The following is a 144,179-nucleotide window of genomic DNA, read 5'->3' on the forward strand; positions in this document are numbered from 1 at the left end:
TTTGACACCAAGGATCCAGAGGTGAAGTTTAGAGAACTTGCACAGCTCAAGAAGCAAGGTTCATTGGACACTTATGTAACTGAATTCCAAAATCTGTCAGTTATGGTAAGTAGCATCTCTGAGAAGCAGTTAGTTGTCCTTTTCACTGAAGGACTTGAGGAACCTTTGAAAGGTTGGGTTAAAGCATTTGATCTGCCCACCTTGGCAGAAGCTATTAAAAAATCTCGAAGCATGGAGTTGGCTGCCCCAAGGAATAAAATTCAGTCCAAGCCTTTTCCTTTCAAAACGGATAAAAAGAAGTTCACAAATCAGACCAAGAGGTTCCCTCCGCATATGGATGATGAGCTTCGTCAAGAGCTCCAGAGGAAGAATATTTGTTATTCTTGCAAAGAACCTTGGGCCCCCGAGCATAAGTGTCATGGAAAGGGCAATTTGCATCAGATGGAGTGCTATTCTACGGTTGGATCAGATTCTGAAATTTCAGAACAGCAAACTGAAGTTGAGGACAGCGAGTATGAAGAGGCTCCTGAAGGGCCTGAATTAGGGTCAAAAGATAGAGGAGTGGTTGCTCAACTCTCGAGCATTCACAAAAATGAGTCCTTTAGAGTTTGGGATGTGATTGGAGAGCATCGTGTCATTGCTCTCATTGACACGAGTAACACACAACTTCATTGATGAGAGGATTATCGCTAAGAGGGGACTAGTGGCAGAGGAAGTTGAGGGCTTCAAATTCATGGTAGCAGATGGCTCCACTATATCCTGCAACCGAATGATTTCTAACATGTCTCTGAAGTTGGGAAATCATGAAATCAGAGATGATTTCTTTGTGGTGAGCATTGGCGGGACTAATGATGCAGTCCTTGGGATTCAATGGCTGAGATCTCTTGGTGAGATCACCCTAAACTTACAAACCATGGAGCTGAAATTCATATTTATGAGGGGAAGAAGGCAGTGTTGAGGGGAATGTCCCATGGTGGACTTAAAGTGGTATCTTTGAAAAGGATGGAAAGGTTGATTCGCCATAATCAGGTGGGGTGGGCAGCAGAGTGTTTGATAATGCCTTCAAATCCATTAGTAGACAAGGGAAGCTATTCCTCCGACATTCAAGCAATGATCACAGATAGAAGTAAGATCATGGTCATGCCCTCAGGTCCACAAAAAGAGAATCGGAATTATCCTGAAGACATTCAAGCCTTGATAACCAAGAGAAGTAAGGTGTTTGAAAACCCACCTCTTGGCAGACCCCCTGAGAGAGGTGTCGAACCCATCATTGAGCTTGAAGAAGGAGCTAAGCCAGTTATGACTACTCCTTACCGGTATCCTAAGAAGCAGAAGGATGAGATTGAGAAAGCAATTCAAGAATTGCTTGATATGGGTTACATACGGCCTGGCAAAAGCCCCTTTGCTTCGACTGTTGTTTTGGTGAGAAAGAAGGATGGGACCATGCGCATGTGCATGGATTACAAAGCCCTGAATCAGAAAACCATCAAGAATCGGTATCCTATTCCAAGAATTAATGAGCTCATTGACGAGCTGCATGGTGCAGTGTTCTTCTCCAAGATTGACCTCAAGTCGGGGTATCATCAGATTAGAATGAGAGCTTCAGATGTGGAGAAGACCGCTTTCAGATGCCACTTTGGGCATTTTGAGTTCCTAGTCATGCCCTTTGGCTTGACTAATGCACCCGCTACCTTTCAGCCATGTATGAACAAAATCTTCCAAGAACAGCTAAGGAAGTTTGTTTTGTGATGACATACTCATATTCAACAAATCTTGGAAAGAACACTTGCATCACTTGGATGAGGTGTTAAACATATTAGAATCTGAATCCCTGTTTGCCAAGGAGTCCAAATGTGAGTTTGGGATGGAAGAGTTGCTCTACCTTGATCACATTATGAGTGCAGGTGGTGTGAAGGTGGATCCTGAAAAGATTAGAGCCATCATTGATTGCCCTCCTCCCGAAAACATAACACATTTGAAGGGATTTTTGGGAAGCTGTGGGTTTTACCGGAGGTTTGTGAAGGGATATTCTCATTTGGCTGCTCCCCTCACAGATCTTACGAAGAAAGGAGCTTTTGAAAGGTCTGAAAAGGCACAGACAGTGTTTGAGCGGTTTAAGGGGATCATGAGTTCTTGCCCTGTTTTGGCTTTGTCTGATTTCACCAAGCCTTTTGAGCTATAGTGTGATGCATCTGGGGAAGGTGTTGGTGCAGTCCTCATGCAGGATAAGCATCTTATAGTCTTTGAGAGCAGGAAATTGAGAGGACCTGAGAGGCTGTACTCAATTTATGACAAGGAAATGCTTGCCATAATGCATGCCCTTGCGAAGTTCAAGCAGTATCTGGTGGGGAGTAAATTCATTGTTAAGACTGATCATAATAGTCTTAAACACTTCATGCATCAGAAAGATTTGAATGAAAGACAACAAAAGTGGGTGAGTAAGCTGCAGGCTTACGATTTCGATATTGAGTATGTCAAGGGTAAAAACAATGTTGTGGCGGATGCCTTATCCAGAAGACCCCATTTAAGCTCACTGTGCGAGATTACTGTTGATTGGAGAGAATTGTTGTTTGTTGATTATACCAAAAATCAGTTTGCAACCAGCCTTATAGAAGGTACTTTTCATGATGAAAGGTACAAATTGGTTGAGGGATTGATATTATACAAGGGAAGAATCTTCATAGTGGCTGAATCTAAGTTAAAAGAGAGGATTTTGAAGACTTTCCATGACATCCCCCTCACCGGTCACCAAGGTTATTTCAAAACATACAGGCAGATCCGAGAGATTTTCTTGGAAGGGACTTAAAAATGATGTTTAGAAGTACATTAATGAGTGTCATACATGTTAGAAAAACAAAGATGAGCATGCTCTGCCAGCTGCTTTGTTACAACCCTTGCCTATTCCTGGTAAAAAATAGGAAAGTATTTCCATGGATTTCATCACTGGGTTGCCTCTGGCTCAAGGGAAGGATAGTATATATGTGGTGGTGGACAGACTCACAAAGTTTGCTCATTTCTTTGTCATCACCAGTTCTTTTACAGCAGCTCAAGTTGCTAAAGTGTTCTTTCGGGAGGTGTTCAGATTACATGGGTTACCGAAGAACATTGTGAGTGATAGGGACAGAAAGTTCCTAAGTGCTTTCTAGCAGGAGATTTTCATATTATGTGGTACTGTGCTCACTCCAAGCACCAGTTATCACCCCCAAACTGATGGGCAGACCGAGATAATGAATAAGTGGTTGGAAGGTTATCTTAGAAACTATGTCTCGGAGCAATAGAATACATTGGGGAGATGGCTTCACCTAGGAGAGTATTGCTACAACTCCTCCTATCACATGTCCATCCGGATGTCACCATTCATGGCACTATATGGATATGAAGCTCCTAGCTTCGCGGACTTGGTATTAGGTGATAGAAGGACCCCTCAGGCAAAGGACGTGATGCAACAAATTCAAGATATTCTGAGGATTTTGAGGGACAATCTCCAACATGCACAGAATCAGCAAAAGTTGTATGCTGATCAACAGCGAATTGAGCGCACCTTTGAGGTGGGCGACATGGTTTATTTGAGGCTCTAGCCCTAGAGACGGTCTACTCTCAAGAAGAGTGGGGTTGAGAAATTAAGCCACGATTCTATGGGCCTTTCAGAGTCAACGAGAGGATTGGAGAAGTGGCGTATGAGTTGGAATTGCCAACAAGCAGCAGGATCCATAATGCATTTCATGTGTCTCGCCTTAAGAAGGCCCTGGGACATAATGTTGTTGCTTCAGCTGAGTTACCTTCGCTTGATGAGGAGGGAGAGTTGGTTTTGGTTCCTGAAGCTATCCTTCATTTCAGGGAACGATCTTTGAGGAGAAGAGTGATCAGGGAATACTTGATCAAATGGAAAAATCTACCAGCAGAGGATGCTACATGGGAAAATGTGAAGGTTTTACTGCATCCAGCTTTACAGTTGCTTGAGGACAAGCAATTTTGGGGAGGGCAGACTGTAATGTTCTCTTCTCATTGATGTCCTTCCAGTGGTCCATTAGCCTATTCCTGAGACCCGTAGGCTAGGTGGAATGAAAAATGAGGGTCAAGCATTGATGAGGTGAGAACTAACTATTTTTAGTAAGTCAGGGGTTGGCCATTTTGATGATATTGTCCTACTGAGTTCTTCATGCTCTGTCACTAGGCGCGAAGATCATACTTTTCAGAGAAGTAGTTCATGACTTACTATTTTTAGTAAGTGGCAGTATGGCATATTTCTATTTTTGGCAGTGGACAGGGTCCTGATCCTGTAGCAGTTCAGTGGTCTTCCTAGTTCAGCTTCATCCTGGTTTTGACAATAATTAGTATTGAGTCATAAGTGACATAATTAAATATTATTTCCTTATCCTAAGGTTTGATATTTAATTAATTTGATTAGTTTTACTACTGATTTATTGCCTTTGGAAATAATGCATAATATCTCCTAAGTGCTAGGCGAATTTTATGTCTAGAAGGGGACGTCAAATTGTTAATGGAGATATTATTTTATTTCATCTCAAGTGTTTGCTAAGTAAAAATTGTGGTCCTTGTTGTTTGGCGTGAGGTTTGACTTGAGGAATGGCGCCATCCTTGGGGTCCACCTGACAAGTAATGAAATGCAAATGGGAAAGTTGAATTTGAAGCATTTGCATTTGAATTTGGTGATGTTGAGGTTATAAATAAGAGCCTTGGGCTCCCATTCTTGGCATCTTGAAAATTTGCATTGTTATGCTATTGGATTGGCATCAGAACTTTGAGGCTTCGGAGTGTGGCTCCCTAGTGCTTCCCGATTTCGTTCTTGAAATATAGTACCTAGCTGTGTGCTATAATCTACCGTACTCTCAGTGCGTATCTTATTCCTTTTTGGTGTTTGGAGCGATTTTGGAATTTGCTGGTTTGCCTGTGGCTGAAGTACATTTTGATCATACCTCTCTGCTGGAGTGACTGACCATTATGGGTATTGGATCATTCATCCTTCCTATTACTGGTGATTTACATTGTAAGTTTGTGGCACCTTTGGTAGAGCATTGAATTTATTAGATAAAATTGAAATTCTTTAGCTAGGCGTTGGGTTTTGAAGTGCATTGGGATGTGTGCCAAATTAATAAGGGAGTTATGATTGCTTGTTTTTTTTGGTTTTCGTCGTAGCTAGCCTAGTGTGGCTTTGGGACTGATTTTGGGTGTTTTGGATAAGTATTGAGAGAGTTGTGAGCATTTTAGTGATTCCTTAGGCTGTTGGTTTTGCAATTTCAGCCTGCAGATTTGATGTTAGCAGAAATTTCATGTTCTTATTTGGATATTCAGCATTACTCTCTTCTCACATCATCTTTATTATTGTAAGGTTAAGTAGTAGTACTACTAACCAATTCTGATTTGTAATTCTCACCCCGCTGAAAAGTGGAAGAGGCCGGTTTGCCACCTATTCTCAAGTAAATTGTAATTTAGTCCTCCCACTGCATAAGTGGTCGAGTGATGTCTGAGTGTAATGGTCCTCCCGCTGCATAAGCGGTTGAGTTGAGATTGTTTTGTAATTTCAGTCCTCCCGCTGAAATATTGCGGTTGAGTGATTCATGCCTTTGTGTGTGTCTCTTGGCTGGTTCACCGACAAGTTTCTTGCATTCCCGTTGGATAAGCGGAAGGGGCTAGCTTGCCACCCAAGCATTGTATTGTTTCCAGTTATTTGAAGCTAACGATCCCCTCAACACCGTATGCGTTGCTTTTCTAGCATGTTTTCGGTTTATGCTTTCTAACCTTAACGAGTTATCTGTTTGTGGATGACTATTGTTGGCCTAAAAAAAATATTAATAATAATTGGGATATTACATTATACATGAATAATAATGTGATAATAATGTGATAACTTGTTGTACCGAGATTGAAATCACACAATGTTAGAAGAGGAGAAGAAAATATCTAAGCCACAAAAAAAATGGCAGAATAATAGACTCTTACCTTGGACTCTTGGAGGCAAGAGTACCTCTAAAAAATCAGTTGTAGATAAAAGATTAGCTTGATCACAACTCCTAAAGCTCTCTGTGATGTTTAGTTGCTATTATAGCCGCATTATATTTTCTCAAGGAATGAGACATTACTAGATCAATGCATTAATCCATTTAAAAAACAATGGAATATAATCAAAATATTAATACTTAAACAAACCACAGAAAATTAATCAAAACCTTATATCTAGATTTGCAGATGTATAGGGAAACGAAATATTACAAAACGGCCTTATTATTAATTCCAATGCACAATTTTCATCGAACTTTTAACTCTGAGTGGTTTTACAGTTTCATTAATTTCATATGAGGTGTGAATTTTATGTATTTACACTGGTATAAACTTCAATAAATATAGCCTTGTTGTCCTCAATTTTAACGCGGCTAAAATCGTAAGGCAACCCTATGAAACTGGTCCGTTTCGTGCCTCATGTCCTTTTGGAAAGGTTGATTGACTCCGTCAGTTAGCCTCTTTTACTTTTCGTCTTTTGTTTTTCTCATTTTTTTTAAGTTTTTTTAGATTTTGCAGTTTTGCCTGCAGGTCGGACTTTAAAGTCAAAGTCCAACCTGCAGGGTTTTTCTTTGTTAGAATTGCACATCGGACTTTAAAGTCCGATGTGCAATGTTTTGGTTCTTTCCCTACAGATCGAACTTTAAAGTCCGACCTGCAGACAGTTCTTTTCCTGCGGAGAGGACTTTAAAGTCCGACGTGCAGGGTTTTTCTTTGTTAGAATTGCACATTGGACTTTAAAGTCCGATGTGCAATGTTTTGGTTCTTTCCCTACAGATCGGACTTTAAAATCCGCCCTGCAGGTGGTTCTTTCTTGCAGAAAGGACTTTAAAGTCCAACCTGCAGGCGGTTCTTTCCCTGCAGAGCGGACTTTAAAGTTCGACCTGCAAGTGATTCTTTTCCTGCAAAGAGGACTTTAAAGTCTGACCTGCAGGTGATTCTTTCCCTGCAGAGTGGACTTTAAAGTCCGACCTGCAAGCAGTTCTTTCCCTCCAGGTCAGACTTTAAAGTCCGACCTGCAGGGACTTTTCCCTTGCACATCGGACTCTAAAGTCCGATGTGCAGTTTGGAAAAAAGGAAGTTGCACATCGGACTTTAAAGTCCGATGTGCGAATTTTGAGTTTCCTTCCCAGCTTGCAGATCGGACTTTAAAGTCCAACATCCAGTTGCTTGTCAAGTTTTTCCCTTGCAGGTCGGACTTTAAAGTCCGACCTGCGTATGATGTTGTTTGAAATTGCAGTTCGGACTTTAAAGTCCAACCTGCAAGTTTTTCCCTTTCTGTCTCCTAAGTCATTTCTGACTCCTGTTTCTTGTTCTGATTGATGAAATTTGCTGGTCTGATGGTGATCATTTTCAAAACACTAGTGATCCATGTTGAAATGTCCGAACCCTCTCCCAACAAATCGACAAATAAAAGAAGATGCGCTGATGAGATTGTTGATATGGCACTAGACAAAGCTAAGATGCAAGTTGCTTTAGCTCGGTTTGAAGAATTTCAGAAATCCAATGAGGAGGAGAAAGATGAATAAAGTGTCATCTTTTTGACACTTTCTTTTCATGTAGTTGCATTGTTAGATGCTACAAGTTTTCTCGCAGCTGCATATTTTCTTTCTACTGAAGTTGTAGTCAAGTGGGACTATGCAATTGAATTAGTCAACTGTGCCCACATTTTTCTCCAACATTTTCCTATATAAGGAGGACCCTCATTTGTAAATAGGATCTTTTTGGCAATGCAACAAAATTCTGCCAGTTTGTATGTGCACTCTAAGACTTTGAGTTTAGATGTAAATCAGATTGTTTTCAATAAAAGAGGCAAGTTGTGTTGAGACTTTGTGCCAATTCAAGTTGTTATGTGACGACATTTTATAGAGTTGATTGTGAGTTTTGTTCTATTGTGAAAGAGGGATTTAAATTCAATCTTGCAGACTTTGAGTTGCTAATTGTATTTAGAGTTATATGTTTGGTTTTTCAGATTTGGTCTTGTAGACTTTGAGTTGCTTATCATATCTGAAACTAGTGTGGAAAGCTAAAGTGGGAAGATAGCTTGTAGACTTTGTGTTGTTTCTATTTTTAAGACTTGTGCATGTGAGTTGAAGTGCATCATGTAGTTAGACTTTGAGCTGGTACATATTGTGCTTAGTTAGCAGAAAATCATCTAAAAAGGTTGATAGGAGAATAGATAGTTGAAGACTTTAAGCTTTCTTTCTGTTTTCTCGTCCCGGGGAAGTGACGGAGGTCTTTGTGCCTTCATGGAAACTTTGTTTCCCTTTATGTTCCAAAAATCCTACAAAGAAGTCTCGTTTCTACATTTGTTGTTATTTATTCCCAATTGCTATTACTTTTCTGAGAAGAGAAAAGAGTATAGTTTTTCTTAAAAGAAGAAGAAAGACTATTGTCCCACCCATATTAAATTAGTTTAGTTTGTAAATAGGGGGAGTCTTCCCTTAATTAGGAGAGTTTTACTCATACACTGTGGTTGAAGCCACAATTTTGTATATTTCCCCAAGTGTACAAAATTTTCAACCAACAGTTTTTGGCGACTGTGCTGGGGATCGAATACGCATCCAAAAGCCTCATGCTTTTGGTTGAAGTATACCGGTAACCTATTCATTGTAATTCCTTTCCTTATAATTTATCAAACTTTCACCAAGGATATGTAAAATGGCAGCTCAAGGTCCTTGAGGGAATGTTTTTGGTCCGTTGAACCTGACTCTACCCTTACATGTTCTTCCTAATGGTTCGCGGAAGAACTTTCCCAAGTTTTTGGGTGATGGTGCTCAGCATCCTGATGAACACACCACTGCATTTAATATTGCATGTGGTGTTTTGGGAGTTGAACATGAAGATATATCTATAAGGTTATTTATTGAAACCTTACGAGGTGTAGCTGTTGATTGGTTTTATCATTTGCCAAATAATTCTATCACAGATTGGGCTAGCCTCAAAACAAGGTTTGAGGCAAGGTTCAAACCTACAGAAGATGAGCATGCACTCTTGGCGCAATTGACTCAAATGAAGAAAGAACCGCAAGAGCCCATGCAGGAATTTGTTGCTAAATTCAACAAGCTGCATAACCGCATCCCGGTTGCTTCTCAGCCTATCGCTGCAAATTTGAAGTGCTTCTTCATGAATGCTCAATCACCTGAGGTGAGTTTCTTGTTGAGAAGAGCATTTCCAAGAGACCTTGTAGCTGCACAAACCTTATCAGTTGAGGTTGAAGATGATCTTATCCTTGCGGGTAAGATAAAGATAGAGTCAAATGGGTCCAAAGAAAACTCTTATTTGGGATCATGGTCTACCAAGAGTCTACCAAGAGAGCAAATACCATGGTGCAAAGGTTGGCTAATGAGTTGCTTGCCCTCAAAAAGCAAATAGCTCAAGGTTTATTTTCTTCCTCTTATGAAGACATTCCTAGGAGGCCATATCCAAATACTGCTCTTAGTTATGTAGCTAGAAATCAAGACGAACTTCCTTCGCCACTAGAAGGGCTTGCACTTGAGGCACCATCAACAAATGCAGCAATGGAGGACTCTGAATCTGAACAAAGTGATCTTGCTGGTCTATTCCAAGAGGAGGAAGCAGACATAGCTGGCGACTCTCAAATCTGGTTTATGCAGTTCCAGAAAGCTATTGAACAAAAAGAAACGACCATGCCAGGTACCATGGAGGAGGACAATCACATCATGAGATGTGAAAAGGTGAACATGCATGAAGATCCCAGTCAAGTTGAAATGAATGCTTTCATGCTCCAAGCTCATGAACTTGGACATATCATGCATAAGAGACCTACCCCACAACTTGATGAAGATCATTTCATGAGTACTATAGAAGAGTTTTGTTCAAGTCTTGTTGACGATCCTCTCAAATCTGAACTTTGTGAACAACATGTTGAGGTAAGCAATGCAATCATGTTTTTATCTGAATCACATGAAGAAGATCATTTTGTTCAGCATGAGGTTGTTACGGTTGAAAAACCAGTTGTTCAAGTTGTAGCTAGTAAGAAGGTTTCAGTCTTTGTACGATCAAGAGGATGTCCAATCAAACATCTTGCTTGGTTGGAGGCTAATGGAAAGCCAAAGATACCACTTGTACATAAGCTAGAGGATATATTTGAGAAAGAAGCCAAAAAAGTATATTCAGCTAAGCACGAGCAGTCTGGTTTCAAAACTCCACTTTGGGGCAGCAACGCATATGATTCACCCCAAGACGAAGGTGGATTTGTTCATCTCCTCCAAGGAGTGTTGCATCAAGTCTCGGTACACTTGTGTGTGCTCCATCTATACAAAGTTGCTTATGATCATGCAAGGCATTGCAAGCTGCTGAAGAAAGGCAGCTATTTTGGAAAGCCTGTGAATGGTTTCATTTAGGAAGGTTTCAATTGTTAGTTAATTTAGGTTAAGTTAGTTTTATTTTCAATAAGTGTAGTTGCACAAGTTTGTGTCTTTCTTTTTAGTAAGTTGTTTTGTGTCTTAGTCCTTTTGTCGCCTGACTCTATAGCCCAATGGATACAGGCACTCGGAGTTCTGGATTCTACAAGCTTCAAGTGGTGTAGCTTGTTCCCCAGTCAGAGCCAGCTATTGTCCTCGATTTTAGTGCGGCTAAAATCATGAGGCAACCCTACGAAACTGGTCCGTTTCGTGCCTCACGTCCTTCGGGAAAGGTTGATTGACTCCGTCGGTTAGCCTCTTTTGCTTTTTGTCTTTTTTTTTCTCATTTTTTTTAAGTTTTTTAGATTTTGCAGTTTTGACTACAAGTCGAACTTTAAAGTCCAACCTGCAAGGTTTTTCTTTGTTAGAATTGCACATCGGACTTTAAAGTCCAATGTGCAATGTTTTGGTTCTTTCCCTGCAGATCGGACTTTAAAGTCCGACCTGCAGGCAGTTCTTTTCCTGCAGAGAGGACTTTAAAGTCCGACCTGCAGGGTTTTTCTTTGTTAGAATTGCACATTGGACTTTAAAGTCCGATGTGCAATGTTTTGGTTCTTTCCCTATAGATCGGACTTTAAAGTCCGACCTGCAGGTGGTTCTTTCTTACAGAGAGGACTTTAAAGTCCAACCTGCAAGCGGTTCTTTCCCTGCAGAGCGGACTTTAAAATCCGACCTGCAGGTTATTCTTTCCCTGCAGTTCGGACTTTAAAGTTCGACCTGTAGGGACTTTTCCCTCGCACATCAGACTCTAAAGTCCGATGTGCAGTTTGGAAAAAAGGAAGTTGCACATCGGACTTTAAAGTCCGATGTGCGAATTTTGAGTTTCCTTCCCAGCTTGCAGATTGGACTTTAAAGTCCGACATGCAGTTGTTTATCAAGTTTTTCCCTTGCAGATCGAACTTTAAAGTCCGACCTACGTATGATGTTGTTTGAAATTGCAATTCAGACTTTAAAGTCCGACCTGCAAGTTTTTCCCTTTTTGTCTCCTAAGTCATTTCTGACTCCTGTTTCTTGTTCTGATTGATGAAATTTGCTAGTCTGATGGTGATCATTTTCAAAACACTAGTGATCCATGTTGAAATGTCTGAGCCCTCTCCCAGCAAATCGACAAAGAAAAGAAGATGCGCTGATGAGATTGTTGATATGGCGCTAGACAAAGCTAAGATGCAAGTTGCTTTAGCTCGGTTTGAAGAATTTTAGAAATCCAATGAGAAGGAAAAAGATGAATAAAGTGTCATCTTTTTGACACTTTCTTTTCATGTAGTTGCATTGTTAGATGTTGCAAATTTTCTCGCAGCTGCATATTTTCTTTCTACTGAAGTTGTAGTCAAATCGGACTGTGCAGTTGAATTAGTCAACTGTGCCCACATTTTTCTCCAACATTTTCTTATATAAGGAGGACTCTCATTTGTAAATAAGATCTTTTTGGCAATGCAACAAAATTCTGCCAGTTTGTATGTGCACTCTAAGACTTTGAGTTTAGATGTAAATCAGATTGTTTTCAATAAAAGAGACAAGTTGTGTTGAGATTTTGTGCCAATTCAAGTTGTTATGTGACGACATTTTCTAGAGTTGATTGTGAGTTTTGTTTTATTGTGAAAGAGGGATTTAAATTCAATCTTGCAGACTTTGAGCTGCTAATTGTATTTAGAGTTATATGTTTGGTTTTCAGATTTGGTCTTGTAGACTTTGAGTTGCTTATCATATCTAAAACTAGTGTGGAAAGCTAAAGTGGGAAGATAGCTTGTAGACTTTGTGCTGCTTCTATTTTTAAGACTTGTGCATGTGAGTTGAAATGCATCATGTAGTTAGACTTTGAGCTGGTACATATTGTGCTTAGTTAGCAGAAAATCATCTAAAAAGGTTGATAGGAGAATAGATAGTTGAAGACTTTGAACTTTCTTTCTGTTTTCCCGTCCCGAGGAAGTGACGGAGGGCTTTGTGCCTTCATGGAAACTTTGCTTCCCTTTATGTTCCAAAAATCCTACAAAGAAGTCTCATTTCTATATTTGCTATTATTTATTCCCAATTGCTATTACATTTCTAAGAAGAGAAAAGAGTATAGTTTTTTCTTGAAAGAAGAAGAAAGACTATTGTCCCACCCATATTAGATTAGTTTAGTTTGTAGATAGGGGGAGCCTTCCCTTAATTAGGAGAGTTTTACCCACACACTGTGGTTGAAGCCACAATTTTGTATATTTCCCCAAGTGTACAAAATTTTCAACCAAGAAGCCTAATTTTTCTTTTTGTTTTAGGGGTCAACATCTACTAAATAGGAGGTCTTCTACGATTCTATCATTGTAACAAGTTTCTACAGAAGATAGTTGTTCAGATTCTCAGAAGGTCTGTCATATATAATTAAAATATTGTTAACAAATAATTTTGTGGAACAATATATTTTGATTTTAAGCTAATGCCACGATTCAGAATAATTTTTGAATGGTAAGAATGTGGTGATGATGTGCAAGAAAAAATAGTCAATGATGTCCGAATTAGACTTCAAAACTAATGGATACAAGTCAATGAAGAATATAAGGCCATAATAGCGTCAATTTTTGTTATGGATAACTGATAAAAAGCTATAAGCATGACATGAGTTGTCAGTATTCAATACAATCATCTTCAGGTCAGGCAGCTGTATTATAAATTGCTACCAATATTATCAAAATGTTTGTCTGTGTTCTTTTTTTTTTTTAACAATGCTTTGAGATTTGAACTCAAGACGAATATTATCAAAATGTTAATGAAGATCTTTTCCATCATTTTCACACTTTTTAATAAGACAAATATATAACACTTCATTTCTGTTAAAATACTGGAATCTGCCATGCCTCAATCTTTTATCATGTATTGCAGTTAGTGCAGAATTTGCAACCTCTTGTAATTTCATCTTATCAGGTTTCTTGACTATATACTTGGGTTTATTATCTCCATGAGGTACCAATTTATGCAGTGGTACTTGGGTAACGCATTATTAGATTCGCTTTGGGCACACCCTTTACATGCCTCAGATTTCACAATAACAGTTGTACCTCACAGCTTGGCATATTGAATATGATCTAACTTGGCACAATAGGCACTTAGTGTAATGTAAAATCACCTTAACTGTAGACATTTATATTGTACATATGAATATAATGTCTTCTAGCTTTATCATTTCATTGTTCATATGTTAAACTGATAACTTATATGCAGTCTGCACCGTCAATCCTGTATCTATCTCTTCTATCGATGCATGTTGACAATGCTTATCTACTGAATGTCATATAGAGCTAATGAAGTAAAATAGCTATGTATCTTGTCTCAATAGTCTTGGAAAGTAAAGTGTTCAGTATATATTTTAAGGATATGTTTTGGTAGTATAACCCCCAAATTAAGAAGTGTAGATGCGAAATGCAGAGCCAGAAAGTGTGACAAGATTTTTCTGTAGCACACTGAAAGAAAACAAAAAATCATGACCTAGAAGAAGAATTTTGTAGATCTGTTCCATCCAGCAGTAGATTGGGTCATAACAAGGTCTTATATTGAACAACAACTAATTCTTTATAGTTTGTAAGCAATTCTAGAACTCATAAGTCAAATATAACAAACCGTTTCAATCTTTATAAAATTTGTAAATACACATTAAGGATTTACTTTTGCATTTCTTTCACTTTCACCATTTGGCCCCTCAAAAGTATTCTCCAAGGTTGCCAGGAGATGGGGATGCTTGGTGACTTTGGAGACTGGTACTGGTACCAGTATGGCTAATTTTCAAATATAGGAAATGGGGGTACTTGGAGACACCAATTTTTTTTTAATTTAATTTAATAATTTCCAAAAAATATCATGACATAGAACTTTGACATGACATGTATCCAAAATGTGGAAGCATTCACAATACATGTGAACTGGTCTCATCGAATGCCATGCTTGTAGGGTTTAAAATTTTGATAACAAATGTAAACAAATGATTGCCTTGATTTGCAAACCCGGCATTGGGCAACTTTTGTAGTCTTCTGGGAGCATTTCACTCTTCTAGGGCGGCTACAATGCGTCCAATAGTGGATAAATGATGGAAAACAATGTTTTTGTTTTGTTTTTTACCTTTTACCTTGCATTTTCCTAGAGGAGGCATGCAGGGGATGGCCAGAAACCTGGGGGGAGACAGGTAGACGGCAGGAAACATGGCAGTGAGGTCTCTGGCCCAAAACAAAGTCTCTAGGTGCGATAAAAATAACCCAAGATGCATCTCAAGGGGGTGGAGACGTGTCTCCTGGTTATTGAGGTATTCTCAAAAATCTGCCTCACTTCCACTAAAATTTATCTTTTGAATTTAAAATTCAGTGATGCCTAATTAAACAATAAAGTATGCAAACCAAGCCATCTTTGTACAATATCAGAATAGATTATTAAAATAAAAGCTCTTCTTGTAAGGGATGGTGCCTCAAAAGTATGAATTACAAGGGTACTGCAGAATGGTTACTAACTAAAATGATGGGTGATAAAAGACTTAACTTGTTAACGCATAGATGAAAAATTATCTAGAGATTGATGCCAAACGTATGATAAATGCCTTCACAAATAAGAAAATGTTACAAGGGTGCCCCCAGAGATATCCAGTGGGGGGGGAGAATAAATATGCTATATAAAGTATCCATAGCACCTAACCACCAAGCAGTGGCAAGTTGTAAGTGGAGGCACTTACCTCCAAGGTGGCCCAGACTCAAATCTCAGCAACTCGTGCCACCATTATAATGTGGTGAAACTCCTACCACGATAATGGGATTGCTGACTGCATCAAAATGGTCGTTGGATAGTGTGCATGTACGTTTTATAAGGGTTTTTAAAAAAAAGAAAATCAATACTTATGGTATCTAAAGTCTGCAGAACAAATTTGTCCATGCCATTTTGACAGTAAGTGCATTTTCACTGACCAGACATGAAGTATATATTTTTTAAATACTTTCTGGAGGGAAAGGTGAAGCCAATATTGCACAAACTGATTAGTGTGAAATCAAAAACATATCATGATGTAAATCATAACAGAAAACATATATTATTTCCAATTTTACAGAATTTTCTTGCTTCTTAAGTAGACAACTTCTATCCCAATTTCGTTACCATGTTTCCTGTTTCTTCAAAGTAAAAAGAGAAGTATATGATGTTAAAGGAGAACCATAGGACAAAATCTTGTTCAAGCAAGAAGGCAGCCTGAAATAGGTGTGGGCTCATAAAGAGCCAAGAAATTTCAGCAAAAAAAGTAACAGCAATCCAAGATACAAATGAACTAATTAAGAATCACATTTAATGTTTGAAGTACTAATAGTACTACTATTAAATGCATTTCATTCATATGAACAATTAAACACATTATTGACAATATCTCAATTAATAAAATAATTGAAAAAATATTTTCAATGTTCGCCAAAGCTTGTTCAATACTTGAAATGGAGGAGAAGAGGAAACCTTTCTTACATGCTGGGGTCCCATGGCAATGGAAAACTCTGTTTCTGGGTGGTATACCCACAGTTATATGTGAAAACTAAGGGACTCCACAAAACATGAATGCATGGCCTATGGTACACAAAACATGAATGCATGACCTATGGTACACCTACAAACTATTGGCATTCCACTTTAAATGGTCCCAGGGCAAATATTGTTAAGCCCTGAGCAGTTAGATTTTTTACATATATTCTTATAAAATATCATACATAACAGTGAGCATACTTCTTCAGACGTCTGATGTGCATCACTGGCGATGGCCTTCAGGAAGCTGTACAACATGAAAGAATGGAACAGGCCTTTTTGGAAGACCATCAACTCCATCTTCTTCGTCATCATCGAACTCAAGCAAATAGCTAGCAATGTAAACAAAATGATTTCAATAAAGCTTGACAATTTTAATTGAACACGCTATATGTGACATGTAAAATCTACCAGCTGAAAACATATACAATATAATCATGACCTTTCTTCCTATCTTATTGGCACTTCTTTGTGCATTCCAAATAATCTTCAGAATTACTAGAGGTTTTGATACCATAAGCACACTTTAAATAAAGACTATGGACTTTCCTCAATTGGCATACATAGAGCCTTGATTCCATTCATCTATGAATCTTGATTTTAGAGAAATAAAAGAAACTTAGGCAAGGGAAAAGCTACAAGGAAACAGTATAATCCAAATGATATATTTCACACCAATCATCTTTGAAAACATGCCACTACAAAAACTTCATATTTAATGACTGGTGGTTCCAAATTTTACAGCAAGAAAAAAGAACAAACAGAAGAGGCATAGAACCAGAGAGGAATGATAATGATTATCAATTCAGATGAGGATGGTGTTATGGCTCCCTAAAACTAAATCCCCAAATTTTAATGAGCATCCTAGAAAGGATATGTCAAAAACAATAATACCCAGGGGTATGGATTTCAGTTTGCAAAGTTTGTCAAGTGAACATATAGTAAACCAATAGAATATTACCATTTTAGTAAAAGGAAAATTCCAAGACGGGCAGAATTTCACTATCTTTGTATAATAGTCATGTCAGCTCACTAAGAACTTATCATTTTCAGAGTAAGAAATCTTTGGGTGGGCATATTTTGTCTATAATCTAGATATTAAGGAGATAATTTCATTGTCTTGGCATAGAGGAATCTTGTGTTATGGAATAATATGCATACGTAAATGAATGAAAGTTTGTTCCTTACACAAAAATAGAGGCTGCCAACACACAATTTATCTCGAAAAGAATTGTCATTAAATTTAAATATCTAGATCTCTCTTACATAAAGCAACTGATTTAGCCTAGTAAATAACAAGGCAGATGCCAACTTACTCATCACTTTTCCTCTGAAATTTTTCCCACGTGCAGAAAGCCACCAACAATACACCATCACAAATCACCAACCATTAGAAAATATCTTTAATTTAAAACCACCTTATAGATCAAATCTATAACTTTAACTCTACTGTTTAAAACTATCAAATTTGCAAAACTCAGAACTACCAACCATAACATGCATTAATCCCCTTCTAATAACTCTTTTCACAAGGATAATCCAATGAATATTTGCCATATAAGACAATTAAAAAAATTCCTTCTCCATGCCCTCTACATTGATTACATTTCACAAGTATTTTCTTGAGAAATAGGAAAAAGAAAGAATACATTACTTCGTCCTGATAAACTATTTGAAGGATTTTTCACACACAATCAAACTGTTTTCTATGAGATTGCTGTAGAGAAGAAAGAACTAGACCATCCAGTGCAATAGTGCAGAAGATTGCAGACACCCACAAGAAGTAGATAGAGCATAGCATGTCTATTGAAACCAAAGTTCCCAGACTCGGACTCGGCTCTGACTCAGCAAGACTGACTCGACTCGTGACTCGACTCGGACTCGGCAACGACTCGGCAACGACTCGGCAACGACTCGGCAAAATAAGAAAACCCTTGAAATTTAGAGATTTTTAACGATTTAAAACTTGTTTCATACACCCATTATTGAATTAAGCTTAAAGACACTATAACATCATCAAATAGAAGCTAATTTGATCACATACATAAACATACATCCATCACATGCGTAGAAATGTAAATTGTAGTTGAAGGAATTAGAAAACATAGATATATAGAGTTATAAATGTTGTCCGAGCCCGGGTCAGGGTCACCGTGACCCGGCAGGGGTCACCCGGCCCGTTGACTCGCGTGACTCGCCGCGAGTCACGGAACTCTGATTGAAACTATCATTGCATACTAAACCAGTAATACTAATAGAACAATTTGACAGCATCCTTGGAAAGCAGCACTTAAAGATTGAGTTGGGCAGAGATAAAGGAAGAAACCACCAAGCAATAAGAAATTCAACAAAGAAGAAGAAAATATGGTGGATCAAAATAATAGCATTCAAGGAAGGGGCAATGGTACCAAAGGAGGAAATAACTGGACACAAGAATAACAATAGGTAGTCAACCCCATCAAGCTCACTAGAAATGCACAACACCAAATTTAAGTTGACAATGTTTGGCAATGATATGACAGATGATGTAGAGACTTATTTGTGCTAGATTCACATTGAAGAAGTCATGGACCAATAGATCAAAAAGTCAAAAATATTTATTGTGGATACTCAAAGAAGATGCTTGTAGTCAGTTTATTTATCATTGATTGTTATGTTATGTGAACATGGTTTTTTCTGATTACATGTGTCAGCATGCATCGTGAACTTAATTACTGTTTTGGTCAGTATGGTTGGTCTCTTGAACATTCTGGTTTAACTGACACACATTTTGGTTGTCCAATGGTCACTCCAACCTATCTGTAGAATAATGAAGGTCAAGGAAAGGAGATCTAATTTATCATGTTCTAACCATACTATGGATAGAGCATGTGCACTAAGTTAAATCTAAGTAGCTGGTTTGGGTTTAGGTTCTAGTTCATGGGTTTGGTTTGCATATTTGACAAAACAAATTTCAGGTTGCGTTTGTTTCAGGTTTGTCCATAGTACATACAAAAAACATATAGAAATCATAAATATATAAATATTTGTAGCCTACTAAAGTAGGAATCAAGTTCAAAATACCACATAGCATCATATAATAAACAAAACCACCATAAAAATTAGAAATACTACTTCAATATTAGTCAAGTTTGAATATCATGATAGTTATTCATTGTTCAATATTAAAATAATAATATGGGACGAATTAAGGAATATTTTTGCTCCATTATAACCATAGTAGTGATTAAATTCCATTTTAATTTACATTAAAAAACTTAGTCAAATTGAAAAAAAAAAGAGAAGATAGTTAAGCCACTTCACCAAGAATATGCCTAGCTAGCAAAATGTTTAGTCCCCACCCTAATCACTCATTCGAAGATGAGAAGGATGCATGTAGGATAAACCCAAAGGGTAGAAGTCTTAATGAAGCAAACCCTACTCTTTATTATCTAATATTTTAATAACCTTCCTCAATGAAGGTAAGTGAATTTGAAAGCACTGCACTTGGTTGAAAAGCCAAAGTGTTAATTCAACCCACGATCAAGTAGGAATAGATTGTCATATAATCATCCATTCACCGTTAAGAACATAGTAGGAATGTGGGATGGGCAAAGGGCCAAATAAGCAATGGATAAACTCTTCATATTTTTTTTCTCTATTTTTTTTTAGCTTTAGCACTAATTTTAATCTAGTTTATCACTTGTAAAAAGAAAACAAAAGAAGTTTTAAAACTCGTTAAATTTTGGCATATTTATTTTGGATTCCATTAAATTCATTTGGGGTTCAACTAAGTTTGTTCAAGATGAACCCACAAAGGAAATTGCATGCGCTAGCAGAACCCCCACCCAAACTAACCCAAAATCCGAATTGAACTACCACACCCGAACCCAAGGCCTACAAGGCATGAACTAACAACATAGCCCTATATCAATAATGTTGCAATTATCTAATTCTGTGTGTAATCTTTAGCATGTTCATTCTCATAGAAGTACTTTGATGTTGTATTCTTTATTGATATAACACTAACTCAAATTACTATATGCAGATTAGCTCACAAAACAACATGAAATGGGAAGATATTGAAACAACATTCAAGAATGAATATCCTTACCTAGAAAATCCTACGTAAAGCATCAATATGATATGAGAAATATTGTAAGAAAAGGAAGAATATGATGTAGGAGCATTTGGGTTCACATGCAATCTTGTGTCACCCAAAAACAATGGTAGTTCATTTTTTATTTTTGCCCTAATTTTGGTGTCAGGTTTTCAGGTTATCACTTGTTGGGCTGTCTTTTTGGGTTATTGCTTACGGGAGTTTCTCACTCTTGTGACATTGAATGGATAGTATGATTAATATTGCTTACACAAATTTATCACTTATCAATATTTCGTTCATTTGATGTTTAGTCATTTTGGTTATCATCTTGCATGGCACCTAGTTGTTCATCTCTAGTTTCAAGCTTCTTTGGTTTTGATAGTTCATTGGTGGGGCCCACATGCTTAGTTGGTGTATGTTCCAGATTGGAATCCACATTCTTTTTCAAAATGGTTATCTTTTGCTTTCAGAAATTCTAAATTTTCTAGCTGGTCACATGTGGTTCACAGGGCAGAGTTGGACACAAATGTTTAAGGATCTAATTTATTGCTGAGGTTGATTGTTATAGATGCTGATTCCATGGGGCGTGCATTTATTTTGTGACTTGTCTTAGCATGAACATCTAAGTCTAAACCTGTGATACTATACTGGAACCTGCCTAAAGTTCTCTTTTTGGGCATTGACAAACAATCCCCTTTTGGATGTGAGGACAAACAATCTAAAGACTGTTACTTACGTCTGGGCACTGCTTTTCCTCTGCCAAACAGTTATATTTGCTAGGACCCACGACTGTCTTAGCATAAATCCTCCATGGCATATCAAAACTGGGTGGTTTCAGCATATAAACCTAAGAAGTAATTAACATGCCCATGTGAGGCAAAAAATGACAGGTGTTTTCTTTTCTGCTGAATTTGTTATTCATAATGAGATTGTGAAAGTCAAGTGCTGAATGCCAGTTACAAGCTTCTTTCTCTATTCAGGCCAATTCTTGTCATGGCTGGTGATGTCCTCCCTCTGACCATTATCTGGCGACAGTTACCAGAAAGTTAATGCAGCAGTTACATAAAGAGGTGCTACCACATTGCTGGCCGCCAGATTTCAGACTTTCCTCTAAATACAATGAGGTGTAACATAGTTGTTTGATACTGCAAGTCTGATATGGGAAGCTGTGATGGCCATCTATCATTGCTGAGTTTATGATTCCATTGCGCTGCTGGATATTCTGGGCATACTATCTTATAACAGACTTTTCAACTTCATATAAAGTCAGAGATAGGTATATACAAGAGGAGAGGGACGTAATGAGAAAGAGGAAAAGGAGTTTATAGAGAAAATTTACAGAAGACCTCCTCCTTGGACATGGAGGTGAGATAAGAGAATGTATGAGAAGGTTGCAGTGCTTCCTTTGTTGGCTGATGTATAATCTTGTTGTGTGGGTAAGAGTAAGAGATGTGAGATTGAGGAGATTGCAAAGTCCCTGTTGCTGGACTATGTGCCTGTGAAGCAAATAAGTTTTCTCAATTTTAATTAATAAAGATAATGTAGGCTGTTATTGCTTCCATAATACATGTTTGAGCTAGTCATAAGTTTTTGCCATATCTGATTTGACTAGTGGCTGAGTAATTGTGTGTGTGGCTGATAGGATTAGCTGCCCTTCACTGGGTGCCTGATCCTGGACTGTATCAGAATATGTAAACATCACAAGAAGCAGTTAAAAAAATATTATGAAAAAACCAAGAACCATAGAATGAGAAGCAGAGAATAGAATGATTAGGAATACATTGTACAATCATACATTACAGCCACAATGGATGAGAATTCATTCAAAACTTTATAAGAATCCTCAGAGTAGATAAAGGATAGCAGCAGTCATGGAGGCACAAAGATGATTCAGCCATAAAGGAAGAACTGAACAGGGTACCATAAGAGTCATAATACTTGAAACCTAAACTAAAGCAGGAAATTTTGAATTTTTGACCAAAGGCCAGAGTACTAGTGCACCCCTATTGTTGACTAAACCAGTAAAGACAATGAGGGCGAGAAATATGAGTGGATACTAGAATATGCATCTACAATAACTATTTGTATGTCCTAGAAAATAACTATTGGACAAGGATGAATTTATAGGTTTAGAAAAATATTTTTTTGAGGTCAAACATAACCTTTATCTATCGTGCATTAAACTTTAGTACCTTGATATAAATCCATTAATTTAGTCCTCTAGGATAATGATATAACTAAATTTATTTAGTGCACTTAAATAAACAACTCATTCCCAATTCTAATTATTATTCGAGGACTGTACTAAGATCTCAATGCGAATCTGTTATTTTGCAAATCAAAGTCTTTCAAAGGACAAGTTGCAGAAATTTCAACAAATCATTTCTCTACTTTAATGACCAAAGATGCGGTCTTATTTTGAAACAATTACAGGCCATATGCTAAAATTAGTCAACTATTGGAAAACAAGGATCTTCTGTGCCAGCAGTTATTAAAAGTGCCGATACTTGAAAAAATAAAATAAAATACAAACAGGACTGAAGTTGCATGTCATCTCTTAAAATGTTACCTTGCGATGTGAACCAACTACAGCTGCTTTATAAAGTGCAGTAGTTCCAGGATATACTGCAAGGACTTGGCTGCCAGTTGGAAATTCTGTTGCAGTAGAAGAATCTGTGCGTTTTGGGAATGGTATAACACATGAGAGTGGCAATTTGTACTTCCTGCAAGAAACCCATAAAGACGGTAAATTTGTTTGAATGTACAATTTGCTATGGCGGAAACAATTTAGCTAACAAGCACAACAAAGCACATGATCTCTCACCTTTTATACAATATGAACTCACTGTATTACTTAGTGCCAGCACAATATTCTTCGCTAAATATTTGGCCTTAAGTTTTATAACAATTACTTTCACGGAAGGCTTCAATAATGCTAGTTAAGATTGTGACCAAGCCATCAGAGATGAAGGAATGACTTGAAACATATTTGACCCTCAACTGATTTTTTATTTTTTTATGATCACACAAACTTAAAAATTAGAAAGACATTCCTATTTAATTTTCTCCTAATAATTCCCAACTTCAAACACCTAAAATTGGTCATCAAGTTCACAAGTGGACTTACATGTTGGATTAAAAAAGAAGGAAACTTGATTTCTTGAAAAAAACAGTATCATGGAATTTTTGTTGAGGCTTGCAAAAGAAGGAAACAGAAGATCTGACTACAAATTTAACTCCATTACATGAGAAATCTTGGACAAAAAATGCTTTCTGTGTGTTTAGAATCTTTAGATCAATATGCAAATCTTGAAATGAGTTAAGTTGGATCTTATGACTAAATATTAAATACGATTCCATTTGCACCTTATTTTGACTCTGTGGAAAACATGGAAGACTACAAAACATTTTCATGATTTGCATTTTTTCAAGCAAACATAAAATGAAGAATAGTGAGTAATTACATTACACTCTGGGAAAAGAACCTATATTAATCAGTTTTTCACTAATCTGACAATCAAAACATCGTTATGCAAAAGAACTCCAAGAATTCTCAAAGAAAGGGCTCATAAAAGATAAATATGAAACAAAGAGGAGAATGGTATATTGATGTATAAATCAGAATGAAACCCTCTAGTAAGAAAATTATTATCATCAAAAGGTACAACAGCTGGACCAAAGTTGGTATGCCGGAAACAGTAAATGCAAATATGTTTCAGATAACAGTAATACCTGGGACCATTCTCTTCATCATCACCAGGCTCTTCGTCAATTACTTCATACCTGCACAGAACTTGTAAGTAAGCCAAACACTTGCAACTAAAATAGATGGTGGGAAATGTGCTACAGGAATAAATGCTTTCATATTTTGTTTATTGTTATACATGATGAAGCATGATAGGTAAACAAGTTGACCTCTGATGAAATTATACTTACTTATTTGCTTCCCTGTCAAAACGTGTCACTTTCACCACTATCCATTCGTCTTTATCTGCATTATCAGAAGTAACTCTTGCAGCAACCTGAATAAAAATAAATTCAGATCACTGATTGCTACATGTAGTGTAAGAATCATAGGCCTACGCAATTATCATTATTCAAGTTTTAGAATTAAAGCTAGAAAATTCTTGATTACTTTGAAGAAATAGACTAGATTTGGATTTTAAGCTATACTTTGTGCCATACAGGGTTGCCTAGGTTCTTTTCCATTTATCATGTTAAATAGAAATTTCTACGAAAGATTGAAAACAAACATCTTGAAAGCATTAAAATTTAGAAGTTTAGCGTCAGTCTGTATATTAACACCAGCCCAGGCATGCATGAACAACCTGATCGCCAATAAGAACATTTAGATGCTCAGGTGGTGCTCGTAACGTAACAGATGATGATGTCAACCTGGCAGGATCAGCATCAGCTTTTATCCGTTTTCTCTTTTGCTCACTAACTTCTGTCCACCAGGAAGAGTTGGGTAATATCTTAGAAGAATGTATCATAAACATACAACTAGCTTGTATCAGGTATGCATCTACAGAAGCTCTTAAGATACATTGTTATTTTCTCCATCAAATATGAAAGCAATAGCATCTGCAATACACCTTTAGTTTTTTCAAATTTCTTAGAATTTGATGTGCACTTATTTTGGTATTCAAGGACAACCGAAGTGGTAAAGAATTAGATATGTCATGCAGAAACTGGAAATGAACATTGGATTGAAATACGGGAAAACACTTCAGTGCAAGTGACAACAGTCATTATGGCATTTGGAATAGTTCAGGACCCTTAGATATACAAGAAGTCTTTTATGTATGCATTGCAGTCAAGCATACACTTTGTATAATCTAATCAAATTAGAAGCATCTTTACTTTTCTGCAAATAACTAACTGAATCGAAATAAACAGAACAGAATTTCATATACATCAAAGAAAGGACACCACTTTCCTCAAATGGATGGCCAAAAAGACTTTGATTTGTTTACAAACAAAACTAATAAAGTCTATTGAAGAAAAAAGAATGGCACGTGGGACACACAAAAGAAAGAAATATTTCAAAGCCTATTGCTAACTAAACTACTCAAAAGGATAAGCAGTACTTAGTTTCAAGTTTCAACCACCATATCAAAAAAATGAAAATACATAATGCATGCTCATGCTATTCCTACTTCTAACTGGGTTTTACAGAAATTACCTGGCTTTAATTCAAATCCAAAGCACCATTGAGATTACCATGCCCAAGGAGCCTGACACATGTCTTAATATCTCAATTGATTACAACTTGCTAAAGCCTGGTATAATATTTAAAATTTTGATAGGTTACATTTCCATTATAATTTACTTCATACTGTTCAAATGGAAATTGAGGACTCAAAGCCTCTAGATCTTCTGTCTTGAACTCAATATTTATTAAGAAGTTGCATGGATTTCTTTCCAGTGCTCCATAAGGACACATCCCTCTCCCCAAATCCCCCTGTTTTTGGGATGGGGATGTTTCCAGGATGCAAGGGCTTAAAGGAAGACACCCCCCTGCCATCCCACCAACTCTGCTACAGACCTGGGACATTTCCGAGATCCCCCAAGATATCCAAGGGACTCCTAAGAGTCTCTCAATCATCCTGAAGACTTTGGAGTGTCTCCCGCAACAAGAAGAGAAGGTCCATAATTTTAAAAAAATACAAAAATTAGAGTCTTTTAATTTGTGACACAAAGCCTGACTCTAATGACCAATGGGCCAAACCCTAAACACTCACAAAAAACTTATAAATAGACATATAAGCCTCATTCCAAATCACTCCCAAGTTTCAACAAGGTTTAAAGTTGCAATAGCAAACTACAAGAGTGAGAAAGATTGCAAGTGAGGACATTAGGATTAAGGAATAGTGAGAGTGAGAGCAAGTGTGAAAAGTGACATCTATCCAACATTGAATCAATGCATTATCCAAGCCTCATGGTAAGCATTGGCCCTTCATGACTACTTTTGTATTTTTTTTAACATTGTTCAATTTAGTAACAAATTACTAATTTTAGTTGACAAAATTAGTAATTAATTTAGGCCCTCGGAGCTCACAATTACTTGTTACAAACTACAATTTACATTTCAGTTCTACAAATAAATAATAATCAAAAGAAAAAAATAAAATTATAGCAACAATATTTAGGTGTTCAAATTTATTAGTTAAATTATGTATAAATGTTTTTTTTTGCAAATTTACATAACTATTTGTTTAGAAAATTAAATAACTAAATTTTACAGTCAAATTAGGATTTCATCTTTTGTGTATCCTCCACTTTTGCACTTCGTGCAACCTGCTTCTGCACTTCCTGTGACCTGAAGTAAGAAAAAAAAGGAGAATCCTTGTTGACAAATGTTGATGAACAAGGATTTTTTATTTTTTGTATCCTCAACTTCTGAACTTAGTGCGACCTAGGTAAGAAAAACAAAATGAAATTCATTATTTTTTCTAAGCCTATGCATAATTTATTATTTAATGACATTGTGACATGTATGGTAAGTCGGTAACCATAAATTTCATTTTGCAGCGTTAGCATGACTTCTCACAAACTGAGTGACAAAGAGGATCACAAAGAGCATATGGGGGTTCAACCAAAGACTTCGAGTAGAAATGGATCCATCTAGGTTTCTATAAAAAAAATATCAAGCAAAGGAAGTTTTTTATCACATTCCAACTCCTTTGTGAACTTAATGCTATCTACAATGTTGTCTAAACAAGGATACTCCTCCAATGTGTCTTGGATTATATTGCCAAATTAGATTTGCATCATTAACATAATGCTTCCACCATCTTGGCTTCAAAGAAAGAGAATTGAGTGTTTTTTCTTCAAAGTGCACCATGAAAATATTCACTAATATTGGAGATAGCGAGGACCCCATAGCAACCACATCTAATGGCTCATAGAAAAGCACCTAGGTGCAGCACTCCCAAAGAAGAGTGATTGCAGGTCAATGCATAGTCTTCAGTGGTTCACTACTTTCCCATCAAAATGTACTTGTCCTAATTTATGCAAAGCAGAAGACAGGCCCTAAATTGATGATTGAAAGCAGAATGAAAGCAATTTCTAATTTTGTACATATGAAGAGCACTGTCATTGGCAAGGCATTAGCTAAAATACTAAAGTATCTAACAATGATAATTTTGGGTATTGAGAACAAAAAAAACTTGTCCTGGTTATATACAACTCATTTCAAATATTTATTAGTCTAAGGGTATATAACAAAACTTCAAAATATTTATTAGTCTATGCCATATTCAGGGATACTATTGAATTCACTTTTTCCATTAATCAGTCTCACAATTTATGCAAATAAAAAATTTATCAAGTTTTATAAAGTTGATCTAAAGTTAATATTAATTTAATTATTATTTGCTTAAAAAAAAGCCACAGCCAATCAAATGTCATCTAGTTAAAAATTAAATCATTTTCTAATGTTTGTATGATGCATATTGAATGCAACTTGTCTGAAGACCAACTCATGAAATTAATGTTTTTGTTTCAGTTTTCTTTTATATTGTATGTGTCATAATTTGCACTAAACTTGTAGAAATGAATGAAAAATGTGGAGGCATGCAGGAGGCTCAAATAGCACACAAAGGGCTAAGTTTGCAAGTAGAAGATGCATTTTGTTCAAGCTTTGTGATTGTTCCAACACGTATTTGTGTTTAATTTTTATTTGAGTTTGTGGTCTCCAGATCTATGTGAGTGAGGTTTTCCTATGTCTATTTATGGTTGTGTTTTTCTATTTGTGCAAGGGACGTGATGGTCTAGAGCACAAATTTTGTTTTTCTAATGATGAAGTGATTGTAGCTGATTTGGAGAGCAATATGGGGGCTTTGCAGAATAAGGATTTGAAGGTTTACTATCATTTTATAAAATTGTTATTTTCAAGTCATTGCACATAAATTTTTCTAGGTGTGTGTTTTTTAATGGCTCTCTGTTCTCTTCACTTTCAATGTTAAGTACTATAAAAAAATAAAAGAATTTTTCTAGGAATTGAGCTTAGGGTTCAATGAGTGTTAAGTAATAACGTGGTTGGGATTCTACCACTATCCCCATAGGGTACTAGTAACAAGTTCTGCCAGAAACATTACCCACTCCTTGACATAACTTGCAAAATTCATCCAAAAATAAATCACTATCACCAACTTGACATGAGCTGCTCTTTGTAAGCCTTAGTAATTTTACAACTTTCCATGCCATTGTTGCAACAAATATAATTCTGAGTGTGTTTGTTTTTGGATGTGGTGTCTCTTCTCTTAGCTCTTGGCACTAAAGATTGTAGGGAAATTAGAAGAAAGTTTTTCCAAGAGTTGAGCACTAGGGTTGGGTGTTAAGCAATAATGTGGGCAAGATTCCTTTGATTTTGTAAATTTCATAATTATTCTATTTATAATTGTGTTTTTTTTTTGTTTTGTACAGGGGTAGTGATTGGTCTAAAGTTTAAATTTTGTTTTCCTTATGGTATAGTGGTCGTGACTGGTCTGGTTGGCAAGTTTGGGGCTTTGCAAAATGATGGTTTGAAGGTATATTGCGCAACTGTTCTTTCCATGTTTCTTATTATAGGTTTGTGTTTACTACTATATCTGATAAATTAAATACACGAAGTAACAATAAAGATGACAATGCATACCAGATATAGGAGTAAAATATATTTTTATTCATACATGAAATTATTACAATGAAGAAGACCAAAGATGGTCAACCAAGGATTATAGTTGATCCCCCTACATCATACTACCTTCCTTGACGATACACAATATATTTAAATGTCCCAACGGTTGCCAAGCGGAACACAACCATCAACCAACCAATGCTTATAACTACTTGGGAATGACAAACAAAAAATTAATACATTGTTGGATAACCAATATTATTGAACATAACAATAGACATTGTATGCTAACTACATCATCCCCCCAAAATAAAAAGTCGTATTCCAAACGACAAAATCAAGTAATATTCAGGAAGACTAATGACAAAAGTGTAGACTATGATTTGTACTGTGCAAACTTAAACTTGCAGTGTACTTTAAAATTCAAATGAGGGTTTGGGGGCAACACTTGCAATGGGGTCAAGGGGCAACCCCACTTGCGAGTACTTTCAGGCTTTGAATTGTTCCTATACTGCCTCCATCCAGGGCTCTTCAATATGGATCGTCCAATTCTCAATTTCCCTAAGATGGATAGATTCTCAATGCGCTAGAATATGTCTGTGAATTCAGGATTTCCCTCTTCGTACTCCTAATCCAATGTTGACCATAAGGATGGGTTGTCTACCTGGTCAGTAAGGATGGGATATGTTTCGTCTAAGAGTGATAAGTGTTTGGCGATCTCCTCCCACTCACTCCTTGTATGATGTGTGCCTTCCTCGTCAAATGGCTTCCTTTCCTCCTAACTACAACTCCTACTAACACTTAACTTTTACTTCATTCTCAGGAAGGGCTCCGACTTTGGAGTTGTTTGACAAGATTTTCCTCGAATGTCTCTTGCATAGTTGAACTACTCGCCAAGGCCCAAAAAAAAACTCAGTGAAAACTCAGCAAAAAAACTCAGCAACTTAAAAAATTGCTTAAATTTAATAGAAATGCTTTTTTTTTTTGCAAAATTCAATGAGGAGATGCATCCAATGAGTCAATAAATGAGTACACAAAAGAAACAAGCTGAGTCTAGATATATTTGATTGATTTAAATGCAAATTGGGTACAAAATGGCATCCTCTTGTGGAATGTTGATGGCTGATAGACTGACACAAAATGAAATAACAAATTGTTCTTGTAAAACTAAAAGTAAATACTACATCAAAACATTTTACATCTTCCTCTTCCCAGCTCTAGTGAAAACAACAGGAGAGATAGAACTAGAGGGTCTAGTCCTCGAAGTCCAATGTGGCTTCTCCACCTCGCCAAAATTAGGTTGAGGGTAGCACCCCTCGTGGGCGTCTGAGGGTGAGAAAGGGGTAGAGAGATAGGTCTAGATCTTGGGAGAGAGAGGAGAGAGTGAGATAGGAGAGAGTGAGATAGAGAGTGGTAGAGAGAGGGGATAGAGGAAGAGTGATAGGGAGATAGATAGGTCTGAAATTCGGGGCAGATAAAGTGAGTGGGATAGAGAGAGCGAAAGAATGCTATAGGAGCCTATTGATTACTGAAATTTGACTGTCTCAAAATTTAAAAGATCTAAAACCTAGAATTTGCATTATAACTCATAGAGATTTGAAACCACTCTCAAACATCTTACGACTGCCAATATATACATGAAATATAACTTAAAAGTATAAGACTTATACTTAAATGTTATATTTCATGTATATATTCTAATGAAGAAAATGAGACGGATTTGAAAAAAGAAAAATTAGATAGTTTTTTGACATGTTTGGGCCTCTTTTTTTTATCTCACCGAGTTTTTCCCACTCGCCAAAAACTCTGTGAGTTAATGGTGTAAATACTCGCCGAGCAAAAAAACTCGCGAGTTTTTCAAAACTCGTTGAGTACTCAGCAAGTATTCCATCTATGGTTGTAATCTTCTTCTTCATTCTCTTTGTTCTACAATCCATCAAAATCTGATAGCTTGAACTTGACCACCCAGTAGCCTCTTCTCGCCTTCATTGGGATCTAAGGGCATGAATCACTCATTTCTATCCCAGTTTCTTTCAAGACAACAGCGCCAAATGTTTAACACTATATCTGATAAATTAAATATACAAAAGTACCAATAAAGATGACAATGCATGCCAGATACAGGAGTAAAATATATTTTTATTCAAACTTGAAATTATTACAGAGAAGAAGACCAGAGATGGTCGACCATGGATTACTATTGATCCCCCTACATCATACTACCCTCCTTGACAATTCACAATATATTTAAATGTCCCGACAGTTGCCAAGAGGAACACAACCATCAACCATCTGATGCTTATAACTACCCGAGAATGACAAACGAAAAACTAATACATTGTCGGATAACCAATATTATTGAACATAACAATAGACATTGTACGCTAACTACAATTTGTAACTGCACAAGTTATATGTAAAGGATATTGTTGTTATCAAAGAAAACAAGGGGAATTCCACTATGTTATGAGAAGCAAAAATGATATATCATCTAACAAATGGTAGGAGATACGCAATATTGCATTCCAACATTGTGTTTGTGATTATAAAGAAAGTGAAAAAATTCAATATCCAATCTTCCTTTGGAAATGGTATTTAAGAAACATCTCATTCAATAGAAAGAAATCACCCCAAGTATATGGGGTGCATCATAAATTCATAAAGACAATGTGCCATTAAAATCTCTTGTTATAACATCGATTCTCCCACTTACAAATTACTATAATCTTCTTTCCTCGCAAATAACAAAACACTAGGGATATAATGAGTTATTTATTTAAATATTCCTCCAATTTTGTGTATTTTGTTAAGTAAAATTGGTTGGGTGATATAAAATTCCAATAAATTTGAATACAGTGTCCTTGTTCACAAATGTCCCAATAATAAGTAATTGGAATTGTAAAAAGGTGCATCGATAATGAGACTACTTCACTTGTTCAGCTTTGTTTAAAATCAAACATTTTCACTTCCAAGGGTGTCTACAATGAGTGATCAAACAGGGTTGCTAAGGGATCCCACTATCTCCAATAGTGTTGATCTTTTCACGAAGCACTTTGATGAAAAAATACTGAATTTTTTCCCTATGAAGCTGAGAAAGTGAAAGAGTTATGTTGATGATACAAATCTAAGGTGGCAACATGTTCTAAACAAACTAGAGAAATTTCACTCATGTTCAAATAACATAATAGATAGCATTTAGCTCTCAAAGGAGTTGAAAGTTGAAACATGATTAAAAATTATGTCTCCTCAATATTCTTTTTTTTATAGAAAATCTTATGGATCCATGTCCCATCAAGTGTATAGATTAAACACTCACATTTACCTTACCTACATGCATCTTCACATCACCATCCTCACCAAAAACAAGTGTTTGAAAAAATCAAGCTACAAAAGCCTTTTGAGTCTATGATGAGGAACTTATCAACCAAGAAATCTCACTTGAATAAGGCTTTCAAAAATGAATAGGTACAAGACTGAGCACATTGCTAAAGCATTCAAACAAACCAAAAGATGTCATAAGATTCATGGCAATGCAAATGACTCGTTGGATACCCATGTGGCTTTTCTGGTTTTTCTTTCTTATGTTGAAGGCATCTCCAATTAGATTTCCAAAATTTTGAACAAAAAAGGCATCAACACATCTTTTGAACCATATAAGAAAATTAGAAATTTAATCCTTTCCTAAAGGATTAAAGAGAACTGCTTCCTAACTCTAGGATCCATAAAATTGAATACTCGTGTGGAACTGCCTGTACTAATGAAACATGTTTCTCTATTAGCAATAGGATTAAGAAAAGTAGTGTGGACATCAAACATGAATGAATTAACAAATTTCTACTTACAAAGTATTTGTTTCAAAGCCACCAAGTTCCAAGTGAAAGAAGAAAATTAAGAGAAGCTGTTGAAAACAACAAACACTCACATTATCTCAAAAGAAATGAGGGGTGATGTTTCAGCTACTCTTGACAACTTATCATAAACTCCCTTAGACATAATGATAGCAGTCTAATGTGATTTATAATTTAGTAAAAATCTCTTTTAACCTTTGAATTCATTTTGTCATGTGAATGAGACATCCTATTTCTAACCTTATGTGGGCCTCCTCCTTTCCCAATAACTTGTCTCCTCATACATTATTTTCCCACCTATTCTACCAGCAACTTTCCAGCCTAGACCTCTTTCCTGCAAATTTTTGTTATAAACAACTCAAATGTTTGTTAGATTTAATTGTGTTACGGTGTTACCATCTTTTTTGGCAAATTTTTAACCATTCTTATCTCCCTAATTGATTTATTGCAGTAATTGTTATTGCACAAAAAATTGTTATTTCCCACCTTAATTAATGTTTGGGTTCCTGTTTCCCTGGCTGAGCTCCCCATGGCATGACATGCACTATTTATTGAGCTATTCTTGCAATCCTTGTATCATTTTTTCTCATCTTAATGATGGATAACAAAGTGTAATATGAAGTGTTAAATAAAAACACACACAATTTTTTTCCAAAACTGTTTTACTCAATTAGAATAATCTCAACTGCTTTGAGAAAGCTATTCTTATTGAACAAGAAGGATCAAAAGGATTCCGAAAGGATTCCCATCAGTAACTACAAACAATCAGCTCCTATTCACTCAGAATGATTGGTTCCAACCACATTAATATATTAGCTATTTGTACAGATCATTTTTCTATTATAAATTTCCCAATATGCAGGAAAAGAACTACGAACAAAACTAGAAATGTAAAAGCAATGTGCATAATTCTTATCATATTGAAAGATAACTCAAACAATGAAATAAATTTCTGATGTCAGAAAGAAGGCATTCTATGAATTTTTTGATGCTAATTTGTTTGTCATTTGAGCAAAGAATTTCCTTTACAAGATGATGGTTCAAAAATCAATGCACTATAGAAACTACCTAAGTGTACTACCAAAGCTATAAAAATAAGGCAAAAAGAAAATATAACCTCCCTAGTGAAATCAATCTTAGATCTTGATAACAAAAAAGATCATGCAGTATTTTTTTGGATAAAACTAAAAAGTAATGCTGCATGCATACCTAATTTTTTTCGATGTGGCAAAGATGGTCCAGGTTGCAACAAAGCATCCAACTGGCTCATAAAAGCATTAGATACACTGCAACACAATTTAATAAATACCAACATTAGACATGCTAAATTTTGCCATTTAAATCATTGCATAAGGTATTTGCAAGAGAATAAAGTATTAAATGCATTTCACTTAAAATTTAGCTATAAGAACATTTTGAAGTAATAAATCAGTTAACAAGTGTGACATTTCATGTTTCCTTTGTGCGTAATCTTTGGTGTGTATAATAAATGTAAACCACTACCTCCAATTCCATGCGAAAGGTGACATATTTAAAATGTACAAATGTTAAATGTTGAATCAAGTAAACTACCACCTCCAATTCTAGGTGCAGCATACCCCAATAGATAAGTCCAAATGCAAGTTCTAAGTGAAATTGATGGAAGGAATACTGTTCAATCATGGCTTCTAAGCTAATGGTCACCTCACTATGGGATATTAAAATTTAACTTAAGATCAACACCCAACTTATTCTACTGCGAGTTTTAGGCACTTCTTTCCAATATGGATACACAAGTTTGAAGGCAAGTGTCCACACATTGTAAGCTCTCATTGAATGCAAAAGGTGCTTAAGAAAAGTTCAACAAGTTTTGAGGAAAAAAAATCTCTAGACTCCACCATCCACACAAAGAGTTTGTTCTCTGGAAGATTAAACTCAACATCAAAAGAAAATACTTTTGTTATCTCAAAGTGAATCTCACCATGGCACCAAACCAAATGAAGAAATGAGATGACAAGCACTAGAGTGAAAGGAACTTTAGAGTGGGAGATTGGATCTTTTTTGAGGTTTCAACCATATAACCAAATATTCCTAAAGGAGCAAAAGAAGGATAACATGCTCTCACACAAATTGTATGGTCCTTATCAGAGTTCGCATAAGATTGACAATATGACAACACACTATAATTCATTCCAGCGCCAAAAATACATCTAGTTTTTCTTATCTATTGTCTAAAGAAAGTTATTGGGCAACAAAATTCAGCACAAACACTGTTCTTAGTGCTCGATGAATAAGGAAAAATCATCTTGGTTCCTAACGCAATTCTTTAGAAAATAATTAAGAAGCTAAGGACTAGGATCATCATGGAAGCAATTCTTTAGAAACACATTAAGAAGCTAAGGACTAGGATCATCATGGAGTAGTTCATCAGATTTTCAAATGGAAGAAATTTCCTCTCAATTATGCTACATGGGAAGATGAATATTTCATGTACAAGCACCCCTGATTGATCAATGTTGAGAACAACCTTTCATCTAAAGGGAGGAGTATGTGTAAGACCAGAAATTTTGTACTTTGCAATTCCCTTTTTTGTGTTTTGTATTCATTTTAGCTTGCACTGTGTGTTGTGCTTTTGACCCTTGTCTTCATATGTCTAGTCCTAGTCCCCTACTCATCCTAACCCATTTCCAATGTGTTTCCTTTTAATTTAATGTTTTACCTCTTTTATTTTCCTTCCCCTAGGTGTTTTTCCTTTTATCATGTTCCCCTTACCCCTTTCTAACAACCACCTTTTGACATTTTGCCAAATGAATTAATAAGATCCTGACCCCCAAGTCTAATGCAAGATCATCTCTTTTTGGCCTTTAAATCATGTACCCAAAGCTTATCTCAAGCCGCATACACCACCTTTAGATGGCCCCCTTTACCCTTGATTTGTCATAGAAAAATTCAACCTCCTCGAGCTCAAGAACCAATCTCAATGGCAAGTGTTTACTAGTCATATTAGTCTTTTTTACTAATCAAATTCAATTTTTGATAGCACGAGCATTTATTGGGGTTGCCTACGGTGAGCTAGTCTCCATCCCTAGATTTCCTCCAATACTTTCATAAAATGGGCTTCATTTGCCTCATTTTTACATAACAATACTAATTTTTCACTTGAGAGAACTCGTTGAGCAAGGAACAAGCCCATGTTATTGTTTACTAATTTCTATAGTGAATTAGCTTTGGCATCAAAGTCAACAACAAGTTTCAAGAGCTATATAGCAAAACTTATAGCTGAACTCTTTATTTTGGTCATGATTTTTGTATATTTTTCAATCAGCTTTAGTAGGTTTTCATTTGGTTTTACTAACATATTTGGTATATGATTTGGTTTTTCAATAGCATTAACCTGAACTTTGTTTTTGATAAAATTTGGTTGGCAAGTGCCTGTCACCCTATACAATCTATTTGCCGTGTGCGTTTGTCATAATATCAGGTGTATCTCTATTTTGCATGTTTTTATCTGATTTGCAATGTATTTTGACATGATATCTACCTATTTGTTGTTTTACTCCACTTTCTAATCATCTCTCTAAGAGGTTGTTGTATAGACAGTTTCTCAATAGGTTGTTTCCATGCATTAAAAAATGTTTCATAAGTTCCCAACATATAGTACTATGCTGTCAACCCAAGGCCAAGCTATTACATTGGCTACTATCTATCACACAAGGGTCCCAAAATTAGAATCTGACAAAATTTGGTTGGTAACTCCCTGAAAAGTCCTAATTCCAAATCTGGCAATAACAATGAGCTTCAAGTGCATATGTTATGCATGATTTTTCTTTCCTCTTCCCTAGACTATGTGCTCAAATTTATAGGTTTCATATGTTTCCATTGAGTTTCTTGTCATATTGTCAGTTCTAGTTCTCATCATTGTCAATTAGTGTTAGGCTAGTTGGAGATTGCCTTAAGTAACATTCATTTGCATAGCTTGCACACACAATCACAGTATAAAAAGAACCCTCTTTAGCTCTTAAAGTTCATTTTTAAGTTCTTTCACTATGTTATGCCCTTAACCTATAGGATGTAAGGGGATATGTGATGTCCAACTATGGTTGATTTTTCTTTCCTCTTCCCTAGTGTAATTTATGTGCTCAGATTTCTAGTTTTTATATGTTTCAACTTAGTTTCTTGTCATGTTGGCAGTTCTAGCTCTCATCATTGTCAATTAGTGTTATGCTAGTTGGAGATTGCCTTAAGTAACATTAATTTGCATAGCTTGTGCACACAATCACACTAGGAACCCTATTTAGCTCTTAAAGTTCATTTTTAAGTTCTTTCACCATGCTATGCCCTTAACCTATTGGATGTATGGAGAAATATGAAGAGCAAGTATGGTTGATTTTAATCTTTATATTAGTTATATATTAGTTCTTAAATATACTTATTATAAGCTAGGTCAGCCTTTATGGAATTAGGGGATTAATAGTGCCCAATGATGTGTGTATAAAAGTGGTAATGAGTAGTTGTGAGCGTTGTATTGCAAGTTGTATTCTTATTGTAAAAATTTCAAAATTTTCCCCCTCAAAGTGACTCATTATTATATAGCATTTGTAACTTATTCTTATATTCTTCTCTTGTGCTAAGTTATTTCATTACAACCCTCCACCACTTTGGTTTGACAATGAAGGTTGTACTAGACAAAGACAAGGCCATTGAGGCAAACCTGAGCCAGCTCATTTCTCTTCTTGGTATGAATGCTCTCAAATAGGTTCCAATTGCACTCACATTTAGAAGCCCGATAGAGACGGGACAAAACATGGATGACTAGCCTCTAAAGGTTTGGTGTTGCCAACACTGTAAATCTCCCACTACAAATCTACAAGTAATACAAAAAATTATAAGTATATTAAATAAAAATTCAAAACATAAAATTTCAAGTTCCCGATATTAAGCTAAAAATTTAAATTGCATTTATCAAACAAGTATGATTAAAAGACTAAATTGTTTACCTATCTGTGAGTTTTCCCTTCTTTAAATGGATAAACATGAAGAAAAGAGCCTCCCCTCTACACCCTTGTAAATCTCCACCTCCTCTAGAACCATGTCTCTAAGGCCTTCATCTGGTATGATCCTCTCTATGCATGTAGAAAAGTCCACCATGACATCCTCACCAGCCTTAAATGTATTAGAGAATAAAAATTTGGGTTCAGATAGTGTGTTGTAGTGGACTTGGTTCATCCCCCTACAAATTACACCCAATGACATGCCAAATGATTTCATGTGTTCTTTTATTACCACCATAATAATGCAAAATGGCCTCTTTAGCCCTATGAATGACCTCCTATAAGCAAACCATTGGCATGTTAACCCCATTAACTAAACACACAACCTTGAACAAATGTTATGTCACCTAAAAAATTTAAAAAAATAATTTCATATTATCAGAAAACTAAAAATCCACAAATATAGCAATTACCAAATTCCCTATAAAACCTATTTAATTGCTACTTACCCTAAGTATCTCCTCTACATTTTTGAAAAACACATCATCAAAAATTATTTTTGTTGCCTTGTCCCCTTTGTGTTTTGGAATATGGAGTCTATCTAAGCATTGCTCCCAAAAACCTACTGGAATGAAGAAATTAAAGATACAATACTCTACAAAGTGAGGCAGATAATGGCAAATTGTGTCACCTTCGATTACACCAAGCTCCTTGGCTTTCATACACTCTCATCAAACTAAGGACCCAAGTACAGTTGGTGCCTAGCATCTTCAACCACACTTTTAATCCATCCAATCTTCCCTGTGCAAAGCACTAAATACAAGTAATGGACAACAAAGGGGCTCCAAAAATGGTGGCATGCCTCTCGGGAATAAGTTTCCATTGGCTACATATGTTGTTGCATTGAATATGATAATTTGGAGTAGGACAACATTCACCACTACAACCTACTAGATCACCCCCTCAAACAAATTGCACAAAATCTCAACATCCTTCATTTCGTGTGAGACATCTGTAGACTTCAAGAACACTAATGCGCCTCAAAAAATTCAATTAGCATCTTACTCCTACCATCTATCCATCCATCTAATAAAATGTTGCAACCCTTACTCTTACATAATTTCCTCTAATCATATACGATAAACCATGTATTTCTTACAACATCCTCTAGCAATAGATTGCTGAAATCCTTAGCAGTTAGAGTCTCAAAACTTGCACTGGCAACTATTAATACATTTACCAACCCTTCCCAATATGAGGAGTTAGCCACATTAAAGGTTATATTACTGTACTAACAAAAGTTTATCTCTCCTATCCTAGCATTTTGGTGTTTCTCTCAATTCATAGCAGAACCTTCAAGTGTTTGCCCTCTCGGGTAAACGGTTAAATGCAGAAAGTAAATGCACGGAACATAATGGAAATATATTAAATAACCAGCCTATATATTAATTCCACAGTCCATGTACAATAAGTGCTTATAACATTACATCTGACACTACTAACATGATCATACTTCGAAGAAAAGGTACACAATATATAATACCCGAAGGGGTACGACACAACCGTCGCGACTCCAACTACCTACCCGTCGGCTAACTAATTGACCGCCATAACTCATTATTACCGACGACAACATAAAAATAATATAACAACATAACATAATGATTATTCCCGTCAACATCATCCCCCCCAAGAAAAGAAGTCAACTCCGACGACTTAATACAAAACAGAGATGAACGGCAGGAACCGCTGACGCCAGTCGGGCCTGGATCTGATACACTTCCTGCGTCCTCGCCAGAAAACCCTTTTCTGCTACCATCCAATGCTCAAGTGCGGATTTCACCAATATTGCTTCCTTTGCCATCACAGTCCTCCTGTACCTAACCCAAACTTGTCTGCAAAACACATTTTTCAGTCTCAGCTTCCACCAACTGCTACTCAAATGATTCTGTCTCCCTAGCCAATTTGTCCTCGATAGCCACCCGTGCTGCTCTCTCGGCATCCAACTCCTGGGTACGCTGAACTAAGTCTCACGCGACTATTGCCTCCAACCTGGTGGTCAGCTCCTCCCGAGCCCTCTGTGCATCCACCAAGGCAACCTCACGTCCAGCCGAGACATACTCCGAGTTCCTCAAAGCGTACCAGTCATGCCTGGAGGTGGCCACAACCCGCTGGCACAAAGGCTAGGAGACACCTCAAATCCTTCATCACACTCCCCAAAGGCTAAAAACTGAACTGAATAACTCCCTCATACAACTGCGCGGACCTGCAATGCCTTCCCTCAAACTCTGTTTGTTCGCAACCTCCAAATCCGTCTCCCTCTACGGCTTATGGCTTCCCTGCCAATGCTTAGCTGTGGGCTTCTTTCGCACAATACGAACAACCACAACACTTCCCGTGGTCTTTTGTAGCTCAAAATAAACTGGGGGTCTGGGGGCAACGCCCCCAGCGGGGTCCAGCGCCCCCGCGGGGTCTGGGGCAGGGCCCCCTTTCTGTGATATTTTATGATGTCAAAACCCTTCTTCTACACTCCAATATTTTCAGTGTCCAGGCTCCAGATGTCATCGAATCATTTTTCAATCCGTCGTCGTTTTTTTTTTTTTTTTTTTATAGGCACTGTAATGTCCCTGATGGCACCCCGGCCATACAACCTCCCTGTACGGTCAACAACAGCACTGGCACCTCCAATCGTGCGGCTGCTTGGTCTACCTATGGCGGTCGTTTTGCCCTTACGTGGCTGTGTGGATTGTGCGTGCTTGGTCTCTTTTTTTTTTTTCTTTTCCCTTTTGCGGCTGTTGCGCGTTGGTGTGCGTAACCCTTGCTGTGCGTGTTGATCGGGCCGTGCGGTGCGTGGTTGGGCCGTGCGGTGCGTCTTCCTCCTCCTCTATCCCTTGCTGTGCGGCGGTGTTCGGTGTTGTGCGGCGTGCGGCGTTTTAACCTTGCGCGGCGGTGTCTTCATGCGGCGCTTTATATTTTTCGCGGCCTTCGATGGCTCCCACCGCACGGTGGTGCCACCATCAGTGGTTCCACCGTCGTAGTTCCACCGCACGGTGGCATCACCGCACGATGGTTCCACCGTCGGTGGTTCCACCGCACGGTGGCTCCACCGTCAGTGGTTCCATCGTACGGTGATGCCACCTTCGGTGGGCCCACCATACGGTGGCCTTTTTCTCTCTTTTTTTTTTTTTTGTGTCCCTTACGATCACTGTCGTATGACCGTGCGATTTTTTTCCTCTTTTTTTTTTAATTTTTTTTTGGGGGGGGGGGGGTAAGTTGTCTAAAGAGTCTTCGGCTCGGGTCCCCTGTCTCTGGGATCGCCCTTCATCCTTCTCGGTTTTCCTCGCCCAAAAGTCTCCTGCTTTTGTCCTGTGCCTCTCAAGTCGCTTGCCCGGCCTCTTAGGTCCCCTTCCATCCTCTTGGGTCCCCCTTCGGGCTCTCGGGTGTCCGTCCGGCCTCTCGAGTCCCCTGCGCGCTTCGCGTGATAGGGTTTCAATTTAAACCTATTGGTGGCAAGTTTATTTTCCATGGCCATCCGAAGACCTGGAACCACAAATTCTATAGGGACCACAGTCTCCTTCCCGTACATAAGAAGAAGAAGGATAATAAAGATTTTGAAGGCTACGGCCTTCCACACAGGGTTCCAATCGTTGTCGACACTCTTCGGATTATTTACGTCGCCAGGGTTTGGGGCGTCTCCCTTCCAATATTCTCTGTATTCTGGAGGATATTGATCTGGCTCCTCTCCTTCGACGCTTAATACGTTACAGGAGGGTGAGAACATCTCATAGTCCTCCTGCTGCCAATGGAACAATCCATTTAGTGAATCTGTGTCATCCTCCGAACAGCAACCTCCGATTTTTAATATGCCTTCGGCATCTGGGTCCATCCTCTCTCTCCCTTCGTCTCGTGGGTCATTTTCCCTCTTGGATTCAGATCCCGAGGAAGAGGCAAGTTCCTCGCTCACCAACTGCGTCCGGAGATCAATAGTGAATTTCTTGCCTCCGCTCTCCATCGAGAGTGTATTTCGTTTCCAGTTGTGGTTTGCTTTCGCTGCCACCAACCATCCTCTTCCAAGTATGGCATCATACCCTTTCTGTTTCAATGGAATGACCACGAAGTCGAGTACAAAAGGTTGTGCACCCACGGTGACTTGCTGTGCCATCAACATGCCGAGGGGTTTAATCCCGTGCTGGTTTGCACCTAGCAGACTAAACGTAGGTGGCCACAGAGTGGGCTTTCCTAGCTTTTTCCATGTGTTCTCCGGAAGGACATTTACTCCGGAACCGCCGTCTACTATGTTATCGGATCCGTCAGGATGGTGCCGAGGATACCCATCTCCACCACGGCTGGGTGTCAGCCATTGTTGACGGTAAGTACAACTGGATTTGTTGCCGAGCTTCCTAGTATGGGAGCGTCCATGTCTCTCGGTTTGGGTTTATCAGCCTTTGTGCCCAACAACACTGTCCCCAATTGCGGTATGGTGTGTAGGAGGTCTTCCAGTTTCACAGGTACCTCCATTTGGAGCATCTGTCGTACAATGTTCCTCTCCGCGTCTGTGCAGTAGGGTCCAGATGACTCATGTGTCTCTCCCCGTTGGGCTTTCATGGCCCTTTCTATTTCCTCCCTTGCCTCCGTCATTCTCTGCTTCTCGGTGCGGGGATGGGGGTATCGGGCTTCCTTTGCCTGCCCTCGGGTAAGAGCAAGGATGGCTTCTTTACCTTGTGTGTTGCCTTCGATATCAATCAGATTGGCCCCTACGCCAGACTTCGGACAATCGGCATCTTCATGGTCACCGGGGCCACACCACCGACATAGCTTTTGAGCGGTGTCATTGTTATTACACTCTCGTGCATAATGACCCCATTGATTGCAAGCCCTACATTGAATCATCGGGCGTCCCTTCGCGTCGTATTGGACCCTGTTTCTGGTGGAATTATTATTATTCCCCCATCCGCCTCGTTGGTTTCCTCGGTAGCCTCCGGAAGATGCATTATTGTTTGAATCCGATGTGGAGGGCTGCTCATGTGCAAAGAGCACTTGCTGTTTACGTGCCTTCAGATTGTATGGGCATTCCTTCGTAGAATGTCCCATGATCTGGCAGATGTCACAGAATGCCTTCTTGGGACAGACACCCTTTGTGTGGCCGCTCTCCTTACAATCCGTGCACCACAGTTCATCATCCTTGCTTGTGGTCCCCTTCATTGTCTTAAACTCTTTTAACATCCGTTCCATATCCTTCTGAAGGGCCGTGACTTTCTTCTTCGGCTTCTCATCACTGCTACTCTCTTCTTCCGACGTATCATCTTCAGAGGATGACGAAGATCTATTCTTCTTCTTTTTGGCCGTCTAATTTTCACTTTCCAAGTCCATGGCCCGGTTGTATGCATCATCGTAGGATGTCGGAGGCACAATTTTCATCTTTCGTCGTAGCTTAGGGTTCAGACCCTCGACAAACCACCGCTTCTTTAAGCCATCAGCCGGTTGGCTTTCCATCTTTCCGACTAATTCCTTTAGCCGGCGGCCATATGCCCGTACGGTCTCCTTCTTTCCTTGCTTTGTTCCATAGATTTCCGAGACTATCTCATTATCATCTCGGAGAAGCCGAAATTCCTTCTCGAATGCTTTCTTCAATTCATCCCACGTAGTTACCCCGGTTTTATCCAAGTCTGAATACCAGTCAATAGCCACTCCTCTCAGTGTGGCGGGGAACTGCTTCATCCATTCATCCTGGTCAGTCACCCCGTTGGCTGTCCAGATGGTTTTGCAAGTACGGCAATGCCGTGCGGGATCATCTTTGCTATCCCCGTTGAATTTGGGCAACTTCTGTTTGGTCGCCATTGATGGAAGTCGTCCACTTGGAGGTGGTTGTGGCCGTGTCTGCCCTCCGGCGCTGCTCCCTCCGATGCCGCTGATGTCTCTTGTGGTGGTGACCAAAGGTACGGTGTTCTGCCTTGTACCTACCGTGCGGTTAGCTTCCCCTTCACCGTCACCCGTGCCCGGCTCCCTTCGGTGATCCTCCCTTTGTGGCGTGAGAGCGACTACCGTGCGGTTAGCTTCCCCTTCGCCGTCACCCGTGCCCGACTCCCTTCGGTGATCCTCCCTTTGTGGCGTGAGAGATAAGTTTTTGAACCGATCTCGAGTCTCTTCAACTAGTTCTCTCCGTAACCTAGTTTCCTCCAGAAACTCTTCGAGGCTTCTTGCTCTACAGTAGTCCGGCGACGCGTAGAAATTCCCCTCGGCTTCTGCACCTTCCGTGACACCTCCTTGGTTCCCTTCGGGCAACCCTTCGGCAGGTCATCCTTCGGCAAGTTGCCTCAGCCTCCGTCTACGTTCTACACGTTGTTCCAGAATCAAAGCCTTCTGCACAGCCTCCCACTCGTCGGTTTCTAATTTCTTATTTCTGTCTTTATTCAATAAATTGGGCATTAATTGTGGTACAATTTCATGTTTCACAACACAAACCAAAACACAACAGTCTTTATTAATTCATTCTTTTGTATACAATCAACATAATTCTTCGCTTCCAACAGTGTTCTTTATTTCTCTCCCTTCACAATTTAAGGATTATTTGTCCTTCGTCGGTCTTCCCTACGTCCGTCATCCTGGCGCTCATGAAATTCTCGTAAGATTTGCTGTCGTCGGTTCTCACGGTAGGTGTCTTCTCTACGGTTTTGAAGAGCCAAAAATGCTTGAGCCAGAAGGTTAGGCAAACTGCTCATTAACCGATTCACCGCCGGGCTTACACCAAGCGCGCTCCACACAGCATCCTCTGGAACAGCCTCAATGGTGGCTTCCCTCCGTACGTGTGTTTCGATGGCCGCTTGAAGGATGCAAGAGAAATCTTTTGTGAGTGCTCGTTCTCCTTCGAACAGTTCTTGGTGATCCTTGTCAGGTTTACTGCTCGTCCCCTCGAGCAATGGTTGTCCCATTATCCCTGTGCCATGTAGTATATTCCCGTCCCTCCCGAAATAATTTCGGCAGCGGCGCCAAATGTTTGCCGTCTCGGGTAAACGGTTAAATGCAGAAAGTAAATGCACAGAACATAATGGAAATATATTAAATAACCAGCCTATATATTAATTCCACAGTCCATGTACAATAAGTGCTTATAACATTACATCTGACACTACTAACATGATAATACTTCGAAGAAAAGGTACACAATATATAATACCCGAAGGGGTACGACACAACCGTCGCGACTCCAACTACCTACCCGTCGGCTAACTAACTGACCGCCATAACTCATTATTACCGACGACAACATAAAAATAATATAACAACATAACATAATGATTATTCCCGTCAACATCAAGCAAAGGTTGTGCCCCCAAAACATCCCTCACAACGAAGAAATTGATGGAGAATGTAGATAGCTAAAACTCTCCTTAATGGTTGAATCTCAAATCCATGGATCATAAATAAATTTCTAGATGATTCAAGGTTAGTTGTGAAATTCATCACTAATGTTATTGATTCCCTTGTCCTCTTCCTTCCCATTTTCTTCTCCTCATAACTCAGAAGTAGAGCATTCATTTCTCACCTCTTCCGCCACTTGAGAACACAACTTCACATCCCTGCCAACAATCTGAACAAGGTACAATTTTAATCTATTGATTCCTCCTCTCATACTAAAACCACAAATATTGCAGGTCACCATTCCCTTGGACTCACCCAATGTGCCATGCTTCCATGCAGGGTCTTTCCTACCACTGCCTCCCATTGTCATTGCTGTTTTTCAACGTTGAAAAACACATAAAATTTCAGGAGGGTTTTTATGCATACAACAATGAAAATTTGGAAAAAATGTAAGGAAAAAACAATAGGAAAATAAAACGATACACAAAACTGGCAGGAAGAATTGGGAAATCAAAAAAACATAAAATTTGGGAATCATAACAGGAGGGTTTTCAATGTTTGAAAGTTTGAAAAAAAAAAAAGAAATAAAATAATAATTACCTTTGCCAAATGCACTCCAATGTCGATTCAATCTTCAAATCCGACCTCTAGTCACTCAACAATCACTCTGCTCAATTTACCTATTGAAGAACAAATGACAGAAGAAGAATAAAACAAGTTTTAAGAATTTGATTTTTGAGTGTAGCCAAGTTTGTGCCCAAGACTCGCTGAATTTGGCATTCAAAACACTTGCAGGAGCTCACTCCCGACTCAACCTGTGACTGAAAGATGAGTTTCTCACCTCTTTTCACAACCTTCAAGTCTAGGCAAGTCTATGGTTTGATCCATTTCGGATCATAAAGATAAAAAAATGTAAAATAGACAAAAAAATGCACAACAGAGAAATTCAGAGATGGAAGAAATGTTTTTCCTGCATTGATCACTAATTTGAAGATGATATCCTCCATTTAAACATGATTTGACCTTCCATAATTGATTTGAGTGAGCACTTAATATTAATCATTAAATAGTATCAGTATAATATTTGAGTGAAAATAGAATCTTCAAACAAAAAGGAAGCATTGGTTCTTTCAAATAAATTTTTACAATTAAGATCAACCTAGGACCAATATAATAAATTATAAAATCAATGGTAATAATCAACATGTTATGTATCCCTGCTTCAAATATCTGAAACACCCGATCGGTCTCACACCTTGAGAACATCTTTTGCTACGGTCAATTTTAGGTCACTGTTATCATTGTGAAAACCTATTAAAAACTATAGGAATGGACTTTGAGGTAAAAAAACCCCAAGTCAAACCAAGGTGTCAGCATAAACTTTCTGTCCAGTGAAAACATAGATAAAGTGTTATAATACTCTTGCCTTGTCATCAATACGAATATACATGAGGAAAAGGTCATCAAAGAAATGGTTAGTTGTGGATATTGGTAGTCAGAAAGAACTTAATTATACGGTCAGAATCCCTGAAAATAAAATATCTAATCATTAAAACTATGAAAGACTATGACTAACAATGTAACAAAGGGTTAGAAAATACAAGCTTAAAACTCCATATATCCTGAATTTGTGAGGCATGTAATTGGACAATCATGATAATTATCAATGGCAATAATAAGCTTTCCATTGTGCATATAAAATACTGAGCATGGTAATAAACTAAAACATGATTATTGCAAAAAAAAGAGTCACGTCATCAAATAAAGTGTATGATCTTACTTTTCTTCATTTTCCGCAAGCTCTTTTGCCTTGACATATAATGCTCGTAGTTTGGGCAATAAAGCATCAAGTTTCTCAGGAACCTCCGGAGCTGCATTGAGCAAAGAAAAAAAGATCAACTAAGAAAATCTCTGTAGTTTGTATCAAAAACACTTCATTAGTAATTAATCCATCCACCAAATGCTATATTCATTAAGACTGGTTTATACATACAAGAGAACTGTAAATTTACCAGCTTTTGCACTAATTGCAAAATTCATGAAAAAGAAACACTTTTCTTTTAGTTTCCTAGACATCATAAATGTTTGAAAACTGTACAATGGAAAGCATGAACATTCAAAGCGATTGGAATCAAGGTAAACAAACTCCAAAGGTAAAAATCATTCCAAAGGATTTGACCAAGAAATGACACCAACGCACTTTCATAAGCAAAGTTGTTTGAAGTTTCAATCAATGAAGACACGTTTCATGTGGAATCTTTGTGTGCTTCATAAGCTTCTCACATCTAATTATAAAATATAATATTGTTAATTTGTTCCAAACACAAGAAACAAAGAAAATAAATGATATAAATGTCCTCTAGTGACCAAATAGATCAATGGGACTCAAAAATACACCTAATTACAATTGTGTAGACCTATTAAGGGAAAGACTGACTAAGAGATAAAACAATGAAGTATCATATAAAGGATTGCATCATTCAAAATTATCAAGAGTTGATGGAAACCTAAGTTGAAGGCTTCATCTAGAGATTTGTAGCAATCAAACCTTGGAGAAGTGAACCTAATAGTGTCATGTGGGGTAGAATGGTTAATAGCATAATCATCTATCACTATGAGAGGGTTGATGCATGATCTAACAATTCCCAAAGGAGCATCCCTAAGACCACAAGGACTTAGTTGGAAAAACCTAGAAGAGAGCTCTAGCTTCACTTACCACCTTTGCCAACACCTAAGCACAACTGATCTCCAAATATAGATATGAAACTATTGATACATATTGTCCTTGTGGCCTAGGTTGCAGAAAAGGGGAACTACAGAATGCTTGTGATTGAGTGAAGGCAGATCCCCAACAATGGGTATAAGTAGCTCATAAAGGTGGATATCGTTGCATAGACCTAGTAGCTTATCCCTATGAATAAGCTAAATCAAATAAAGACATGATGTTCCCTTAGGCTAAAAACAGGAAGTGATCAACCTACTAGCTATATAGCCCCCTAAAGTGCTTGTCACTGCTTGATGTCCAAGTGACAACCTCCTAAAGCTAAAGAGCTAGGCACCAATACTCAAGAAAAGGGAATAAGGCAGAAAGAGAGTTTCTAAAATCTTTGTCTTGGAATGATATCATCCTCAAATTTCATAATAGATGGGACATCTAAAAATAAGATGCTTTCCATTTTCAACTTTTGTAGAGAATCTAGCCATAAATTCCAATCACTACAAGGGATATGGTGGTTCACCACAACTCATTACTGATGCAAACAAACTCTTAATTGACAAACAAACTCTTAATTGACTAAGTGGAATCCTTACACCATGTGACCAATGATACTTGAGATAGGTAGGCTGGATGATGATGCCATCAACAATCTAAAAGAGATGTTTGTGTAGAAGGATAGCTTGGGGTCGAGAGACTATAGTGGAGACAACCAAGTGAGCTTAATATATTATCCATATATGTCCTTGCCAACAGATCTACTAATCACATCCTTGGTGGTAATAAGCAGAGTTACCCGGGGACGCGTCCCTAACCTGAAAACCCCCGTCCCCGTCCCGGGGACGTTTCGGGGACTTGGGGACGGCCAGGGGACGTTTCCCCCCATCCCCAAATTGCCCTATTTTTTGAGGGGACGTCCCCGAAACGGGGGGACGCCTGCCCTAGCTCTGGGGGACGTCCATACATCCCGGGAACGGCTGGGACGTCCCCAATCCGTCCCGAGGACGGCCAGATGTCCCCCATTCTAAGGCCCTTAAAAAATATTAAAAAAATTTAAAAAGTTGTATTTTTAATTTTTTATTTAAATTTTCTAATAGAGCCCCCTTATTAATTCAAATTGTTATTAGAAATAAAAAAAATTAAAAGATAACATTAATTAAATTTTAAATTTATTAATTTAATTCATAATTTTGACAATGAAACTATATGGCAGCAGTGTAGCCTTTGGGCATTTTGACACAGAGATTAGAAAATCTCCAAACTCGGCGAGTCAATAGAAAAATAACACCCAACGCCTTTATTAAAGAATAAGTTTTTTCGGCGATGCCCCTTGATCCCACCTTGGGGGCACTGCCCCCAAACCCCCATTAAAAAATATGGGGGGAAACTACGTCGATAGAAGTAGGGAAAATTTAACCTCCGAGTCTATTGATATGCATATTGACAATGTGAATGAATTGAAATTCTGATTTATGAATGCATAATTGCATATTGTCTATTGAGTATTAACAATGTTGTATGTTCGGAATTTACATTCTAAAATGTTTTCAACTTTTCATAGTATCATACACATGCTATATCCATGTCTTATTGTTTTCATATGAATATAATGTATGTATGCATGCTTTATCCATGTTTTCATATGAACATTTAGAATTTTGAAATTTTCCTATATATTTTAAATTTTTCCTATATTTTATATAGCCGTCCCCTTTGCCATCCCCCGCCGTCCCCAAATTTGGCAAAAAAATTTGCCGTCCCAGAAACGCGTCCCGCCATCCCCTGCCGTACCCGTCCCGGAAACTCGGGGTAACTTTGGGAATAAGTCAAGTAGGGACATCAAGAGAATGTTATAAAGGTGCAAGACAATCAATAGAGACACCAATGGATTGGAGTAGCATACTAGTCTTAGAATACCAACTACATCAATGCCTAGTGAGGTCCATGGAAGAACTCCTCTAACAAGAACGAAGTGCTAAAAATGGGTGTATCTCAAGGATAGAGGTTAAACCCTTCGTAGATTTAAGTTTGTGAAGATAAAACAAAAACCCAATGACACTTTCACACAAGGGCTTAGCAGAAAACTCAACCTTGACAATACACTGAAGGACTATGCATTTGCAAGGAATACTTAAAATTATCCTTGAGACAAAACTAGCTAAAACTACATAGACAAAGAAACATCTTAAACCCCTCAAATTTTCACTTATGATTTCACAAGAAAATCCCAAAACTGTGAACAAGCAATTAGGACTTAGAACAATTATTATACTTTTCATATAATGAATCTTATACAAGAGTTTCAAAGCAATCTTAAAATGTCAATGATGCACCTAAAACAAAAAACTGCAATAGCACTTGACTTCTAGACATTTGTACTCATTGTAGATCCATATGAAACAATAACATGAATGGCACAATTACTAGAAGCATAAAGGCAATGGACTATTTTAAATAAGAAATAGATGAAGGCCAAAAAAACATCTTGCATTTTAATGTGAGCGAAACAAGTTTCCTTAGGAGGCTGTTTGCTTGTCAAGGACTTTGAATGATCATTTCTATTAGAGAAAGGTGTGGTAATATTCCTTCTTTATTTTGTCGCAATGATAATTAGACCTTTTATAGAATTGATTTTAATTTCTCTATATGATAAATTTACAAGTCTTGTTATGTTTCATTTTTATAATCTTGTTCCAAGCCACCCAAATGGCAAGATCTACTTGGTGTGTGCTTGATTATGGTTCTGATTTAGACCATGCTGCAGTAGCATTGAACATAACCTTTTATAAAATGCACCAGAACATGCTCGTTTCCATAGTTGGTTTATACTTGGGACATTTTTCTGGAAAGGAAGATGAATAGAATAATTTTTTTAGTACAGATAATAAACTCATTTTTACCTTCTTATGAAATAAAGTAACCTAGATCAGTTTATCAAAATCACTGCTTAAAAGGGAGTTTTAAAAATCAGTCTATAATTTGGGAGGCAACCTATTTTTTCTGGAAAACTAGTAAAAAATCCGGCCTTTTTTCCTTACAAAATACCAGAACAAAATTTTAAACTACCACAAAGGAAATTTTCATAAAAGCATCTCTAGAGAAGTCTTACACCTCATATATTTTTGAGCTTTTTTTAATTTATTCCAAATTATCTTCTGGAACCCTTCCTGATTTTCTCCCAATCATGGTTCTTGTAACATCAATTTAAATGGTGTGAAATAAAATCTTTACAAAACAAAATTTGTGAGGTTAAAAAGATGTAAGCTGTTCACCTTGACAAAGGAATCATTTTTAAAAACTTTGAGAAGTAGACATATCTCTTTTTTTTAAGTATTTATAAATACATTTTCAAAAAAACACATATAAGCATTTCTGATATCACATTCCAAGCAACCATGTTGATTTCAAGGATTGAAGTAGGTAGGATAGCCATGATGGCACTGTCGCATAAAGGCAATAATCAATCGGCACGCCAAAATTAGATATACAAAAATCTGAAAGATAATACTGCAATTAGATAACATGCCTTCATTTATAAACTTATATTCATCAAATAGTCAACCCTAAATGGGTCATGGAAAGAGAAGACATGATGATTTTAAAATATTCTAATGTCTTAGAAGATACTTCTTTTCTCTGCTGAAAACGTTTCAACTACATCAGCAGTGATTCCCATAGGCATTCATCTTGACAAAAGATTATTTTTATAAAAAAAAATTGAGAAATAGAAGTAGTTTAATTTTTGAAAGTGTTTATCAAATACTATTCCAAAAAACAATAATATGACCATTCTTGATATGGCACCAGGTACTGGGATCATATTCCCAAACAACCATCTTGATTTCGAAGTGAAGTAGAGTAGAGTAGTCGTAACAGCATTGTAGCATAAAGGCAATAAGCAATAAGGCAAAGTGAAATTAGATACACAAAAATATAAAAAGATAATATCATAGTAGAAAAAATCTTTCTTGGGATTGACTCAGCAATCCAAAAGAAAAGATTTTTTTACAATTAATCAGGAAAATTGGGTAAATCGGGGAAATTGAAAAATGACAAAATTTTCATTAATATAAAGAAAAAAAAACATTATTTTTAATTTCATGCCAAATAAAGGAAAAAAAAGTCACTTTTCTATTTGTTGCAGCCCAAAACAATTTTTATTTTTTATTTTTTAAAGCTAGAGCAGAGGTCTAGTGACTGCATGGACCTTTGTGGCACATGCCAATTTTCATAATTTTATCGCTTAACCAAGCTCCAAACTCTAAAAAAAATGCAGGTGTTGAGGCTGTAAACTTGTAAAGAAGTGCAGTAATTATTCCTAACTGACTGAGAATGAAAAGATATTTGCTGAAAAAGTGAGAGCCCTCAACTGTCCCCTAATTGATCCAATGCTAGGTTTGTTTGGCAAAACCAAAATCTGTAATTTAAAAATAGTTTGATGAAATATTCAAAAATATGTGTTTTGCAGGCAAACTAAAATAACAGATGAAAAGACTACAGTTTATTTGCAATTAAACTGACCTTGAAAATAGTGCCAACAAGCAAAGAAAAAAACTGGCAGCCCTAGGAATCATGCAAGGAAATTAACTTGGCAAGGTTATGGTATAATGATTATGAAATACATTCACGCATAATCCATGTTTATAAAACCTACTAATTTGGTCAACGAATACCCCAGCCCAACATAAATATGGCCCATTACCTCATCCAATATTAACCAAGAAAAAGATAAAAAATGCTATGAATAATGACCCATGTAACTGAATGTAATGTTCAGTTTTCACTAAAACTTAGGCCTGAGTATCCAATTATCTTCCTAATTGTAATCTTAAAGAATAGTTTTGTTTGTGGATTGGGCCATAACTAATTGAAGTTATAATTTATGGTAGACAAAGTGTTATGAGTCATGACCATGCAATCAAATGTTCAGTATTAATATGAATTCACAGGTGGGTGTCCACAAATCTTCCTCAATGAAACAGAATAGAAAGTGGATGGACAGCTGTGGCGTCAGCTTGCATTAATATCCAAACACCAACAAAGAAACCAAAGTTTATGTGAAAAAAATTCAGGTCATCCTTTGTGAACAAAAAAGACTGGAGAAACAGAAATACCATGAGTTCATCCCTACTTATAACTGTTATAAGCCATATCAAAAAGCTTACTTAGGTGCAAAAATCAAGTGGAAGATGTGGAGGTTTATAATCCAACTGTATATTAATTGCATGAGCTCAGGTGTGACCCAACAGCATGCTAGTTTGCAAAAGGGCAGCTGTGAAACTGGTAGATCAATGATAACTAAAGAAGAGAAGGAGGGAAGGATATGCTTGATCCGTGTACCTTGGAGGCAGTGCAGAAAGAAAAGAACTTTATCATGGAGTGCCCAGCTTACTGTGGCATCCAAGTTAGATATGCCTAAACCTTAAGGGGCAACTCTTTGCTGGCCATTTTTGAGCAAACAAGAATAATGAGAGAAGAGTTCCTCACTAAGATCTGTAACAAAAGATTCATCCATCAAATTGAAAAGGCAGCACACAGAGCTTAAATTTTATGTTCGTCTTCATAAGTTTGCTTCAGAAGATTCTCACAGTAGGCAAATTGCTTTAGTTTTTTTCATTGCAGAAGAATGTTATTCCTATCATACCTAGATTCAGTTATAATTCATAGTGAACACAATGTTATGGCCAAGTAATTACATTTAATTTAAACGTTCAACTTTTCATGTTACTCTATTTATCCTTAAGTTTTGCTGGATGTAATTTTTCAACAATTACCCAAATTCACTTATAATTTGTAGTGAAGTAACTATTATAACAATTTAATCAAACATACACTACACATATAAATTCACATCTGGCTACCCACAGATTTGCATGAATTAAATTTTGGCTCACACTCAATTTCAATTATTGCTTGCAGGAGATTAATTGTTATGACTTGTTTAATCAAATATTTGGTTTCAATGGTCCAAGGGTTTGTGGTTCAATGGTAATAGGGGACAATGTAAGAGTATGAACCAGGTATGTATACCCCTCCCTTCCACTGTAATATGGTGATCCATAACACCAGCATGCATGTGGCAAGGTGGTGGTGTAGCTATTATGGAGCACATTGAAAGTGAGATATGTTTAAAAAGCTTTAGACTGTGGTTCTGAATGTTATTGTTTTGGCCATGCTCAATTTTAGCCATAAACTATAGCAAATTAATTGTTATGACTCGTGTAATCAAACATTGAGTTTTCAGATAAATTTTCAATAGATATACGCAGATCTTCCTCAATTTAATCCTACAAAAAAAATTGTCTCTAAATATAACAAAAGTCAGTTTAGATTTTACAGTGAACTTGTAATGGCCCATGTAATAAAACATTGATTTTCCACATAAATTGACACCTAGATATCCAGTGATTTTTCTCAATGTAATTTTTAGGTTATAGCCAAATTCAGTTATGATTGACAGTGGGATAATTGTATGAGATCAAATACTCAGTTTTCGCATGTGTTTACATCCAGTTATCCATAGATTTTCCAGAATGCAACTTTTGGACCATACCCAGTTTCAGTCGTATTTTACAGTAGACTATTAGTTCTGAGCCACATAATCTAATATTTGATTTTCAAAGTCCAAGCAGTTGTATTTTGATGCTAGTGGGTGACACTTCTAAGAGTGTGACCCAGGTACATATCTCCCCAGTCCAACAAGATGACCTTTAGAACCAACAACTGTGGCATGTTTGTGGTATATGATTATGGAGTACAAATCAGCATGAAATGTATACAAATCTTATGAATGTGGCCCAATCTTACCCCACATTATGTTAATGGAAACCCACAACCTCATACAAGACTTTTGATTATTTTAATTTGTCTCTTTGGACACAACTAAAACTAGAACAGTATGAATGGCAGGACCATTCTTTAATTTTTAAGAGGAAGCTCCCTAAGACCCAACTAGAACTATAAATAAAATCTACAAGTATGCACACTATACAAGTTTACCAATGGGGGGTTTCGCATGCATGCAAATATCTAATTAACCATGTTTTTACCCCTGATGTAAGCACCAGACTATCAACAGCCAAGCACTGCAACAAGATTTTCAAATTTAAAGGAGGATAGCCTAATTCGAACACAAACAGAATAGAGACCATTATTTGGTTGCAAATGAAAGTTTAAAGGAATAAAACAAGCAGATGCTGACAGCTAGCTAAATTAGAGACCAGTAAATCTACATCAACGGAATAAAAAATAGATGAACATCACATGATTCCAAAAATAAATTGCCAACCGAGACACAAATTTATTACTTCAATGAATAATGAGCATCAATTCAAAGCTTGACAAAGTTACTCAATTCAATTTAATTAACAGAATTACACACAAAATCAATAAACTCAACACAAGCTTCTACAGTGTAAGCTTAACATCAACTCAAATTCATTCACTCACAAAAACACAATAAATTGACTTCAAGTGTTCGAATTATAATTTTTGTAGAATAAATCTAACATCAAATATCATCAACAAATTATATGTTTAAAACAATTATTTATAAACACTCAAGAGGTAGCTTTAAGGGATTTATTATAATAATAAAATATTCTCAAAAAAGTACCACTTTAAAGTAATCCTATCCCTATATACAGAAAAGATTAAATAAAAAAATTTAAAGCAAACTAATCCAAAAACAATTACTACAATAAAAAGGATCATATCTATCCACCAAAAAGAGCCACTGATGATGATGACAGCTGCTAGATGCAGTTGTACTAAAAAAATAAACTTCTGGCACTTAAGTGATTTTTTAAAACTTAAGCAACTTTTGACTAGAAAACCTGCTTAAATCTTCTGAAATATAGCAAACTTATTTTAGAAACAGTTAAAAGTAAGCAACTTTTGACTTGAAAACCTGGTTAAATCCTCTGAAATCCTCTGAAATATAGCAAACTTATTTTGGAGACAGTTAAAAGTTTTCCGAAACTCATGAACATGAGAATTGATAAACATGCCTTGCCAACTTGACAATCTAAACTATCATAGTATCAACCTTGGCCTAAGACTATCGACCTTGGCAATAATTTGATTGAGTCTTCTACTTGGATGCCATGATGAACACCCTAATGACTTCAAACAGCAATAGCAAGGCGTGTTCATTTATTGTTGTCTTAGCCAACTCAAAAGCAAACCTTAACTGTCATTTCAGCATTTTTCCTTTGCTTGGCCAACTGTCCACTTAACTTTGCCACTCTAAGGATCATGGGCATGACTTTGTCATGGCTTAGCCAATTTAGACTCGTGTGATTCTTTCACTGATTTGTTCATTATTTTCACAAGGCATGGTTTGGGAATGATATCGCCACCATTGGGTGGAACTTGTTGTTTGCCCTCTCGGGTGAATAACTTAAAGCATAAAGAACATAATGCAGAATAATGCCGTAAATATCAGACAAAGTATAAGAGATATTCCATTCATAATAAGTGTATGTTACAAGTTACATTCCAAAATATAAAAGGGTACCGAGGGGGTGCGAGCGCCAACTGTCGCACCGCAACTACCACCCCTCGGTTGCCAACTAACCAACACATTTACACATAATTAACTAATCTTATTCCCGTGTACAATAATGCCGCCAACATCATCCCCCCCAAAGAAAAGAAGTCGTCTCCGGACGACTTAATACAAAATAGAAATAACATGAAACAGAACTGCTGATGCCAGTTGAGCCCGAAACTTATACACCTGCTGCGTCCTCGCTTAAAAACCCTTTCCTGCTACCATCCTATGCTCAAGTCCTTCCTTTGGCATCACAATCCTCCTATGCCTAAACCAAACTTGTCTGCAAAACATGCTTTTCAGTCTCAGCCTCCACCAATTGCTACTCAAATGATACTGTCTCGATAGCCACCGACATTGCCCTCTTGGCATGCAACTCCTGGGTACGCTGAGCTAAGTCTCACACTAGAACTGCCTCCAACTTGGTGGTCAACTCCTCCCGAGCCCTCTCTGCATCCACCAAGGCAACCTCACGTCCAACCGAGACATACTCCAAGTTCCTCAAAGCGTACCTATCCTGCCTGGAGGTGGCCACAACCCGCTGGCACAAAGGCTAGGAGACACCTCAAATCCTCCATCACACTCCCCAAAGGCTGCTAACTGAACTGAATAACTCTCTGCTATCATACAATTGCGCGGACCTGCAATGCCTTTCCTCAAACTCTGTTTGTTCGCAACCTCCAAATCCGTCTCCCTCTACGGCTTATGGCTTCCCCGCCAATGCTTAGCTACAGGCTTCTTTCTCACAGTACGGACAACCACAACACTTCCCGTGGTATTCTGTAGCTCAAAAATAAACTGGGGATCTGGGGGCAACGCCCCCAGCGGGGTCGAGGGGCAGCGCCCCCGCGAGGTCTGGGCAGCGCCCCAACGGGGTCGAGGGGCAGCGCCCCTCGTGGGGTCTGGGGCAGCGCCCCAGCGGGGTCAAGGGGTAGCGCCCCTCACGGGGTTCGGGGGCAGCGCCCCCGCCGCAAAGACCAATTTACAACCTTCGAAACCACACAAAAGTCCATGGCGCACAGCATTTCTGTGATATTTTAAGATGCCAAAAACCTTTCTTCTCCACTCTGAATTTCCAGTGTCCTCGCTTCAAACTTCAGCGAATCATTTTAAATCTAATCGTCGTCGTTTTTTTTTGGCACTGTAATGTCCTCAATGGCACCCCAGCCATACAACCTCCTTACCATACGGACAACAACAGACACCTCCAATCATACGGCCACCTTCCCGTGCGGTCGACACCCTTCCACCGTACGGCTCTGTTTGTTTGTGCGGTGCTGCGTTGCTGTGCGCGTCTCTCTTTTTTTTTTTTTTTCTCTCTTCGTCCGTTTTTTTGTTTGGCGTGGTGCGAGGTTTCCTTCTCCTTCTTTTTCCTTGCGTGGGCTGCGTGGTGCGGCTGGCGTCATTCCTCCCCCCGCGGCTGTCGTTTTTCCTTCTCTCCCCCTTGGCTGTGCGGGCTTTCATTTGTTTCCGCGGGGCTGTGCGGGCTTTTATGCGTGGTGTGCGGTGACCACCGCACGGTGGCATCCACCGCCGGTGGCCCCACCGCATGGTGGTTCCACCATCGGTGGCCCCACCGCCGGTGGTTCCACCATCGGTGTACGGTGGGCCCACTTTTTTCTTTTTTTCTTTTTTTTTTCATTCTTTTTTTGCAGCCGTACGGTCAACTGCCATACGGCCGTACAATGGTTGTTTTTTTTTTTTTTAATTTTTAATATATAATCTAATTGTCAAGAGTCTTCGGCTCGAGTCCCCTATCTCTGGGATCGCCCTTCATCCTTCTCGGTTTTTCTCGCCCAAAAGTCTCCTGCTTTTGTCCCGTGCCTCTCGAGTCGCCTGCCCGGCCTCTCAGGTCCCCTTCCATCCTCTCAGGTCCCCCTCCGAGCTCTCGGGTGTCCGTTTGGCCTCTCGGGTCCCCTGCGCGCTTCGCGTGGTAGGGTTTCAATTTGGGCCCGTTGGTGGCCAATCTATTTTCAATGGCCATCCGAAGACTTGGAACCACAAATTCTACAGGGACCACGGTCTCCTTCCCGTACATAAGAAGAAGAAGAATAATAAAGATTTTGAAAGCTAAGGCCTTCCACACAAGGTTCCAATCGTTGCCGACACAATTGATCTTCGGATTATCTACATCACCGAGGTTTGGGGCGTCTCCCTTCCAATATTCTTTGTATTCCGGCAGGTACACCTCTGTTGGTTGCTCTAGTTCCTCTACTTCGAGCCTGTAGCTTTGGAACATTTCGTAATCCTCCATTTGCCAATGGAAGAGCCCGTTAAGTGAGCATACCTCATCTTCAGAACATCCCTCCAATTCGAGCACCCCTTCACTGTTCGGCTCCATCGCGTTCTTGCCCTTGCTTTCATCGGGACCCCCTTCCCCTTTATTAGAGTCCTCTGAGTCCGAGTCAGAAGAGGCGAGCTCTTCGCCGACATCTTGGGTGTGTAGGTCAATGGTATATTTCCACCCTCCCTTCTCCATGGAAAGTGTATTTTTCTTCCAGTTGTGGTTTACCCTCGCGTTGATCAACCACGCTCTCCCCAAGATGGCGTCATAGCCTTTCTTCTTCGAGGGAATAACCACAAAATCTAACAAGAATGGTTGCATACCAATTGTCACTTGCTGGGCCATCAACAGGCCGAGTGGCTTAATGTCGTGTTGGTCCGCTCCCACTAGGTTGAATGTGGGGGGCCACAGGGTGGGCTTCCCCAGCCACTTCCACATTTCTTCTGGTAGTACATTCACCCCAGATCCCCCGTCCACAATGGTGTCGTTCAGAATGGTCCCACGGATACCCATTTCTGCCACAGCTGGGTGTCTACCACTGCTCAAGGCTAGTAACATTGGGTCAGTCGAAGGGCTGACGGAAACCTCCACCTGTGGTGTACTCTTCGAAGCGGTGGCGGGAACCCCTACCTGTGGTGCACTTGACGATGCGGTGGTGGGAACCCCTACCTGTGGTGCACTCGATAATGCGGTGGCGGGAACCCCTACCTGTGGTGCACTCGACAATGCGATGGCGGGAACCCCTACCTGTGGTGTACTCGACGATGCGGTGCTTTGCACATTGGTGAGGATGGCAGTCCTCAATTGTGGCATAGAGTCTAGAAGGCCTTTTACCTTTATCGGCACCTCCATCTGCAAGATTTGCCCAATGATATTCTGGTCCGCACAAAGCCGCACAGCCGCACCGTCGTCATGGTCCGCTGCACGGTGGAGGGGTGTAGGCCGCACGGGAAGGTGGCCGCACGATTGGAGGTGCCAGTGCTGTTGTTGACCGTACGGGGAGGTTGTATGGCAGGGGTGCCATCGGGGACATTACAATGACCAAAAAAAAAAAAACGACGACGACCAAATTTCAAATGATTTGCTGGAGTTGAAGCCAGGACACTGGAAATTCAAAGTGGAGAAGAAGGGTTTTTGGCATCTTAAAATATCACAGAAATATTGTGCGCCATGGACTTTCGTATGGTTCTGAGGGTTGTAAATTGGTGTTGGCAGCTGGGGCGCTGCCCCCAAACCCCCAGTTTATTTTTTGAGCTACAATACACTTTTTCGAGTTGGGCGAAGGGCATCTGAGAAGTCATGGTAAGTGTGGGTTGTTCCGTACGGTGCGAAAGAAGCCTGACGCTAAGCATTGGTGGGAAGCCATAAGCCGTAGAGGGAAAAGGATTTGGAGGGTGCGAACAAACAGAGTTGCGGGAAGGCATTGTAGAATCCGTGCAGTTGTATGACACCAGGGAGTTATTCAGTTCAGTTATTAGCCTTTGGGGAGTGTGATGGAGGATTTGAGGTGTCTCCTAGCCTTTGTGCCAACGGGTTGTGGCCACCTCCAGGCAGGAATGGTATGCTTTGAGGAACTTGGAGTATGTCTCGGCTGGACATGCGGTTGCCTTGGTGGATGCACAGAGGGCTCGGGAGGAGCTGACCACCAGGTTGGAGGCAGTACTAGCGTGAGACTTAGTTCAGCGTACCCAGGAGTTGGATGCCGAGAGGGCAACGCGGGTGGCTATCGAGGACAAATTGGCTAGGGAGACGGTATCATTTGAGTAGCAGTTGGTGGAGGCTGAGACTGAAACGCGTGTTTTGCAGACAAGTTTGGTTTAGGCATAGGAGGACTTTGATGTCAAAGGAAGCAATAATGGTGAAATCCGCACTTGAGCATCGGATGGTAGCAGAATAGGGTTTTCAAGCGAGGACGCAACAAGTGTATAAGATCCGGGCCCGACTGGCGTCAGTAGTTCCTACCGTTCATCTCTATTTTGTATTAAGTCGTCGGAGTCGACTTCTTTTCTTGGGGGGGATGATGTTGCCGGGAATTATCATTATGTTATGTTGTCATATTATGTTTATGTTGTCGTCGGTAATAATGAGTTACGGCAGTCAGTTAGTTAGCCGACGGGTAGGTAGTTGGAGTCGCGACGGTTGTGTCGCACCCCTTCGGGTATTATATATTGTGTACCTTTTCTTTGAAGTATCATCATGTTAGTCGTGTCAAATGTAATGTTATAAGCACTTATTGTACATGGACTGTGGAATTAATATAGAGACTGGTTATTTAATATATTTCCATTATGTTCTGTGCATTTACTTTCTGCATTTAATCGTCACCCCAGAGGGCAAACACTTGTTAGTGGCCTTGTCATCTTTAAACACCATTTTGCACTGGTTTTGCCACCCTAATAGTGTGACAACTTGGCACTTCATCTTTCTCCTTAAACAGAGCCAAGCTGCCAAGAAACCTTGTGTATAGTAACTGGAACAGTAAAAGAAAGAAAATAGAAAAAATAATGAGCGAACTGGACCATACATCTTACAGTGAATAAACCGTTTAACACATGCAATCAAACATTCACATTTCCATACAGATTCATGTCTATGTATCCACAGAATTTTCTCAACATAATTTTGCACCAATTCCTGTTTTCAGTTATAATCTAAGTTGCCAGATTCTTCCAGAATTTCTCAGGAGCCTGGTTCAATTCTGCAGGAATTCTGGTCCTTTACAAATTCGCTGCAAATTCTTTTAGGGTCCTGAGTTTGCTCTGTGGGTTCGCTGAGAAGGACCTGGGGAGAATTTTGGGGAATTTGCAGCAAATTTCAAATTCAGCAGCAGAACCTAGGCCGAATTTGGGTACTAAACACGTTTTTTTAATTTTTTAAAAGTTTTTTTATTGCCTATTTTGGTCAACTCAACCCTCCAACCCCTAAATAGACCACTAAAATTGCCTATTTTGATCATGAGGCTGCTTTTGAGGTTGAGATTGCTAGTACCACTGCCAGTGGCACTGTTTGTGCTTCTAATTTGCCACAAGAGGAGGATGATATGTTTGATGACTTTTGATAATATTTGATCAGTGATGGCTGATTGTTAATGTTGACATTATTATTTTTGAACTGAAACATTGATATGGTGGTGTATTTTGGCATTTTGCTATGTTATTTGCCATTTGGACTAAAACATTAATATATATGGTGGTGTATTTTGCTATGTTACTTTACTATTAGTCTATTAGCATAGTTGACACTTGACAGAGGTGTATTATAAACTTATTTTGCTGCAGCATATATGAACCCAAAGCGAACCCGAACCCACCCCAAAAAAAATTTGAACGAATTTGCAAACCTGAATCTCGAACTAGAAACCAAATCCGAACCGAGACCGGCAACTTAGGTTATAATTTATAGTGAGCTCATTCTTATGATAATGTACCAAGTATTTGTCTTATATATAAATCCATATCTGGCTACTCACAAATTTCCCTGGACGTAATTTTTGGGCCATACGAAATTTCAGTTATATTATACAGCCTAATTAAATCTGACTAAATCTTGTGAACCATATAATCAAATATATATATTTATCAAGGAGCAACCATTATAACCAGTGAAGTTTTCTTGTAAAATCACATCTAGGTATCCTTTGCTTTTCTTCAATACTTGGGAGTTGGGCCAACCCAATATCAATAATAATTTACAGTGAATTGATTGTTATAGCCCACGTAAACCCACATTCAGTTTGTCAATAAAGACACACCAAGGTATCTATAAATCTAGTGTGCGGTAACAATGATAACCATAAAAAGAGTTCATTCCTCATTCTTCCTCAAAAATTCATTGTTTATAAAACAAATCTGGATCCAGTTTGCAAGATCTGGGTAGAAGCCAAAGACAAATCCAGCTAAAAATGAAATTTTTTTAAATATCTTTTTTGCTTATTAGATTGACTATTCAACCTCAAAACATGAGTCCTTACCGTAAAAGTGACATCTAAACACTTTGAAACACTAAAACAAACTCATTTTACCTCAGTTTGAATGCAAAAGACAAACCAAATACACTTGCTAAACTTTCGTTCTTGCTTGTCATTACACAAATACAGCTGAAGATTGAAAATTGAAGGTTCCAAAGCAGTTGGATTGCTATTCCTCTAAATGTGCAAGAGCCCAATCACTGCCAAGATGATCTTAGAGGAAGATTTTTGGATTGGAGGTAAGTTTTTGGTTTTTTTTTCCTTCATTTTTCTTTTACAAATGAACTCTCTTGTATTGTTTTCATTCTTCTATGTTTGAAATTGTAATGTCCACTTTTCTAGGTGACATGAGATGAGCAGGGGTTGACCTACCATTCGAGTTCCCGTAGGTCAATGACATGGTTAGGGGACTCATTCTGAGGGTCATGGAGCTTTGCAGGGGCTCTATGAGCCATTTTGGAGCTTCAGACGACAGTTCCTATTATTTAGGGAGAACTGGCATTTGACTGAATGCCCACCTGGGGGACCAAGGAGTAGAGCAAGATCCTTTTGAGCAGTTACAAGTGTTTGGAGAGAGGTTCCTACTTTTTAGGGCGATTCCCTTCTTTTTAGAAGGTTGTGGCAGTTTCCATATTTGAGGTTCCATGGGACCATACCATGGTTTCAGTTTCAGGAAGATTGGGTGTGTTTCCTAGTTTCTAGGAGTATCCCTAGATTTTAGGGATGGGACTGCCAGTTGGCCCATCTTGTCCGGCATCAGTCATAGACAGGTGACGAAGTCAGATTCATGTTTGGTTGGTTATTTTGGGCTATTATTGGATCTATGGAAATATTTTAATATATTTAAATATTTCCCAAGTTAGTGATTAAATAAATTAAAATAAGGCTATGTATATAGCCATTTCGGAGTAATAAGGGGTTTTTGGCTTCATCTGGTTTGATATGCCTATGTGTTATAGCTCGTTGGAAAGGTCTTGAACTTTGCTACATGATTCTCACCTCTCGGAGTCTTTTTGGATGCTTGAAGCTATTTATTCGCATTAAAGTGATATTTTTCTATAGTTTGACGCCATAATTGGGAAAGTGTCACTTTAATTATAAAGCGCAAGCTTTATTATTCTTTAGGGTTCGACTTGCAAAGGGAAAGGAGTTATAAGGAGATGAAAACTTAATTGATAGCATCTTTGATCATTTTGAAACTTGCGAATTTGGGAATTGCTCTGGAAGAGTGATTTTGGTCTGGGACGTAAACCACAAGTCTGAACTTGCTAGGACGTAGCCCTCAGCAAGAGTTGACAGTGGATTTATCCAGGATTGCACAGAGATTGTCAGAGGTAGAAGACACATCTTCTTGGCCTAAAGATTCAGCGTGCATATTGGGGGTTTCAACAGGGCGGCCAGTCTATTTCAACTGGCACGTGATTTGCAGCAGCTTCCACGCCTCCTTTGCAACCACGCCTTGTTTGTATGTTGGCTTGAAGGGTTGTATTCAGCTTATTTGGTCTTCCTTGTTCGTTGCCAGTAATATTCCTCCATCTGGCATCAATCCAGATTGAGAACAGCTCCAAATTAATGTATGGATTCTTGCTGAATACAAAACTAGGTTATTTGTCTGGTATGATTTGCAGTATTTTCAGATTGCTTAAGTGTTCTTACATATGAACATTGTTTACTGTTTTATTTCACAGTTGTTGCTATTTATCAATTACTTTACTTATAACATCAAAACCCAAAAAGAAACAATCCCTTTCTGCAACTTCTGTCTATTCTATAAGATCACCAGAAAATTACAAAATATAGTATGTTTAATTAAGAATTTACAGCAGCAACAGCAAAAGGATCCATTTGGGATCTTTCAGTGGTATCAGAGCATAATCCTGCCAGCCTGTGGGGTGGTAATTGCATTCACTTGGTGTGATTGGATTTGGTTTTCAGTTGGACATAAAAAGAATCATCATGACAGGGTTATGTAAAAATAAACAAGCAGGAAGGGAATTTGATCAAACACCTTCAAAGAGTTCAAGACACACTAGAGGTACAACTACATCTAAAAGTACAAGGAGGCCCCCTGTTAAAACATTCAATGATATAGTCATAAGCAACTATTTAAGATGTATAATTTTTTGTTTTCGTTTGTTTGGAATATGTAAGGATTACAATGGCAGCTACTTTTAGCTCTATGGACCAACCCTGCTTTAAAACAAACCTACATTCAGCATTGTGGAAGTATGTTGATATAATACAACAAGTTTCAAGTGGTGAGGGATCTGTTTGGGTTTGCAGTGGGTTTGAAGTGAAGTATACAAGCTCATTTAGTTGAGTGGAAGCCCATTTGTGTGGGATTTCTGTAATGGGCATCAAAGCGTCCCCAAGCAAGAAGGGTGCACCTATGCCAGCATCTAAAGTGGTGGAATCTATTGGAAAGCAAGAGCAAGAAAAACAAGCAATTGTTCATAAAACAAGTCATCCTCTGGCAAGGAAAGGATCTTGAGGAACGAAGCCCCCTTTGTCCCCCTCCATTCTTGAAGTTGTGATGGAGAGCCACCAATTTTTGGCCATGCATCAAGAAAAACCTACTTCACATAAGAGAACAAAGGAACCATTAGAAAAGGAATTTCAAAATGAATCCCAGAACATTGTCAATCAACACATTGCAAGATGCATCTATGCAAATGGTTTGGCTTTTAATGTCGTTCACTCAGCACATTGGCAAGAAATGGTGAGAAAATCAATAAGCTCCAAAAGGGTACAAGGGCCCAAGTTATGAAAAGGTGCATAGCATGTTATTGGCAAAAGAGGTGAAACTTGTATAAGGTTCATTAAAACCCATTTGTATTATGGATCAAGAAAAGGATGTCCATTGGATGGAAGGACACTAAAAATCAGCCCTTGTTCAATGTGATTGTAGTGTCCCCTATAAGGGCAATGTTTTTAAAAGTCGTGGAATGTGAGCTGCAAATAAAGGATACACAATTTATGGACATTCTCATAGGGGCCATTGAAGAAGTGAGACCTAATTATATTGTCCAAGTCATAACGGACAATGTAAAAAAATGTATGGCAGTTGGTTTGTTGGTTGAGGCACGTAATTCACACATCTTTTAAACACCTTATGTTGTCCACTCACTCAACCTTGTATTGCAAAAGATGGGCAATAAAATTTATTGGGTGAAACAAGTGTATGTTGAGGCTAAAGAGATTCAAATGCTTATCACCAACCACATGTCGTGGGGTATATTCAAATCATTCTTGAAACCAAAGCTATTGAAGGTAAGTGTAACAGTGCAAGTTTATGTTTCATTTTGGTAATTTACTATTAAAAACTTAAGTATGTGTTCTTTGTTTTTAATTTTTTTTATTTATTTTCATAAATAAGTTGTTGAGACCCAATTCGCCTCCAACATAGTCATCTTGAGATGACTTTTAAGGGTACGAGAAGCACTTTCTAGCATGGTCATCAGCCTGTTAGTTTTTGTGTCTCAGACCAGCAATCAAACTTTTAGTATTTAATTTCAAATTAACAGTAAGTAAATGATAAGCAAGTAAACGAAAGAAAGAAAAACAAGTGCACAAGAGACCAACTCAATTACCCTGGGAAAACCTCCAAGGAGGAAAAACCCAGCACTAAAGACCCATAGGTCAGATTATGTATTCAATTATGAATTGTAACAATACAATACTTAGCTCAAGTCATGTGACTCAGATCTGGGATCTTCAAACTGCACACTTGAATGAATCAGATCTTGCCTTTTAATACACCAGGTCTGCACTTCTATATTCACCAGGTCTGCTCTTTAATGCACCATCTAACAGTGTAATGTTCCCTTGCCAATGTACGGCAATATGGAGAGTGTGCGGGTGTGACCGTACGGTGGAGGAATGACGTACGGTGAGAGGTAAGGCGTACGGTGGTGTGTACGATGGAGGAATAGCGTACGGTGGGAGGTAAGGCATATGGTGGAGGAATGGCGTACGGTGGAGGAATGGCGTACAGTGGGTGTGTACGTTGGAATAACCGTACGGTGTGCTCCAGTGAATGTGTGGTGAAGGGTTGATCTTCCGTAAGCAATAAATTATGAATGTATCGGATTAACAAATTTGCAACTAGAGTGATAAACAATGATGAGATTCAAGATTTGCCAAATCCGGAATGAGTACAAATAAACAGAATAGGGTGAGGGGTGAATCTCACTGAAACTACAAATACCAAATAGGGAGGGTCTTTCACCTCCGAAATGGCGGATACAAGAACTCCAATAGGAATTCGCACAGGAGAGAACAAAATATCAAAATTCACATACCTACAACAATGACTAACACGGCCATATATATGGGCTCCGGGAAACTTCCCGAAGGGTTACAAACGAGCCGACACGACCAACCAAGACTTGCCTAAACTAATTAAATAAAAGGGCCCGAAAGATTTGTTTATTAAATTTGGGGCCTTAAAATAAAGTAATTAGATTTATTATTTAATTATATCGGGGACATCACAGTCCTCCAGGGCCAAAAATTGCTTGCCCTCAAGCAATTGCAGACTTGGATGCCCCAGAATTTGCTCGCCTTCCCAGGTGGCATCCTCGATGGGTAGATTCTTCCAGCGTACAAGGAACTCCTTGACTGTGCGTGTTCTCAACCTCTTTTCTCTGACATTGATGATCTCCGTCGGCTCCAAAATTAGTTTCCCTTCTTCGTCGATGGGTGGCAGATCCTTGGACATTGTGACGCGCTGCTTGACGGCCTTCTTTAGACATGACACGTGGAAAACATTGTGAATCCGACTCCCCTCAGGAAGCTCCAACTCGTAGGCCACTTCACCCACTTTCCGAACCACCCTGTAGGGTCCATAGAAACGCGGCTTCAGCTTCTCCTTACCACTTGTCTTCAAGGAGGATTGTCTGTGCGGTTGAAGTCGAAGGTAAACCAGATCACCAACCTCAAAATTCCGCTCAATCCGGTGTCGGACAGCATACATCTTTTGCTGGTTCTGAGCCCTCTGCAAGTTGTCTTTGAGAGATGTTAGGATGTCTAAACTCTCCTGAAGCCAAACTTTGGCCATCGGTGCACGACTGTCTCCCAATGCCAGGTCAACAAATGAAGAAGGTTCATAACCGTACAGTGCTTTGAAAGGTGGCATGCCTATCGACATGTGATAAGTGGTGTTGTAACAGTGTTCACCCAAATGTAACCAGCGAACGCAAGCCTTCTGTTGAGCTAAGACGTAATTCCTGAGATAACCCTCCAGCCATTTGTTCACAATCTCGGTCTGTCCGTTTGTCTGCGGATGGTAGCTCGTGTTGGGCGACAACTCGGTTCCTGCCAACCGAAATAACTCCATCCAAAAGGTACTCAGAAAACGGCTATCCCTATCACTGACTATGTTTCGCGGTAAACCATGTAGGCGGAACACCTCATGGAAGAACAACTCAGCTACTTGAACTACTTGATATCCTGTGGGGATGGCAAAAAAATGTGTATATTTAGTCAATCAGTCAACTATGACAAAAATGCAATCCTTTCCTTGTACTCTGGGGAGTCCAGTAATGAAATCCATTGAGATGCTATCCCATTTCTGGTAAATTGGCAAAGGTTGCAGCAATCCGGCCAGTAGGTTATGCTCAAATTTCATCTGCTGACAGGTGGAGCATTCCCGCACATACTGCAGGACGTCGTTCTTAAGCCCCTTCCAAGAAAACCTTTCACGGATTTGTCTGTAGGTTTTCATGTATCTCGGGTGTCCAACCAAGGGAGAATCGTGCAATTCCTTCAAAATCTTTTCCTTCATCTTGGATTTGGGTATTAGATAAATTATGTCCTTGTAATAAATGATGTCGTCAACCACGTATCGGTCATCCTACACTTGACCATCCATCAGTTCGCAGGCAAAAGTGTTCTTGGAGTATTCAACCAGCATGTATTCCTTCCAGTCCGCCGAAATCTGAGATAAAGAACATATGGCAGGCCTTCTTGACAAGGCATCAGCGACCACGTTATTCTTCCCCTTCACATATTCAATGTCGAAATCAAACGCCTGGACTTTGCTCACCCATTTTTGTTGTCGTTCATTCAGATCCCTCTGCTCCAAGAAGTATCGCAAGCTGTTGTGGTCTGTCCACACAACAAACTTTGCCCCGACAAGGTACTGCCGAAACTTCGTTAGTGCGTGTAGGATGGCGAGCATCTCCTTGTCGTAGATGGAATACAACCGCTCAACTTTCGAGAGCTTCCGACTCTCGAACGAAATGGGGTGACGGTCTAGCATCAATACCGCTCCAATGCCTTCCCCCGAGGCATCGCACTCCAGGATGAAAGGGAAAGTGAAGTCTGGTAGTGCCAAAACCAGACATGTACTCATAACTTCTTTTAATTTGTCGAAGGTCTGTTGCGCTTGCGCATTCCAACGGAAGGATCCTTTCTTTGTCAGATCTGTCAGTGGTGCCCCTAGCTGTGAGAATCCTTTTACAAACCTTCTATAATAACTGCACAAACCAAAAAAATCCACGCAGCTCCGAGAGAGTCTTGGGTGGAGGCCAATCCAAAATGGCCTGAATCTTCTCTTGGTGAACTTGTACCCCATGGGCGCTGATGACGTGACCCAAGTATAGGACCTCGGTCATTCCAAATTCACATTTGGACCTTTTGGCGTACAGTGATTGTGATTCCATAACCCCCAATACTTCATCCAAATGCCCCACGTGTTCCTCCCAGGTCTTGTTGTAGATGAGTATGTCATCGAAAAACACCAGTAGGAACTTATGCAGTTGCTTGTTGAAGATGTGGTTCATGCAGGATTGAAAAGTGGCCGAAGCATTGGTTAATCCAAACGGCATGACCAAGAACTCATAGTGTCCGTAATGGGAGCGAAAGGCTGTCTTTTCCACATCTTGCTCCCTCATACGGATCTGATGGTAGCCGGAGCGGAGATCAATCTTGGAGAAATAGATTGCGCCATGTAGTTTGTCCAGTAGCTCATCGATCCTGGGAATGGGGCACCTATTCTTGATAGTCTTCTTGTTTAGTGCACGATAGTCGACACACATTCTAAGAGTTTCGTCCTTCTTCTTCACTAATACCACCGAGGACACAAAGGGGCTAGAACTGGGCCGGATCCATCCTTTATCAAGGAGTTCCTGGATCGTTTTCTCTATCTCATCTTTGAACTTCTTTGAGTGGCGATAGGGTGTGGTGATAACGGGTTTTGCTTCTTCCTCCAACTCGATGGTGTGCTCAAACTCTCGGTGTGGGGGTATACCAAGTGGAATATCAGCGAAGAACAAACTATGTTCCTCCAGAACCGACTGAAGTCCCTCATCCTGGTAGTAAGTCGGTTGCTCCTTCATAGGTTTTGTTGAGATCAAGCAATGTGCTGCCCAGACTACTTCATCATGCTGAAGATGGCTTCCATCCTTTTGGCGGAAATCTCCCTCGGGCTGCCATTCGACATTTCCCTGAGAACCACTTTCTTACCATCCACCTCGAATGAGAACTCCATCCTTTTGAAGCTTTGCGTGTACTGGTCGAGGGTTTCCATCCATTGAATGCCCAATATGACATCCGTGTCATCCAGATCTACAACAAAGAAATCGTCAAATCACCGTGTAATTTCCCATGGTGATGCTCAGTTGCGGAACCAAGTGAGTGCATGATAGGAGATTGCCTCTTGCCACCTTGACATCGAACTCTTCATGCTCCTTTGTACACAAACCCCTTCGGGTGACGAGTGATGAGTTTATGACGTTGAGCGAGGCCCCATTGTCGAGCATAACAAGAACTCGTTGCCCTTGGAGTGCACCACATACTCTAAATACACTGCACCTTGGGATACCTGCCAGTGTGGCAATGACGCCACCCCTCCGTACCAATGTGGAGATTCTCTTTGCTAGACTGGTTTCTTCGGCAGATTCTTCCCTTGGGGTTTCGCTTTCCTCATGCTCCTCTTCTCCATCGGACATCACTTCAATATAGTGAATCTTTCCTTTGCCCAAACATCGGTGTCCTGGTTCCCATGGTTCCCTGCAGCTGAAACAAAGCTTCTTCCTTCTGAGTTCCTGTCTTGTGGCTTCATTGAGTGATGACCCCTTCGGAAAAGGTTTATTATCCTTCTCCCTCAGAACAAAAGGTGGTTTGGTGTGTGCAAAATTTCTGGAAGAGGATGTTGCCATGTTACGAGCCTTTTTTATTGCCTCCGTGAGCGTGCTGGGGTTGAACCCTTTCACCCAACCTTTCAGTGGTTCCATCAATCCGTCCATGAACAAGACCACCAATCTCCACTCTGAGATGTCAGTTACCAACTTGGATAGTCTTTGGAATTCTGTGATGTAACTGTCCACAGATCCCAACTGCTTTAGTTGCGCCAACTCCTTGAAATTGAGTTCTAGATCCTTCCCGTCAAATCGATCTATGAGCTTCTCTGTGAATTCAGCATAGGAGGTTATCTGGTCATGGCCAAGAGTGACCATTCCATGATGCCACCATTCATGCGCGACCCCTTCCAAGTGGAGTGCTGCAAACTTGATAGCTTCATCTTCAAGCATCAAGTTGAGTTGGAAGTATGTATCTGCTTTTTGAACCCAAGCTCGTGCCGAGGTTGCTCCGGCCCCACCAAAGGATGACAGGTTGATCTTGCCAACCTTCCGCTTGATGTCATGGTTATAGTGTCCATAATGGCCCCGACTTCTGCCGCCCGAGTATTTCATCCGGAGATCCACATAATCCTTGAAGGATATGTCCCCCTCGAGATTTGCATCCCTCCAATCTTGGTTCAATTGTGCTTGCATCTCCTGAAAGGTGGGCTCTTGTTCCCCGCGTGGCACTTCTGATTTCTAAGGAAAAGTCGGCATCAGCGGCCGTGAATGTGAGCGCTGGGTGTTTGACCTTCCCGTGACCGAATCATCACCCTATCCATTTTGTTCTCCATTCGTTTTTCCCAAGGCCAATTGTCGTAAGGTTTCCTCCATGATTTGTTGTCGTTGTTCTCCTCTGGTTAGGGTGTCCTTGAGCTGAGCTTGGCTTTTGGTTAGCTCCCTTAATAGTGCCATGACTTCTCTTGCAGGATCCTGTGGTTCCCCCATTCGATCGGCCAAACGGTACCTCCTTCAGGTGTACACTTGCATCCACTACACGACAGGCTGGCAAGATCACAGGCTCTCATACCACTATAATGTTCCCTTGCCAATGTACGACAATATGGAGAGTGTGCAGGTGTGACCGTACGGTGAAGGTGAGGGCGTACGGTGGAGGAATGACGTACGGTGGGAGGTAAGGCATACGGTGGTGTGTACGGTGAAGGAATGGCGTACGATGGGCCATACAGTGGAGGAATGGCGTACAGTGGAGGTAAGGGGTACGGTGGGCGTATGGTGGAGGTATGGCGTATGGTGGGTGTGTACGTTGGAATAACCGTACGGTGTGCTCCAGTGAATGTGCGGTGAAGGGTTGATCTTCCATAAGCAATAAATTCTGAATGTATTGGATTAACAGATATGCAACTGGAGTGATAAACAATGATGAGATTCAAGATTTGCCAGATCCGGAATGAGTACAAATAAACAAAATAGGGTGAGGGGTGAATCTCACCGAAACTGCAAATACCAAATAGGGAGGGTCTTTCACCTGCGAAATGGCGGATACCAGAAATCCAATAGGAATTCGCACAGGAGAGAACAAAATATCAAAATTCACATACCTACAACAATGACTAACACGGCCATATATATGGGCTCTGGGAAACTTCCCGAAGGGTTACAAACGAGCCGACACAACCAACCAAGACTTGCCTAAACTAATTAAATAAAAGGGCCCAAAAGATTTGTTTATTAAATTTGGGGCCTTACAATAAAGTAATTAGATTTATTATTTTATTATATCAGGGACATTACAAACAGCAATAAGGAGCACCAAATTTGCTATATCTTCCTTAGATAAATTCGCCAAGTTCACCTTTTATTTTCGCACACCAAGGAGCAAATGAATTTCGCCGATAGCATGAATGAATGATTGATTTTGAACTTGGCAAATAGTCTTTATTTATATGTGCATATAACCTTTTAAGTCGGCTTTATTTAAGTATATATTTGGCGCCAATTTGATTTAGAGTGTGGCGTGTTCATTATAGGGCTGGCCCTATTTAGGAGCACGCTATCCTCTTTGGCGTGAAGGGTCCAGCCCTACACGTTATCCTTTGGCAAAAGGGGCCTAGCCCTTTAGGGATTCGGATGTTGCCTTAGGCAATCCAAATCCCCCTTTTCTGAGCCTAGTTACAAACAACACTCCCTCTTAACTAGGGAAGAAAATGAATACATAATCAGAACCTTTAGAGTTCCATCTAGCACACAAGCATAGAATTACATCTTCCACCTAGCACACAAGCATAGGATGGTTCTAGCACACAAGCATAGAAGGTGTAATACACAAGTGGGTCTTTACATAATTACCATTTTCCATCTAGCACACAAGCATAGAATGGAACCTTCCATTCTTGCACACAAGCGAAGAATGGACAAACCCTACAGTAGAGAATCACTGAGATTGAAGCTCCCTCTCAACCAGGGTTTCATTTTCCACAATACCAAGTCTGTCTCTGAAGTATTCAAACTTCACTCTAGATAAGGGTTTGGTAAGAATATTTGCAACCTGTTCATCTGTGCTGATATACTTCAGCTGAATGGTGCCTCTTTGCACCATATCCCGAATGAAGTGATAATGAGTTTCCACATGCTTGGACCTATCATGAAACACAAGATTTACCGACATCTTTATACAGCTTTGATTATCACAATGAATAGTGGTAGGACCACTAGGTTGACCAAACAATCCAACAAGAAGTTTGCAAAGCCACACTGCTTCTCTAGATGCAACAGATGTTGCAATGTACTCAACTTCTACAGTACTCAATGCTACCGAAGATTGCTTTCTACAGGCCCAAGAGATTACTGCAGAACCCAAGCTAAAGCAAATCCCTAAACTACTTTTCCTGTCCTTGACACTTCCTACCCAATCTGAATCTGAATAGCCTTCCAAGGAGATTGAGGTATTAAGTGAATACTTCAGCCCATAATCAATAGTGCCTCGCAGATATCTCAGAATGCGCTTGCCTGCAACCAGGTGAACAAGTTTAGGCATGCTCATGAACTGACTAAGAGCATTCACAGCATAACAGATATCTGGTCTAGTATTGACTAGATATATCAAGGATCCGATCAACTGCCTGTACTCAGATGGATCTACAAAATCAGAGTTAGCTGCAGAAACACTCAACTTCTTTAAGTTGGATTCCATAGGAGTAGACATAGGTTTACAGTCCATCATTCTAAAACTTTTCAGAATATCAATAGTTTACTTTCCTTGACTTAGAAAAATTTCATTGGATTTTTGCCATACTTCTAACCCTAGGAAGTAATGCATTAGACCTAGATCCTTCATTTCAAATTCTGAGGCTAATTCTTTCTTACATCTCATGATCAATTTATTTTCACCAGTGAGAAATAAATCATCCACATATAAAACCAGAATTAGCATATCATTATTACATATTTTCAAGTAAAGGTTAGCATCAGCATCATTCTTACGAAATCCTAAGCTTAGTAAGTACTTATCAATTCTTTGATACTGTTGTGCGTTGCACACGCTCCCTGTCGCCGACAGGGTCCCCCTTCCCTTTTTTGAGCCTTTCGTCTTCGCCCTGTTGAGTTTCGCACGAAGTGTCTCGCGTCCTTTCGAGCGAGCCCGTGACTGGTCCGTGAAGTAATGATGTTAAAAGGAAAGAGCCAATGATTCCATTAGGCTAGTCTAGCCCTTGGGCACAATGCCAAGAGTTTGTTCAAAATTGTGGAATCGCCTTGGATAGGCATAAGGTGATAGAAGTTGGTGAAGCCCACCAAGCAAAAAACAGCGTGTCTGAAGGTCGCATGACGACCCAAAATTGTCATTTTTCGCGATGAGATAGATTGCATGAGGTTTGTCTTTACGAAGTTTGCGAGATTTGAATGAAGGATGATTTTCGCCTGCTGGTGAAGGAAGAGCGAATTTCCTAGCCAAAATGCCAAGGTTGACAAAACTTGCCCAAGTGCCCAAGCTCGCGCTTCTCGAGGAGAAAGTTAAAATCGCCAAAATTGCTCTAGGAGTGAAATTTTGGACTTTCAAGCTGAATTGAGAGAAATTTCAAAATTCGTTATAATCCCAAAATAGGCCAAGGGTCCGAAAATGCTTTAAAAAATTCACAAAACCTCTAAGAGGTCCGAAATTGCGAAACTGGCGAAAACTGGTCCTAGGTCCGAAATTTCACTTCGCCAAAATTGCCTTATGGGCAGAATTTCGGACCCAGAGGCCAAAATTTTAAAATTTCAAAAGGTTAAAAAAGTTGCCAAAACCGCCCAGGGGGCTGAATTTCAGACCCTGGGGTTAAAATCTCAAAAATTCAAAAGTTAACAAAATTGGCAAAAGGTCCGAAAATGCCTTTAAATTTGCAAAAGACCCCCCTGAGGTCCGAAATTCACTTAAGTCATCTAATTTCGGACCCTAGGGCCGAAATTCGAAAATATGATAAGTTTGCAAAATATGCCCAATGGTCCAAAATTGGCGTTAAGTCTCCGAAATTTCCGAAGAACGTTAAAACTCCGAAATTCGCCAAAAGGCGTTAATGGTCTAGAAACTCCAAAATGGGCAAAAATCGCGAAAACTCCAAGTTGGCAAAAACGATGAATGGTCCGAAGTTCGTGAATGCTCCAAAATTATTTCAAAATCGCAAAAGTGTGCCAATGGTCCAAAGTTTATTTAAGTTGCAAAAGTGCGCAAAAGGTCCGAATATTGTCTTGAAGTTGAAAAAGGGGCCTTAAGGTCCAGAAATTACCTTTCAGTTTGCAAAACTCCCCCAAGGTCCGAAGTTGGATAAATTCGCCAAAATCATGAAAACCCCGGAATTCGCCAAAAACAGGAAAGCCCCAAAAAATGCCAAGGTCCGAAGTTTGTGTGAAGGCGTCTAAGCATGTCAAGGAAAACGTAGTTTAGGTTTCAAAGCCTCCATTCCGCCGAATCTCGCATAAGGGAGGATAGCCGCGAAGAAGCAAAGGCAGGTCTGGCAAAAGCCAAATGGTGCGAAAAGCGCAGTTTAAGTTTGCAAAACCCCCCCATTCCTCCGAAGATCACAGTGCCATAGCTCCGAAGTTCGCCATAAATCCTCAAATTTGCAACGCATAGGGCAAATTTCGCGTAAGGGAGGATCACGTTTGATTTTGAAAGGGAAGCCAGAGAATATAAATTGCATTCAAGGTAAAACGCTGACACAAACCATTCCAAACATTCAAGTTCAGATTACCAATTGCCCAAGGTAAAATCGCTTAGTCTAAAAACGACAAATTCTTTCCAAACAACAACCGCGAAAATTTGAATTGAAGGATAACCGTTGAAATTCCAAAATTTGCAGAACTATCCATTCGTCTTTGCACAGCAAGTCGGGCAATTTCTCGCTATCCATTTTCATCACGCTTCGTCTCTCTTGATCATCTGAAATGTTTTTTTTTAAATTGGATGCATGCCTGTGCAAAATTGATTAGAGTGCTTAAGTCTTCAAAATTCGCATTTTTTTCCGATTATTAAAGCGTCATTCAAAGCAGTCGAAAATTAGAATTTGCTCGTAAGATTTAACCAGAAATTGCATTTTCAAAAGAGAACTTTTTGAGCTTTGTCCCTTTTGAAAATTAATCCAGAAAGTGCTTAAATATAACTTCGCGATCGAAAGATTCATGAATAAATGTTTTGCTCAATCAAGCTCTCAGCTAGCAATATCACTCTATTTCCAATCTAAATTTTGAATTAATCCTTGAGTGCGCGGAGTATTCTCTGTCTAACCCGCCTTACTTCTTTTGTATTGCCTCGTAATCCGCATCCGGTTGTGCAAGATAAATGCCTAAATCGGCGGTAGAATCATCAACGACGCCCGCTACAGTCGAGAAATCGCGAGCATCCAAGTCAGATATCCCACGCAAAGTTGAAAGGATGAAGTACCAGTATCAAAGAGGGGGATTGAGGGAGTCCAAAGTTCAGAGCATCTGGGACAATATCGGTGATACCGACCTAGGCCATATTGACATCCAGGACTTCAGGAATCGGGTCTTCTCCCCTAACGCATATGGCAAGCCTAGACAGATGGTGGAAAGTGGCATCGCCCAAGTGGCGGGATTTCCTCCAGCAGTACAGAACTATGAGTTAGTGGTAGAGGTTGCCCGGCATTATCAGCCAGGGTTCAGATTAGTGCTCCTCAAGAATATGATTCTTGCCAACTTCACTCCCGAGGCCATTGGCGACGCATTAGACATTCCCTTCCCAAACAATCCCACGGCCACGACTATAGATGAAGCACAAGGGGCATATGATATGAATCCAGCCAGATGCAGAACACTGATCAATGAAGAGTGGTACAAGGAGAGAAGGCTTCCAAGCGCCAGAATTGGGAAAAAGACCCCAAGAAATGACTTTCATAATGAGCATGGGGATATGGTCACATTACTCAGCTAGGTTATGGGACTTCCTAAATCCAACTACTTTGAAGAGTGGATGTTTTATTTTACAGAACAAGTCTTTGCTGGGAAGTCTAAGTTCGACTGGGCCCAGATCATAAGCGACAACATCCACACTCAGCTAATTGAACTCAAGAGCAAAAAGTACTTCACTATGACATCTTACTTGGTCTACATGTTCGCCAAGAACGAGCCACTGCCAGGTTTGATAATGAAAGGTGAAATCGGGAATGGGCCTGGTCAGGTAAAGGTCTATGATTGTTACCCGCAGCTGCACTACCAAGATATAGCTCAGAGAGAAAAGAACAACCCGGCTTATGCAGTTGGCCAATATGAGCGCGTCAATGACGCCTTCACAATGCGCCTGGTCAGGCTAATGCAGGGAGGGTTGCACATAAGGCTCTTAGAGCAAGTTACTATTCTAGTACAGAGATACGGGGCCTGGTTCATCCAATTCCCAAGGTTCTCCTATATCCGAATAGCGGGCTTTGATGGTGCCCCTCTCCGACTTCCACGGTACCCAACCAACAAAATAGTTCTCATGGAGGTCGCAAGGCAATCACGTCCGGCCGGCACCTTACTTAGAGAGAGCAAGCAGGCTGGATTCGCATTCCCCATGATTATAGGCAACCAGGATATCCATCTGGAGACCCCCACCCTAGCAAAGGAATCCCTCGCAGAGCTGGCCTCTTATGGCCTACAAGAGCATTTTCCGAGAAAATATTTCGATCACGATAATCTGGCAAAGAGAGCCTATGGCAGGCGGTACAAAGCAAAGGAATCAGTTGAAGACTATTGGAAAAATTGCTCTGATGACTATGAGGTCCGGAGACGTGAATATTCTAGGCTGAGTGTGCAGCAAATGCGGCTCTTTGAATACAGTCGAGTCCCAGATCAACTCACAGATTCAGGAAATTGCCTCCAGGTCCGAGAATTTGAGGCAGTAAGACATCTTTTGCCGGTGTTGATTGGTCGTAGGACCCGATCACCGATTTTGAGGCAGTCATGGCAGCCCCAGCAACATATACAGACCAATGGTTACATCAGCAGATTGAGAGGCTAATGCACGAAGGAGTCCAGTTCACCTACCACCTAATGGGCAGCCTCGATTCTCAATCCTCCGAAAATGAGGGAACATCCAATGCACCCAGGGAAGAAATTGAAAAACCCGAGAAGAGAAAGAAGGCTAAGGCTTGCAGAGGGACTCGGACATCCAAGAGAACGAGAAGGGAAAAGATTCCTATAAGAAGACCAGAGGTCACTTCATCGTCAAAGGACCCCAGTTCGTCCGACGATGTAGTAGAATTAGATTATATACCTGCTCCGCCTTCTCAAAGTGACATTGATGCGTTTGGAACTGATGATCCTCCCGCACCCGACATGTTAGAAGCTGAGCTAAGGGCCATTGAATCAACCCAACCGGGTAACCAAATAGAGGAAGGAGAGATTCCATCCATTCAAGGGATCGAAGTGCATGAACCCACCCAACAGAGCCGCCATGAACTGCTGCTCCATAATACAACCAAAGATGACTCCACCGTTGAAGGAGAGCAAAGGGTAGAGGAGACCCCCGAGCTCGAAAGAATTGAAGAGCGACCATCACACGAAGGCACCAGACAATTGTTCAGTGAAGTGGGAGAAAGTTCAGCTGCAAGTAAGGAACTTGGCACCTCCTCCACCCCTCCGGTAACAGAACAGCTGCAAATCTATGATGAGTCGGCTGAAAAACTCAAAGAACAGAATGCAAACTTAACCATATCATCAACCCAAACAGTGCCTCAAGAATGGTTAATTGCCAGAGCCCAGCGCAAGGCCGCCACCAAACCTCCTATTGATCTGGAGGACATCTTCTCGCGCATAGACCAAGCTAAAGCTAAGGGGAAGAAAAAGCCCAAGGCATATTCTAGAGTGACCAAAGACGAACAAAGGAACCACACTCTTCACATTGCCACCCCGCCTGTAGACAAGCCAGTAGATCAGATCACGCTGGCAGATTATAGCATCACGACTATCCCCATTGGACGAGCCACTAAGGAGCAAGAAAAAGAGGAATTCAAGGATTCAGTGCAGAACATACTCAGGCAACTTGAAGAGATAACAGCTGAGAAGGATATGTATCGGGCTCGTGCTGAGCAGGCCGAAGGGTACATCGATCAACTCCTGAGACCATTATACAATGCCTTTGAATCCCACATTCCCCCGACAACATTGGCACAAAGGACCACAACAAAATTTGAAGGAGTACAGGACACCGCAAGGGCCGTCAAGGAATGGATACAAGGCATCAGAAGAAGGGGAGAACGAATCCTTGAGGAAGTGAAGGAAATGGCTCGCCACCGAGAAACCACTTTGGTTAAGTTATTAGAGGTAAAGAGGGAATCCCTCCACATCCAGGAAGTGGCTGCCACTACTCTTCCCCTCCTGAACGCTCTTTTTTGGACCCAGGCACAGATCCCTACACTCTCCGACATCCTGCACCCTCATGGTATCAGCATTTTCAAAGAATGGTACTGGACTATCAACATGAAGAATGATGCGAAGGAAATCATCGATAGAGAACATAATGCATGCGAGGTAATTCTGAAAACCATGCAGGAACTTGGCAAGATAATCCTTCGATCAATGGTTTTGGGATGGGTAAATGACCAATCCGATGAAGTGATACTGCCAAACTGGGAGGAAAGATTGGGAACAAATAAGATCACTTATTCCACTAAGGACCTGGGCTTTGCCGGTCAATTCCACTCGGACATGTGCTTTGAGCGTAATCGTTCCAGTTGGCAAGATGGTCTGAAGCAAGTAGACCAATACCTCGAGGGCATACAATATAAAATTCGCCATCCTCCTATGCCTCCATTCAGTCTGCTTTTCCAATTATGTATCAGATTCAAGGAGTATGTTCGTGAGCAACGTGCAGCAGGTCGAGATCTCTGGCGGGAATACTTGCATGAAGAAAGTCAGTTTTTGATAAAAGGATTTGAAACTAGAAAAGAAAAAGTGCTTTCCTAAAAATGCACTTTTTTCCTTTTTAAATTTTGGAAAGTGCACTTTTGGCCAAAAGGATCATATTTGACTTTCAAGTCAACTAAAATGTAAAACTTTATGAATGCACCTTTTTGGATAATTTTGGATGAGTTTTAATTATCCTTTTTGGGTAGTGTTGATGTGTATTTTGTACACAACCAAACACAGAATAAAATACCCAAATGGTACCTTATCCTCTCTTGAATAAAGCCTCTGAATGCTAAAGATATCGCGGAAAAAGGATCAATCAGGATGGCTTCAAGGTTCTTCATTGTAGGATCTCTACGTGTGGATAAGCACCAGTGGTCGTTGTGTATGCTATTTCTTCAAGGGGCCTTACGTACTTTCTGGGAAAGCTTGTCCGTGTCACTCTCTTTTGACTGCAGGAAAAGGATTTTCCTAATACTAACAGATTCTCAAAAAAAATAGCAAAAGATAAGGGTTTCAAGGGATGAATGCTAAACTAATCCTAAGAATGACTCAATGTAGGCTAGACTTGGTAAGATTCTACCAATTTCAGTATCGCCAAGAAATTACAACTCTACTAGAATTGATGCGATCTTCTAAGGTGATTCAAGTAATTTTCAAATCATCAAGGATATAAGTACTATCATAGAGATACATACCAATACTCCCAAAATGATTGAATTCTTAAGCAATCTCAATATTTCCAGTTGACCACACAAGGCGTCCTTACAATCAGTAAGAAGCTAGTGGTTTGGAACGTGAATCTCACCAAAGATCAGGCACAACACTTAGTCCTTCAAACTTAAACTTAATACTACTTCAACTGAGAGTGATTCAAGAAAATAAACAATCATGAAGATAGCCACAAGTATTGCAATAAAACACCATAACTTCAATATTTTATTGATCTCAAAAGCCAAATGGACAACGATTGTTCAAAATTCTTTCTTCACTACTCAATCTTGCTACACAATAACTTTCTTCTCTCTAAGCTCTCTCTCTTCTCTAACTTCTAACTATTCTCCCAAAATGAAAATGAGTGAGGATATATATAGCATCCCCAAATACAATGAATGGCCCAGATCGAAAGAAGATCAACGGCTGAGATTTTGACACCTAAACCCTAATTAGGGTTTGTTACAAAAAAGGTTCCCATTTAGATAAACATTATTAAATGCATAGCCAATATTTAATTGGCACAAATATCAAGGGAACATAGACCAATAGGAATTAAGCTGCCACATCATCCTATAACAACTTTTCATCTAGAATTTTGTTCCCTTTTCTAAGCTCCCTTTTAGCATATCCAACGAATCTAGACACAATTCCCTCAATCTCAGCAATGGGAATCTCAGGAAGATTCTTCATTCGTTCTTCCAAGTGAAGGACTTGATCAAAAGCAGTGAGAAGAACTGTCTCCCATCCAGGTTCAAGTTCTTTGATCTTCTCAATCAGGAACATGGTAGTGAACATTTGATCTCGTTGCTCATCTGTGATGACGTTCCCCTCTTTGCAAAAGATGACCTTGATTCTCTCCTCCAACTCTTGGATGTCCACATCTGTCTCAATCTCGATCCGCCTGCCAAGAATGGTACACAACACTTCAAACACCCTATCTTGAATTGGATGGATGAAACCTTCAACTTGACTGCATTTGGTGTTGATGTCTTCAAAGAGGACCTCTTTCATCTGGAGCAGAGCTGACCACTGTAGAAAGTTATGGGTTCCTCCATCCATTATCTTTTCTTGTACCTGAATCCGTTTCGGTGTTTGTCTTATCACTTGTAGGACAGGAATAATAACATCTCTAGTGTGAGTGAAAGCGGCTATAGTTATCATTAGATTATGGATAACTTCAAGGACCTGGATAGCTCGATGAGCTGTCTTCATCATTCTTGTTGCAAATTCAACGGCTACCGTGTGGGATTTATCAATCCAAGAGCTCATAAGCTGAACCAAGCTCTTGACCTTTTCTGCCTCGCCGACCGATTCAAGAGGGAGTACTTGTAAAGGAGATACTGCTGGATCCTGACGTCTCAAGGGCTGATTGAGATGACTAAAATAGCCTTTCCAAGCACCGACCTCTCTCTCAAGCTTCTTATTCTTTTCCATTTCTTCTTTAAGTTTGTCTTTAAGTGCTTCAAATGAATCGGTTGCCTCTTCCATTGCTTGTTCGGTGGTAAGTGGACCAAGCTCAAGTGTTTCTACGTCATACTCATCTGCAAGGATCTCACCTTCATACTTGTCCACTACTGGCGTAGCTACTTGCAATTTCCTGGACCCTGTCTCATCTCGAATTACCTTGGACATTTTTGTGGCCTTCCTCTTTTCTATCACCTCTTGAGAACTCCCTATAAGGCTTTCTAAATCAAATACATCTTCTTCCTCTTCAACCACAACTACCCTTGTCAGTCTCTCTTTTAACCAATCCGGAATGGCAGATCTTGTTTCCTTTACTTGTATTTCTTTAAGCAATGGTCCATCCTCTCGGAAAGGAGATGTCGCTTCATCATCATTCTTCTCTTCATGTAGCTCATTAGCATCAACTTGGGGAGATTGACTCGACGACTACTGAGGTGTCTATCCCTTTTCTTGCTTGTCATTTTGTACCATGGATTCCATAGACTCATCAATTTCATATACCATCTTCTCTTAATCTGCCTTCTTTTCATGTCGAGAAGATGTGCTTGGTGGGTGATCGGGGTTTGTCTTCTGCTTCTTCCTGGTGGATTCCCTTTTCTCAGGTCTTTCTTTCCTCTTTGAGCCTTTGGAATGAGAAGTATTCTCACTCACGCTTGCTTCGCCTTCTTCTGGTCTTGCCTCCAAAGTGAATGTCATTGATACATTCTGCTCTTTCAACTTCTGACGCTGTACATCCACCCATCTGCGAGTGCATGATAAAACAGGAGCCATCAAAGCTCTCAGGTCTAAAACCTCGGGCTCATTCCAATCTATTTTCACTTCCTTGTCCTCTTTCTCGTAAGATGACTAGAGGTACCTACCATTATCTTGGGCTTGATCAGCTACTCTATAAACTTTGCATTTCCTGATGAGATCTAAGGGTAGTTGGGAATGCATCTTTCTCTTAACCTCTAAACCACTTGGGAGATTCATCCAAAAGTCTTCTACCTGAAACTCATGCTTGTACTTCCTGCCGACTGTCTCCTCCATATAACGATGAGGATCAAAATTCTCCCGCGAGGCAAAGAATGAGAATGAGTATAAAGATAATTCCTTCTCTGCATCCTCCGAGGCTTGAGTGTTAGGACACACCTCAACTGAATTCCCCAATATGATGGGCACGGGAATTCCATTTCCATGCTTGTGTCTGGATGCCTTCGCATAAGCTGCTAACTGTCTAGTCACCTCAAGTAGCACTATCCTGTCTGTTGGATATCTTGGCAACATGTAGGGAGGTGAGGGACACCCCTGAATTCTAATGTATGTGAACTTTTGAAATTGGATGAACCAGGCGCCATACTTCTTCACAAGGTCTTGTGCATCCAGAGACAGACAATTGTGAATCCCACCTTGCAATATCCTGGTAATGTTCATCATGAATATGTCATTGACTAACTTGTAGTCACTTCTAGGTGGATGATGCAGATGAACATAAGAATCACAAACCCTCATTTCTTCGGGTCCTCTTCCAATCACTCCTCTGTGAGGTAGCCCTGCATACTCGAAATTTCTGATTAAAGCATATATAACATATGAGCTCATGTGGAATGATTTGGTGGATCTTAGCCTTCTCAACTGTACGTCCAGACAATTGCTAATAATTCTAGCCCAATGAAGCATTCATTTTCCTTGAACTATCACTTGAATGAAGAAGAACATCCACTTTTCGAAGTAGAAGGCTTGAGGAGCCCCTGTAACTCGATTGAGCAAAGTTATCAAATCTCTGTATTCCTCCTGGAAGTCGATCCTATGCGGTGTATTGGGAATCTTGTTCAGGCGAGGCCGACTTTTGAGCAACCAATTCTTATTGATGAGATTCAGACAAGTATCGAGATCATCTTCATAGATTGACCTGGCTCCTTCTACGCTTTTGTAAATCATATCTTTATGGTCTGGAAGATGAAGAGCTTCGCTTATGGCTTCCTCTGAAAGGTAAGCTAAGATGTTCCCGTCCTTAGATACGATCGTCCTTGATTGTGAGTCATAGTGGCGGGCACACTCGATCATTAGCTCATGACACTTGACTGCGGGAGGGAAACCTGCAGCCTTGATGATGCCACTTTCAATTATCTTCTTCGCAACAGGTGATGGCTTGCCAATGTAGGGGACCTCTCGAAACTTCTTCACGTTGAAGTTGCCTAAGTTGGTGTCTCCGATATTACTCCATTTGGACACGATCCTGGTCTCCAATTCGTCATTCTTCTGATCTTCTTTGATGAGAGCCGGACGACTAGTAGATACTCCGGCCTTTGGAGTCGCCATCTTGACACCTACATAACATTTCAAAATTAGTCCTTGAGCATTAAAGGATAGAAAATAGGACTCAAAAGGAGGATTTAAGATATTAATTAGGAAATTTCATGATAAATCTAGAATTATTCATTTCCTAATTAATAAATCAAAAATTCTCAAGATTTAGACCCTTTCAAAAAAATGCTATTAAAACAAGCCTTGACAAGGAATATCAAAACGAGTCCATACCTTCTCGAGTACTAAACTCTAAGACCTTTGAAAATGATGCAAGAAAAATGGATTTTGCTAGGCAAGGTTTAAATCATAGCCCTCTCTTGGATGAATTACGCCTCCTTTAGCCTCCAAAAGAGCTTCACCCCACTTAGCCTTCAACACTAGCAAAATTTCGCCTCCAATCTGCTGGATTTCGCTCCTCAATTTGCCCTTCAATTTCACACTTAGAAGGAATGAATGAATGATTTGAAATGTGAAGCAACACTCCTCCATTATATAGAGCGCTCACCCTACTCCCTTCAAGGCCGACTTGGCAAAAAAGGGGTAAAAAATAAATAAAATCTCTAAAAAAGGGTGGCCGACTTGCCTATAAAGGCAAAACAATTCCCTTGAGCGCTCATTTTAAATTTTAAAAATTAATTTTAATCCTCCAAGGTAAAATTTTGATTATTTCAAGGCTTAAAATTAATTTATTAAATGCAAAATGCTTTTAAATTAATGCAAATTTTTCCAAATGTCTCAAATTTAGCAATTTTGGTGATTTAGTGCAAACTGGAGAATATCAATTTTTTGATCAAGGTCTCAATGAAGCTTGCTAATGATTTCGCCCTGGACCCTCTCCAAGGGTTAGGAGCAATCTTCCAAATTTAGCCTTGAATATTTCATATCTTGACTCTAAAATCTCCTGGAGGGTGAATTCATATCCAGTGAAGGTCTTGCATTTCAAATTTTGGTATTCTGCATGAGGAATTTAGGTGGAAATTTGGATTTCGCCCTGGACCCTCAGCAAGGGTCAGGAGCGATTTTCTCATTCTAGATTATAATCCACCTTAGCTTGATTGTTGAAATCTCAACGCAATTTCCAAGATCCATTTCCTTGTACCACTGAGTTACTTCATCAAAAATCTTGAAGGAAATAATGCTTTTAGAGGAATTTCGCCCTGGACCCTCTGGAAGGGTCAGGAGCAACTTTCATAATTTGGCTCAAAATTGACATTTTTCAAAGTTCAAAATTTCTTCAAGGCATCTCAAATAGGTCTTCTCACTAAATTCTAAACTTAGTTCTATCCAACTTAGGAGAAAAAGTGTGATTTTGGTGTTTTTCGCCCTGGACCCTCTCCAAGGGTCAGGAGCGACCTTTTCTCCTTAGGCTTACTCCTTCATCAACTTCTCTCGAATCTTTCATTCATCGCTGGGTAATGTCCTTCCTCATCCACTCATTCAAGCTTGTTTTGTTTCTGCAGGGCAAAGTGGAAGTTTTTCAAATTTTTGCCCTAGGCCTTTTGCAAGGGTCAAGAGCGACTTTTCTTCTCCTAGCCTAGAATCATCAAGTTTTGAAGCAAACCACTACCCATCATGATCTTAAAGGGCATCTTTACCTTAGTGCATCCTTGCCTTAGCAAAATCTTCAAAGAAATAGGTAGTTTTTGTGATTTTCGCCCTAGGCCTTCTGCAAGGGTCAGGAGCGACTTTTGAATTTTAAGCATATTCCTTTATTCTTTTGACTTCAAATCACCTATAAGGCATAACACGTCACGTCCTTCTCCTATCCAAGGAAGATATAGCAAGATTTTGTCTTAATTCTACAAAAAAAGGAGAGAACCTTGGAAATTCGCTCTGGACCCTCTCCAAGGGTCAGGAGTGATTTTGATAATTGCCTTCAAAACTTTCATTCTCAACAATCCTTCTTCACTTCAAGGCAATTCAAACATCATTTCAAACTCATGCCTAGGCTTCGCTTTGCTCAAACTTTGGAGGAGAAAATAGGTTTTAGAATTTTCGCCCTGGACCCTCAAGAAGGGTCGGAAGCGATTTTTCCCTTTTGGGCTTGGTTGCTTCTTGTTGGCCATCCAAATTATCTTCAAAGGGTAAAACATGCCTTTTCACATCCACTCCAACCATAAAAATCATTTTGACCTTGCAAGGAAAATGTGTTTTTGAGAATTTCGCTTTGGACCTCCTGAGAGGGTCAGGAGCGACTTTTACAATTTTGACCAAAATGTTTTACTTTTCACCTTGAAACCTCTTTGCCAAGTAAGATTTCATCTTGTACTATGCTATGAATAGGATTTCATGTCCAAGAAAACTCAAAAAATGTGCTTGAAAGGAATTTCATCCTGGACCCTCAGCAAGGGTCAGGAGCGAATTTGCCTTTCCTGGGCAAAACTCCTTCATTCCTTCATCTTCAAACAAGTTTGGGGGCTTCATCATGCTCATTTCACCATTCGCTCATGTCTTAAACACCTCAATTTGACCAAACGAGGCCAAAGATGACTCCAATAGAAATTTTCGCCCTGGACCCTCTGGAAGGGTCAAGAGCGAATTTCTCAATTCATGCTTGTCTCATCATCACTTCAAGTTGACTTCTCCTCTCCAAGGAAGAAAACACTATTCCTCTCCCATCCATACCCAAGCTTTACTTGATTTTGCCAAGAAAACAGGTGATTGAAGGAATTTCACTCTGGACCTTCAGCAAGGGTCAGGAGCGAAATTTAGGTTTTCAACAAAGTCCTTCATCTTTTCAAGTTGAAACTTTCTCAGGTGGGTAAAGGGAGTTGCTCATTTTCCATCCATGTTCAAAACTTGATCTTTTTTACTGCAAAATAAGGAAAATTCAAAATTTCGCCCTGGGCCCTCAACAAGGGTCAGGAGCGAATTTACCTTTGTTGCCCAAAATTCATCATTTTTCATGCTTTCAAACCCTCAATTGCATCAAGTGACGTCCAATCTTCCTTCCGGGAGACCCTGCACAAAACAAATTAGCCATAATTAGTGACAAATAAGCTTAAACAATATTTTCGCCCTGGACCCTCAGCAAGGGTCAGGAGCGAAACCTTCATTTTAGGCTAAACTACTCAATTTTTAAGTTTCAAACCACTTCACAAGGCAAAGTCAGGTCATTTTCAAGGCCAGGAACTAGTTAGCAAGTCCACTCAAAAACAAGAAATTGCGTTTAGGATGAAGTTCGCCCTGGACCCTCAGCAAGGGTCAGGAGTGAATATCCTATTTCAGGCATCATCTTGCTCTCCAAAAATCGATCAAAAACCTCTCTGGGTAAGAACACACAAATTCATCTCCAAACACGTCCAAATTTAGTCAAAATTGTGAAGGAAATCCAGTCTACAAGGAATTTCGCCCTGGACCCTTAGGAAGGGTCAGGAGCGAATTTGACATTTTCAGGCTCTTGATCTATTTTACTTCCATTTAACTTGGCCCACTAGACTCACTTTCGTCACTGACCAAGCTTAGCTTATCCAGACTTAGAAACAAACTGGACCTTACCCGGGCAAACCCTTCCTTCAATCTAGACCTATCCTGAGACCTATCTGATTTCCCTGAAATGTATATTTCATTCTAACAATTTCAATTTTTCAGGGAGGCAAACAATTTTCCAAAATTTGACTGGACTTAGCTTGGATGGAACCCTAATACTAAGCTTCCAAGGTTCAACCCTAATCCAGCTAGCTCAGACAGACCACTCACTCACTCAAAAACCTAAAAGCAGAGAGAAAAACAAGCAAAGAGAAAGCAAAACAAAAAGCAGAAAGAGGGGGTCCCCATTCTAATGGGGCGATGTGTGAAATGGTCACAACAGGTAGTTATTGCCCATTTTGACGTGGTTGTTGATATTTGCCTCCCATTTATGGGTATGGGCAGCCATGTTTTATGGATGAATCTGGGCCATTTGTTTAGATTAGATCTGGGCCGTTCATCCAATTTTGGAGCCTATTTAAAGGGCACTGGTTTTCCCTCATTTTGTAAGAAGTTCTTGGATTGTTGCAAAGGCTCTGACGAAATTTACAGGATTTAATGCAAAGTTAAGACTGTTTTCAAGTTTCCTTGTGAGTGCATGGTCTCCTTCTTCACTAATTTAGAAATTTTTCAGTTATGTTTATTTCCTTTATATAGCATTTTCAAACAAACATCCGACAGAATCCTCGCAGTTCACACCATTGGGGAATGGCTGATTGCCTTTCTCTCTGCATGGTTAATCTGAACCTCTCACATGCTTAGTTCGGTTATTGAATATTCACTATGAATGTAAAAGTTCTAATGTTATAGTTGATAACATGAAAATCCCATTTTCCTTTGAAGATTGCACTAGATTTATGCGAATATTGTGCTTAAGTAGCTAGTGCTGCTTAGTCTAGTTATTTGGAGGTGTCCGTCTGTTTGCTGAATCTGCTATCTTAGTTAGAATTTATATTTCATGTATCTCTCCCTCCCTATCCTTCCCTCCTTTTTCCCCCTTTTTTTTATCAAGAAAATCTACAGTCCTATTGAAAAACAGTATCGACCCCACTGAAATCATTTGATAAGAAAGACCATAAAAGGAGTCCAGGGAAATCATCTATCAATCGCCTATCTCACTGTAAGTCCCCCTTGTGTTTCCAGCATAAACACATCAAACCACTGAGAAATCCCGCAGTCAAGACCTGACAAACGAAAGCTTGAGGTTGTCCCCTTTGATCAAACGGAGAAAATAGCATTAGGGACTTCCTTATCTCAAGAGAGGATAGGATACTCAGCTGGTTTATTCTATTTTGCGTTGGCCGTATGGAGTTTGCAGCAATGCAATTCTAGACACGTCAACAGATACCAAGCACGAGGAGCCTGTTTGAGCCCATATAAGGCTTTCTTCAACCTGCAAACATGAGAGTCTCTTTATGGATTACATAACCTTCTGGTTGCTCAATATAGACTTCTTCCTCAATAACACCATTAAGGAAAGTTGTCTTAACATCCATTTGATGTAGCTCCCAACCTTTAGTTGCAGCAATAGCTATTATAGATCTAATAGAAGTATATCTAGCAACAGGAGCGAATGTTTCCTCATAATCTATTCCTTCCTTTTGAGAAAAACAAGAGCTACAAATCTAGCTTTATATTTCTCAATACTACCATCAACATTATGCTTAATTTTAAATAACCATTTAGAGGAAACAACAGGCTTACCTTTGGGTCTGGGTACAATGTCCCAAACATCATTCTTGATGATAGACTCATACTCTTCATCCATGGCTAACTTCCAAGCATGATGAGTCATAGCTTCTTCGACATTGTGAGGTTCAGACTCAATGATGTTGCACATTACTGAAATGTAGTTGGCATGATTTTGAGGTCTCTTGCTATCTCTGAAGGTTCCTCTAGGAGCAGCAAATCTTTCAGCATCTTGAATGGTGTTTCTAACCCAAAGTGGCCTCTTCTTGCTGACCAAAATATCCTTAGGTATATCTGTAGAGTCAATGGGTTCAGCTGGATCATCCTGAACTTCCTGATCTGGGAGGTCAATAGATTCCTTCTATATCTCAGGGTTAGTATCAACATTTGATTCTTGATTTTCAGTCACAATATCATCATTATCAGATAATGAACCTTTAGATCTTTTGAATGCAATATCTTCTTCAAAAGTTACATCTCTACTTACCTCAACATACCTTTGACCTGAAATGTAGATTCAGAAGGCTTTGGAAGATTCACTGTATCCTACTAAGATGCTTTTATTTCCGGAGGGATCCAACTTGGTTCGCTTTTCCTTAGGCACATGAACATACACAGGGCTCCCGAAAATCCTTAAGTGGCTGATGTCAGGTTTGATTCCTGTAAAGGCTTATTCAGGGGTTACATTCTTTAGAGCACGATGAGGACATCTATTCTGAATGTAAATTGTTCTTTAGAGCACGATGAGGACATCTATTCTGAATGTAAACTGCTGTTTTGGATGCCTCCACCCATAGGAAGGGTTGCAAGTCTTGATCATGAATCATGGCTCTTGCAGCTTCAACAATGGACCTGTTCTTTCTTTCAGCAACTCCATTTTGCTGAGGATTGTAGGGAACACAGAACTCCCTCTTAATTCCTGTCTCAACACAGAAATCATGAAAACTACCTGAAGTGTACTCACCTCCATTGTCAGACCTTAAACATTTAATTCGCTTTCCAGAAGTATTTTCAACCAAGGCTTTGAATTCTTTAAATCTATTTAAGACTTTGTCAGACTCTTTAGATTTAAGAAAGTAAATCCATGTTTTCCTAGAAAAATCATCTATGAAGATAACATAATAAAGGAAACCACTAGGAGATGCTACAGACATAGGACCACATAGATCTGAATGGATAAGCTCTAACTTTTCTTTAGCCCTACTATCACTTTTATGAAATGGACTCTTCACATTCTTACCCATTGCACAGCCTTTACAAGCATCATCATGAGATAAACTAAGTTTAGGCATACCTTTAACCATTTTACCAAGAGTGGGGAGAGCCTGAAAGTGCAGATGTCCGAGTCTTCTATGCCATAGCTCGCATGATTCAGGAGCCTCATGAATGAGAGCTTGAATTGGGTTAGCTGCAAGCTTATACAAACTATCACATCTATTTTCAATAACACGAGCAGATTTGAAACTAGATTTCTTAGACCAAGCAAGCACTTTACCTTCAGAAAATGCTACTTGCAAACCCTTATCTTCTAAAGCAGAAATGGAAATAAGATTTCTTTTAATTCCAGGTACAAAAAGAATATCACTGAGTTGTAAGGAAATACCAGAATCTAGTTTTAAAGAAGTACTACCAGAACCTTTTACCGAATATCGAGCATCATCACCGATTACCACGTGAAGGTTGGTATCCTTTTCTATCAGATCTGAAAGATGCTCACGGTAACCTGAAATGTGTCTGGAGGCTCCACTATCAATTATCTAAGTATTATCCAAGTATCATTGTCCGTAGGAACATTGCTCGATAGAACAGAGATAAGAAGATAGTCCTCATTTTGTTCAGCAACTTCATTTAAATTGGCTTCCCTTTCCTTAGGATCATTCTGACAATCTCTAGCATAGTGACCATACTTATCACATCTAAAACAACGAATGTGGGAGGAATCTCTTGACTTCTTTCTTGGATCGTAGGAAGAGGGTCTAAAATCTTTGCTTCTCTTTTCTTTCTTCCAATGCCCACCTTTCCTAGACTTAGCTGTGAGAACATGATTATCATCTTTGTGAGAGTTCTTGTGTTTTCCTCTTACCTCAATTCGAGATTCCTCTTCAATGCAATCAGATTGGAGACGCTCAAAGCTAGGTCGTTCAGCTCTTCCACCAATGCTACGAATGAATGGTTCCCATTCATCAAGTAGACCATTTAATGCAATCATAACAAGATCTTTATCTGAAATTTGGCAATCAAAAGTACTTAGCTTATCCTTCAATTCATTGATCTTCATGAAGTAGGCCATGATTGAGTCTTCTTCTTTCATTTTGATGTGAAGTAGTTGTTGCCTTAGAGCAAGAGCCCTGCTGAGGTTGTTAACTTCATACATTCCTTCCAAGTGTTTGATCATTTCCCTGGCAGAAGCAAATTTTGATATGACGGTGATAAGATGATTCTTGACTGATTCAATTATGATCTTCCTGGCCTTGAGAGAGTCTTTCTTGAACTGCTTCAGTTCTTCAGCATCTTTAGGAGGGGACAGCCTTTCTTCTTCTACAAATTTAAGCAACTCAATCTCTTTGAGAATCAATAGAATACGGACTTTCCAAGCAGCAAAGTCAAGGGCTCCATCGAGTCTATCTTCAGCCCTCAAACCTGACATTTTAATCTGAAAACAAACAGCAACTAGATGCAACCAAATAATTTTCTGAAATCTGAAGTTAGTAAAACCTTAGCTCTGATACCATGTTAGTTTTTGTGTCTCAGACCAGCAATCAGACTTTCAGTATTTAATTTCAGATTAACATTAAGTAAATGATAAGCAAGTAAACGAAAGAAAGAAAAAAAAGTGCACAAGAGACCAACTCGATTACCCTGGGAAAACCTCCAAGGAGGAAAAACCCAGCACGAAAGACCCACAGGTCAAATTATGTATTCAATTCTGAATTGTAACAATACAATACTTAGCTCAAGTCATGTGACTCAAATCTGGGATCTTTAAACTGCACACTTGAATGAATCAGATCTGCCCTTTTAATACACCAAGTCTGCTCTTTAATGCACCATCTAACAGCAATAAGGAGCACCAAATTTGCTATATCTTCCTTGGATAAATTCGCCAAGTTCACCTTTTATTTTCGCACACCAAGGAGCAGATGAATTTCGCTGATAGCATGAATGAATGATTGATTTTGAACTTGGCAAATAGTCTTTATTTATATGTGCATATAACCTTTTAAGTCGGCTTTATTTAAGTATATATTTGGCGCCAATTTGGTTTAGAGTGTGGCGTGTTCATTATAGGGCTGGCCCTATTTAGGAGCATGCTATCCTCTTTGGCGTGAAGGGTCCAGCCCTACACGTTATCCTTTGGCAAAAGGGGCCCAGCCCTTTAGGGATTCGGATGTTGCCTTAGGCAATCCGAATCCCCCTTTTCTGAGCCTAGTTACAAACAACACAGCCAACTTTGGTCTAGATGGAAGCAATCCAGTAGTAAAGACAACAAATATTAAACAAATGATCCTAGATAACACTTAGTGGGATCATGTGGAATATCTTCTAAGTTTCACCAACAAGGCTTAGAAAACATACAACCTGAATTGAGTATGTGAACATAATTAACACATTTTCTAGTCAGCAGATATGCTATATTCAATAGAAAAATGAAGCAATTATATTCATCCATAATGAAAAACATTTCTCCAACTATAATATTTGCATGCAAACCCAATAGGAAAATAACCTAATCTTCATGGGCATAGATGCAAGCAAGCAAAAAGATATAAACAATATCAGTTTACAGCCCCAAAATTGAACATAGAAACTAGAACCTCTTTATTCTTCAAAATACAAGTATCTATTTTCTCACTTCGCTTATAAAAGCATCTATGAGTGTTTCTACAGGTCCACTCTTTGGTGAATTCCTACAATCATCTTGAGATTCGTGAACATGATTTGGTGTAGAATAATTTGGCATCCTTCTCCATAGAAGCTATTAATAATTATTGATTGGGCTGCACTGCAGCATTCTCCAATCATCATTCTGCCTTCCAATAGACCCAAAGCCTACAGGCTGAGGTCCTTCAAACACAATGTCATTCAGAATTCCTTGGTCATCCTTACTGTTACCACCACAAATAATCCATGTGAAAAAACAAGATTTTCATGATTAGTTGTAATGTCCCTACTTTGAAATAGAATTTATTAATAAATAATTATAATAATAAAATTAAAATATAAAAGAATATAATTATAATTTAATTAAGTTAATGAATGGTCAAAAGACATAAAAAGAAAAGTTGTGACTCCCTCAAACATGAGATATAAAAGGGAGTGTTGGTTGAAAATTTTGTACACTTGGGGAAATATACAAAATTGTGGTTTCAACCACAGCACACGAGTAAAAAACTCTCCTAATTAAGGGAAGGCTCCCCCTATCTAACTACAACTTGGAAAGTAAAATGGGATGGGACAGCAATCTTTCTTCTTTTTTCAAGAAAGACAATATCCTTTTCTCTTCACAGAAAAGGATAGTGATTGAATAACAGCAGTAACCACTTTTAAGTGAAATAGGAGAAAGGAAATGAAGTTTCCTGAAAGTGCAAAGACTTCCGTCACTTCCTTCGGGACGGGACAGCAATATCAAGCTCAAAGACTTGACTATTGGAAGTCCTATCTACCCTTTGCTATACTAAATTTTTACAACAAATAAAAGATAACAACTCAAAGACTAGAATAATCTATTCTTTCAACACAAAGATAAGAACTAATGCAAGCTCAAAGACTAGAATAATCTATTCTTTCAACACAAAGATAAGAACTAATGCAAGCTCAAAGACTTGCTGCTCCTTCAAGAGAGTTTCCTATTTTAATTAATCTTCTCTACTTGCAGCTCAAAGACTTCAAATCAGATTGGACTAAGCTCCTTTAGAAACACTTTGCATAAAAGAGATAAAAAGATTCAAACTCAAACATGTAGCTCAAAGACTTCTTGCTGTAAATTTGGCAAAGTTTTTGCTTGCTTTCCAAAAGATATATTTACAATGGACCTCTCAAGTATTTATAGAAGAGGAGCCTTGAGAAAAAGGTGGGAGGATCCTAACTAACTTGAGAGATTCTCTCAAACACCAAGACTCATTCAATAAATAACTGAGACTTCATTAACTAACTAAGAGTTACTCTAACTAACTAAGACTTATTCCAACTACAGTCCTAATCAGACACAACTTGTAGTTGCCTTACATGTAATTACAAAAGTGCAAGTATTGTGTATCTTGCATTTTACAAAAATTACTTTTACATGTAACTTGTCAAAACAAAATCACAACTAAAGATTACAAAAGAGGGAAAATTCAACTAAGTGTTGAAAAACACTTAAGTTGCATTTTGTGAAGACACAAATCCTTGAAATTTCCGAATGCTCGCTTGTAGTTCCTCGAGAATCGGTTCATGGGTGTTCTTAGCAACAACCATAGTCTTCACAATAGTGTCATGACAGCGGAGGAGCACGGAATTGTCTTTATCCAGGATAGACTGGATCTCATGCAAAAAGGCTTGGTGTTTCATCAATGCTTGAATTGAAGCTGCCGAGAATTGTTCGCTCCTCCATTCATTATGAATCCTCATCTGTAAATCAGCAAGAACTTCTTCTTCTGGAATCAGCTCTCCATCCTGACTTACTATATTGCAAGAGGCCCTTTCACAATGTGAGACAATACCTCGATAGACTTCATCCCGGAATCTCCTCAATGAGGGATTTAAGAACAAGGGTCTTGTTTCCCATGAGTTCTTCAAATTCCAAGTACATGACTCTGGAAGAGATGATGGCGTGCTCCTGCAAAATACTCAGCTGTTGTTGGGGCATGGTACGCCAGATTGTCAGACTTTTCTCAACACTTTCCAGATTCTTTTTCAAAGTGTTAGAAGTCTGATCCAGTTTCTCCTCAATGGTTTCCAACTTAGACATTATTTGAAAAATGTCTTTTACCACTTGTACACATTGATCATGAAGCTGATCAACCCAGGAATCCAATGCTTGTACTTTTTGAGCAGCCCTTTCCACTCCACGAATCGATTCTTGGGAACCAGAAGAACCTATGGAGTTACTCCCTTCAACAGTAGGCTTTGTGATTTTATGAATGGCTGCCATGAGCTGTCAGTTTTCTTATTCTAGCTTGTCTTTCTTTGCAAGAAGATCGTCACACCTTTGCACTAGTGAAGCAACAGAAAACTGAGCATCATGTTTAATGACCTCATGTGTTTGCTTGCCCAATTCTACCCTTGTAACCTTATAATCAGCAGCTGACATTTCATCAAGTGGTTTATCTGCAATAGGTTCCACAATTTCAGCTACTTTCATCTTGTTGCTATCAACAGTTACCCTAGAAAGAGTCTTTGCCTTCTTAGCAACTTTGGATCTGGACTGTTTGAGTTGCTGGTAGTCAAAGGCATCAGGTGAGATCTCTTGCTTCTTCCTTTTCGGGGTGAAAGAACTAAGCCATGGAAGCAAAACCATCAACTCACTTCCAGTAGCAGCCGTAGGCAAAGGAGAAGCAGTTTCTGTTTGAATTACCGTGGTCACCCTGGGAGGAATATCTGTTTGAATAGTGACCACGGTTTGCTCAGTTACCAATGGACATGAAGATTGCCTCATGAATTCTTCAAAACCAGAAGTGGAAGTATCAATTTCTGATAACTGAATGCAAGTGGGATTATCTTCAGGAACTTTCAACACACTTTCTCGTTGTCGATCAGGAGAAGGCTCGTATGCTGAAATGGGAACTGCATACTGAGGAGACTCATCTACAAGCAAATCAGGAGGAGAAAGAGGCGTCTCAATGGAAACTGGAGGAATGACCTCGTGAGGCGAGTCTGAAACTGGAGACTTAGGCGAATCGTCAGATTGCTGCCCCTCTTCTGGATTATCCAGATCGATCACCCAAACATGGAACCGTGATTTCTCCTTCCCACGAGTAGTCGTCTCCTCAGGAGGAAGCACTACCGCACGACTAACTCGTAACTTGATCCTTGTGCCTGAAGATGAAGCACCCTCCTTGTTATCAATCTGAATCTCAGACTTCCGTCCAAGAGGCCCTGTAGAATCATCTTCTTTACCAACCTTGATTTTGATAAGTCTAACAGCATTACTTTTCAGCCATGCGTTAATGTTGGCCAAGATAGGCTGAAATCTGTCAAGGATGGAGACGCACTCCTTGTGTGACCATTGGATCAAAAGAAGTGGAGCTTCCTCAACCCTTCGTGAAGTGTATTTAGGATCAAGTATATGCCCATCATCGATCATCCCTTGTGGGATATCCGCCAAGTTCAAGTCAACAATTTGCTCAACAGTGAGCCTGCAGTAATCCATCTTCAGAACTTCGGCTTCCGTGCGGAGATCTACCCAGATGTCTTCAATGCGATGAACATGCACAAAGGATTTCTTGATCTTCTCCTTCATACCTCTATAATCAAAATCAGCTCTAGGTTTGAACCTCTTAAGCTTGATTTCCTGCAATTCAGCCTCCATGGCCTTAGCCTTCACAGATGTGACAAGGGAGTATCGACCAATTTTCAATGGGTTTGTGCTAGAGATCCCCATTCCAACCTTGTGTCTAGTAGATTGAAAAGTATGAACAGCCATGATCTGTCTTCCCAACTTCATAAGAATTATCTTATCGGTTGGGTATCTTGGAAGCATGTATGGCTGACCATCATAGCATCCAATCCTCATATAGGTGAAGGTGGGAAATTGCAGGAACAAACACCCATACTCAGACACCTTGACCCATGCCTCATCTAATACTCTTTTGTTCCTGAGATCCATGTCAAACTGACACATGAAATATCCGAAGAATGCATCTTGGACTCTTCTGAAATGCAGTCTGCTGGGTTTCAATGGCAACTGGTCATAATATTCCCAAACTGGTATAAGCAAGCGATCACCCTTGGTAGAAAGACCTAGAAAGTGTCTAAGTGACGCTGCTAAATATACCAAATAAGAATTCATGAAGAAGGTCATAGTGGTAGGAACTGCTGCAAGTTGTTCGCACAAGGCATCGCTGATGATTTCACCCCATGAAATGTGATGCGACTGCCGTATGAACATAATGAATTGATACATCCATGGCTCAAAGACATTGGAGTGCTCAAGGCCCATCATCCTGCTGAGAAAAGTGATGGTGTCTCCTATCTCCCACTTGAAATCACAACGGTACAACTTTGCCCATCTTGAGAAGGAAGGACGTGGCTCTTGGATCCACCTATTGATGTGTCGCTTGCAATCTTTTTCCCTTTTCACATAATACTCTGTTGCACTTTCTTTGGTGATTTCCATATAAACAGGTGCAGGAGGTATTCTGAAAACCTTCTCAATTGTATCCACATCAAGGCGAATTATAGCTTCACCATCATCATTTTTGATGACTCTTAATTCCTTATCAAAATGATGGGCGCATGCAAGAACGAACTCAGGTTCTAGGGCAGCCACTGGGAAAGAAGATGCATGATGGATATAGCTGTCCAACAGCCGCTGCAAGTTGTTATCCTGTGGATCTTCTACCCTGTTGATGAATTCTGCCATATCAACATGCCCTATTTCCGTGTCCCTGATGCGATCCAAAGGAGAAGAAACCTGGAAAGGTGCAACCTCATTCTAGTATTTGTCATATTTGTATTTCATTTTCTTTGGAGTTGGAGATGTCGGCAAATCTGACATTGATTGTGAACCTGGAATGCTGTGATGAAGACTTAAAAGAGTTAAGGCAACATCATAATCAGCTGCAAATATCATTCTTCCTTCTTCAAATGGGTAAAACTTTGATTTCTGAATTTCACGGTTTTGTGAGAGGAAAAGGGGAGATATGTAGAAATGGGAAAATCTTGACTTTGACCAATTTCGGATCTTGGGAGAATTTTCGCAAGTATACAAGTTGGAAAGGACATACATGCAATCGGGGTTTTAAAACCCGAATACAAGTACACTTGTAAATTCGAAAATGGAGAAATGGACGAAAAATGAGATTTTGACTTGCGGGAAATGATGGAAATGGAAAGTACGGATATGGGGAACATGAATGGATAGAAATGGGAATATCCGGGAAAGTCATTTTCATGAAAATGGGAAGAACTTTTCAACATGTAATCCGGTTTTTAAAACCCGAATTTGCAAGGGAGGGGTATTTCACACTTTTCAAGCTTGGAATTTTAACCAAAAATGATTAAGTTCCTTAACCGTAGGGGAAGAACAATAATTTCCAGCGAACTTGTAATCCAGATTAAAAATCCCGAATACAAGTTAAGAGGGAATTTTGGGAAGAACAATGCAATTCAACAATTGCATATTAAAGGGAAGATTTCTTTCACAAAAACCAATTTATAGGGGAAGAACATCACATGCCAAAAATGTAACAAATAAAGAAAACAAGAAAATAATAAAATGAAGGGAAGAAAGGAAAGAGAACATACTTTTCTTAAAAATGCAAAATGCTTCTCCAATAACGCAACAATTCTTGGAATGAAGAAGCAAAACCGGTGAAAAGGAGCAATCCGGGATGTCAAACCCTTATCACGTTTTTTGTAAAAAAGCCCCAAACTGATAAATATAGCAGCAATCTCAAACTTGGAGGACCAAAATGCCAATGAGAGTGTGCATCCAAGTTTATTAGAGCAAAACGCCTAAGGAGGAAGAAGAAGCAATGATGCCAAATGTTTGAAAACGTTGCCAAAGGTTGAAAACTGTTGCCAAAGGGAATCACGTGGCCACCATTATAAACTCCAACGGCATCATTAAATGGAGCGAAAATCCTCTCACCCTCCACGCTTAGGTAGAAAAAGGCAAAACGATTTAGGAGAGTGGATTAAAAACGCCCAAAAAGTGGATTAGAAGAACCACGCGTTTGCTGATCTAGGGCAAAAAACCAGTTAATATAACCTCCATTTGGCGTGAAAGATGTTCATGATTGCATGAAAATAGGGTAGAAGCAAAAACACCTTTCCTCCCTAAAAAATCTCCACAAAAAATTGCTTTGAAATCTTCAACAAATCGATTTTTCATGCAAATCGGGTTTTGGGAGACACATGACAAGTTCGAATTGCCCAAAATGAAGCAAATCGGGTTTTAGAGAGAAAATAACAAGTTTTATTTTCACTTTTTCCACTTACATGCCAAAATCGGGTTTTTTAAGACAAATGGCAAGTTTAAAAATTAACTTTTTCACTTACCAAGCCAAAATCGAGTTTTTTGGAGCAAACTGCAAGTTTAAAAATTGTCAAAAATGCATTTGCAAGCCAAAATCGGGTTTTTTGAAGCAAACTGCAAGTTTTAAAATACTTGTAAAAGGGAAATAAAATCCCTACAACAAGTTAGAAACACTTGCACATATGTAATGGGGATTTAAAATCCCTATTACATGTAAAAACCATTAAAGTAGGGGTTTTTTGACCAAACTGCAAGTTCATTTGCAGTTGAGCCAAAAAATCCCTATTTTAACTAAAAATGACCAAAAAACAATAAAAAGATAAAAACATCAAAGGGGAAACTTAAAATAAATTACAAGTGACATATTTAAAATAAAAATGCACATGTAATTGATCAAAAATTCCCCTACAAAGACCATAACAATGAATATCATTAAAACTTGCAGTTTGAAGAAAATTCTCCACCTACAGTCTGGGTTTTAAAACCCGAAATTGAAGGAAAGGCATAGCAAACGAACCCAGAATCGGACGAAATTCGAAAAGTAGTTTGAGAATGGACTGAGGATTAAGCCAGTCCAAGGATTAGTCGAAATTCTGCCTCGGGAAGCATGCCATAGAGTAAAAATTTTCATTTTTTCATAAAAATTTCACCGTAGTGGTCCTTCATTTTTGGAAACAAAAATGAGGACAACAGGGAGAAATGAACCTCATTTGAGGGGGGATAATTTGGGAATCAGAAGTATAGATCTGATTTAAATAAGAAGTGGAAGGTTGTGTCCCTTTCAAAGGGCAGAAGTTTGCACTCTTTCAAAGGGTGCTAATGGTGAAAGGGTATGTCTCTTGCCAAAGGTCATACATGATGAAGAGGTATAACCTCTCCCTCACATTGAGAGATATAAAGGAAAGGAATCAAGAGCGTCCAATGACAGCACCATCAATCAGATCAGATAAGAACTGTTATTAAGCTACAGGCAGTAACATCCTTGCTCTTGATGGTATGCATGGGGATTATGGAAAAGAAAGGAAGAAACATACACAGCAGATTATCGAATCACGGGAGAATTATAAATAACAAACTTCAGATAAAGGAGAAGCGTCTTCAGTAATCAGAGAAGGGATCAAGAACAGCGGAACACCAAGACATATATATACAACAGACTGCTATGTTAGGCAAACTATGAGAAATTAGAAATATAAAGGACCAGCTACCATTACAACCATATTATCAGTTAATGCAGATCTGGTATGATCTTCCCTATTTGTGACACTATAGCATAATAGACTATAATTGCAGATCGAATGTCTATTAAGATTATACAATGCCTTGTGGCCAATTATATTGGGCGTATCATTCTTGGTAATAAACAATACAATAAGAATTTATATATAATTACATACTTATGAATGATATACGCAATTCTTATTATATCTAGCATAAGGATCAATCAATGATGGACAATTATATATATTGAGCAAACTACCATGATAGTAATATAAGGAAGTACAAGGAGGGAGAACGGTGATGATGTCTTCCTCTAGGTAGACCATCTCATGGTAGTTGACCAATGGTCCCATGAGGCCAAGAGGGTGTAGACGAAGTCTGCCACTCTTGGACTTAGAGGGGAAGGACATTAAGGACACCCTATTGTATCATTCCAAACACTATCATGGTTGATTATTGAATTAAGGGAATTCTAACCACAAGAGAAGGATAAGGATGGGAGTGATGAAGGGGAACGGTGATAGGATACCTCACTGGGTAGACCACCTCATGGTAGTTGACCAATGGTCCCATGAGGCCAAGGGGGCTCTGGTTCTCACTCCCCTCTTGAGCCTAGGGTAGAGGATCTTTTGGACACCTTATTGTTCCTCCTTACTCCCACTTTCTTATGGTTGAGTTTCGATAAGGAATTGGACAAAAACTATGGTTAAGTTAATGTTCCTAACCCTAAGTATAGAGAATTTATGCTTAATTGTCTTTCTTAGAAGATTTATATTATTAATTATATACATTTCAATGGTTTCCTAACCTATTGTGATCTCAATCAGGTATGCATTCTATTCCATTTATTGTTTTACATGGAAATGGTGATTCAGGGCAAAAATTAGGGTTCTTACTAAAAAGGGACATTGCATTAGTGCCACCTTGAATTTTGCCCTAAATTCTGGCCAACTTGTGTTGTCCTTTTTAGCTGAATTTGTCATGTATTTACATCATTTTATTGGCATTAATTCCCTCTTTTAGTTGACAAGAATTCCACCTAAGAATGCAAAGGAAAATGGCATGATAAGTTAACTTTTCCACCTAGCTAAAGTAATGGTTTGGTCATCTAACTTTTCTGCCCAAGCTTGAAAAAGTGGCTAGTGTCTTAAAGTTCCACTTCATATAACTAAAATGCACTTATTGCATGGCAAGGCCAAATAAATATTTCCACTTGGCAAAAAACTGGCACGAGTGGTTAATTTTTCCACTTAGCAATGCAAAAAGGAGGTAAGAGTGACATAAAGTTCCACTAAAGCTTTTCAAAGTGGCTTGAGAAAAAGAAAGCTCTGCTTGGCATTAGCAAGTGAAATTTTCACTTGGCAAGAGTGACATAAAGTTCTACCTCATGACAAAATCAGACCAATCACACATTTGCAATGGCTCAATCATTCAATTATTCCATCCAATTCTTAAGAGTGCTGCTAAAAAGTAAGTGGTACACGCCCAAGATGGTTGAACCATCATAAATTTCCATTGGCGCACTTATAAGAGGGATGGGCCATCTTAAACTTCTGCCCATACATCCAAGTTGGCAAAAACATCAAACTGCCTATGGAAAAAGGTGGCACCGCAATTTTCCCAATCCACCATGACAAAAAATCAATTTTAAAGGATGGAAACTTCAACTTATTGAGGGGAGTAATATCACCATTGAGATTTCAGCATCTTTTCGAGTCTATTTTGATTGTGTTCATTTTCCAATGAAGGAGGAGCACCTATTTTTAGGCAGTTTCATTTCTATTATTTGTTTAGAATTAGATTTGCTTTAAAGTTTCTTTCTTTCCAGCTTTCCAGCAGTCTTTAAGTGTTTCATTTTAAAGCTTGCTTTTTGGGATTAAATAGAAATTATTTTAAAGTACTAAAAATTGGGCACTTGTAGCTTCTAAATAAGTGTTTTGAGAACATAAACTCTAGAGAGGATAGTGCTAGCTATGTTTATGTTGTAAAAATTGTTGTTCAAACTAACTCACTCGTGTTTGTATGTCCAAGGTTAAAATTGAAACTAAGTAAGTCTATTAAGCTTTCTATGTAACTTAACAATTTATTTCTTGTAAGTGTAGCGTCATAAATTGCGACCCTCGCAATTTCGACCACATCTTAGGCCCACACTTATGCGACTGCATCTTTCTACTCGACTGAGACCCCTCTCTACACCTTCATCCCGAGTCTTCTCCCATCTCAGCCCTGATGACACCTCTAGGCCCCAAGATAGGGCAGGACAGGGACGTGGCGCCCATGTCCCCCCTAGGACAGGGGCATGGCACCCCTGTCCTCTCCCTTAGGGTGGCCCTAAGATGGGTCCATCCGACCCTTGAACCTAATTTGCTTCTCGAGGACTTAAATCCTCCGATGTCGGCCTTCAGTGAGATGAAAACAATTCTCCTAGGCTAGTATAAAAGGGGATCTAGTTCTCTCATTTGCATAGGAGAAAATATACAAGCATAAGGAGAATAAGCGAAATTCAAGCGGAAGATCTTCATTATACTCTTCAAGCATCCATCAAGTTCTCTTCTTCATGTGTCTTCTTCATTCATCCATTGGAGCAACATTACAACATTCATTTGCAAGCATGTGTGTGTTAGGGTTTTGTCATGTTGCATACCATTTCATACAACATTTATGATTACATTCAAGAAGCAGAGCAACAATCATCAATCAATTGCAGATCTACAAGGTATACATTTCCATTATTTACATTTAAGCATTTGCAATTACTTTCTTTCAAGGTTGATTCCTCAACCGAGGTTTGACTGAGGCAAACCCCTATCCACAACCCTTTTCCCCTTCTTTTCTGTGTATAGGTTGCAGGGGCGCAGCTGTAATTGCAAGTTTGGACTTCATTTGCAGAGACGGAAAAACCCTTTTCGGCGCGTAGATTTTTCGGAGAACCAAGTACACTTTCAACTTGGTCCCAACGACTTCTCTCCAAATTTGCAGGGCAGATCCGTATTAGTCTAAATATCTCAAATCCGAAATTACAACGCGATTCTAAACCAGTAGCTCCTTATTTCATCCATTTTGTCTCCCTTTTCTACATAGTCAACAAGTCAACATATCTATTTACAAAAGAGGGTAAATCACATTCCAACAACTTGCAATCCACTTGGTATTCACATCCTTATTTCCCTTAGATTTGGATCTAGTGGATCAAACCCCTCTTTTGAATGTAAAGTATCTCCCCAGTGAAAATCATCCTAGTGGTTTCCTTTCTCTCTCCTAGGTGGGGAACCACTAGGATCCAATTTTCCACTTTACATTTTGGTGAACCCGGCGTCTTACATCTTAATTCTGATTTCTTATTATTAGATTTGAATAATTGCAATTTGAATTTCAAATTTTCATTTCCAATTTTGATCTTTTTGCGAATTTTAGAGGTTAATTGCATAGAAACCCTAATTTTGCATTTTGAGAAAATTGAGCTTGTGAAGTGTAACATTTCAGTTGCTTGTTTCAGATCTGATTTCTATTTCAAAATTGCAATTCAAATTTGTCTTTTCATTCTACAAATTAAGTAGTTAAAAAGAAAAAACCCTAATTTTTAAGAATCTCCTATTTCGACCTTTGACTGCCAATTTGATTGATCTAGACATCTCCAAATCAGCTGTTTTTTTTGGATTCTGTAATAAAATAATAATTTCTATAATCCCTGAAAATTTCGGAAAAAGTTGGTTGGACCAGGTACACTTTGCACTCGGTCCCTAGCTTTTTTCCCAAAATTTCGGGAGACGGAACTGACTATATTTTTCTGCTTAAATCCAGAAAATTGGCATACTTTATCAATTTTTAAACCTCTTAAGGTCGAAAACAAATTCAAATTTCCACACTCTTAACTTTTAAATTAATTTTCATAAAAAGGTCCTAATTTTAGATCTTCTTTTTTCAACAAATTAAGGTTTTAATTAAGAGACTTTCAATGGCAATCAATGGACTAGATTTCTTTTCTATTTCACATATGATTACATTGTTTTTAACATATATCTATTACAATCATGTGTCGGATAATGGCTTCTTTCATTTCCTATTCCTTCTTTTCATTCATAGCACTTGGTCATATTGTGTTGCTAGGATTTCAAAGTCATTTCCTTTTCAAATTGATCTCAAAGCTTTCATGTATCATTTTTGTTGCATTATGGTGATGTTATTAACAAAATGCATTTCATATGTTAATCACCTTAAGGCTTTTGTAGATCCCAATCTTAGAGATCCTAATTCTTGCACCTCTCCTAGGGTATCCTGTGTGAATAAGATGAGAGCTAATACTTCAACCAATGATCTTTCTGAAAAAGCGCAAGCATTGGAAAACAATATGGGCTCATCTTCTTCTTATACACATACCTTTGAGCAAGGGGGGCAAAATCAAAGTATCAACATTCTTACATCTTTAGACCCTCCTCATTCTCCTAGGACTTATCTTCAACATCAAAATATATGTAGAGAGGATGATGTTATGCATTTTATTCATGATCTTTCCCCTCACATAGAACTAAGTAAAGATGAACCTTTAGATGATGAAAATGTTCCTTCCCAATCTCCCAAAAAGGATAAACCTAATAAAGGAAAGCAGATTATCCTTTCACATGATATTCCTTCTCCATCCACAAATCCTTTTATTCCCCCTTACACATCGGATTTGAAAGAAATTCATGATCCTATTCCCCAAACTACTCATTTGCAACATTCTTATAGTTGTGGCTTTCATATAATAACAAAACAAGGTTTTCAAGGACAAGGACTTGGGAAATTTGAGCAAGGAATTCGTGTCCCTCCTACGCAAGCTACTACAAAAGGCCTAGGAAATGAGAATCCTCTCTCTATGGATGAACTCCTTAAGCTCCAAAACTTCCAAAACTATCTCCAAAGGCAACAAATCAAAAGAGCCTGCAAGAATGTTTCTTCTTCAAAACGTCCTTTTTGCTCATTTCATCAAACCCATGATCATAATGCTGATGATTGTCCTGATTTTCAAAAATCTATTCAAGATGGATTAGATAATGGCAAAATTAGGATCGTGGATAATAATCCTTCTTCTTCTAAAAACTCTTCTCCTCCATGTCACGACAATGAGCTAAAACACATTTATCATCCTGATAGACTAGCTACAAGAATCTATTGGAGATTGAAATATGATAAGAATATTTCCTTTCCTCCTAAAAACCAAAACACAAATCTTCAACAAGTGAAAGGAGAGGAATATTGCATTTTTCATGATTCATATTCACATTCTCTTGGAAAATGTCATGCATTTAAAAAATTTGTTCAAAAGCAATATGATCATGCACGAATTTCTCTTACAATAGATCTAGTTGTCTTCCTTGAACTAAACATAGTGCCTTAGCACTTCTTTGTCTCTTCATGTTGCTCTTCACCTTATGACATAACTAGCCACCTTAACTGGGGGCTCTCTATTATTTATGGTGGTATTGTTTCAATTTTAAATACTTTGGGGTAGCAACATGAAGTTCACTTCCCTTCATGCATTATTCATTATTACATCTCCTTTCTTGCATGCAGTTAATTCTCATATGAGCATATAATTGTTCTTTGGTTTTTTCTCTTTGCTTGAAGAGGAGCATCTTTAATGAGTAATACACTTCTTCTTCTTCTCTTAACTCTATTGGAAAACTTACCTCTTCTATGGTTTCGATAATTTACAAGTATGATATGCCACTAGTATGGAATGATCTCTTGTGAAGTACATGCCTCCTCCATGAGAGGACTTGTTCCATTAAGGAAGGCATATATCTTGAAAATAATCACCATTGGAAGATGTGTAATGCTTCTCCTTGTTCTTCTCACTTGAGGGGCAAGGATTTCGCACCTTTCTCTTTCTATCTATCTCATTTATCATTATTTCCTTTAGGGGCTGTATTTTTCATATGTGATTATCATTTCTTACAATGGTATGTTCTTATGACTAATCCCTCTTGGGGAATATGTGATGTTCTTTCTCTCTTCTCTTAGAAGATTACCACTTCTTGAGACATGTATTTTACACCTACTAATGTCTTTTCTTGCATGTGTTCATGTAAGTTCATTGCGCATTTGCTTATGTTTAAATCCCTCTCTAGAAGATTGTGTAAGCTCTTCTCATTGTCTCTACACTTGGGGGGCAATGCTTTCTCTCTCTCTTTCTCTAAGGATCCACCCTTTCCTATGTTGTGGACGGTGAGAGTTTCATTACCTGATGTCATCCCTCGTGTGAAATCGTTGTTGTTTGTTCAAGGGTTCTCTCTTATACAAGATGTGTAACTCCTTGACTACAACCTCTTTCACACTTGGTAATGTACATCTATAATAAATTCACCCATCTCCATTGGGATAAAAGTTATCCTTCATCAAGAATCCCTTTCACCTAGCAATAGGAGGAAGGATTGAATTCTTGTTCTCTTTTGCACTTCGTTCTAGAAGATGTTATACTTGTCTAAGACAACTCCTCTTGGAGGTAGATGTCTTCTTACGCAAAGATCTCTTCTTCTCTAAGGATCTCCTTTACACTTATAGCAAGATATCTCTTTTCAACTATCTTATCCTTGCTTGAACAGCATTCCCTCTCTTGCATAGATCTATGACATTGTTGCATAATGGATATCTTCTTGGTGTCGAAAGTAGGTATCCTTGTTCTACTTTCCTTAAGATATCAACATTAAACTATGTTGACATCTTAAGGGGGGGGGGCACCCACACTGCTCCTTTTGTACTATATTCCTCTCACGCATTGTATCTCTTATTCAGTGGGTCATTCTCAGAACCAGAGGGCAGCCTCTTAGAGTGAGATGTTGCCACTTTTCCTCTTTTACAGTGGAATATTCTTGGAACCAGAGGACAGCCTCTTAGAGAAAGATGTCGCCACTTTTCTTTTATACAATGGGATATTCTTGGAACCAGAGGACAGCCTCTTAAAGCAAGATGTCGCCACTTTTTCTTTTATACAATGGGTCATTCTCGGAACCAAAGGGCAGCCTCTTAGAGCGAGATGTCACCACTTTCTTGACATTTGTACTATACATCTTATACAGGTTGTAGCATACTTGGGCATAGACTCCTATGAGGTGCTTTGAACCTCACTTGCACACATGCGCACGAGGTTGAGTGGAACTAACAGTGTTCTCACTCTTCTCCCTTACATGGATCACCTAATTCTAGGGGCGAGATGTCCATGGTTCCCTTCGTTCGCCTTTCTTCTCATGGATCACCCAAGTGTGTATTCATGTCCTCTCTCTCCTTCCTCTCATGAGCTCATAGTTTTACTATTGACGGTTCATGGATGATGTCAGCTTTGCTCTTTTATGTGATTATTGGTGTTTATGTGATGGCATTTGTCTTTGTGTTTCAGTTAGTTGTTTGAGACGTTTGTATCGAGGTCTCTTCAGCTAGTTGATTTGTGGTCTTGTGTTTTGGTTTTTGTCGTATGTCTTTTGTGCTTTGTCTTGTTTTGTTTGTCTTGTTCTTTTTGTTTTGTGTGCTCTTGCATAAGTGGGGGCTAAATGTAGCATCATAAAATTGCGACCCTCACAATTTCGACCACATCTTAGGCCCTCACTTATGCGACTGCATCTCTCTACTCGACTGAGACCCCTCTTTGCACCTTCATCCCGAGTCTTCTCCCATCTCAGCCCTAATGACACCTCAAGACCCTATCCAGGCCCCAAGATAGGGCAGGACAGGGGCGTGGTGCCTAGGACAGGGGCACGGCGCCCCTGTCCCCCTTGGACAGGGGTGTGGTGCCCCTGTCCTCTCCCTTAAGGTGGCCCTAAGATGGGTCCATCCGTCCCTTGAACCTAATTTGCTTCTCAAGGACTTAAATCCTCCGATGTCGGCCTTCAGTGAGATGAAAATAATTCTCCTAGGCTAGTATAAAAAGGGATCTAGTTCTATTATTTGCATAGGCGAAAATATACAAGAATAAGGAGAATAAGCGAAATTCAAGCAGAAGATCTTCATTATACTCTTCAATCATCCATCAAGTTCTCTTCTTCATGTGTCTTCTTCATTCATCCATTGGAGCAACATTACAACATTCATTTGCAAGCTTGTGTGTGTGTTAGGGTTTTGTTATGTTACATACCTTTTCATACAACATTTATGATTACATTCAAGAAGCAGAGCAACAATCATCAATCAATTTCAGATCTACAAGGTATACATTTCCATTATTTACATTTAAGCATTTGCAATTACTTTCTTTCAAAGTTGATTCCTCAACCGGGGTTTGACTGAGGCAAACCCCTATCCACAACCCTTTTCCCTTTCTTTTATGTGTATAGGTTGCAAGTGCTCAGCTGTAATTACAGGTTTGGACTTCATTTGTAGAGACGGAAAAACCCTTTTTGGCGCGCAGATTTTTCGGAGGACCAAGTACACTTTCAACTTGGTCCCAACGACTTCTCTCCAAATTTGCAGGGCAGGTCCGTATCAGTCTAAATATCTCAAATCCGAAATTACAGCGCGATCCTAAACCGGTAGCTCCTTATTTCATCCATTTTGTCTCCCTTTTCTACATAGTCAACAAGTCAACATTCTATTTACAAAAGAGGGTAAATCACATTCCAACAACTTGCAATCCACGTGGTATTCACATCTTTATTTCCCTTGGATTTGGATCTAGTGGATCAAGCCCCTCTTTTGAATGTAAAGTATCTCCCAAGTGAAAATCATCCTAGTGGTTTCCTTTCTCTCTCCTAGGTGGGGAACCATTAAGATCCAATTTTCCACTTTACAGTAAGTTTGTGCTAGTTCTTTGCTCAAGCCATTGGTCCTTTGAAGTTGTTTGCACTGAATAGTTGGTCTTCATTTTTGCCAGCTGCAAGGCATGACTGTTAACAATCTTGTGAATTATCCCAGGGAAAAACATAGGCGCATAGTTTTCATTTACACAAAAACCCCCTCAAAGAATATTATTAAGTGTGTATTTTGTATATCTTGTCTATAGTTTTTAGTTTACTGTCAATTTAGCTAAGTTTAGGTTTAGTTTAGATCTCAGGAGCTTTCCCTCCAAATTTGATGAGAGGTTTTACTTCACACACTGTTCCGTTTTGTATTGTCTTGCAAAAGACAAATTAGATCACTAATGCTTACCAAGACTCTCTGAATCAGTAGAACATTCTCCAAAAACTATTTTGCTTCCACCATACCCAAGGCTTGCATAATGAGGTATTTTCTCAAACATGATGGGATTGAGAATTCCTTGGCCATCCTTTCCGAGATCCCTTCCATCATAACCCATCTCCATTAACATCCTGGAACTATTACTTCTAGCATGTTTCTCAAATTTGGTAATGTATTCTTTCAATATTTCACAGGGAGAAAACATGTGCAATAAAGTGATTACTATGTAAACCTCTATCATGGTTTGTGCCACGAATAGAAAACCCTACGAGTACTTGCCAAGTTGCCGACTACTCATGGGTTTTTCAGCTGGGCAAGTAAACACAAGTTTAACTTGTGAGTCTCTGAAGATGAGTTGCAGAGGAAAAATTGCCAGATTTAAGACAAAAAATTTGTTGGGTTTCATGCGATTCTAAGGTAAAAAATCATGACACGAGATTGAAACGTGTCAAGGTGGGTTAAAACACATCATGGCAGGTTAAAATGTGAGTTAAAATGCATCAAGGCAGGTTAAAAATGGGTTAAAATGCATATTTCACAAGGATTGTTTCTAATGGGGTTGTCCCCGTATCGCAGCGGTTGTAGGTTGCGCACCTCCGAGTGGAGGTCTCGGGGTCGAAACCCCCGAGCCTGACACCGTGACGTCCAAGTTGGGCGATACGGTGAGGTGGAGGTTTATCCCGCCCCCCGCTGACTGTGACTGTCCGTAGGTCCCCCATCCCGAAAAAACATCTGCTCCACCCCGCTAGTGCCGACAGACCAATCTAGTAGCGCATACCGCAAGGAAGGCCTAGCACAGATGTAGGGTAAAGTTTGATGTCGACTCTCACTGTCAACGGCTCGATTGATGGTTTGTCTCTGTTCGTTAGCCAACGAAAATGACGATTGGTGCTCTCAAGCTGTACAGGTGCTTCATCAAGGATGTCTTGGCTCACGACATGGAGATGAGGTCCTCCCATGTGATCTCACTGGTTCATAGCTCCAATCAAAAGTGCTTGCCCTTCAAAAAAAAAACAAGGATTGTTTCTAAAACAAATTAAATCCCTGCATTCGTCCCTCCAATAAACCATGGTTTTTGCTGAGTCTTTATCGATTTTTGACAAGTTTTTCCCGAGTCAAAAATTTTGGGCTTGCTGAGTACTCTTTGAGTCCGAGTCTGCGAGCTATGGTTTGTGCATCTTTACTAGAACCTGGTCTACTTTGTTAGAAAAACTCATCTATCCTCTTCACTCCATCATCATCACGTGGGTACCTTGCCAACAACACCAACAAATCTTGTTGAAACCTTTCCATAGTATAAATAAAATATTCTCAAAATCGTTTGCCCACGTAGCTTGCAGCTTTTCATTCTATTGCTCCGAGTGCTGCACTGTCATTCTTAGTTCTTCAGAGAATCTTGCACAAAACCCTTGATATTACAGAAACTGAAATGTGTTAGCATAATTATTTAAAACCCACTAGCAACTTGCTGCTCTAATACCACATGATCTGTAAACACTAAATTCCCATAAAATTCTACTTGTGAACAAATATAGCAGATCTCATTTTTATACGTGCTGCTCCTACCTGAATTTACTTCAAATAGTGTATTCGAACAACTGAATATGCATTAGATTATATCACTTGCAATCTATAAGCAGCTAGACAGAAATGAAATAATCCACAAGACACAAGAATTTTTTACATAGATACCCTGGTGTGAGAAGAACCAGCTGAACGTAGGAAATGCACAACTTCCTCTTCTTCTTTCATCTATGAGATATTTACAAAGAACTCTATGGTGAACTAATCCCTGAATTCTCTGTTGTCTGCAATCTTCTGAATGCTGCTATAGGAAGATTACAATGAGCATAGCGTATGCATCAGCAATAAATAGCTGACTAGTCACTGCACTCACTTATACATTCATCAATTTACATCCACAATCCTCTTTTTCTGCCTTGTCTGCAAATAGAGTTGCTCTATAATTTATAGAACCTTTTGAAAGTGTCCATTCATGCAGTGAGGACTGTCAATCAACAAACATGGAAAGTGACACTGCTTTCTGCCATTTCTATGCCTATTCAGGTCTCTCTAACAATCTACCAGATAAGATGGTAAAACTGCCAAATGACACATGCACAACTACCAGATATTTTTAGAAACACCACAACACGTGGAGCAAAGCCTATTGACACATCCACAACCACCAGATACTGTATGAAGCAGTTTTGCCAAAATACAAGAAGTCATTCCTTTTACAAGTTTGATTCTAAGCAATTTTCAATTGGTTTTGGATTCTTTTGGAAGTACGATTTTATTTCCTTGAAAAATTTTGGGAAGGTGGACTGGAATAATACGCAATAAAAATTTTGTGAACTAATTGTTATGACCCATGTAACTAAATTTGGTTTTTCATATAAATTTGCACCAAAACATCTACACATTTTCTGCAATTTATGGGTCATACCCAAATTTATTTATAATTTACAACTGCCTACCCAACTAAATAGGGTTTTCATATAAATTTGCGCCAATATTTGCATATCTTCATCAATCTAATTTGGCCATAACCAATTATACTTTTAGTTATAATTCAGAGTGGAGTAACTCTCATGGCCCAAATAATCAAACATTTAGTTTTCATATAAAAGCATAACTAAGTATCCACAGGTCTCGTGTATGCAGAGACTAAGAATGACAGTCATCTAAAGACCAGAAAAGAACGACTGATATATAACCAATTTCAGGGATATTTTTTAGTGAAGAAATAGTTATAACACGGGATTTTAGTACAAATTCACATCTAGTTCTCCCCAAACTCTCTTCAACGTAATTTTTGGGCCACGCCCAATTTCAACTATAATTTACACTGAACTAACTGTTCTTGATTATAAAATCACTTAAGACAGATACGGCATAGAAAGCAAGAATAAAAAATGGAGTGGATTAAGAAATACCCAATTTCAGTTACTTTTTACTGTGAACTAATCGTTATGAACTATGGAATCAAACATTCGGTCTTTACATCAACAGATTTTTCTCTCTGTACTTAAAAGCCACACCCAATTTCAACAATGATTAACATTGGACTAATGGTTATGACCCATCTAATCATAAATTCAGTTTTCCTACAGAAACACGTCACACCAAGAGCTTGTAAGAAAGGGGGGGAAATTGAGCTTACTAAACTGAGAAAGCCTCTGATGGATCTTGTTGATCTTTGCGATGATGAGCTCCTGTTCCTTCCGAAGTCGATCCAGCTCCTTGAGATTCTCGTTTGCACTCTCATAAGACATTGTTGCCCCTCCTAACAATCCAGCTTCTTCATTGCTTTCTTTCTTCACCAACAGAAGAGTACTATTGCCACCATTCTTCTTTCCATTCATTTCTTCCCTCTGTAAATTCCAATGACAGCAGAAGCTGTACAAGTGGAAGGAATAGGCGGTTAATAAATTAAAGCAATCGAATGACTGCCCACGTAATCATCAAGGAATGTTCTTTCGGAAGAAACTCTGAAGTTACCTCCTCTAAATTAATCTCTCTAGAACAAGATTCAGACGAAAAATGGAGTTCTTTCAAGATTTAGACGAAAAATAGACTTATTTCAGAAATTAAATTAGATTAAATGATTTCAATTATATGCTATGCTAGTACACACGCACGAAGATGTGCGGGTATTTTTATCCAACGTGACTTGACGTGCGATCAGGGTTAAAGTCTAAGAGAATTTTTCCTCGATGATTGTATTCGTTTTAATGCATAAAATTATGTGATGTTTTATGAATACAATGGCATAGGTTACTATTAATCAATTTCAGTGATTGATTTATATTTTATAAGTTGTAGTTCTAAATAAAGAATAAGAATTCTTATTATTTATATTTTAAATAATTATGATTTAAAATTTTAAGAATTCTTATTATTTATATTTTAAATAATTATGATTTAAATTAAATTTTTCAAATTAAAAATTTAATTTATCTATTAATTTTGAAGGAGATTTTTTTTTTCAAACATATCAATTTTAAGTTGGTCTTGGTACGTAACTAATCATATTTTGTCTCACTTGACTTTCCATTATCTTAATGATGGATCACGGAGTGTGATCCAAAACGATAATAAAAACTCAGACACGATCTAATCCAAAAATAACGTCAAAATATATCAATTTCGTTTTATGATAGTTTTGTTCTTTTATAAATTATAATGAAGAATTACTTGTTTTGTAATTCTTTATATTTTACATGGTTATGATCAAAAATATAATTCTTTTAAAGTGTAATGCTAAAATTTGTAGCTTTGTATCTATTTCGAGGAGAGTGTTTTGATATTGACATATTGATAACAAACATATTTTTGTGTAAAGTTGAGTCCCTTATCATATGCCACATGTGTACATTACACAAATCCCTATATAATTACTCCTTGCCACATTCATATGTTTGCACATCCCTGACATTCACCCTATCCACATATTTATACACCCATTATATGCATATGCATTTGCATGTACTCAATTCTCATGTTGATCTAGTCCCTTTTGATGTCTAAGGTCACTAATGTCATGGACTTGACCCTTTCAAAATTCAAAAAAAATAATTCAAATTTGGATGACTCGTGCCTATATCCATCTTGTCAATGGTCAACTTAACTCAATTAAGTGCAATATGTCATTATATCCTTGTATTCAAATGTGTTAATCATTATCATCCCTAAGTATTGCATCATTTGCATCAAAACATTTAGATTTGGTGCACTAAATGGAATCCAAATTTGCATTATCAATCTAGGAGCATATGCATGACAAAATAGTGTTGTTTTTTATATTATACATGCATTTATATTGGTGGAACGGGGAGAGCATGTCCCCTTGTGACATGATGGCATACCCACCAAGCTATTTATAAATACTACTTGTCCCCAAATGTCAAAATGTTGAAGAAATAAAGACAAATCTAGCATAATGAAAAATAAAATTTTGTCATTTATCAAGTCAAATCTATGGGTACATCACATGTTTATGATCACAAACTCAACCAAAAGGAAACATTTTTATTTTGAGACGATTATTAGACTATTAGTTGTTGTTCCTATTCCCAAGTCTTCTTTGATTCCAAAATATTTATATGAATCATTCATTATTTAGTAAAAAAGCTAAATTTTTTTATTTATTACAATTTATGTTTCTATATACTTATTCCAAATTATCAAATTAATAATCCTAACTAGCATCATCAAATAGTCTAAGTTAAGTGTGCATGTGTGTATGCATTTTATTGGAATAGACTAGATTAAGTTTAAGAAATATTTCTTTCTTACTTAAAAATTAAAATGAAATGATTTCAATTGTACTATAATATGTGAAATTAGCGTACCCTATGCCATTTTCCATTTAGTTTTATGTCTATTTTGAGGAAATGTCTTAATAAGTATCATTTTAATAAATGGTACAATATTTATGAATTTGGACCCATTCCCTTAGTCTTAACCCTTTGATATGCACTTATTCACATACATTTAACCATGCATTATCATTATATGCATATTCTCTCATACATTCACCTTGTTTATGCATTTATTGATTTTATCTATGCACCTACTTCCACCTACCCATTATCAACCCTAATTTGACCATTTTTCTACCCTTTCTATAAATTCAAATTTGGACAACTAACCTCATATATTTTCCCACCATGATCTAGTTCTAAATACATGTTCTTACAAAATGTTATGTTACAAACTTGCATACTAGTGTTTAAAGGAACTTGATGTATTCACTACACACATCAAAGAACCGTCTCTACACATTTTGAGTTAGTGTATAAAAGGAGTAACAAAACTGCATACATCATCTTAAGGAGGTTTACTTGTTTTATAATTTTTATACATACTATTTTTTAGATGTTCTAGTAGAGATTATCTCCTTGAGATGAAATGATTGCCCTTCCAAGGTATTTTCAAATACCATCAAATCTCAAAGTTGTAGGAGTGTAGTAAACAAATATTTACCAAGTGAACAAAGGATTGAACTATACAATAACACATTCAATCAAGTCTAGAGGTAGCTGATGAATCTAGGATCATGAACTTGGCCCAAAATTTTGAACATGACCTCAAACAAATCATGACATAACAGATATGCTAAGTCATTCATCTAAGAAAGAGGTTGCACTTTGATGGAAAAAGCATAGAATAGTCTACAATATTCTTCAAATCCAATCATTCTTTAACTACAAAGCTAAGTGACCTTATCTATGACATGCACTTTTCTAAAAAAAAATATGAGAAATATATAATTTATAAATCATAATCATCATCATTTAATCTATGTTTATTTGTGTTTAATTAATTGTATTTATTTAATTTCCCTTGGTTAACCATTAGGACAAATATATTTGTCTTCACATACATATGCTTTCAAAAAGACAATGGATTAGATTATAATATTACGCTCACCAAGCTATAAATTAAAATAAAGTTTACCTATGTCTAACAATTACTTTTATTTATGAATATCAATTTATCTCAAATACTACAACAACTAGTAAATGAAGAGTTTCAAAAGTAATTTAAATTTTCTATTTATCTAAATAGGTAAGGAGTTGAAATTATACAAGTTTTTGTTAAGTTGGTAAAACTGGAAGAAAGTGGGGGTAGTAAAATTATATTCAAACTAGAGGTCACAAATGGTAAAATATCGAGAAGACTACCGAAGCATATTTTGGTTCCCAAATATAATTGTTGGTAGTGTCTCCTAATGTAAAGTAGTATCATATGATCATGGATATGCCTTGTGGGGTTCAATAGTGTCCTCTAGGGAACATAAGAATCCTCTGAGGTACATATGTGTCTTGTGAGGTGTAAAAGCATCTTCTAAGGTGTAAAATGGCTTTTGAGGTGTAGAAATATCTTCCAAGGAATGGAAGTATTAACTAAGTGTAGGGGAGGAGATTTGCCCCCTCCAAGATGATAAATCTTAGAAGGCAAATTTGTCTGTCACTACCTCTTCCAACAGGCGCTAAGATGAGAAAGCGATAAGAGACAACTAAATTAACTACACTACACAAAAGATAAATAACAGAATTACAGTGCATAAATAATGAATTTACAAATATGAGTTTACAGAACAGTGAAATGTTAAAAGCAGATTATACCTGCCAACATGGGAGCTCTCGAGTTCTGGACGCCGGTGCGGTACGTTGTAGTCCATACGGCCCGCAGACAGGGAAAAGTCCAAAAAGGAGTCTACAGATGGTCTCTTGCTTGTAGAACCTGTTCATCACTTGCATACACTGAGACGAGGAAAATTGTTGGGGATATATAGGGGCCTGCCTCAGTCAGACCCCGTTTAGGTGTTTCCACCGCCACGGACAACCAAATAGATAGATTGGAAAAATGAATTTGAACTCGATAAATTGGAAAGTAAATGCAAATATAAAATAAAGTTTGTCTAGAAGAAGTTAACTCCTATTGCATGCAACAAATATTGGAGAATTGGAATATTGGAAGTAAATGTTCAACGATGCAAAGGACTCATTGCATGTGAAAGAATTGGTAAAAGAGAGAGAATGAGCGTAAATCCAAACCCCTCGTATTTGGAATCGTGAGTGTGATGAAGCCCACTTGATCGCTTTGTTGGTAAAAATCCACCACAAGATAGTTGTAACCTGATATTGGTAGAGTATATGTCCAAGAGCATAAAGAGAGCAGCAAGATATTGAGAGCACAATGAAAGACAAAGAGCCAAGAACCCAAGTTGGTAACCCTTCAAAATGAGCAAGGAAGGGTTCTTAAACCCGAAAGAAGCGTGGAGAGTTATTACGAAAAAATGCGAGCCAAAGGACACGCGTCGGCCAGCGTTTGACCCTCTGTCAAAGTCAAGATTCGTCCAACTTTTTGGGACGTTAGCATGATGCACGGAGTCCTTGCATCGCGCTTACGTCCATCGAAAAGTAGGCCCAAAGGGGCTTTCGAGGCATTTCAAGGCACTTAGTCTTTCAAGCCCATGATGCTAAAATAACATACTTTTGATCATGGATTCGTCATAAATGCACTAGGCTTCATGCGTAAGTGTAATAAATGCATCAAGCGCAATTTAGGACACTATATTTTTCCCCCACTTTAGTGGATTGATCTATTGTAGGTATCAGTCGCACTAAAGTAGTTTGGAAAGATATGTTCGTTAGATTCATGCAGTGCAATAGGTGCAGTAGATGCAATAAATACTTAGCCAAAAAGGATAATGTAGAAGTCAAAGAGGTTGAGTTAACAATAACAAGCAATGGCTTCAAGTATCCACAAGGAAATTTGGTTCTTGATATGACGAATTTCATACTGTAAGAGTAGAAAAATTGTCAGCTCGGAAAACAAAGGAAGCTAATTCGGCAAGAAGAATGCTTAAGGAGCATTACTATGGATAGAAGAGAAAAATCAGATGAAGGCAAGTATATGCCCCCTTGTGTTTTGCCCCCAGCAAGGTGAGGAAAAATAGGAAGGAGAAAGAGCCAAAATTGTCCAAAAAGAAGGAAAAGTTATTTCAGGCAAAAATTAGGCTATATACCCGAAAGTGGGCCCCAAGAAGGGTCATTATTACTATTCACTGCGGGCATTCGAGCTAAGATTTGCATAGAGTCTGAGCAAAAATGCCACGCAGACGAAAACTCGGGGCTAGCAGGATCAAGGAGTTGCGGACCGCGGTCAAGCAGGGCAGGGCAGTGAGCCTGACCAAGTATGATTCGAAACATCCCTTACTTTGTAATTTTAGCACTTTTTCAAAGCATTTTAGTCGGATGGCTGCACAGGCATCCTAGGGATGTGTTGTCCTCTGATCTGCGTGCCTTCGTCTTAGACGGGTGCGTTTGTCCAGATGACGCGTTGTCATCCCAGAGGTGCGTTGGCATCCAGAAGACGCGATGTCGTCTTCTAGGTGTGCAGGCATCTATTGACAAAGAGGAACTAGAACTAATGCAAAAAAAATTTATGTGCAAACACTGCTCGATATACAAGAGCACACATCAGGGCATCTATTATAGACACTGTGTAGTTGGGCAGACGAGATACCTGTTGCTGATAGATGACTCCTTCATAGGGTCGGATCATGGTGGACGTATATGTTGCCAAAGTTCTAGTTTCTTGCCCCCATGTTATGGGCATTGATGGAGAGATGGGATGCAGATACGATGTCCTTTTAGTTACTTACAGGAGAGATGACGATGACATTGATCAATGTCTATCGCATCCTACAACTTCCCATCTGGGGGGGAGTGAGTGTCACTAGCAATTCTTTCTGTTGCAGAGATGGACAGACAGCAAGAGTGGGTCCTGGGGCAGAGGATAGATGCCACAAGACACGTATACCTTCGAGCGATGGGCCAAGGATGAGCATCGATTCCCTTGGTACGACGCATCATGATTGTGACTATTGCACAACGAGTACTGATAGACGGTCGTGGCTCAGATATGAGAACAAGTTTTGTGTCATTGATTCGAGAGATGGAGGAGAGAGATGATTTATGCATGGGGTTGCAACATGCTAGCCCATTTGTATTGTGAGTTGTCCTGATACGTGCACCATGAGTATCACAGCCTCACAGTGTGCACACTCCTACAAGTATGGGCCTTCGAGCACATCACTTCCACACGACCAGTAGGATTTCTAGCACTGATGCCCTTAGACATGTCGTGGGCACATGCATATCCACTACGGCACAGAGGATGGCAAATGGGAGACATTACATATTTGAGGATCACATTCGACCAGCTGGGGATCGAAGATGTGAGCTGGTAGCCCTACCGAGAGATGGGGGTCTGGACCACAGACCGCACACACCTGCCCCAGATGCAAAGAGACTGCTTTTTACTCGATCGCAAAGACCATATTGTGATATCGTACTATTGGTGGCAATGCATGTAACAATTCAGACAGGTACATATTATTCCACCTGTCGCTCCTACATATGCACGATCGGCCAGGAGTGTGTTATGACCACAAGACCTGCCCTACCCCACCTTTGGAGATGTATGGGATAGTTTGTAGGGTAGCAACGATGATGACATCTCACCACAGTTAGATATAGACGATGTCAGAGTCACACCAAGGTTTGCAGGTTTGTGGGGTAGGGTAGGTCCGGTACGGGTTTTCCCACCAAATGCACAGGGAGGAGACGTCGGAGCTCTAGGGGAGACAACAACAACCAGTCCTCCTCGAGCGATGAGGGCGAGAGGCCACAATAGAGATGACGGGTGAGGAGCCCGAGTCCAGACCAAGTTGCACCTACTATGAGGGCTCAACCACTATCACCAATTACACCACCAGTCGTGCCATGAGAGTGACTAGCAGCAGCAGCAATGAGTGCAGAGAGATCCTCCAGCAGGGTGACTCTGCGAGATCCAGACTGGTAGAGGGGCGATCTTGGTACACACTTGTGATTTCATTTGATACATTTTAGTCTTTTATTTATATGTATATATAGATGTAGATATTTTTAGATATGATGGATATTGATGTGAAATGATTTATGCTTGCAAAGGGCGTAGCAGAGTGGTTGAGTTTCATCCACCAGGCGCTAGCAGAGATTGTCCCTGATGTTCAAATCTGGGGTCCTGTACTAGACGTTTACCGACCCCTCTAGGCAGCAGGGAGACACGTATAGTTGTTTGATCCTATAGCACGGCTACGAACAACATACAAGGAGGGCTAAGTGGAGTTGGTGCAGGATGCAGCGCAACTAGCCACTATTATAGGGCAGCAGGACTAGGCCTTGCAGGAGGTCTGCATTGTGCTCATAGAGAGAGACCAGACGATGATGCGAGCTGAGAGTGTCGAGAGGGCACGTGACACTCGACAGAGCCAGGCCAATGACCTCTGACGACAGGTGGACATGGAACAGCAAGGCGTTGCAAGTCACTTAGACCACCCCCGAGTGTGCCAGTTGATGGTAGATCTCGAGGCAACACACTAGCAAGAAATGGCAATCAGGGAGGAGTTGATGACACAGCGAGAGATTGTGGTGGAACTACGAGGAGATTTGAGAGGCCTGTGATCACGGATTACTACTATCGTGAGATCATATTCGACCTCAATTAGACAGCCTCCACGCCATGATTCGAATCCCCCAGCACCAGCAACCTCGAGGACAGATTCGCAAGATTAGTAATGACACATTTTTTACGTATTCCATGTATATCATTTTTTTGGTATATATACACGGATGTATTCATGTATATCAGAGACACATATGACAACATCACATGTTTTTGTAGTGATGCGATATTTGTACATTGATATGATACATTGACACACACACACACACACACACACACACACACACACATATATATATGAGATTCGACATTGTGGTTCTATCTTGTGTTTTCATTGATGGATGATGTTTTTATGTTACATGCTTATGTGATGGATGATGCAGATTTAGATGCTTATCATAAATTAATTTACATATGTTTGTATGCATAATTGAATCTTGTGATGATCTATGTATGACACACGTACATGCATACACACACATGGACGTAAAATGCATAGTCACTTCATAACACAAAAAAGGAATGTTGTGTCGATGGAGGATATGTGTCAGGACACGATCCTTCACACCATAGGCATCGAGGTATCAGGCGCGAGACACATATTACGCATCTTCTACACATAATATTTTTTGTAGGTGTGCGGCATTGATTGGCTCTTTAACAGGAGTACCATCCATGGAGGATAGACCATAGGCACCAAAACCATAAACAAAAGTGACGGTGTATGGACCTAACCAATTCGAGATAAATTTCCCTTTTTGGTCAGGTGGTGCATTAACATTTCTCTGGTTCTCATAAAGAGCCAAGTCACATTTCTTAAAGGTAAGAGGTAGCACACTTTGGTTATATTGTTTGGATAGAGACTTTTGGTAAGCTTGAAGATGTTGAAGGGCCATTAAGTGGCGCTCATCCAACAATTCAAGTTGATTTAGATGAAGAGTACGATAGGAATCATCATCAATAACCCCCTTTAAGGAGACCCGCAAAGAGGGAATTTCCAATTCAAGAGGCATAATAGCATCAACACCATACACGAGGTTGTAGGGCATTATTCTGGTAGTCATACGAACACTCATGCAAATAGGCCCATAATGCATAGATTAACTGTGAATGCCAATCTTTACCATTTTTAGTGACGGTCTTGCGTAAGATTTGTTCGATGGTTTTGTTAGATGCTTCCGCTTGACCATTAGATTGCGAGTAGTAAGGTGTAGAAAAGCGGCGTCGAATGTGAAATTTTTCAAGAAACTGCTTAACCATTTTGATCTTAAAAGGCGTACCATTATTAGAAACAAGGGTGGCAGGCAAGCCAAATCGAGAAATGATGTTATCCGTGATGAAGCCATAGATCATATCAGTGGTGGTAGATTTTAACGAGACTGGCTCAACCCACTTCGTGAAGTAATCTATAGAGGTGATGATGAAGATATGACCTTTAGACAAAGGGGGAGATATCTTGCCAATTATGTTTAATCCCCAAGTCTGGAAAGGCCATGGAGAGACCTGACTGCGAAGCTCCTGCGCAGGAGCTCGAATCAAGTTGTTATGTTGTTGACATTGAGGATACTTTTTGATAAAGGCAAAGGAATCTTGTTCCATCATTTTTCAATAGTATCCCATGTGGGTCAATTTGTGTACCAAAAAATTTCCTCCAAAATGCCCACCTCTAGAGCCTGAATGGACTTCCTGAAGGGCAAGAGGGATCTCAGTTGTTGTTAAACATTGCAAAAGAAGACCATTGTACGATCTCCTATAAATCGCATTAGATAGGAGAATATACCGGTTGGCTATCTTTTGAATCCGCACACGCAAACTTTTATTGGCTTCTTCAGGAAAACTTCCAATTTTTTAAATAATTAAAGATGTGTGTGAACCATTCTCCTGAGTCAACATGGGCACACACGAGGTTATCAAATTGAATTTGATTAGATACGGTTGGGAAGTAGAAGACTTGTACCTCAAAGCAGTATTCATCCTAACCAAAATCGGGGCCTACAAGAGAAGCAACACTTGTCATTGCATCTGCATGACGATTTTCCCTTCGTGAGATGCTATCAATCATGTAAGTAGAAAATTGCTTCAATATGGTCAATACTAAATCCCTATACTGAGACAACTTCAACTGCTTAACATGATAGGCACCTGTCACTTGGTTTACAATAAGTTCAGAATCTCCATGGATGTGGATGTTCTTTACTCCCATGGCAATCACGGCACGGAGTCCTGCAATCAGGGCCTCATACTCGACGATATTATTGGTGCAATGGAATTCTAATCAGAAAGAAATAGGAACTGACTTTCCTTCGGGTTAGATAAAAACCACACCTATGCCTGAGCCAGTTTGACACCTCGAACCATCAAAATACATGTCCCATACAAAGTCTTGGTCAATGATCAGAACATTCTCATCGAGGAAGAGATCTAAGGTGGGAAAGACTTGGTTGAGGGAGCATCAGCCAACTGATCAACAATGACCTACCCTTTGATTGACTTTTGAGTTATAAAGTGCAGGTCAAACTCAAAGAGCAGCATCACCCACTTGGCCAACCTTCTTGAGAGATCAGACTTTGCAAAGAGGTGCTTAAGGATATCATTTTTAGCAATAACCTGCGTTTCTACATGGAGGATATAGTGTCTCATCTTTTGAGTCGCGAAGACAAGAGCTAAGCACTTTTTTTCCATAACAGAATATCGGGTTTCATAATCTATCAAAGTGTGGATGATGTAATAAACTGCTCTTTCTCGACCCTCATCATCGTGTTGGGCTAACAATTCCGCTAAAGCATGAGATGAGGTTGAAATATACAGGAAGAAAGATCTATCAGACATAGCTGGCATTAGGATAGGAGGATTATCTAGGTAATCCTTGATGGAATCAAATGCTTTTTGGCATTCTTCATTCCATTTGAAGAGGTTATCTTTCTTCAGCTATAGCATGAAAGGAAGGGTACGGTCATCCAATTGCACCATGAACCGATGAATGGCCTGGATTTTCCCCTGTAGACTACGAAGCTGGGAGATAGTTTTAGGTGGAGGCATGTTCACAATAGCACTGATCTTATCCATGTCTATTTCGATTCCTCGGCAAGAGACAATGAATCCTAGAAGCTTCCTGACATCAACACCGAAGATACACTCAAGAGGATTCAGCCTCATTTTATATAACTGAAGTCTTTCAAAGACCAGATAGAGATTTTCAATGTGCATTTCACGTGCTAAAGATTTTACCAAGATGTCATCGACATAGTCTTCTAAGACCTTATGGATGAAATTATGGAATATCAAGGTCATGGCTCATTGATTAATCGCTTATGCACTCTTCAACCCAAATGACATGATGACATAGCAAAAGGTTCCCCGAGGGGTTGTAAAGGCGGTTTATATTGTTATTCTGGGTTAATAGGATTTGGTTATAATCTGAGAATCCATCCATGAATGAGAGCAAAGCATACCCCACGGTTGAATCCACAATCATATCGATATTCGAGAGAGGAAAGTCATCTTTGAGGGAAGTTTTGTTCACATCCCAAAAATCAATGCAAATACGGATACAACCATCAGGTTTGCTTACCGGGACAATGTTCAAGATCCAGGGTGAATAGTCTATGGGGCGGATAAAGCCATATTTTAGGAGCTTCTCTATCTCGGCCTTGACTAATAAATCCACCTTAAGATTCATCTTTCGAATCTTTTGCTTCATCGGCTTAGCATTAGAACTAAGCACAATGTTGTGTACCACAATAGATTCATCGATGTTAGGCATCTCCTCATAAGACCAAGCAAAGATGTCAGGGAATTGATGTAACAAATTGGAATATTCTTTGAATTATTCGGAAGATAAGCATTTTCCCACCTTTATGACCTTGTTGGGAGACTTATCGCTCATGATAACGTCAATATTTTCTCCACTAAGGAGCGCACTATGGTCTTCCAGATGAGGGATAGACATTTGTTCTCCATTGTGAGACAGAGATGCCCCCCACAAAATGGATTCTCCAAAATATGCCCGAGCATTCAAGCAGTATGGAAATCAACGTTTATGATGATAAGGGGGGAGCCCATCGTATGCACCCAGAAATTCCTTCAAGGATTCTTCTGAAGGGAAAAGATCCAAGGCAATTTCATTAGGTGATACATCAACATCAATGAATTCTGGATGAACAAGCTTTAAAGGAAGGGGATCAACTAAAATCATGTTAACGGTTAACCATGGTTTCACCTTTCGACCCATGTGATGATATCCTAGTCCAATGTTGTGGTGACGAGGTTTGGGTTCCAGAGGAATCTGAATACCTTGTTCATTAGGTCCACAACCCTTCCCATCATACCCAAGTTGAGACACCAGCTTGTATCCAGAATAATAGATGTTTTGCAATTCTTTGGATGATGGTGGTTCTGTATAGAAAATATGATCGACATGATAGGCATCACCTGGCTTTATAGATGCATAATCATCAATCGTATCCGAGGTGAATGCAATCTTAGGAAAACTTAAGTGGATGAGATCCACTTTATACTCACCAACATGAGATTTGGTGAAGTCCAAAGAACCCCAATCATCGCCCAAGCATGCAATTACGTTCGAAGGTGATTTATCCGAGGAAGGTTTTACGGGAGTAGACTCTGACATTTTCACCTTAGGAGTATCCAACTTTGGGGATATTTCTTTTGAAGAATCCTGCTTCTTAGGTGATGTCTCCTTTTAATTACTTCCTTACCGACTTCTTCCTTCTCATGCTCTTCCTTTTTAGGGGATGAGGCAGAAGCAGAAGTTGCAATTGAAGAAGACAGAGATGGTACATAATTTGAAAGGAAGGTGCAATAGAAGCCTAACTGACTACAGCTATTTGACATAACTACATAGCCTCAGGATCAACCTTAACTGTGACAGCTTGATTATTAGCCACGAACTTCATAGATCCTTGAAGTGTAGACGAAACAACTCCCAAAGCATGTAGCCATGGTCTGCCTAAAAGAAGATTGTATGATAGAGGGCTTGGCATAACGTGCACAAGGGTTGGAATAATGACCGATCCAACCTTAAAGGACAATATGACAATTCCTACAATGGTCTTACCACTGTTATCAAAACCTCAGATGAACAAGGAGGAGGCTACCAAGGAATTTGGGTCCACCTTGATCTTTGGTAACAAGTCCATACAACAAATATTCAATGTTGAACCTGTGTCAACAAGAGTTCGTCTAATACCAACGACATTCACATGAACAATGATCATTAAGGGATTTGCTAAATTCCTCACTTCGGGAGGCGGGAGTTCATGTAGATAAAAGGTAAAATTCGGTGAATCCACATGAATATGTTCCATCAATGCATTCATATCAGTCGATCTCGCAGATGAAGGTAGCAAAATATTTTACAAAGCTTCATGTAGCATACCTTGATACATCGGGGTGGTTTGAAGAAAATCCCAAAGTGGGATCTTAGCCAAAGTAACCTTAAGTTGCTCAATAAGATCATAATCACTTGGTCACTCGTCCGCTCACAATGCTACCTTAGGAAGGATATGTTGAGAAGGAGATAGAGAAGTTTGAGGTAGTTTAGGAACTTGTTTGTTATTTTGAGTGTTTTATGTGTGAGCAATAGTATTATAGGATGGTTGCTTGGATTGAATGAATCTAGTGTCTAAATCAGAAGCTTCTCCTCTGAAAGGTTTTCCATTAATGGACTTAACTCTCTTAGGAGAAGGACTTGCCACTATCACATGGATGTAAGGTCTCTTGGGCCTTTGTGGGGCCACGGAGACAACAATGACATTCACAAACCCTTCATTTTCACATGAGGATGTCGTGGATGATGACTCACCCTTTACATTTCTTTTAAGAGAAGGTGCTTCAAGGAAGTCATCCAAGACTGCATCCAACATATTGAAATCATCCTTCGAGAATGCCTTATCAAAGGCATCAAACTCCAAAAGGAAAAAGATCTAACATCAGACATTCACGTCAGGTTCACCAAAATGTAGGGGAGGAGATTTGCCCCCTCCAAGATGATAAATCTTAGAAGGCAAATCTATCTGTCGCTACCTCTTCGAATAGGCACTAAGATGAGCCAGGGGATAAGAGACAACTAAACTAACTACACTACATAAGAGATAAATGATAGAATTACAGTGCAAAAAAAATAAATATACAAATTTGAGTTTACAAAATGGTGCAATGCTAAAAGCAGATTATACCTACCAACTGGGGAGCTCTCGGTTCTAGACGCCAGCGCGGGGCGTAGACGCCAACATGGCACATTGTAGTCCGCATGGCCCGCGGATAGGGAAAAGTCAAGAAAGGAGTCTGCAAACGGTCTCCTACGCATAGAACCTGTTCGTCACATGCATACACTAATATGGGGAAAATTGTTGAGGCTGTATAGGAGCATGCCTCAGTCAGACCCTCGTTTAGGTGTTTCCACCGCCACAGACAGCCAAATAGATAGATTGGAAAAATGAATTGGAACTTGATAAATTGGAAAGTAAATGCAAATAGAACTCGAATGTAATTGGAACTCGAATATAGTTGGAACTCCTATCACATGCAACAAATATTGGAAACTTGGAATAGTGAAAGTAAATGTTCAACAATGCAAAGGACTCATTGTATGTGAAAGAAATTGGTAAAAGAGCTCAGAATGAGCGTAAAGCTAAACCCCTCATATTTTGAATCGTGAGCGTGACAAATCCCACTTAATCGCTTTGTTGGTAAAAAGCCACCACAAGATAGCTATAACTTGATATTGGTAGAGTATATGTCCAAGAGCATAAAGAGAGCAGCAAGATATTGCGAGCACAATGAAAGCCAAGAGCCAAGAACCCAAGTTGGGAACCCTTCAAAATGAGTAAGGGTGGGTTATTAAACTCGAAAGGGGCACGAAGAGACGTTACAGCGAAACACGAGCCAAAGGACACGCGTCGCCCAGCGTCTGACTCTTTGTTAGAGTTGAGATTCAGCCAACTTTTTCGGGATGTTAGCACGACGCGTGGACGTCCCCGCGACGCGCTTACGTCCATCGAAAAGTAGGCCCAAACAGGCTTTCAAGGCACTTCGTCTTTCAAGCCCATTATACTAAAATAACATACTTTTGATCATGGATTCATCATAAATGCACTAGGCATCATGCGTAAGTGTCATAAATGCACTAGGCATCATGCGTAAGTGTCATAAATGCATCAAGCACAATTTAGGATGCTACACTAAGGTGTATAAGATTCCTTTGTAGGGATCCTTTAGAGCTAAATTTGTAACTTATAACTAAAGGGAAAAGGGATGCATGATGCTTATTTCTAGGATTTGAACCAATGATATCCCAAGCTTGAGTTGATAGTTTGAGACATGTATTTTTGTTAGTGTGTGAACCCTAGGTGCATGAAAGAAATTAAAGAAATACAACTAGGTTAGATACTTAGTCCAAAGATGGAAATGTTGTAAATAAACTACACCTGCAATCATTTTAGTGTAATAATAACATGAGACATATAAAATGGAGAGAGAGAGAGAGAGAGAGAGAGAGAGAGAGAGAGAGAGAGAGAGAGAGAGAGAGAGAGAGAGAGAGAGAGAGAGAGAGAGAGAGAGAGAGAGAGCATTGTATACCTTGAGAAAAAAAATCTACCTCCACTCATGCAATTTGCATCCAAAATCCTTCACTATATAGCTCAAGGAGACCCAAGAAACCATGAGTGAATTCTTGGTCCAACTAGTTCAAGTTAGACTCATGCACCCTCCTCTAAACATAACTACCATGAGAATAGAATGTAACTCCCTAGTTGACTATTTGACCCTCAAGAAAAAGAAGTCTTAAGTAATTCTTCAATGTTTTAAGATGAAGCAATAATTGCATGAAGTTCTCTATGAAGCCATCAAATGAATCTTGATAAGACAATTTTTTGCATTTAATAATTAAATTAAAATTTGGAATACAATTGTACTCTAGTTTTTAATTTAATTATTAAATACAAAAAATATATTGTTAAGAGTCACTTTGATGGTTGCGTAGACAATTCCTAATTACACTTGTATACATCATATAAGTCAAAGATGCTCATCATTATCTGCCTTAATAATCTCATATTCAATAAACTATTACAACTCTAATAAGGCCAGTTGAAACATGGTGGAGAATATATAAAAAATAAAAATAAAAATTCAATGTTTATTTCAAATAAGGCACCATTTTCAATGTGGGCACATTATTTACAAATGTAAAAATTCAACTAGACCTGGGACTTGTAAATTGCACAATAGCTAGTCCTAACAAGAGGTTTTAGTTTGTGTAATAATGAAGGTTGCAAAGATAACTCTAATGGTGAACTTGTGGGTCTAATGTAATCATGGAGATCTAAGACGTGTTTGTATTTGTGTGCTGGAATCTGTGGTGATCAAAATATCAACATTGGGATCAAAGGACCAACATACCAATGAGACTTTTGAGTATAAAGATTTACTAACTTGAACTATTTAACTTCCCAAGATGTGTCTCATTGTTCTCTATCTCATAGGATCCCTAAAGCCAATGTTTTTCTCTTAGATCATTGAGAAAATGACTTGAGGAATGACAACTCCAAGAATGAGTGATATTGTGATCTATATGCATGAATTCATTCTAAGATCTATATGATATGTTCAAACTATGATATTAAGCTAGGATGAAGATAATGATATGATAAATATATTAACGAACTAACCTAACATGGTATACTAACATGGATATGTTATGATATGAAATGATTCTAAATGCTAAAATGTTATTCTAACAAAGAGAGGCTAAAATGCTTGATATAATTAGACTATAATGTAGATGCATAAACCTTGGATATGGAGAATGAAGAAAGTGAGATCTATTTATAGAAGAAATAGGGCAATGGATGGTTAAGATTTAATAATATTAACAATGGCTAGGATTGAAAGTTACTCAATCTATGTTTATAATTTTCACCAATGAAATGGTGACAATTATCAACAAGAGGTGGTGGCTTGAGAGGAGATGCAAGAGGCATTAAATTCCTGAGAAGACATGACGGTCACCCTAGGAGGATGTGGTTAGGGTTAGGTTAGGGTTAATTAGGATTAACCAGTGGATAAAGCTTTTACCCAAGAGGTAAATTCTTGTGCAAGGGTTAAATGGGATAACTAGGGCCAAAGCCATGAGTGCTTGATGAGAAACTTGGGTTAAATGAGGGTTAAGTTAGAGTGAAAGTCTCTAACCATGGGTGAAGGTTGAGATAACCATAATGGTTTGGAAGACTTTGAAGGTTAACTTGTTGAGGACATAAAGCCTAAAATGCATTTTGAAGACTTTGAGGCATTTTTGAGAAGTGACTTCTCTTAAGGAATGTGCAAATGTTTAAGGGATGGCTTATGCTAATTAGGATGATTAGAAGAATCTAGAAGAGGGTTTAGGCATGCAAGTGGATTTGTTAGGAGAATGCAAGTGGTAAATATTAGGATTTTAGTTAAAATAAAATATTTTATTTCAATTAAAATGGACGCAACTTGCAAATTTGAAGATATTTAAATAAATTTGATTTATTTAAATTGGAGAGGGTTATTTTTAATTAAAATACAATTTTAATGAAAGGGGAAAGGGGATTTAATTAAATAAAGTGATTTATTTAATTAAAGGTTAGAAAGTGGTTAAATGAATTTAATTAAATAAATTGAATAATTTATTTAATTAAATAGACGACAATGTATGAATTAATTAAATAAGATTTAATTAATAGAGGGATGTGGTTTAAATAAATATTAAATATTTAAGTAGGTGGTCAGATTTATACGTCTACATTTTACCCCTCTTTGAAGTGACGTGTGTGCACATGTTAATTCAAAGAAAATCGCTTGATATGTTGCAAAAATTTGGTCGCTATGGTGTCGCTTGTCAAAATGTTTGATATGATGCCCCAGATGTGGATTTGATGAATGATATTGATGATGCCCCCTCGGGAGATGAATCAAGGGTGAGTTCGATGTTTTGAAATTTTTTTAAAAAAATTGCGAAAATTTGCAAATTGTATGCCCTTTTGATTTTGTTTTGATATGATAATGTTGACGATGTTTGAATTTTAGCTACACACAATTTGATTTATCTCCCAAAAAAAATGATTGTTGATAAGGTTAATAAATGAAAAAAGTTGAAAATATATGCCCCACTTATTAACCCTCTCTATTACCCTCTTAAAAAGGTAAAAAGTGAGAAATAAAATTCATTTTACACTTGTCTTCTTGTGATTTGTGCATTTGGAGCTCTAACGACGATGCCAATTCCCTACTATTCTCACCGTTTCGAGCGCGTCAGACGATACTAGATACCTGCCGCATATGGCCCACCAGTAAGTGACTCGAATTCATGTCTTTTTGTACAATTTTTGCAAATTCTTAGCACATTTTTCATGTTTAAGGGTCATATTTTTGCATTTTAGCGCATACGCATAGTTGTCTAGCACATACACAATGTAGATTAGCGCATTAAAACCCTAGGGTTAGCAATTAGAGCATTCAAATGATAGTCTAGCGCATTGGTGCATTTTAGTGCATTCATAACACATACTAGCGCATTCGATCGGACAATTAGTGCATAGAATATATCAACGCATATGAATAAAAGGATAGAGCATTCAAGGTCGTCTGTTTTAGCACGTATGTCATGTTTTTTAGCGCATTCACGAGGAGGTTTAGCGCATGTATAGCAGTGTATCGCATTGAGATTCTAATTTAGCGTGTGAGATGAAAAAGTGTGAAAAGTTTGTTTTCTGAGATGATTTTTGATGTGGAATGATTGAGATAGGTTACGATCGATGTATGTAGCTCCTTTTGATGTCGATATGGGTCTGATGGAGATGTTTTTGTCTGATATGGGTCTTTGGATCAAATTTTCTGCTCTGATATGATGTACTTATATGGTCACGATATAGATCGCGATATGGGTTGTTGTTTCGATATGAGTCACGATATGAAGCACCAATATGGGGCACTGATATGGATCACTGTTTTATTTCACTGATATGGGTCACTGATACATCACTCTGATATGTTTTTTCGATAAGTGGTGCTGATAGAGGATATTGATATGTTGCTTGGATATGGATTTTCTGATCAAGTTTCTTGATATGTCGCTCTGATATGAAATTATCTTATATGTGGTTTGATTAATCTTTCATATGATGCTCTTGATATGGATATGATGTACTGATATGTTTATGATTGATCTTGATATGATGTTTGCAATTTGATTTATTGAGTTGAAATGATTTGATAGAATTGATTAGATCGATAACTGATGGTGGGTATGTTATGATTTACAGGCAGAACTTGGTGTGCTACAATCTCGGGAGAGATTCCTTAAGCCATAGGGACTGATCCCGTGAGTAACACAGGTAGATAGAGATGTCATTGAGAGATGTGGATTATCATCTCTTTTAGACATGCCCCGGTATACCATTAACTGGGTTTTGTTGACAACTTTGGCAAAGAGGTGGCACAACGACACCATCACCTTCCATCTGGTGACAGGGGAGATGATGGTGATGCCCAAGGATTGCTATCGAATCCTACAGATTCCTATGGTAGGAGACTTGCTACCCTATGAGCAGACTGAGGAGAGTGGCACAGAGGCTATGCGACATTTTTTTTAGGATGACCACATCAATGGTTATGAGATCCCAGGGTAGGAGTTTTTGGATCTAGATTATGCTCCTCTGCCATCAATACTAGCAGGTTTTATTGACGATTTCTTATGTCCCAACCGTAGGTCGAAGGGATGGGTTATAGGATGGGGTTTGGTGTTAGAGGACATGGTCATATAGGGTTGTAGGTTTGCGTGGGGGTCAAGCATGTTGACCCACCTCTACAGGGAGCTCCACCAGGTTGTGTATCTGGGATACACACACCTATCTACACGAGTTACATTATTACAGGTGTGGGCTTGGGAGCATATAGCGGTGACGCAGCCGCTTGCAGAAAGAGACAGACTAGTTGGTCAGCCATATGCATATGGGTATATAGGTGTAGTAGTCCAGTGTAAGCTGGGCAAACTAGAGCACTGGTGCAGGGCCCTGGATGATATAGACACGGTCATCTAGAGACCGTATATGACCTGCGAGGTTTGGGTTGAGGATGGGCTAGAGATGCCCTATGTATACATGTCCCAATATCTGATTGGGCGGATGCCCTTTATTATTAAGAGGTTTTTGCACAGTCGCATCCACCGACGGTGTGGAAGACAATAGGGGATTCCACAAGGAGCCTGTTTGTATGCTCATCGACAGCAGGATGTACCCAAGTAGGGGTCAACTATTGATAGTGTTGCAATAGTGGCAGAGTACATGAGTTTAGTTGGCCAAATTTGAGATTACAGAGCCAGAGTAGTAGATGTCAGGATGATTGAGGAGTTTTCAGTCTACTTTATTGCTCATGCAGTGGCCCATTTATCTGATCTTGTGGAGCCATTGCTGGTATTTGATGATGAGGAGGAGGAGCGACCGTAGAGGTGAGGAGGTCAGAGGCAGAGATAGGAGGATGAGGGAGATGATGATGATGAGGGGGATGATGGAGGTGATGGTGGTGGTAGAGGTGGCGGAGGTGGTAGTCTTATGCTCGATGCAGGTGGAGGCAGAGGAAGAGGTGCAGTGGGAGGTAGATGACCCACACAGAAGAGGAGATCAAACATTCTTCCTCCACTAGCTCCACATATAAGGATAGGTACAACAGGTACTTCCTCGTAGGTACTTATCCAAATTAAGGTGCCTTCCCATCAACAGGATGCACATATTAGGGCCCTTCAGATCTTTGTGCAGTAGTTGCAGGCACGGGTTTTGGCGCAATAGAGATAGATTGCCCAGCTGCAAATGGAGAGAGATACAGTCATTGAGAGATAGGGATGAGCAGAGGCCCTCACTGATAGGTTAGATAGAGCAGTCGTAGGCATCCCTCTCAAAGACACACTCAAGGAGATACAGTACTTGAACAAGGAGGTTGAGTACTACTTGCGTTTATATGAGGATTTGGTCCCTCGAGAGCAAAGAGCACCTAGTTATGCTGCAGTTGCATCTACCCGATCCAGACACAGTCATTCTAGAATGAAGAGCGAAGGTTTTACAAGACCAGGATGACTTGATCCATCTGGTGGGGATCTAGGAGCAGGGACATCCACCGTGAGACCTTCTACCTCAAGAGATAGTCACACTTGATAGGCTCATTTTTGTGATATGTATCAATGTTATTGTACTCATATACATGATATTCAGTTGTATATTTTGACCTTGTTTTGAGATTATATGATATATGACAACGATTTCCTTTGGTCCACATGTGATGTTCTATTATGATGATTGATATTTATATATAGATGTGATGATGTTATGATGCTCTCATGATAATGATTCTTTGATTTTTGTAAATGTATTTAGCACATGGATAAATGTTTGTTTCTTGATGGTATTTTGGATATACAAGTTTTGATGATGCAATGATGTATGAATGCTATTGATATGATGATGGTTATCTATATATTTTGAAGGTGATATATGTGGTCCTAAAAAATATTGACATGATGATGATTTACGTTTTTATGCATTGATGTGATGATTATATGAAATATATATGATGTGATGATAATAATGATGATAATGATGATGAATGCAACTAAATGCATAATTGTGTTGTTGTCATTCCTGTTAGCCACTTGTTTGTGCTCTTTTGTCATCATTAAGCTATTGAAATGTTGGAAGTTAATACAAAAATCAATGGTATAATTGAACCATGATGACTTGAGTATAACTTACATGAGTTTTGATATTGCAAAATGACACAAGCGTCGAGGTATAATTGAACCAAGATGACCTGAGTGTTGTTTGCATAAAATAGACAAGAGTTAACCATTTTTACGTGCAAAATGGGAAATGTCTTCAATGATATGTTTTCAATCATGTCTCGAGATAAATTTACATCATTTGAATGAACTCCTCACAGATAGAAATCAAAAGAAAATATCAGATTCCTTCGTTGCTTCTCTAGCTCAGTGCATCTTTGAGTCGCTCAGGAGATCAAATAGCTCAAAAATCAAGATACAAACAGTCAAAACTTCATGCTAAATGTAAAAAAATCATAATTTTGAATAGATCATCCATCATGTTTGGTTCTGTGTGAATTCTGACAGTGATTCTAATTTCCAGTCTGACGGTTAGTTTTGACATTTGTCTCCTTGGTATGTTGTGATCTCTATTTGCGATGGTTTGCCTGTTTGATGAAAACTAAAGAGAAATTCCCCTACTGAGATTAGGATTTTGCCCCCCAGCTATGGACACTTTTTCGATGTGGATATATATTGATCTCCAAGCCATGGTGAGAAATTTATGCAGATAATTGTTCGGATAATTAAGGACAGTGACTATGCTAAGTGTGTCCACGATTTTGATATGCATTTACCAATGTTGTGATGGTTATAGGTTTAATGAAAAAAGATATGATATGAGTACATACAGATGGAAGAGTCAATCTATCACAAATAGTGCATGTTGCCAGGTTTTCACTACTTGTTTTTATTGCACTTTTTCTTTTTTTTTTTTGCGTTTTTACTTGATCTGTGCATCGAACGAATCAAGTGTAGAATTTCTTTAGATGGATGTTGTTGGTTGGCTCATCAAGCATGTCCCCTTCTGAGTTTGATAACTGATATACTCCTGATCCATAAGTTGATATGATGACAAAGGGTCCCAACCAATTAGTTTCAAATTTCCCCTTCTTTTCCCGATCTTGTTGATTCCGAGGATTTTCTTTTAGAACTAGATCACCAATTTTGAATGCCCTTGGTATGACCTTGTGATTATAGCTTTGGCACATTCATTATTGATATGCCTTGAGATGATCAAAGGCACGTTGTCGGCGTTCGTCTAGCAGCTCTAACTCTTGCACTTTGTTGACTCGATACTCCTCATCTGGAATGAGGCCTTTCAATGATACCCTGAGTGATGGAATTTCTACCTCAATAGGTAGGATAGCCTCTGATCCATACACCAATGAGTATGTTGTATCTCTTTTGGATGTGCGGATACTTGTTTTGTATGCCCAAAGTGTTGTATTAAGATGAACATGCCAATCTTTACCAGCAACATTCATTATCTTCTTGAGGATCTTCAAGATTGTTTTGTTTGAGGCCTCTACTTGACCATTCCCTTGTGGATAATATGATGTGGAGAAATGATGTTTGATATGGAATCATTTACATAGTTCTTGCACATCCTGATTCTTGAAAGTTCTTTCGTTATCTATGATAATGGAACTATGAATGCCATACCGATAAATGAGATAATTAAGGATAAAAGAGGATATTTGCTTGTCGGTAACAGGAGTCAATGGGATGGCCTCTATCCACTTTGTAAAATATTTAGTGGTCATGATGATAAACTTATATCCATTTGATGAGGAAGGATGAATCTTTCCCACTAGGTCGAGTCCCCATTGGCAAAAGGCCATGATGTTGTGAATGGTTGCAGCTCCTAGGTTGGTGCATGTATAAGATTGCCATGAATTTAGAATTGTGGACATTTTCTGGCAAACTGATATGATTCTTTCTCCATGGTTGGGCAATAATAATCCAACCGTAGAAGTTTCTTAGTGAGAGTAGGAGCACTTGAATGTGTGCCACAAATACCTTCGTGAAGTTCCTGCAAGGCAGTTTCAGATTCATTACGATCAAGACACCGAAGAAGAGTATCATCAAGACCTCGACGGTAAAGCGTGTCAGTGGTGAGGGTATAATGGGTTGCTTGATGTATAAAGTTGTATTTTTGGTTTTGGGATAGGTCTAATGGAAGGATAGTGTATTTTAGGTAGGTGTAGATATTTCCATACAGGGGTGAGTCGGAACCGACTATGTGGCATATGACTTGGGATTGAGAATTGTCGTATGCAAGAGAATACGATTATCTTACCAGGAACTCGTAACGATTTTGTTTGTCTGGTATTTAGAGGAGAGAGGCAATGATTTCCATGGCGTCTGCAACTTTCTTGTTTACCCTTGGAATCTACTCAAATTTGATATCCACAAAATATTTCTTGAAGTCATCCACCATGCATTTGTAGGGTATCAACTTTTCATCCTTTATTTGATAGTCATCATTAACCTGATTAATAACCAATTCAGAGTCTCAAAAGACTTTTAATTCTATGATCTTCCATTCTATGACCATATGTAAGATTTAGGGATAGTGCTTCCTTCTGGACTAATAAACAGAACACTGACACCTGATCCATGTTGTGTGTATGATCCATCAAAATACAAGATCCATGGTTTTGTCGATATTGTGAGAATATTTGTATCTTGAAATTCCACGTGGATTGGATGATTGTCTTGTAGGGGTGCCTCTACTAGTTGATCAACTATAGCTTGTCCTTTGATAGCCTTTATGTCTGTGTAGTGAATGTCGAACTCACTTAGAATCATGACCCATTTAGCTAACCTTCCTGTGAGGGTGGCTTTGTTGAGTACATATTTTAAGGGATCAATATTTGCTACCAATTTGATTGTGTGGGCTAGCATGTAGTGGCAAAACTTTTGAGAAGCGAACACCACTGCCAAACAAGCTTTTTCAATGAATGTGTAGTTAAGCTAGTATCCATTCAATGTCATGTTGATGTAGTATATGGCCCTTTCTTTTCCCGTTGGATCTTCTTGTGCCAGTAATACCCCCAGTGACACTTATGTTGCTGATATGTAGATAATAAGTGGCTTGTTGACTATTGGTGGTACCAAGATTAGTGGATTCATCAGATATTGCTTGAGTTGATAGAATGATTCCGCACATTTGTTCTCCCATCTGAAAGGGACATTCTTATCTTATGAAGTAGATGCGTGAATGGAAGACACTTGTCACCTAGTTGAGAAATGAATCTTCTTATGGATTGTAGTTGTCATTGTAGAGATCTTAATTGGTTGATATTTCGAGGAGGTAGCTTCTCCATGATCGCTTATACCTTTGCGGGGTCCACCTAGATTCTTTTTTTTGAGACAATGTATCCCAAAAGTTTGTTAGACGTTACACCAAAGACACACTTCTTAGGATTGAGTCATAGATTGAATTGCTCCAACTTTTGAAAGATTTTATCTAGAATTTCTAGATGTCCTTCTCTTGTGAATGATTTAGCCAACAATTCATCTACATAGTCTTCCATGAAGGTGTGCATCATGTCATGAAATATTGTGGTCATTGCTCTCTGATAGGTTGCTCCTGCATTCTTCAAGCCAAAAGGCATGACATTCTAGCAATAAGTACCCCATGGACAAGTAAATGTTGTTTTATCTTGGTCCTCTAGTGCTATTTTGATTTGATTGTAACCGAAGAAACCATCCATGAGGGATAACATAGCTTGTCCTGTTGTTAGATCTACAATTGTGTTGATGTTGGGTAAAGGAAAATCATCCTTTGGACAAGCCTTGTTGAGATCCTTGAAGTCTTTACAAATCCTGATGCTTTTATCTAGTTTAGAGACTAGCACAATGTTAGAGATCCATTTAGTATAATCGATGGGTCGGATGAATCCTACATCAAGTACATCTCTGCTTTAACCAATATGGCGACATGTGGGTTCATCTTTCTTGGTTTCAATTTAATAGGTTTAGCTCCAAGGGCTATAGATAAGTGATGCATGATCATATCTGGATCTACCCTGGGCATATCTGCATAAGACCAAGCAAAATTGATTTGGTTTTCTTGAAGAATATGATGAAATCAGGCCTTTCTTGTTCTGTTAGTGATTTTTCTAGGTGTATGATTCATGTTGCTGCTTTAGTGTCGATATTGATTGATTGAGTTGGTTCAATCAAAATTGGTGATCTCTCCTGATAATGCTCAGAAAGAGTCTCAAGTCTCTCATCTTTAGGCACCTCAAAGAGGTTCACCATCAGATACGTCCTTTGTTTTTACCTTTTTATGATCTAATATCGCCATTAAATGGTTTTCACCATTAGATCAATTTTTTATTTTGTTTTTGCGACTAAGAGACTTGGCACTCTCCTGATTGAGAACTTCGTTATGAGTGTCACTGGTAGAACATGTTTCTGGGTTTATAGAACAAAGGTATTGGACAATAGTTTCATCATCTGGGAAGATAGGTATGGTAAGTTGTTCAGGTTGTTCCCAGTCTATGAGTTCAGAATGGATTAATGGTAAGGGATCGTTTGGCAGGTTAAGGTCCACAACAATGAGAGTCATGATAGATACGTTGTCAAAATTTACATCATTTAGGCCAAAATCTATGATGATACCCTCTTCAAAATCTACTTCGCTCGAAACCTGATCGTCCTCACTGGAAGCATTGATATGTTGTGATCCAACTTCAACTGATCTAGCCCCTGAATTTTGTCCATCATATGGTATGGATCTATATGTGTGGATTGTATCTACCTTAATATCCTCAGTAACATCAGAGCAAGTATCCCATTCATATTGTTTTGAGTCTGTCTCAGAATCACTTTCCAAGGCTATACTACTGTATCTGACAGGAATATTGTAAGGTGAGAAGAGTTCGCTGATAATGGATACAAGTTTTGTGGCTTGTGTTGATTCAGGTTTTCTACTTGCTTGTACTCTTTGGATTTGTTCATAAAAAGTCTCCCTCATTTTAATGGAAGGCTCATCTTGTGGTGGTTCAGATTCATCTTTTATGTGCATTCTAACTGTTCTTTTTGTGAATGATTGTGTACTGGCTTGATCAGGTTTTGTCATTGCTTGCACATGATGTATCTGTTTATAAGAAGCTTCCTCTCTTTGAATAGAAAGTTCTTCTTTTTGCCTTTCATATTCTTCATCTTTTGTTCTTTGTTGATATTGTAGTTGCTTGATGTAGCGCTTATTGCCATGATTCCACTTGGTATGTAACCTGTCTTTTCCATCGAGAGTTTTGATGATGATCTTGTTTGTGTATCGGTTGAATGTGTTGATCATACCCAAGTCTGGATCTATCTTTGGTAAGTTGTGAATGGGGTTGAATTGGTTATGTCATGCCTTCTTGATGCTTGCCAATCGAACCTTTTCCTTGATACCCCATCTATTGCATGATTTTAAATCCCTTGCCATATTGTTATGTCAGAATAGTGATGTTAATAGTTGTTGCTCTTATTTATTCTTAATCTTTTTACAACCAATTCAAAACATATTTGTCTTTTTTTTCGTCTGCTAGTGTTCCTGCATGAATACATATCGTCAAACTTTTTGATAGGTTGTGAAGATTGTTGTTTGGAAGTTGATAGTTGTCCATGATACTTTGGTGAGATCAACAAATTTGATAGACATAGGGACTCAAACGAGTATTCCCCCATGCCTTTATCTTTTGACTTCATACCTTTCTCAAAATCTATGGATAGAGTTTTAAGTTGATCCTTGTTGTTTGCTGATGTGGAAGTGGGAGCTTCCCTGTTATGGGGTACAAGAACATTCTGAACTTCTTTAAGATTATTGCAATATTGGAAAATATTAGTGTCTACTATGATAGTAATTTCTCGTTCATCATATCAGACACTGATGATATGTTGATGGCACAACTCGCATTTCATGTATCCAAGGTCGACCCAAAAGTATGTTGTAAGACAAGTCTATGTCCAAGACTTGACATAGAGTATCTTTCTGGACTGACCCTACTTGAATGGGTGATACCACAAGTCCTTTTGATGATCTCTCCTCATCAACATATGCCTTGATTGTAATCTTTTTCTTAGGATAAATGGTCGTTTCTAAGAAACCCAATGCACGGATAAGTTTTAGAGTGTGAACATTTAGATCGGCTCCTCCATCTATTAGTACTCTTTTCACTTGGTGTTTGTAGACTAGGACTTCGATATGGAGGAGAGTGTTACATGTATGATTAAGAGAGATATCATCATGCTTTGAAAATGATAGATTGTGAGGCACAGTTAAATGTCCCACCATGGCTTGGAATTGGTCAACGTCTAGGTTATTTGGAACTGTAGTGTCCACGAGAACTTTTTAGAGACTATCCTTGTGTGTAGGTGAGATCTTGAGAAGTTCTAATATGGATATGTGAGCGGGTGTCTTCTTTGATTGGTCCACCAAGTTGTATTGAGTGTTTGGAGATATTGTTGCTTTATATGTGCTCCCCTTCAAGACATATTTTTGTGCTCATGTAGTTACATTAACGGGGACACGTTCTTGTTTTTTTTTTTATGGTAATGACGTTAATTTGATTGTCAGATGTCGACATGTGATTGATAAAATTGTTGTATACATGATTGATATGGGCTCCTTTGTTGTTTGAGGATGATGATGCACCTTTGTCATAATTTGGAAGTGGATTCTTAAAGGCTTCATGATCATTGTTGGTCTTATGACCATCTATCGTTATGTTACCATTATCGATTAAATCTTGAACCAAGTTCTTCAACCTTAGGCAATCATTTGTGTGATGCCCTTTGTTTCTATGATATTCATAATAGTGTGCATCATTCCACCATGGTGGTTTGACTTGAGGCTCAAAATCCCTCGTGTTTGGCAATGTGATGATTTTATTTGCCAATAGTTCTTGAAATGCGGATTCAAGGTTTTGTCCTAAAGGTGCGAACTTTCGTCGATATGGTGTTGGTTTTGGATTGTTATTGTTATTTTCATGGTTGATGTTTCCTTGATTACTTTTTCCTGGATTGTTGGTTCTTTGATTGTTATTTCTTTGAGGATTGGTTGGTGGAGTAACGTTGGATAGGTTTAACACGGGTTGTTTTGGTTTAACGTTATCCACCACACCATCATTAACAACATTCTTATTTCTCATCCAAAATTTGGACTTGTCTGAGTTGTTATAGTAATTGTTATTATAGGTGTTATTTGATGAGCTAACACCCTCTTTAGAGAACTTCAAAGTTCTTTTCTTGATTGAGGCTTCTTCCACTTGAATGCCATTGTCGATTTGTTTTTGGAAAGTAGGTAGACATTGTATTTTGAGTTGATAACTCATTTCGTCATTTAAGTTGTCTATAACAATTTCTATTTTTTTCCTTCTTGGGCACATCACATGGGTATCTTGAGACCATGCACCTCCATCTTTGTAACAACACCATGAAAGTTTCATTGTTCTTTTGTTTTGTATTGCATATATCTAACATGGTGACCTCGTGTTGGGTATTGTTGGAGTATTGCGAAATGAATTTGTTCACTAACTCATCAAATGATATGATATGAGGTGTGAGTCTTGAAAGCCACTCCATTTTTTGTCCTCCTAGACTTCTTGTGAGTAGCCTCATCATGTAAGTATCATTATGGGCAAACTCCAAGATCATAGTGCAAAATTCCCTAACGTGATCACGGGATCACTCTTACCATTGTTTTTTTCATACTTTGGTATATCCGAGTTTGGTGGGAAAGGCACCATGTTTAACTTTCTATCGAAAGGATAAGGACACATGTCCTCCAAAAAGTACCTTGTCATGGACCCTTGTTGCATATCCTGCATTTGTCATTAGAGTGCTTGGAGTTGTTATGTGATGTTGGCTAAGGGAATATTTTCTTTGTTGAACTTTTGATGATGGGCATCCCCTTGTTCACTAATATTATCATGATTTCGGGTATCATCTCGGTTGTGGGTATTGTCTTGATTATGGGTGTCATCTCCCTCCAAGTGATCTTGATTTTGAGCATTAGATTTTTAGATCCTTGCCCTTGTTCTTGGGATTCTTTAATTGGTATTCCTTTAATTCTCCATGTCAAAATCCTCGGGAATCATGACTCCTTTACTATTTAGCATGAGGAGGTATTTTTGTTTGTCTAATTCTATAAGCCTTTCCATGATTTTTTGAAAGGTGGCACTTTCTTGGCATTGTTGGTTGAGCTCCTCTTTCCCCATATGCATGTATTTATCAAAAGGATTAGACTCCCTACGACTCATGCTTGATTCTAGTTGTGGATGCTTTTCTTTGTTTTTTTGAGATCGAGTGACAGCGGGCATCAATATACTTCTAAAGTAGTGAATTATTCTTCTCGTAGAGGGGTTCTTGGTGGAGTTAGTGGTTCGAGTCGAGCTTCATTGTAAGTGATGCATTTTTTTGGAAATAAAGCCAGATTGATCTTTCCTCCTTTGTTGAGACGTTGGCTGAATGTTGTTTTCTGATTAAAATCCCTACTTCTTAAAGGCTCTTCATCAAACTCATTGGTTTTTCCTTGAATATAAAATCGCATGTGACACAGGAAAATACAATGTGATACAAAGAGTTGATGGTTAATGTAGAGAAACTTTCTCCTCTTGATAAGCGCTCTAGGACTAGGTTGTCTCTTTTTCAAACCAGTTTTTAGACAAGGATGTTTCTTCTCGATATGATGAAGGGTGTTCATGAGAGTGATCAAAGTTTCAATTAAGAGATTAGTTGGATGAAGACTTTGTTTTGATTCCTAAGTCCACTTAGTTGAGTAGAGGTTTCGATATGCCTCTATTGATATGACCAAGTATGTCAAATGATATGATAACAACTTCCCATTATTCTAAACGAAGCCAATTTGACCAACTTAGAAAGCTAACTTGGTATGTTGATGTTTGGAATTGGTTGTCTTTGAAACTTGTGATCACTAACTGATATTGTGTTGATACAATTTCCTCTATCTGTGTTGGATTTGACAATAGACCCAAAAGGGTATCTGAAACAGGTGATGAAATTTTTGAAAAGTTGATAGATTGCTCTATGTTTTTGGACAATTTTGGTTATGCGCTAAAACATACTGTTTGCGTGCTAAAGTATGACTCCAAAGCGCTAAAAGATGGATCAAATGTGCTATGTTGCCCCTAGGATGCACTATCTAGTGTTGTTTAATAATGCAGATGTTGGTTTTGAAATGCACCAATCTAATATGCTGAAGCGCTAATATTTGGTTGATACGCGCAATTTAATTGAATCAATGCACTATACTAATGTTCTTATACACTATTCTGATCTTCACAAGTGCTATCTGGATTTTGTCTCTTAGTTGCAAATGTTGTTTTTGGCTATGCCCTAACTTTATCCTCTTAAGTGCCAATTTTGTGGCTTGTGTGCGCTATACTGATGTTGATATGCGGTATTCTAGCTGCTTGATGCGCTAAACTATCTTGATTTTCTCAATTTGAGGATTTCGTGAAAGTTTTGAAATGATCCTTGTGTTTTTTATGGATGATCTTCTAAA

At 38.9% G+C, this 144,179-nt stretch overlaps 1 protein-coding gene across 4 annotated transcripts; it reads right to left on the reverse strand.

The window, feature by feature from the left end:
• Window positions 1-15,788: 15,788 nt before the first annotated feature.
• LOC131042484 (SAGA-associated factor 29 homolog A) lies at window positions 15,789-113,660 on the reverse strand. 4 transcript variants are annotated; one of them, XM_057975790.2, is made up of 10 exons: window positions 113,503-113,660; window positions 113,165-113,400; window positions 46,618-46,708; window positions 33,718-33,794; window positions 24,366-24,484; window positions 23,974-24,059; window positions 23,770-23,820; window positions 22,607-22,760; window positions 17,273-17,286; window positions 15,789-16,288 (listed from the first exon to the last, which is right to left on the reverse strand). In XM_057975790.2, exons 2-10 carry the CDS (start codon window positions 113,364-113,366, stop codon window positions 16,180-16,182), a joined length of 903 nt encoding a protein of 300 aa, XP_057831773.1. In that variant the 5' UTR covers window positions 113,367-113,400; window positions 113,503-113,660; the 3' UTR covers window positions 15,789-16,179. The 4 variants fall into 4 exon arrangements, with proteins under 4 accessions (XP_057831773.1, XP_057831774.1, XP_057831776.1 ...); XM_057975791.2 differs by having other exon boundaries at window positions 24,366-24,481; window positions 113,165-113,659; XM_057975793.2 differs by lacking the exon at window positions 17,273-17,286 and having other exon boundaries at window positions 24,366-24,481; window positions 113,165-113,656.
• Window positions 113,661-144,179: the final 30,519 nt, after the last annotated feature.

The sequence above is a fragment of the Cryptomeria japonica genome, chromosome 1 (genome assembly GCF_030272615.1).
Source record: "Cryptomeria japonica chromosome 1, Sugi_1.0, whole genome shotgun sequence".
In the NCBI taxonomy this organism is placed as follows: Eukaryota; Viridiplantae; Streptophyta; class Pinopsida; order Cupressales; family Cupressaceae; genus Cryptomeria; species Cryptomeria japonica.

Excerpts from the sequence above, each read along its gene's own strand:
- LOC131042484 (XM_057975790.2), bottom strand. The coding sequence starts at position 113,366 with ATGAATGGAAAGAAGAATGGTGGCAATAGTACTCTTCTGTTGGTGAAG. Across the intron at positions 33,795-46,617 it reads CTTGCGGAAAATGAAGAAAA|TGTATCTAATGCTTTTATGA; the intron begins GTAAGATCATAC and ends ATTGTGTTGCAG. Across the intron at positions 22,761-23,769 it reads GATGAAGAGAATGGTCCCAG|GAAGTACAAATTGCCACTCT; the intron begins GTATTACTGTTA and ends GGTTTCTTGCAG.